We start from the raw sequence: 121,896 nt of genomic DNA, 5'->3' as shown, positions 1-121,896 counted from the left end.
AAAAAAAAATTGCCAGGCGGCGGCGGCGCACGCCTCTGATCTCAGCACTTGGGAGGCAGAGCCAGGCAGATCTCTCTGAGTTCGAGGCCAGCCTGATCTACAGAGCGAGATCCAGGACTGGCACCAAAACTACACGAAGAAACCCTGTCTCGAAAAACCAAAAAAAAAAAAAAAAAACCATAAATTCTCCCAAGACCTAAACACTTAAGAGTCCCATACAACCTGTGTAGTTAAACCATTGAGAACATGTGCTTTTGTGTGTAGTATCATTACTGTTGTTATTGATGAGTTGAAGTAGCTTTATAAGGTAGGAAGGTTGTCGAAACAGTGTCTATCAAATGCAGAAATCAAACACTGCAATACCATGATGAAAACCTTGTCATTTAATTAGATTTGCTACAAAAAGCATTAATCTTGGCTACCTACCCATTGCCCTCCTCCACACAGCCATCTGCCTTCACATGCACAGAGCACAGGAACCCAGACACGCACCTCCCAAGATTAATGGGAAGAAGTGACATTAAATGGACTCAGCCTCCTCCACACAAATGAAGCAGGGTGAATAAAAATATTTTTAAGAAGATTTTGTGGAGCTATTATCTTTGGCGGAGTAAGGGTGGAGCCGGAGCCGGGGCACGGTGAGGTGTAGGGATCTGTAGGGATCTCGTAGAGATCAGAATCTGCCTGAGGAGCACAAAGCCCATGGTTCCCCGAGAAGGGTGCTATGTCTAAGGGCACAGGACTAGGATTGGCTGGGCTCAGCGTTGTCTCAAATGTACACATGATGGTAAGGGAAGCTAAAAGTCCTTTCTCCTCATCCCCGTCTCCTCTAGTTCCAGACAGTGGGCATGGAGCTCCCGAGGGAACAGACTCAGTTCTCCCAGGATTCCATCTGATTCCCAGAGCTTCCGGGAGGCAGCGAGGGGCCGTGCTCAGGGCTTCTTCTCTCCACCTGTGAGCACCAGAGCCTGCAGGATGTCCGACAGAGACACAATGCCCTTGACCACATCGTTCTCATCCACCACCACCAGACGGTGAACCTGGCACAGAGCAACGCGAAGCAGTGTTAGTGCCAACTTCAGTTAGGGTGAGCGCCTCGGTCCCGGCCCTCTTTGAAAACACCATTCTCCAGGCCACTCCCCACGAGTTGCTTGAGGGGGGCTGGCCTCCTACCTCCGCTTCCACCAGCCTGTTAATGATGGTTTCCAGGGTCTCGTGTAGGTAGCACTTGAGAACACCCTCAAAGTAGTGGGACCGATGTTGGAGGGCTTTCGTCACGGACACATCTAGGTTGTTGTAGGTCTTTTCTGCTGCCAGATTCTGGAGGTGGGGGTGCACTTGAAATGGGGCCCGTTCCCGAACCCTGGACCAACCCAGTCTCGCTAGAGAGACTGAGGCACGCCTCAGCTCTGCCCACAAGCCAGAACCAGTCTGTTCAGCTACTGTCCAGACAGGATTCGGAGCACAGAAGCGGCTGACATAGAAGAAGACCCCCTGCTGCTCCCCGCCCCTCCCTCCCCGCCCCTCCCCTGTCACTCACAATCACATCGAACTTGGAGTAGATGTCCACCACACGCCCTAGGGAAACAGAGGCAGCTCAGAAAAAAAAAAAAGAAAAGAAAAATATCTGGTAGCCAAAGCTCTTTCCACCCACAGGCTCGCCTTCCAGCTGAGCTGAGAGGAAGCAGGTTTTCCCAGAGCCCGGAACCACACTCCGCCCCCCTTCTTTCCCAGTCGCTCACCTTTCTCATCCACCACAGGCAAGGCGGAGACTCGGTGTTGAACGAAGATGCCTAGCGCCACGTAGACGGGCGTGGTCGTGCGCACCATAGCGATGTTGGCATAGGTGCCGATCTGTAGCTCTTCCAGAGACTTAGACATGAACTCGGGCTTGGGGAACTCAGTGATCTGAGGGAAGAATCATCGGCTTTCAGGGGGCTCTGTGGTAGAGCATGAAGTGCTGGGTTCAATCCTCAGGACCCAAAACACTGACTCGGCTTGACTTTTAAGGCCCCCCCAATTTGCTGAGTGTGTGCCTCCAATCCGGCAGATAAGACATGCGAGCTGCATTAAGTGCACTTACAAACAACTTGAGGAACTTGAGGATGCGCTTGTGAGTAAGGATGTACAGGGTGTTGCCTGACTCTGGGTCAATAACCGGAAGTCTGTGGATCTTATTTCGAATTAATGAAGACACAGCGTCAAACAAGCTACGAAAAGGTAGAAGGTCAAGGTTAGGTTCCACAGCGTTAAACTGTACCGCTCCTTACAATGTGTTTACGGACAGGGAAACCTCGTGGTCCGAGGAAAGGGCAGTGCTCAACCAGACTTAAAGTGGAGTGATGTGGCTGGGTGTGGTGGTTTATGTCCCGCCAGCGTGAGGACAAGCAGAAGAATTGTAACTCGGGCCAGCCTGAGCTCTGCAGTAGGATTACGATCAAGGCCAGGCTTGGCTATGGGGAGATGAGGCACGGCTGTGCACACTGGAAGAAGTCCTCCCTCTCCCTGCTCCGGCCTCCAGGGGTTGAGGGATGGACACACAGCCGGAACTGACCTGGCATTTGGAGAAATGCAGACGAGTGGCTTGAAGGAGTCCTGGAGGTACACCTCTGGAGGGAAAGGGGTGGTTCATAAAACACTGCCCCGTAAAGTGGCTCCCAGGAACCCCTCCATCCCTCCATCCCTCACCACCTCCATTCCTTACGTACCTCTCCAAGTTTCTATCTTGTGTTCTTCCAGCTCATAGATCTGCACCTAGAAGCAGAAGCAGCAGATCAGAGACTTGCTCTCCCTTTTCCTTAACCCAGGGGCTTTGCTTGGAGGGAAAACCAGGCATGATGGGCACCAGGTGAGGACCAGAGGTAGGGTGTGGTTTGCTCTGGAGGCTCACTGCCTTACCAAGGCTGACTTATAGTATCGGTGCAGGATATTGATGAAGTCAGTGATGGTCAGCATTCCTAGAAGCCAAGACAAGAGCCCTCAGCACAGCTCAAGGCATCTTCTCGACCGGCAAAAGATGCCAACGGGCATGTTCCAGAAACTTCTGCTTACCCACAAAACTCTGCTTCTTACTATCCCACAGAGGGGCAGCTCGAACACCGTTAGTCACCAGGGCAAAGAAGGCTTTCTTCACCTAGAGCCAAAAGAGTAAGATCCTAAGGCGCTAAGAAAGCAGGGTTGGCGTGTGGAAGTATCAAGTGTGGTGACGGGGACGGAACCAGCGGCTCTGGGGAACGGAGAAAAGGGACCTGACCCACCTGCAGGGAAGTATCGAACACAACCAACTTGGAACTTGTAGGGATCAGGTCGTAGCAGCGGTGAGACTTCATGAAGGAAGTGTACACACCGTTGTTCGATTCCAGGGTCTCTGCACAGGGGAAAAGTCGGAAAGGTGGTGTCTTTTCTTTTATGCAAGAACTCACAATCACAAGAGATAGAAATAAAAAAAAAAAAGAGTTCTAGTTTCTCAACTCCGAAGGAAGGGAGTTTTGGTTTGTACTGTTTCTCATCTTTTCATTAGAGTTTTTCTTCCTATTTAACATTTTTCATTTCTCTTTTCTTAACGAAGATGAGATATCAAGCAAACTTCTTTACATTTGTTGACAACCTGCAGGTGGGGAACTCCTGGTTCGGCAAGGACATCTCTAACAATGCCAAGTGCTCACTCTCCTTGGCCGGAACGATCAGCACCACGGTGTGAGTCAGAAACCCTCAGGGAGGGCCTGGCTACATTCACCTCCATTCTTCTGGTTTACACATTTCTTTTCTTGCTTCTTAAATAACTGTAAGGTCTTTGGTTTTGATTTTTAAATAATTTTTTTCTTGTGTGTATGGGTGTTTTACTTGTATATCTGTGCACCATATGTGTGCCTGGTGAGTGATGAGGCCAAGAGGGAGTTGGAGCCCCTGAGAGGTACTGACGGTTGTAAGCTGTCATGTGGGTGCTGGGAATTGAACTTGAGTCCTCTGGAAGAAAAGCCAGTGTTCTTCTGCTGACCCAACTCTGCAGCCCCTTCATTTTCTTGAGATAGAGTCTTGCTATGTAGTCCTGTCTCGCCTCAAGCCTGTAGTAATCTTCCTGCCTTAGTTCTCCAAGTGCTGGGATTTCAGGCATGCAACGCCATGCCTGGCAGCCCGTGTTTTTTAACTGCTTGCTCTACACTGGAAAGGCAACCCTGTAAAACAATACTCTGGATGTTCTATGTACTATAATATGTACTTAAAAGTGCTGCATCATTTAACATCCCACCCCTTTCCCCCCTTTTTTCAAGACAGGGTTTCTCTGTGTAGCCCTGGCTGTCCTGGAACTCACTGTAGACCAGGCTGGCCTCCAACTCAGATCTTCCTGCCTCTGCCTCCTGAGTGCTGGGATTAAAGTCGTGTGCCGCCGCCACCACCACCACCACCACCACCACCACCAACAACAACAACAACCTGCATCTCTGAATGCTTATTGTTCTATTAAGTATTATCCTTGTGTTTTAGGTGAGAAAACACATGCAGACCAGTTAAATGAACTGTTCAGGTCATATCACTGAGTGAGTGGCAAGAAATACGCTGAGCCCTGCCTAATTCTGTACTAGACTCCCAGCACCCCAGCTGGTTTTTAAAAAATTATTTCTAGCCGGGCGGTGGTGGCGCACGCCTTTAATCCCAGCACTCGGGAGGCAGAGCCAGGCGGATCTCTGTGAGTTCGAGGCCAGCCTGGGCTACCAAGTGAGCTCCAGGAAAGGCGCAAAGCTACGCAGGGAAACCCTGTCTCGAAAAACCAAAAAAAAAAAAAAAAAAAAAAATTATTTCTAAGCAGGGCAGTGGTGGCGCACGCCTTTAATCCCATCACTAGTGAGGCAGAGGCAGGCGGATCTCTGTGAGTTCGAGGCTAGCCTGGTCTACAGAGTGAGTTCCAGGACAGGCACCAAAGTTACACAGAGCAACCCTGTCTCAAAAAAGCAAAAAACCATGTGGTGGTGGTCTTGCACACCTTTAATCCCAGCACCTAGGAGGCAGAGGCAGGGGGATGTCTGAATTGGAGACCAGCCTGGTCTACAGCCAGTGCTATAGCAATGCTGCCTCAAAAAAAAAAAAAAAAAATCTAGTAGTTTTTTTCTCCCAGTGCTAGGGGGCAAACCTAGGTAACGCAAGGCAAGCACCACACCAGTACACTGCATTCCCAGCCCTCAATATCTCGGGACAGGCTTTGGGACGGGCTAGTTCTGAAAGCAGAATGAAGCCCAGATCCCCATGTGTCTCTCCAGTGATGAGATTATAGACAAACACTACCACACGTGGCTCCTATCAGTTTCATTTTTATTTTTGAGGCAGGTTCTCAAGTAACACAGCAAGACTCAAACTCCCTATGTAGCAAAGAATGACCTTGAGCTGATCTTCCTGCCTCTAGCTCTTACAGGTATGAAATAATACACCTACTGAGGGAATATCTCTTGAGGGGCCTTGACAGTGCTTTTTTTTTTTTTAACTTTTCATTTTTATTTATGTGTACGGGTGTTTTGCCTGCATGCCTGGTATCCTTGGAGGCCAACAGATAGTTGTGAACCACCATATGGTTGCTGGGAATTGAACCCAGGTCCTCTGAAAGAGCAGCCAGTGCTCTTTGCCACTGAACAATCTCTCCAGCCAGTGCTTTTTTTTGAAGCCAGGGTCTTACTATATAGCTCAAGCTATGTAGTGACCTCTTAAAAGGAGAGGAGAGAAGGGTCATGTGGCTCCTGGGCATGATAGCACACTGAGACTAGGTGCATTCGTGTGGGTGCTGAGAATTGAACCTGGGTCCTCTGGAATGGAAGTCGGTGCTCTTACCAGCTCAGCCACCTTGCCTCTCTTTTGACAGGTCACTAGGAAGGCAGGAAGCACCACCTCCTTCCCGAGGTATAGCCCAAGGTCCTGGGTGGAGCAAACACACTACAAAGCCGTCTCACACCTTGCCTGGCCTGAGTACTGGGATCCCAAGTGTGCACCCCGCACCCAGACTGCTCTTGTTCCTGTGCATGCTCACACTGCCGCTCGCTCTCTGACTTCATTTCACTTTCCATCATTACCTTCCTAAAAAGACAAGAATTGTGAGCTCTCTTTCCAAACCAACATCAAGTACCTTCATTTTGCAGCCCCCATCCTTCCGGGAGTTAAATCCTAATGCTGGTTACATCAGTATTTAAACCATTTTGACCAAACAGTCATTGTCAGAGCTAAGTTAAATAAGAACCTTTTTCTTGGAGCTGGGGAGATGGCTCAGTGGCTAAGGCGACATTGCTTTTCTTCCCAGTGCCCACATCAGACGGCCCACACACACCTGTAACTCCAGCTCCAGGGACATCAGACACCTGTGGCCTCTGTGTGGTCACCTGCACTCAGATGTGTACACACACACAAGTACACATAACTGAAAACAATAATAAGTAAATAAAAGCCATTTTCTTTCTTTGGCACTTTCTTTTTTTTTTTTTTTTTGTTTTGTTTTGTTTTGTTTTGAGACAGGGTTTCTCTGTGTAGCTTTGCGCCTTTCCTGGGACTCACTTGGTAACCCAGGCTGGCCTCGAACTCACAGCGATCCGCCTGCCTCTGCTTCCCGAGTGCTGGGATTAAAGGCGTGTGCCACCACCGCCCGGCCAAAATATGGTTTTTTACTTGAACATATTACATTATTATCAAAGTTCTGCTCCCTGTACACTGGTTTTCCCTCCAGTTGGACCACCTTTTAAGTACTCTCTTTAGATGTCTGCTAATCTTGGTTTAAAACAGGATCAGGAGCTGGGCCATGGTCAGTGAAAAGGGGCTTACCCCAAGTGTCAGAACCTGTGTGAAAGCCTGGGAAGCACAGACAGAGGAAGCCAGGGTAAGCTGATGGCAGACAGTCACAACTGTCGAGTTGTGGTTTAGGGAGACCCCCCCCTCAGTAAAGAAGTGGGGAAGAGTGACCGACAGAAGAGACCTGATATCAAGCCCAAGCCTCCACATGCGCCCGTGGCACACCAGAAACAGGCTTCCAATTCTATTTCTGCACATTTTATCTAAATCGTATCTTAAGTGGGAACACTTGAATGCCAACTGGAGGCTCTAAATGCATAAACGAGGTTGTTGATTGTGAGCCATTTAGAGAACATCCAGTACTTGTGTTTGTAGGATTTCCTGTCAAGGAGAGTCTACAGATGATCCTTTAACCCTGAGCCTGGAAGACTGAAGTCTTTTCTGGTTAGTATTCTGGAGGCTGAATGGGGGAGGCTCAGCATCCAGTATAGTTTACTTCAGGTTCTGGTTTTCAGTACAGTGTGTGAGCTGCTCTCCACACCCGGAGTCTGGGTGGGAGGAACCTGGGTGGGAGGAACCTGGGTGGGAGGACCCGCAGCTCAGCAGTACGCCACGAGACAGTCGGTCTTGGGATGTCTGTTCCTTATACTTTCAAACTTTCTTTACTGTTAACTACAATGCACCATCCTCAGGTCAGCTAAGTCATTTAATTATCTCCCACACACTTTCCAGCTTCCACAACCCATTTCTTTTCTTTCTTTCTTTTTTTTTTCTTTTTCTTTTTTCTTTTCTTTTGGTTTTTCGAGACAGGGTTTCTCTGCGTAGCTTTGAGCCTTTCCTGGAACTCACTTGGTAGACCAGGCTGGCCTTGAACTCACAGAGATCCGCCTGGCTCTGCCTCCCAAGTGCTGGGATTAAAGGCTTGCGCCACCACCGCCCGGCGCCACAACCCATTTCTACAGTTCCCTCCCCTGTTCTTATTTTTGTAGGTTTGTACTAAAAAAGAAAAAGTCCTCTAGGGTAGTTGTGTGTGCATGCATACATGTGCACCTGCCAAGGCGTGTGAGGACCGCCTCGTGCAGCTGGCTCTCCCCTCCCACCTTTTGAGGGTCTGGGTATCAAGCTCAGGTTGCCAGGGCCCGGAACGGCAAGCAGCTTTACCTGCTGGGCCTCATCAGCCCAGGATTTTGATTTTGATTTTATGTTCATGCAGTCCCTGTAGCGGCCAGAAGAGGGCATCAGATCCCCGGGAACCGGAATTACAGACAAGACCTTGTGAGCTGCCATTGGAGGTAGGAAAGGAAACCAGGTCCTCTAGGAGAGTGCGTTCTTAATGGCTGAGCTATCTCTGAGCCCTTTGTTCTGTTTCTCAAAGGAGGACTGAAGGTGGATGTAGGCACTCAACCTACCATGGTAACTGGAAGACTTCCATTGTTTCTCAAACATGAAAACCCAACTCACAGATACCAAGACAGTCTTAGACACCAGCCGAAGATATACTACACCGAGTTAGATGCTATCATTATAAGTCAGAAGCCCACACGCGTATTGAATTTGGATTTCCCAGTTTTAAAAATAATTTAAATCACTTTCCAAATTTAAAAACTCTACAAATTTTCATAAAAATCCAAATTCTCAGTTTCTTTACAAAAATGAGATCTGGCAAAAATAAGTCTTAATTGAGCAGATATAGATAGTTGCTGTCTCCTTTTAAGTGGGACACAAGATTTATAAGTTGTTGCTTGTCATATTTAGTCCACCTCATCTGCTTCATCCACATAAACTGAGTTTCTGCTGTCTGCCTTGGAGCTACCACAGACGTACTCAGAAACACACAACAGGCATTGATATCATGTGCAGTATTCAATGATGAAAAGTCATCTAGATGATGTAGCCTACAATGACACTGATTTGTTTTTTGTTTTTCAAGATAGGGTGTGGTGGTTTGAATAAGAATGGCCCCCATAGAATCAAGTTGAATGCTTAGGGAGTGGCATTAGAAGATGTGGCCTTGTTGGAGCAGGGGTAGCCTTGTTGGAGGACATGTCTCTCTGCGGGTAGGCTTTGGGGTTTCAAAACTCCAAGCCAGACCCAGTGGCTCTCCTTCTTTCTGCTGCCTTTGGATCAGGATATGGAACTCTCAGCACCACGTCTGCCTGCAGGCCACCATGCTTCCTGCCATGATGACAGTGGACTAAACTTCTGAATTGTAAACCAGGCCCAATTAAATGTTTTCCTTTATAAGAGTTGCTGTGGTCGAAAATTGGGAATCCATCTACCTCAAGACCCAGCCATACCACTCTTGGGCATATACCCAAGGAATGCTCAATCACATCACAAGGACACACGCTCAACTATGTTCATAGCAGCATTATTCGTAATAGCCAGAACCTGGAAACAACCTAGATGCCCATGGATTAAGAAAATGTGGTACATATATACAATGGAGTACTACTCAGCAGTGAAAAACAATGACAGCATGAAATTTGCAGGCAAATGGATGGAACTAGAAAATATCATCGTGAGAGAGGTAACCCAAACCCAGAAGGACAAATATGGTATATACTCACTCATAAGTGGATACTAGATATAAAGCAAAGAACAATCAGATTGCAACCCACAGATCCAGGGAGGCTACATAGCAGGGGGGACCCTAGGATGACTGTGGCTTATAATAAGTTTTGGTTTTACTCAATCACTGGGCAAGCCTTGATGAAACATTTCACTATTAGGATAAGAATTTGTACTGTATCAAGCTGATAATAGAAAAATAAATTAATTAATTAATTAAAAAAAAAAAAAAAGAGTTGCTGTGGTCATGGTGTCTTTCCACAGCAATAGACACCCTAACTAAGACAAAGGGTTTCTCTGTGTAGCCCTGGCTCTCCTAGAACTCACTCTGTAGACCAGACCGGTCTCAAACTCAGAGATCCACCTGCCTCTGCCTCCTGAGTGCTAAGATTAAAGGCATGCAAGACCACTACCCAGCTGATTTTTTTTTAATCCAATAAAACAGAACAACTTAAAATTCTTGTCAAAAACTCACAGAAGTCTTATTAATATGTCCTTGGATTTTCTTGGATACTGGGCTTTTTTTTTTGCTGTTTGAGACAGGGTTTCTCTGTGTAGCCTTGTTTGTCCTGGAATTCATCTGTAGACCAGGCTGGCCTCCAACTCACAGAGATCTACCTGCCTCTGCCTCCCTTCAAGGCATGCACCACTACTGCCCAGCTGACGACCTCTTTTTAAAAATGTTGTGTTTCTGTACATCTGAGTGTGCTACTGGAACCCTGTTTTTCCCACGTATGCATGTGAATGTCTGTGCACATGCATGTGTGTGTGGAAACTCAAGCTTGATGTTAGGTGTGTTCCTTGATCAATCACTCTCCTTCTACTTCATTTACTGAGCAGTCTCCGTAGTCTTTATGAGTCTGGACAACAATTTGCTCTGGGGAGCCATCTTTGACTCCTGAGTGCTGGGATTACAGGCCATGCCTGCTCAGCGTTTACCTGAGTTCTGGAAATCCAAACTCCAGTCCTCACACTTCCAAAGCAAGAGCTTTCCCACTGAATTTTGTTTAAACCAAGGATTCACAAGCATCTAAAAAGGTGTAGGGGTGGAGAGATGGCTTCTTGTTCTCACAGAGGACCCGAGTTCAGTTCTCAGCCTCCACACATGGTGGCTCATAAGCATCTGTAACTCCAGTTCTAGAGGATCCAACACCCTCTCCTGACCTCCACAGGCACCAGCACACACACGATACACAGATATGCAGGCAGGCAAAAAACACTCATACACGTAAAATAATTTTTTTTAGTGTAAAATAGTGACCCACATTGTCCCCCACACTAAACATAGTACAAGGAAACAAACAAATGGACGACTGGAGGAAGGTACAGGGAACCTGTACACAGAACAAAACCTCGATAACAATATAATATACTCAGGTAAAAGAACATTTCATCAGCAAACAGGTAAAAGACATTTTTATAAAGGGAGGGCTTGGGGGGGGGGCTGCAGAGATGACTCAGAAGACACTGGCTGCTCTTAAGAGGACTCAGGGCCATTTCTCAGCACCTACATGGTAGCTCACAACTGCCTGTTAACTCTGTGTCAGGATCCAACACCCTCTTCTGGCCTCTACAGGGACTAGGCACACATGTGGTACACAGACATACATGCAGACAAAAAACCTCATAGACATAAACAAACAAAATGTCTTTTAAAATCTATAAAGGGATTCCAGGCTGGGGTGTACCTCAGTTGTCAGAACACCTGCCTAGTGTGCACAAAGCCCTGGGTTCAATTCCAGCCCTGCAAATTGGCATCGTTGTGCTTAGGGGGTGGAAGACAAGATGATCAGAGGTTCAAAGCCATCTTCAGCTACTGTCTTAGGGTTTCTGTCACTGTGGTGACACATTGTGACCGACAGCCCACTGGGGGAAACCAAGGCAAGAACTCAAACCAGGAGGGAACTTACAGCCAAGAGCTAATGCAGAGGCCATGGAGGGGAGCTGCTTACTGGCCTGCTCAACATGGCTTTCTTAGATCACTCAGGACCCCAGGGATGGCACCACCCACCATGGGCTGGGCCCTCCCACATGAATCACTAATTAAATGCCCTACAGGCTTGCCTGCAGCCCGATCTTACGGAGTCATTTTCTCAGTTGAGGTTCCCTCCTCTGAGATGACTCTAGCTTGAGTCAGGTTGACATAAAACTGTCCAGCACAGCTACAAATCAAATTTAAGCTCAGCCTGGGCTACACAAGACCCTGTTATCTAAAATAGATATGTGTGTGTGTGTGTGTGTGTGTGTGTGTGTGTGTGTGTGTGTGTATCCTAAGTATCTGAAAGGTTCTGTGTAGGAGGGCCAAGATCTAAATAGTAAGTAAAACTCACAGAAACCGAAAATTGTTGACATAGAGGGTATAATCAAGTGCTGTTCCTGTGTGGGGTCTAGAAGAAGGTATCGGGTGTCATTTTCTATCATCCTCCACCTATTCCTCAGAGGCAGGGTTTCTCCCTGAAGCTGGAGCTTGTTTTCACTGTCAAGGTACAACCAGCAAGTCCACATGATCCTTCTGTCTCGAACTCCCCTGGAGTTTGGGCTACAGGCTATGTGGAACACCTAAGGCTATGGGATCTGAACTCCAGTCCTCAGGATTGCATAGGACATACTCTTAAAACACCGAACCGAGTCATCTCTCCAGCCCCACTACATAATCTCTTGAAATTTATACTCAGTCTGTATTTTAATCTTTTGGGAAAATGTGTGTCTAACGCAATGAAGGTAAAATTCTTAGGAAAAATAAGAGTGCTTCCAGGCAAATCCTTTCCCAGAGAAGTGGCAAATTGATTCTTTCATTCATTTGTGTGGCTGGGGCTTGAACCTATGGCTGCCCACATGCTAGGCAAGTGCTCTGCCACTGAGCCACATCCCCAGACATCCTGCCTCTTTCCCTAGACAGTCAAAAGGATCGCCGAAGACAAGGTCAGGCTACGGCTCTCACATGTGGACTCCTTTCCTCAGCTGACTTTGTGATACACGTACCTTGAGAGTGTTCATTCTCCGGAGCTGGGGAGCTCTCTAAAGCGACCTGGAAGACAAGAAAAGCACAGTCACCTTAACTGAGACTCCACACTCTCTTGGCCTCACATTAGAAAAAGGCTACTCGGGGCCGGGTGGTGGTGGTGGTGGTGGTGGTGGTGGTGGTGGTGGTGGTGGCACACGCCTTTAATCCCAGCACTCGGGAGGCAGAGGCAGGCGGATCTCTGTGAGTTCGAGGCCAGCCTGGACTACCAAGTGAGTCCCAGGAAAGGCGCAAAGCTACACAGAGAAACCCTGTCTCGAAAAACCAAAAAAAAAAAAAAAAAAAGAAAAGAAAAAGGCTACTCGGAAGGCTAATGTGGGAACAGCATCATGAACTTGAAGCCAGGCCTGCCTGGGCTACTATATAAACAAAACTCTGTCTCAAAAAGACACACACACACAAAGCTGGTATGGCTAGGGATACAGATCAGTGGTAGAATATGTGTGAGGCCCTAAGTCCAATTCCCAGCATTGTTTAAAAAAAAAAAAAAAAGTACAGCAGGGCAAGGCTCTTCAAGAAATATTACTTCAGTTGAGTGTGGTGGCGCCTACCACGTTGGAGGTGAAGAAGGGAGAATCAGGAGCTCCAGAGGAGCCTTGGCTACACAACAGATTTGAGGTTAGCCTGGGCTACATGAGACTCTGTCTCAACGTCCCCTCAAAAGACAGAAAGAAATAATACCTCAGCTAGTCTTTCTAACAACCCTGAGGCAAACCCTTATTAAGAGTAGAAGAGAGAGTCACGAGTCCGTACGGAACCTCCTGCCCAAGCTCACAGGGCCGCGTAGGAACTCCAAAGCTCATGTGTCTTGTTTCTTTGGTTTTGGTTTTTCAAGACAGACTTTTTCTGTATATCCCTGGCTGTCCTGGACCTCACAGAGATCCACCTGCCTCTGCCTCCTGGGACTAAAGGAGGGCGTCACCACCACCCGGCAGAGCTTACTTTTTTTTTTTTTTTTTTTTTTTTAAGATTTATTTATTATGTATACAGTGTTCTGCCTGCATGTTTGCCTGCAGGCCAGAAGAGGGCGCCAGATCTCATTACAGATGGTTGTGAGCCACCATGTGGTTGCTGGGAACTGAACTCAGGTCCTCTGGAAGAACAACCAGTGCTCTTAACCTCTGAGCCATCTCTCCAGCCCCCAGAGCTTACATTCTTTTTTTTTTTTTTTTTTTGAATTTTTTTTAAAAGATTTATTTATTATATATATAGGAGAGGGTGCCAGATCTCATTACAGATGGTTGTAAGCCACCATGTGGGTGCTGGGAATAGAACTCAGGACCTCTGGAAGAGCAGTCACTGCTCTTAACCTCTGAGCCATCTTTCCAGCCCCCAGAGCTTACATTCTTATAGAACACACTTCTAACGAAATATTAGGTCTTTATTTGTTGGTTGGTTGGCTGGTTATTTAAGGTAACATTTCAACTGTAGACTAACAAAGCTGAGATTAAACTTGAAATCCTCCTGCCTTAGCCTTCCTAGTGTCAGGATTACAAGTATATATTACAATGCAAAACAAAACATTAAGTCTAAGCTGGGCGGTGGTGGCATACGCCTTTAATCCCAGCACTCGGGAGGCAGAGCCATGCGGATCTCTGTGAGTTCAAGGCCAGCCTGGTCTACAAAGTGAGTTCCAGGACAGGCTCCAAACTGGGAACCCTGTTTCAAAAAAACCAAGAAAAAACAAAACAGGGGCTGGAGAGATGACTCAGCGGTTAAGAACACTGGCTGCTCTTCCAGAGGACCTGAGTTCAATTCCCAGCAACCACATGGTGACTCACAACCATCTACAATGAGAGCTGGTGCCCTCTCCTGGCCTGTGGGCATACATGCAGACAGAACACTGCATACATAATAAATAAATAAACCTTAAAAAGAAAAAAAACATCAAGTCTAAAAACAGCTGTGGTAGAGCATGTTTGTAATATCAGCACTTAGGAGGCAGAGACAGTGGGATCATAGCGAGTGTGAGACCAGCCTGGTTTTCATAGTGAACTTCAGACTAGCCAGGGCTACACAGTAAGAATCTGTCCCCCAAATCCCAAAACAAGAGTTAACACTAAAAATCCTGGGCTGGGTGTGGTGGTACACGCCTTTAATTCCAGCACTGGAGGCAGAGGCAGGTGGATCTCGGAGTTCAAGGCCAGCCTGGTCTATAGAGCAAGTTCCAGGATTACCAGAGCTACACAGAGAAACCCTGTGAGTGAGTGAGTGAGTGAGTGAGAAAGAGAGAGAGAGAGAGAGAGAGAGAGAGAGAGAGAGAGAGAGAGAGAGATATCTTACACAGAAGATCATTCACAGAGCTCTCACTAGAACATTTGGAAATTGTATTGCTATCTAGGAACCCAGGAGGGATCATGAAAATGTGTATCTCCTGTCATCCATACTTTGGCTCCATCTGCTCTGGGTGATGTCCCCTACACACAGAATCATTTCCCTTTCATAGCTTATGCAGTGGTACAAAGTGAAAGGCCTTGGGTTGAACCTACAGAGATGGCTGGCAAACGGGGTGAAGTGGGCAGGACCCCAAATCTCCCTCCAGGACACTGAGACGAGCAAGTGCATTGAGGTGAACAACTAATCCTCTTCTTCTCTGAGCTTGATAAAACCAGCAGCGTGGTCTGGCTTTTCTGGCAAGACTCATTGCCAAACAACAGCCTCACTGCTTAAAACTGGAGCAGGCGCTTCCCCAGTAAAGATGCATGCATCCGTCTCATGATCTACACAAAGGCACAGGCAGAAGCAGCTACTTCTGAAAGTGACGGCACCCTCCTCTCAACCCACATCACACTGTGCGCACCGTCACGTAGGGCGTTATCTACAGAAACAGATTATAAATTCCCAGAAGCCTCCACTACCTTATACCTTGTGTTTGACTGCCCCAGCATGGGGCACTTGACAGAATTTATAGTTTAAAGAAATTCTATAAATAATGATGTAAACCTAAGACCAAGAGATGCACAAGATACACAGGTAGAGATATGGATATCAAGCCGGGCGGTGGTGGCGCACGCCTTTAATCCCAGCACTCGGGAGGCAGAGCCAGGCGGATCTCTGTGAGTTCGAGGCCAGCCTGGGCTACCAAGTGAGCTCCAGGAAAGGCGCAAAGCTACGCAGGGAAACCCTGTCTCGAAAAACCAAAAAAAAAAAAAAAAAGATATGGATATCAAAAAAGGCGTCAGAGATGTTCTAGTTTCTCTTCTGTTGTGTGGTAAAACAACCTGATAGCACTTTGCAATTTAGGGGAGAAGGGGCTTATTTTTGGCTGACAATTCCAGGCTACAGCCCATCTTTGTGGGGAGGCCACAGCAGCAGGAACTTCAGACAGCAGACTGCATCGCATCCAGTCAAGGGCAGAGAGGAAGGAGTGGATCACGCCCCTTAGCCCGCTGTGTTCCCATTTGTCCGCTCTTACACGGTTTAGGACCTTCCACCTAGAGAATGGCACTGCCCACGGTGGGCTAGGTCTTCCCACATCGATTAACTGAGACAATACTCCACAGACACGCCCACAGGCCAACCCAATGTGACAGGCAAACCCTCATTGAGACTCTCTTCCCAGGTAATTCCAGGTTGTATCAAGTTGACAAAGCTAGCCGTCACAGACACAGTTGAACATGCTTTTATCCTGTTTCTCCACAAGTGGGCAAATTATGTCCACTCACCTCTTCTTTCACTAAGACGGGGGACAGAGGGCCCCGTTACAACTCCATTCCCAGTGCTCAGGAGGTGGAGTTGGAAGGATCAGGAGTTTATGACCAGCCTCCGCTACAGAGTGAATTCAAGGCTAGCCTGTGCTACATTAGACTCCGGCTCAAAACAATAACAACAAAAACACCCAAAACAAAACGTTTTAGGGAACCAAGACTATATCACTTATATTTATACACAGGTATAACGTATTACTACAGAGAGGCTAGGTCTGATACTAAGACAGAATTGCTTTCCAAACTCCCCATCTACGTTTCCTGTTGTGTGCCCATCACATGGTCCAGAGACCGTTCATAATACTTACTTTAATACAGAATATTGTCCTTCACTCCTGTTGCTAGCCTGTGACAGTTTTTCCTTTTCAGTGCAACTCTGCTGTCTTCCTAGTGTCTGGGACTGTCGTCCTTCCGTTCCCCTTAGCACGTAAGGGCTCGCGATGTTAAACTGGTGTTGAAATGCCTCAAATCCCTCTCGGTTCATTTTTCACAGCCCTCACTTAGGCTTCCGCTTCTCACCCCTGCACTGCCTCCAAGCTTTCATAAACCTTCACTGGATGGTGCTGGAGCACTGAACCCACAGTTGTGGGCGGGCACTGAGCCACACCACGAGCTGCACAGCATTCTAGTCTCCTTGCCCCACATCTCCTCAGTTCTCTAACCAAAGTCGCTCTCAAGATACGATCTAAATATCTAAAGATATTTCCATCTCTAGCCACGTAAAAATACTTCCCAAGGCTTGCAAGACGGCTGGAGGAGTGAAAGAGCTAACCTGATAAGCCGGATGACCTGAGTTTGGTCCCCAACCCCACTGTCATGGCAGAAGGAGAAAACTAATTCCAGAAAGCTGTCCTCGGCCTCCTCATTTATTCCATGCCACCTGTGCACCCCGTCTTTCTTTCCTTTCTCTTACACACACACACACACACACACACACACACACACACTACAATTCAAAACTTAAAAACTTACTTTCTAAGTGACTCAGTCTATTCACAGAAAGCTGTTAAGAATATTCTCAAAAGTACACTCACTGCCTTGCTCATTAATCTTCCACAGGCTCTCTTATTTCAAAAGTCAGAGCTGGGAATGGTATTTATACTGAGGCAGAAGATTTGAGCTACCTACTGAGAGCCTGTCTCAAAAAAAAATTATGTGTGTGTTGTGGGGCGTTTACCCACCACCTCCACAGTTCCCCGGAGTTTTCTTGAGTGCAAGCAGCAGGGAATATTAGATAGAAGGATTTATAGCAGAGAATCTTTCAGAGATAAACAGATAGAAAATAAAGAATAGCCTCGAGAGGGCCTGGAACCTATTCCAATGGGCCCTGACTGTCTCTGGCCCAGAATTTTTATAGAGACGCCAAGGGGTGGAGCAAAAGACCTCCTCCCCCAGCACAGCCAAGTGCAAACCATCTCAGACACCTGCACTCAGGCCCTCTATTCGGACCTGCTGGGTAAAGCCACGAGGAACCCGAGAATGGGCTCCCACAGTGTGTAACTTAGCACAACATACAATACATCCAACTTGGTCTTGGCTGACTCCACCCCCCACCCCTGTTTTTTCAAGACAGGGTTTCTCTGTGTAGTTTTGGTGCCTGTCCTGGATCTTGCTCTGTAGCCCAGGCTGGCCTCAAACTCACAGAGATCCACCTGCTTCTACCTCCCCTAGTGCTGAGACTAAAGGGGTATGCCACCACTGCCGGCAGCTTTTTGTATCTTGATAGTACTTAGTATACAGTCTGTCTACCTTAACTAACATCTCTCTCCTTCTGCCTCTCTGTCTCACTCTCTCTGCAACCGGTGTATATAGAAAGCATAAGGGCTAAATTCAGAAATATACATAAAAACTATAATAATATAGTTTAAAAACATTATAGCATAATACATTTACAAGTAAAAAATAACAGCACTGTTTTAATTTTAATGTAATTAGACTACTTTTACTTAAAATGCTCTGTCTGTAGAAAACGGAATCCTTGCATGTATGACTTTCCTATTGCATACCACTTTCCTATTGTATCTGTTTTCTTCTTTGTAAGTTATTTATTACTACTCTGCAGGCAAAGGTGTGGCGCAAAAATTACTCTGGGCAAGTATTTGACTCAAGAGGAGAAAAAAATTGGGAAGAGCGAACCTGTAGGTGTTACTCGGCTACACAGTGGTTGTGTGTGTGTGTGAGAGAGAGAGAAGGGGGGGGGGGAGAAGAGAGAGAACCCAAAGCTGCCCGCAGAGGATACACATACCCAAACTGCCCACAGAGGATACACAGTTAAAACTCTGGAGCAGGAAGTCGATGGGAGGGTTTTCAGAGTGCTAAAGAAAGGCTCCTGAGAAGGAGGGAGGTCAAGCAAGTAGCAGATAACCTGCAGCATCTGTAAGAGGTGACAAGGACTTCCCACCATTGGTCAAGCTGCTCGCCAAGAACGAGCTGTGTCAACACGCATGCATAGCGTCACTGATCAGGACACGACCTGAACTTGTTCAAGGGACACAGTGGCCTCTTGGATTCCTTCCTTTCGGAAACCGCAATTCTAGAACTTATAAAGGAATGTAGCCTGGCTGGATGCAGTATAGTCTTTCAGACGTCCGTGCCAAGAAGTGCAGTAAACAGTTGCACAAACGGGGTCCCGGAGCTCCCTGCAAGCGGGGCTCACAACCCCGCTCTCATGCAAACTTCTGAAAGGGCTCGAGGCACTCACGGCCAGGGGGCCAAGATCACGGCGGCGTTCGTGGGCTCCAGACTCACAGCCCGGTTTCCCAGGGTACCGCGGACGCCAGGCAGGGACGGGTGCGGCCCCGTCGAGGCGCCCACCGAAACGGAGGAGGGAGTCCGGGACTCCATCACCAAGCCCGGCCCTCCCCGGCTCCTAGCGGGGGTCTCCGGCTCCACAGCGCCCCCCGCCGCCCTCCTGCGCCACTCACCGACTCCATTGCAATCGCCCGCCAGTTCCTGAGCTTAGAAAGCTCCCTTGCAGCAGACCCCGCCCCACTTCCGGTGCCCGCGTCACTTCCGCCTACGTCAGGCCATCTCAGCCCCAGGGCGGAAGGCAGGGAACCCACCCTTCCGGCAGTGGCTGAGCCTGGTGTGGACAACCTCCCTCCCTCCCCCCGCCCGGTCCTCTAGGACCTTAAGATCTGGCTAACGACGAGGGTCATGGGACGGAGGCGCTTGTATTTAAAATGTCCTTTTTTTATTTGTCGTTTAAAAACAAACTTTGAAGAAGCAAAATCCAAAACTTGCCCTTTGCCTCTCGCAACATAAATTATGTACAGTTCAGAATGATCGCTGATACAAAACATGCCAAGGACGGGGGCGCTGGGGTGGAGGAAGAGAGAGCGCTTTAAAAAAGGGAACCATTTCATCCGTTGTTACGAAGGACCAACCTTGCTGTACAGGATACACACAACACAAAATAAAGTTCTTCACGGGATTCACACTTGTCAGCGATTTATTTTTTAAAAAGGGGGAGGGTCCTGGAGGTGAGGGTAGACGGTCAAGGGGGGAAACTGAAAATTGAGTATGTGCAAGTGTAAACCAACCCAAAATACAAACACGGGGGTGGGATTTTGATGCGATTATACAGGCGGGGTACTTAAAAAAACAGAACAAAACAAAAACCAACAACCAAAATTCCAACCTTGTAGCGTGGGTCTGAGTTATAGTTTATATAAAAATTAAAAACTGTATAAGGTTTCTTCACTAAATTCTACAGGACTATCGGATACCTAGCATATGCTTACAAAGTCTGCCCCTTCTCCGTTCCCGGTTCTGGGGCCCAAGCCCCAACCAGCGCCTGACCCACAGGAGACAAATCTCCCCCACCTAGTGCCTAGACCTTTCAGCTCCGTGGCTTTGGGGCCAGCAGCCCAGTCTTCCCACTGCCTGATCTGATTACAATGGTTTCTGTGGGAGCGGGTGGGGGGCTGTCATTCTCTTAAACATTTGCAGCTTGAAACAGTTGAGGAAGCAGCTTCAAAAAAAAAAAAGAAAAGAAAAGAAAGGAAAAAAAAAAAGACCAGGAAAAAAAATCTCCCTACCCCCCATCAATCCACAATCCCCCAAATTTAAAACAAAACAAAAACCTAAAATCACAACAGCAATCGTGCTACCCCTCAGCAGGCCTGCTCATGTGCCACCATCAAGCCCATCTCTACAGTCCAGATATCTGATTCTTGGAAATATTAATTACAAAATGCCCTTTGCCCACAGCCCCCAGGAGAGAACTGCACATAAGCTTCATCTTCATCCCCACGGCTCCCTACCGAGAGCAGTCTGAGGCCTCACACACCCTCACCCTACACCCCCCAGGAAGAGGTTTAACTGCAGCACAAGCTTGGGCAGAAGAGGAAGGAAAGGAAGATCAGGGAACCCATCACCCTCTGGCTCCCCCTGGGGCCAGCTTACTTTTGTGCGTTATATCGTAGTCCAACTATACAACTGGGGTGAGGATCACCCAGCTTCTCTCTATACCCCCACCTTACAGCAGTCACAGCCAGGGGGTGGGAAAGGGGGGGGTGAGGAAAGGGCGGTAGGTTGGGTAGTGGAGGGGGCCCCCCCACAAGGGGAGCTCCATGTGTCCGCCCCACACCCCCCTACCATTTATAAACTGGTTTTGTAAAAAGAAAATAGATATATTTATATAGAATATATAAAGCACAAAAATTAGTAGTTTTACATTTGCTCTCCCCGGGGGTTGGGGGAGAGGGGAGGGTTCTCACCTCCAGCCGGCTCCCCCATGCCCCACAAGACTATATACAACCCCATGTATAAATAGATAAATACCCCCCACCCTCCCCGCGCTGACACTAAGCTCCCCACCCCCACATCACCACCCATTCCCACCAGACCAGCAGCAGTTTGGTGACTGAGGGAAAGTGAGAGCTCTGGGCCACACCCTGCCTCACTGGGTATGGGCATGCCACACAGGGATAGCCCTCACCCTACCCCCCACACCCCATCCAGGGGCTGGAGGGCAAATGGGCTAAGGATGAGGCTGGGAAAACAGGAGAGAGAGATCCTGGTCCTAGGTTTAGCACACCCCCTCCTGCCTCCATGTCCAGATGGAGAAGGAAGTTCTAGAGCAACTAGGGACCAGTCACCCCCAATCTTCATCACCATTTGCCACAGCCACCATCCCACGCCCATCATTAAAAACAAAGATGGATTTTTGTTGTTGTTATTGTTGTTGCTTCCTCCTCCTACCCCCCCTTCCACCCACTAGAAGAGGGCAGTGAGGTGGGGGAGAGGGCTGGGGCAGTAGGGGCTTGGAGAGGGTCTCACATTTCAAAACAGCAAAAAATCCAACACTTAAATGAGGTAGGTGTGGGTGCGGGGTCTCCTTGCCCGGCTTGCCCAGCTTGCCCTCCTGGGCATCTGGATGCCTCTTTCCCATCATGTTGCATTTGTCAGAGTGGAAAACAAGGAAACACAACCCATAGAGAGACAGAAACACAGAGGAAAGAGGGAGACAGAGACAGAGAGAGGAAGGGGACGGGGGTGAGGGCAGGGGCAGGACCCGGCAGGCAGGGCCAGGTGTGGGACCCGGCCTTTGGGATTGTCAAGCTTTTAGTCAAGTCTCTTTGCAGCCTTGAGTTGGGCCAGAGAGGCTGGTGGAGGCAGCAGGGCTGTGAGGCCCGGCCACACATCCTCCTCCTCCCTCCCTGCTGCCTCCCAGACACTTCTGGGTAGTTCCCGGCCCATATCCCCCTCAAACCTGAGATGCCCAGTGGCTGCTTCTGTCTGTCCCCTCCTGGAGCTGGGGGCAGAGATGTCAGCCTGAGGGCCGGTGGCAGGGTAGATGGTTGTCCCTGGTGCCCAGGGTGGGCTTGGCCTAGGGCCCTCCGCCCCAGCCTCCTGCTCCAGGGGCTCTGGTCGGCCGGCAGCCCCAGCCCTGGGTCCTAGCTCTGGCTGCTACCGCTCTTCCCCCTCATCCCTTTCAGGGAAGAGGCGGGGGGTGGGGTGTTCCCCTGCCTGGTAGCCTCAAAGCTTCTTAGTTCATCCATTTCCGACAGTTCCAGGCTCCACAGTGACAGGGGATCTTGTGCTGATCGTCCTCGAAATCAAACTGATAGTCATAGGTCAGCTGGAAAGAAAAGAGGACAGAATCAAGGTGAGAAAAAGGGGAGGGGCCAAGATGCTATCTGGGGGCAGGAGCCTTGGAATCCAACTCCTAGGCGATGGCAGAGGAGAGGATTGCTCTGTCACCGGTCCAGGAAGCTCCTCTCACCTCCTCTCCTTTGGGGATCCGCCGGCTGGAGATGATGATGATTTTGTCCTCCTTGTCAAATGTTACGACCTCTGCTACACAGTTAGGGGCACAGGAGTGGTTAATGTACCTGGATGGCAGGAGAGTCAGCGTCAGTGGTGCCTGGCCGCACCCAGCAGGTGGCCACTGGAGACACTCAGGCCTTCCTTGCTCACCTGGCAGGGCCTCCAGTCAACGTAGCGTCAATCACGTGTTCATTGTTTATCCGGAACATGTAGATGCCTCGGTTCTAGACAGGCAGAAGTCGTTGTAGGAACAAGAATCGGCGTATCTGACATGACCCAATTCCTCCTGCCTTCTCCCTCTCTCCAACTGTCTCCTGGACCCAAACCTGCCCCATGCCCCTTGGCAGAGGGTGGACTCGACCACACCACTCCCCAGCCACCCCAAAGTACCTGCTCCTCGTAGATTTTCTCCCGCCGATTGGCCACCTCGTTGCGGATGATGGTGCCAATGTACTCGATGACCATCGTGTGCTTTTCTAGGTCCTTGGCTGCATAGAGCCCTAGGCCCTGGATACGGGAGCGAGCCAGGTAAACATTGTTCTTCCACTCGGTGCGCAGGCGCCGATACTGAGATGACTTGGAGTGCACAAACTGCTTGCTGTACGGGGTGTTGGTCTCGCCTGTGAAGGTGCTCTGGTACGCCTTAGACATGCTGGTGCTGTTCAAGGTATGGGGCCTGGGAGGTGACAGAGTCCATGACAAGACAGACCAAGCATTCATCGCCTGCCTCCTCCCTGGGGCACGGACTACAAGGGCTTGCTGCCTTGAGAATGGAGCGCAAGCCCCATTAGCTTGGAAGAGGAAGTAACTAGCCACTGGGACCCTTCTGGACACCCTGGGTAGCAGAGACCTCCCAGGATAAGGAGTAGGTAGAGAGGGAAGAAGTACCAGCTCCCCTACACCGAGTCTGCTGTCCCTTCTCATACTGGCTAGCGCCCGCCCCCCCCCCCCGCCCCCAGCAACCATGCTCAAGGCCACACAAGATCTTGGTGGTCTTCCCCAGAATTTAAGCTGATGGTTTGTTCCGTCATCTGAGTCCTACCTCCTGCACAGGCTGTAGACCCTGACAAAGGGGGCCACCTGTACTACAGGGGCTGGATCTGAGTTTGGGTGGCTGTGAATTCATAGCCTGATGGTATCCTGGCCTTGCTTCAGACCGTCCTGCTCTGCAGCACAGCACTGGGCTGGGTAGACGGCTCACTGCAGGGCAAGGGCTGCTGCCTGTGCGGCGGCGGCCTTCACCACCCTGGGGCACCAGTGCAGCCGGCTCACTGCAGGGCAAGGGCTGCTGCCTGTGCGGCGGCGGCCTTCACCACCCTGGGGCACCAGTGCAGCCGGCTCACTGCAGGGCAAGGGCTGCTGCCTGTGCGGCGGCGGCCTTCACCACCCTGGGGCACCAGTGCAGCCGCTCACTGCAGGGCAAGGGCTGCTGCCTGTGTGGCGGCCTTCACCACCCTGGGGCACCAGCCAAAGTCTCGCTCAGAGCAGTGGTTTTCAAACGCTTTGAGGTGCTTTTCTGTTTTATGTAGTACAATTTCTTCTCTTCAGCAAAACGTTGATTGCAACTCCAATCCATAGGTAAAATTGGAATTCCTCTGGCTAAATCCAATCTGAGGAAGGTGAAGTCAGACAGAGCAGGGCAAGTCTGCTCACTGGTTTCTGTGGTCTGGGGCTTTGGGGACACATGGGCTTAGGAGTTTGAAAACCACTGTTGGAGAGCAGCAAGAACTAGGCTAACTAAAGGTAGAGTGTTCAACGTTCTGTGACAGCCTTCGAGCCACCAAAGGCCTTCGTGGAGAGCCCGGCTACCGATGGATTCTGCCTCCCTCTACCCAAGGACCAAGGTTAGGCTCCTGTGGTACACAGAAAGACCAGCAACCCACAATGAGAGGAGGGTCTAGTCCCAGCTGTGTGACCTTTATCTAGTCACGCAGTCTTTCTGGGCCTCAGTTTTCTCAGCTATAAAATGGGGTCATACCACCTGCCCTACCTACCTCATAAGGTTGTTGTGAGGATCAAATGAGATAATGGATGTGAAAACGCTTTGAAAAAAAAAGTATAAAGTGCTATACAAACGTAAGGTTGTATTATTTTTCTATAATACTAATTATTTCTAAATCAACTCAGCTTTGGAAAGGGATGGTGACCCTAGCATTCATGGGGTGTCTGAGGTTTGGGAGTATCACCGGCCCCTCTGGAAGCAAGACCAAAGAAGAAAGAAGTGACCAGCTCCCGTACATCTCTCTCCATTGTCTACCAAGAACCTCCCCAGCAGCCATTCCCAGGGTACCCAAGAGGGCTCTGTCCTGGATCCCTGGTCAACCCAGCACACCTGAGCTGACTAGGGAAGAGGAAAGGGATACCCCAGTGACGTTTGTGTGCCTCTAACCAGGTCTACGGGTGATTCCCCGGCTCCTTGGAGAAGACTCTGACCTGCACCTCAAACCCCCCCAGTGTGGCCCGACGGTCCTGCCCACAGCCACAGCCCATGGCCCGGCCGCACAAGCTCACCGTTTGTAGTGTGTGAGGATCTTAGGTTCTGATCTGGCACAGCCGGTGGGGTTGATCATGAGTGGCAGTTCCATCAGGGGGTGGCGCCCATAGCGGAATAAATAGTTCTGACAGCTCTCCACCCCAGGTAGCTGTGGGCACAGGGAGCTTGCCTTAGCTGCTCTGCAGCAGGACCAAGGCTCCCAGCGCCCACCTCGCCACCGCCACTGCCGCAGCTCCGCGCTGCCTTCTTACCGACTCGGCTATGCGAAGCACAGCGTGCACTGTCAGCCCAAAGAGCTCCTCGCCTTTTAGGTACTCGGGGAAGAGTCTCAGCATGTCTGCTTCTTTTCTCATGGCCGCCACAGGTTCGATGATGCGGTTCCATACAGCTAGAGGCGAGTGAGACAGACCGCACTCGAATAACACCGCTTACTGACCGCCAGCCCAGAACCCCACTCCTGAGCTCGACTTTCTGCCGTCTGACTGTCCCCTCCCTGTGACTCTTCAGGATCCACTCCCGTTTTCCTAGTCCCCAAAGCTTCAATTTTGGAGGGGATGACAAGCACAGGTCCCAGAGACCCAGCAGGAGCCACATTCCTACTGAATGAATATACATGCTTTGGAGTTGAGAAGATTACGTTCAAGTCCGAGTACTGGCTACAGGACTTAAGCCAAATACCCAAGTCTCCTCACAAGACTTGGTCACTGTATGTCTACACTGCATAATAATGACAGTGCTCACCTTCTAGGGCCACATGGACAAAGCCCCCTGAATGATCACTCTACTAACGGAATTGTGACTCGTAGGACATGCTCAACAAAATATACTTCCTGTGGCTTTATTTATCATCAACATAGAAACAAAGATAAAAAGGAATGGCCTCAGCAATTAAGATCAATGCCTGCTCTTCCAAAGGACCCAGGTTCAGTCCCCAGCACCCAGGTTCAGTCCCCGGCACCCAGGTTCAGTCCCCGGCACCCAGGTCAAGCCTACTCACAACCATTTTCAACTCTAGTCTCAGGGAAGCCAACACGCCCTCGTCTGGCCTCCACGGTCACTGCATGCATGAGATCCACAGACATACATGCAGGCAGAACACTCATACACACAAAAATTAAAATTTAAAGAACACTTTAAGGGGGTAGGGTAGGGCTGCAGCTCAATGATGTAAGTTTGCCTAGCACGTCCTGAGTCCTGGGTTTTATCCCCAGTACCACAAAAACAAAACTCTAAAAGGGATTTTACATATGGCAAAAAGAGGGAATTTGGAACTGTGTAACAGACAATAGGATTTCAAAACATCACTGTTTAACTGGGCGGTGGTGGCACATGACTTTAATCCCAGCACTTGGGAGGCAGAGACAGTCAACCCTCTGAGTTTGAGGCCAGCCTGGGCTACAGAACAAGTTTCAGGACAGCCAGGGCTACATACGCAGTCTCAAAAAACAAACAAACAAAAAACATAAACATGAAAACTCCATCATTTAATCTACCAAGGTTAGGGGGAAAAGCCAACCACAAAACTTTTCCTTTTGAGAAAAGGTCTCCTGCAGCCCAGGCTGGCTTCCAGTTTGCTACATAGCTAAGGATGTGACCTTGAACTCAGGATCTTCCTGCCTTAATCTTCCAAGTACTGGTATTACAGGGGTGAGGACCACGCTTGGCTAAGAAAATATTTTCAACTGCAAGGTATTTAAAGTGTCTGAGTATTTTCAGGTTTTCAAGACACCATGCCACTTGAGGTAGGGGCTACATAAAAGCTGTGCAGCTTCTTGACGCTGTCAACTGACTCCTGAGAAAAACCTGCCCAATCCCATTCTAGTGCTCACCTTGGGGAGAGGCATCAGTGAAGACCAGGTCTTCTAAACCCTGCTCAATGACCTTGACCACAAACTCCGGCCGGCCGTTATTCTCGCTGATGGAGCAGCGGTAGCAGCAGCGGCGATTGTTGGTCCGAAGACTCCAGTAGATCCGAGTAGCCTCGTAGCCCACAGGGTAGAGGGCCGTGGCGCTGTGGAAGTCAGCCATCTGGTGTGGGAGCAGCTGTCCGATGGCATGGAACACAAGACCTCCTACTCGGAACATGTGCAGCCGCTCACCCCGCTGGATGATGCTGGCGATCTGCTTCACCTCGTCCCGCTCGATGTAGACCCTCCGGAAGACAGCAAAGGAGCTCAGTTCCTGCTCACAAGGCCCCTTGATCTTGTGCATGGGACACAGCATGGTCTTGTCCTTGAAGAACATGCACTTAGCACGGATGGCGCAGGCAAAGTGGTAGACACTGGGGCAGCGCATGCGGTTGCAGCTGCTCGTGGCGCCAGTCCGCTGGCACAGGGAGCACTTAGTCAGCAGCCCTCGGTGCAGGGCCACCTCCACGTTCATCAGCGCCCCGCCCTGGGTTTCGTACACCTCCGTGGACCACAGGGCACAGTTGAGGTGTACCCAGAGGTCCAGGTCAAGGTTGAGGAGGCGGGCAGGCCCATCAGTGGCACCATCTCCCTCTTCATGACAGAAGCAGCACCGTCGCATGTCTCGAGGCACCTTGTTTGGTCTCAAGGCTGTACCGAGCTGCTCCATGAACTCTGCCACTTCCCGTTCGTCCTCTTGCCGCCCGCCGCCCTTCTGGATGGTAAGCAGCAGGCGCAGCCGCTTCCAGCGTACCCCTTTCCACTTTTTGAGGCGCGGGGGACGAGAATCTTCGCTGTCTTCAGGGGGCCGGGCTCGGGGTTTGGGCCGGGCAGATTCAGGGGAGGACGCCAGGGGTAGAGGCGAAGGGATTGGAGCCTCAGCAGGGGGTTCAGCCTGAAGTTCAACCAGGGGCTCGGCAGGGGGGCTGGCAGGAGAAGGCGCCAAAGGGGATGGAGGTGGGGACGGTTCCTCGGGAGGCGGGGCGGAGAGCTGCCTCACGTCCAGGTTGGAGACATTGTAGGTGTAGCTGTGCTGGGTGGATGGCTCTGGGGCACAACTCTCCTACGAGAGGGCACCCTGGTGTTAGTGCCAGTTCTTCAGCCCGCTCGCCCTCCCTCCTCCTGACCAGACTCCACTCCCTCGGAAGCCATCGTCGTCTTCGCTCTGGGAGCGCCTCCTTCCTAACACTGACCCTTCTCCCCCAGACCCACCTGTTTCAGGAGGCTCAAGATGTCTAACTGGCTCTTGAGGGTGTAGCCAGGCAACACGGCATCAAACTGCCTCAGCCAATCAGGTCCAGCGTCCGGGCCCCTGCCACTCAACCCTTTTTCTTTCCCACCTACAGAAAGGAAAGGGTCAGTCTCCCACCAGAACTCTTCTCGGATCTGGAAATGGTCTCGTGCTCTACTCACCAGGCCCCTCCGCTTCCACCTTCTTGGGCTCAAGGCCAGCTCGGGCAGGGCTGTCTGGGAAGAGCACCTCGTAGGAGTTGGGTATCTTCATGCTTAGTAACTCGGCCACGGCTACCATCACACCATTCAGATTCTGCCGGGGCAGAAGAAAGGGTGGAGGAACAGCAGCATCTTCGGTGAGCCCGTCCTACTGCACGGGGTGCTCAGTGCTCTCCATCCACTCCCGCTCCCCTCACACCACCGTGCCTGGACCGTGACAGGGACCCGGGAGTTCCACAGAGGGCACGGCACTGCAGATGTCTGCCGTTTGAACTGCTTCCCAACTTTCTTTGACCGGAGAACCCTGCAGCGGGGGTCCCCCAAGTGCAACTGGAGGAGAGAGGTCTGGCAGCGTTTGTCAGTGTGCTGGCTGGCTGTCTATCCACGGATGACGAGCCCTAGCACGGGCTTTCCTTGCTCAGCCCACAGTCCCTGGCCAGCCTTTCAAACAGAGCAGGTGCTCGGGACAAGTATTTGGACAGTTGAGTTTTTTTTCTTCTTAAACCCAGACAAGCTCTGAGGACTGTCCTCTGACCCAAGTTCCCCTTGGCCTCAAGGTACCCCCAGGACATACCTTGGCGGCGGCGGCAGAGACTGTCAGCATGACTGACACCTCACTTCCTTTGCCCTTTTCCCAAGCTGCAGCAGGCAGCTTTCCAGGGACCTCCAGGTCCAGGGCCCCAAAAGGTTTTGTATCTGGGAAGACTGGATGAGAGAGAGAAAGTGAATGTCACTCTCTGCCACAACCCTAGCCCCTCACTTCTGACGACCCAGGCCACGCGCAGCGCTTACCAGGGATGCTGGCACGGGGGATGATAGGGATGACGGGAGAGAGAGACCGACTGTCCCGCTCCCACCGGCCAGAGCCCAGCTGTGGAAAACGTGGGGCCTCTTCCCCAAGGATGCTCTCAGGGGACGAGGCGGGCACGATGCTGTCAGGAGAGTCACTGTCCTCGTCACTCTCCATCCTGAAGGCCAAACGCAAGCAGACGTTGGTACAGCCACACGGATCCTCCCTCTCAACAGCAGAGATGGGGCGGGCGGGCGGAGTAGCCGTAACTGAAACCTGCCCCCATCCGCCCCCGCCCTGTGCCCCCACCTGACGTCCTCCGTCTGATTGTGAGGGGGGGTGGGCAGAGCAGCCAGCAGGTCTAAACTCTTCACCTCTGCAGCATCTGAGGGCGGAGGGAGTAGAGGTCAAGGTGAGTGGAGAGTCAGTGATGCTGTCCCCAGCATTCCAGGTCCAGCTAGCGACTGCAATCAACTATCCACTCACTAACAGCCTGTGGCAGGAACACTCTATATAGACATTGAGCCTTCTTGTGTACCACACTGATTTAAAGACAGGGTCTCATTTACGTAGCACAGGCTAGCTGACTTCAAACTCTTAAGCCCTGTGGCTGTTCTTCTCCAGTTTTGGCTGGGGTCGTAAGTCATCGTAACACTAAGTCTTTTTAACAACTATTAAGGTGAACTTTACAGTATCCAGTTTATAGAGAGGAAATCAAGGTTCACACAAGTCAAGCTACTTGGTCTAAGTAACACAGCTAAATACACTCACATGCTGGAGTTCAAATGTGGGTTAGACTGTGGCTTCCCATCCACGAATGCTGGCCTGTTTCCTCTCACAGACCTTCAGTCAGATTCACCTCGCTGCCTCCCTCCCCTGCTGCCTTTGCAACACTCTCGAAGCCCTTCCTTTGTCCCGAACCATGGCACCACCACTGGGCCCTGCCCACCCAACGTCTACTGTGTAAGGGCACAGGGCAGTGCATGCCACCTGTTCATTGCTGATACCGAGTGGCTACCAGGAGACCACTCGTGCCCGCCACTCATCCACCGACTCCCTCACTCACCCCTCAATGTTCCTTCCGTGTCCTGGGCCGAGGCTGCATCCCTGGGGTGCTCCCCCAGCTCGTCAGAGGGAGTGACACCGTTCACCATCTTCTGCTGCACCGATGGGGGTGGGGTGGGGGGCAGCGACGAGGGTGGTGTCGGCGGGTTACTCAGGTTATTCTGGGGGGTGGGGTGGGTGTTGTGTGCAAGATGGCATAGGGAGACTGGTACAATCTCCTGGCCCCACATTACATCAGCATTTTCCTCCAGTCTTTCATCCCTACCTCCAACCCCAAGATTGTTATTACTCCCAAAAAGTATTGTCATTTTTCTGACCTTGGTGAGCAGCTGAGAACAGTAGTCGGGGCCGGTGTGCAGAGCCCCACTTCCAAAGGCCCCCCTGAGCTGGCTCTGCCCACTGACTAGGCAGCCGCTGCCAAAGGGAGCAAAGAGGCTAAAATTGGCGGTGATGGTAGGCTCTGTCAGGGGCAGCTGGGACAGTTCCTAGGAGGGACAAGAGGACGAAGCTGGGAAGCTGCGGCAGTCACAGCCATCCCTTCCGACCGCAGGCTCCCCACCCCCCAGGCGGCCAGGGACCACTGGCCCGGCTCCTCGGGGATCACCTGTTTCAGCTGTTTCAGTAAGGCCTCGTTGGCCCTGACCCCGTCTTCTTTCCGCAGCTTCTTTCGGGAGCTCACCAACCTGTCGCTTGCCTTCTGTGCCCGCTTGGGCTTCACTGGCAAAGGCTTTCTCGTGGCTGCGTCCTAAACCAGAGACGCCCTGTGAAGGGTGCTGCCCTGCCCGTCTGACCTCCACAGCTACACGGCTCACTACCACAGCACGCTACCACAGCACTCACCTCTCTGTTGCTGGGAGGACCCTGGAGTTTCTGCTCCAGCCCCGACAGCTTGCTGTCAATGTGTCCGTTGATCTCAGACCGAGGTCCCTCAGGCCCCCGCCCAGTACCAAGTTGCACATTCTTTGCCCGTAGAAGCTTCTGCAAGAGCAGATGCCCGGCCTCTGAGCGGGGGCCTGCTAGCAGAAGGTGGTTGCTGGTGCCCGGTGTCCCTACTGGCTCCCCATTGGCCTCCCTTTTCACTGCCTGGGCACCCAGGGCACATGGCTCTTCCCGAGGCTCCTGCTTGATGCTGAGTTGGGGTGGCTCATGTACCACCTGTCCGTTCACCTGCTCCAGATGCCCAGATACCAGGCTGCTCTGTTCTGGCTTCTGGGCTTCGGTTAGGTTGTCTGAGGGGTCCCAAGGTCCCAGCCCCTTGCCAAAGAATGTATCTGCAAGCTGGGCAGCAGCAGGGGAGACCCTCCCAGGAGGCAGCTCCAAGGTTGGCCCTGGGGGCTTTGGAGTCCCTGGATGGGTAGGGGTTGGCTGGGCACTGGGGGAAGGTAATTGTGAAGGTCTCTTTGGCTCTTGGGGACTGGATGGTGGAGGTGTGGGATGGACAGGGCCAAGCACTGGTCCTGTAGATAAGGCTCCTTGTGGGACAGGGAGCCGGGGTGGGCCCTGAGGTCTAGGCCCTGCCCCTAGCTCCTGGAGGGGTCCAGTCTGAGATCCAGAAAAACTCCCAGGTTGAGGTTGGCAGCCCAAGAGGCCCTGGAGAGGAGAGGGCTGGGTCCCAGGCTCCTGGATGGGTGGAGTCTGGCGTACTGTCTGGCTCTGCTGCTGCTGCTGCTGCTGCTGCTGCTGCAACTGCCGCTGCATGAGGAGGGCCTGCAGCTGCTGCTGCTGCTGCGGGCTCAAGTGCCGCAGCTGTGGGTTTTTGGCCAGGACTCCTTGGAGCTGTGCTCGAAGTTGACCCACCGTAGGCATGACTCCAACCCCAGGAAGGCCCTGTGCAGACTGAGGGACAGGGCCCGATTTGGGAGGCTGTGGCCCTGTAGTGTTCTGAATGGGCCGCTCTAGCCCAAGGGGCTGCTGGGAGCCCAGAAGGTTCTGGGCCATAGGCCCAGGCTGCTCCCCTAAGGAAACAGAGGGCTGGGTCAACAGGTGGGGCACTGACGGGGCCTCGGAAGAGGACCCACTCCCTAGCTGCTGCCCGTGGTTTCCTCCACCCGCTGTGTGGAGCAAGTTAACTTGCTGTTGGGGTTGTCCTGGGAGCCTTAGTGGTGGCTGCAGCTGCACTGAGGCGGCCTGAGACTGGGCCTGGGATTGGACAAGTAGGAGTTGTGAGTCTCCGGCAATGGCGGGCTTTCCCTCCCCTGGTTCAGCAGACACTGACTCAGGTGTAGTCCTCACTGCTAGGGGCCCTCCTGGATGTGTGGAGGGCCCCTCAGTGACCTCTGAAGGGAGTGACGTCTCGGCAACGTTTTGTTCCTTGCCTGTCAGGAGGAGGGTTGGGCCTAGGGCTCCAGGGCTAGAAAAGTGTTGAAGAGGTTTGGCTGGCATGCCAGGGCCAAGTGTCACCTGCTGCTGCTGCTGCTGTTGTTGCTGTTGCTGCTGCTGCTGCTGCTGCTGCTGTTGAGGAGATAGTAAAGTTCGATTCTGATTCAAGAGGCCCATCTGCTGCTGCTGCTGCTGCTGCTGAAGATGTTGCTGTTGTTGCTGCTGCTGCTGGAGCTGTTGCTGCTGCTGCAGATGTTGCTGCTGTTGCTGCTGCTGCTGGAGCTGTTGCTGCTGCTGAAGATGTTGCTGTTGTTGCTGGAGCTGTTGTTGCTGGTGCAGCTGCTGAAGGTGCAGCTGTTGCTGCTGCAGCTGCTGCTGCTGTTGTTGTTGCTGCTGCTGCAGCTGCTGCTGCTGCTGTTGCTGTTGCTGCAAGGAGCCCAACGTCTGAGCACTCATTTTGGGCTGTCCAGCATGGGACATCATTCCTTGCTGAAGATGGGAAAGGCCTGCCATAGAGCCCTGTTGTTGGTGCTGCTGCTGTTGCTGCTGGGCTGTGAGCAGTCGGTGTCCCATCAGGCTGTGACCCTGCTGCGACAGCTGAGAGGAACTCAGCACCCTGGACTGAGTCATAAGCACCTGTCTGTGAGGGCCCTGAGGACCCAAAGCTCCAGAGTGCTGCTGCTGCTGCTGCTGCTGCTGCAGCACTGCAACCTGGCCAGGACCCAGCATGCCCTGGGAGCCCTGTGATTGCTGGGGGGACAACTGTTGCACCAGGAGGCCCTGGTGGTTGCTGGGAGGCAGAAGGCCCTGAGGCTTGGGACCCAGAGTCTGGTTCTGTACTCCGGGGGGACCCTGCTGCTGTTGGACTGCCACCTGCCCTAAGAGGTGCTGCTGCTGCTGCTGCTGCTGTTGCTGCTGCTGTTGCTGCAATTTCTGGGCCAGCTGCATTCGTTGCTGCTGCAGCTGTAGTTGCCTTTCCTGAAAAAGCCTTGAGTCAGGCCCAAGGCTTCGGAGAGCAAGATTGCCAGGGAAGAAGCTCCCTGAGGGGCCAGTCAAGGATCCAGCCACACCAGGATGCTGCTGCTGCTGCTGCTGCTGCTGTTGCTGCTGCTGGGCCAAGGCAGTATTGAGGAATGGACCACCGGGCTGTCCAGGGAGTACCATACCTCCTGGAGGCAGGCGAAGACCTCCAGCTTGGCCACCTGGAGGTGCCTGTGGTGGCTGTAATCCATGGCCAGGGAGCAGCTGGCCAGGCAGCTTGGTGAGTACCCGAGAACTCTGAGAAGGGCTGAGAGCCAGTACAGCTGAGTGCTGCTGTTGCTGCTGCTGCTGCTGTTGCTGCTGCTGCTTGTTGCGATATTCTGCCATGAGATTCGTGTGCTCCTTCTGCTGTTTCCGGACCTAACATTGGAGGGTTGGAGAGGTCAGACGGAGGCCGCCCACCCCTGCCGCGCCTCATCCCTGGTTTCTGGGCACTTGGCTGAACTTTGCTCTCCCTACCTGATCCAGTTGTTTCTGGATCTTGCTTTGCTGCTCTGTGACCAGCTTGAGCTTCTCAGCGTCAGCTTCCGGGAACTCACGGCCTGCCTTTTTGGCAGTGCGCTGCTTGGCACACAGAGCCTTCCGAGACTTGCGGTGCACACCAATCTGCTCCTCCAGCACCTTCAGCTGCATCTGGAGGAGCTGCTGGGTGTGGAACAGCCACTCTTCATACTGTCGCTGGTCAGCGTCATCTGGGAATAGAACCTGCATGTTAGGATCTGCAAAACAGTGACCCCCTTCCAGACTCCTAACCACGTCTTTGCCCATACTCACTGATCACTCCCTGGGCAAAAGTGGGTGGATTGGGACGAGGCTGAGAAGGGTCACCAGCATTCCGCTCCTGTGGTAAGAGAGATTTCTAGATGGTCACTGTTCCATGCCAGGCCCTAAAAAACGTAGCCCAGTGAAATAGTACACAAGTTCCTACTTCCTCCTTACCTGGCCACTCCCAGGTGCCACATGGTTCTGCAGATCAGAGCCAGAGCCCCCAGAGAGCCTCTGCGCCAGCAGGGAGACTTGCTGCCTACAGTCCATAAAGCACAGGGGTTACGGCGTCAAGTGAGGGCACAGTTCAAACACAAAGCAATGAGACAAGTGGGGAGGGAAGCCCGGAGAGCGGTGCGATAGGAAGTCAGCTCACGGCAGCCCGGGTCTCACCTGTTCACCCCGGGGGCCACCCCAATGCTGCCCTGAGCCATCACTTTCTTGATGCCTTTCAAAGCTACCATCTTGGCCTTTGCAATAGGATCAATGATGTCCTCGGCAGCAAATTTGTCCAGATCTGAAGAGGGAAGAGATTAACAGGCTGGGTTTGGGGGGGGTCAAGGCTCTATGGCAAGATGGCTGGTTTTTCCCAACACTCTGACCTCTACCTGTAGAACGATGTGGCAAGTCCACTCAGCTAAGCAGGAGTGTTGTAGCACTCATGTTCACAGAACACACAGTCCTTCTGTTTGTCCCTCGTTTAAGGGAGTAGGAAAACACTGACTGAGTCAGGCAGTGGCACTTTACCTTTTTAGGTCTCAGTTTCCCTCATCTGAAGAGAAACCATGATTGCTACTCTGCCTACTTCGTGATGCTATAGAGGATCACATGACAAGAATAAAGGCATGCTATGTGAGCCAGATAGTCCTCTTCAAAGTGGCAGTCTACAACCAACCCAGCTCAAGAACCCAAGGTATAGGCTCTGTGGCAAAGCCCTAGACAACAGAGCTGTTTGTGATGGAAAAACATCACCTAAGCCGGGCGGTGGTGGCACACGCCTTTAATCCCAGCACTCAGGAGGCAGAGCCAGGTGGAGCTCTGTGAGTTCCAGGCCAGCCTGGTCTACAGAGCGAGATCCAGGACAGGCACCAAAACTACATGAGAAACTCTGTCTCGAAAAACAAACAAACAAAACAACAACAACAAAAATCACCTAATAACCCACTGCCCTGCCATCTAGTCGAGTAACAAAAAATAACCAGGCACAGTGGTATACAACTGTAATCTCAGCACTCGGGAGAGGCTGTGACGCAAAGATTTTGAATTTAAGGCCAGCCTGTGCTATGTACTAAGACCCTCCCTCAATAAACAAAACAATCCAGAATAAACCAGGTATGGTGGCATATGCTTGTAATTCCAGCACTTGATAAGGAGGAGACATGAGAATCCTAAATTTAAAGTCATCTTCATCCTCAGTTACATAGCGAGTTTGAGGATAGCCTGGGATACATGAGACCCTAACTCACCTCCCATTCTACTCTTTTATCCCCCTACTCAAAATTAAATAAATAAACCATAAAGAAATAAACACACACACACACACACACACACACACAAAAAAAAAAAAAAAAAAACTCAAACCTTCCTAAAATCCTCTATTTTGTTTTTGGGGGCTTTTATTTATTTGCTTTAATTAATTAATTAATTGGTTTATTTATTTGAGAGATGGCCTAAGTAGTCCTGGCCATCCTGGAACTTAGTTACATAGAACAGGCTAGCCTTCAACTCTCAGAGATCCTCCTGCCTCTGCCTCTCGAGTACTAGGGCTCAGAACACTGACTCTCAGCTTTATAAGGAGAATTCCAAGGCTGTTAACTCAGGGCCGGCTCTGCTAGCTGCACAATCTTAGACACATTATTTAGCTTCCATGCCTGCTTACTCTTTGGTCATCAAAGCCAACTACAGTAGCCATTTAACGACTCTGTTACGATGAAATCAACCAACCAATGTCCAATAAAGACTAACATTTCAATCAATGCAGTGTGATGTTCCTCAACGCGGCCCCCTTCCTCCCTCTCCAAAATAACAGCGGTCGGTGCCTGTTCCCCTGCGCCATAGCTGACACCGGTGCCCACTCCCCTGCACCATAGCTGACACCGGTGCCCACTCCCCTGCACCATATCTTTCCTTGCTCCCCACAGGCTGTCCTGCCCTATAGCTTCATTTGGTCTTTCCCTTACCTGGTTTGCTTATCCTTACAGTCTTTTCTCTGAGGACTAAATTTAACCTTCACCACAGACAGAGAGCCTTTGCTCATCAGGCTTCATTCACTCAGCTTTCCTCTCCCAAGTCCCACTGCGTCTGCCTACAGTACTTTGTGGTATCCTATCTCCCTTAACCACGCCGTGGTGAAGTTACCTGTGTCAGGGAAGAAGCTGTTAGCCAGCTGTTGCTGCTGCATTGCCAGCTGTTGGGGCTTCATGCACATGGGAGCTGGCATGGCGTTCATGGGTTTCTGTGCTAACACTGGCTGGGAGCTCTGCTGGGGCACCAAGCCTGTCTGCCCCGCCTGCTGCCCACTTAGCATATGCCCTTGGTTAGCCACCATAGGCACAGGCGGAGCCAGGCGCTGCTGGAGGGCGTGAGCCGGGGACTGGGTGGGCATCAGTGACTGGCCCAAACCTGGCTGCCGAGTACTTCCAAGGCCCAGGGCAAGCTGCTGTGGGGGCCCAGCCTCATGTGGCAAAGGCAGGGTCTGTGCAGGGCCTGGCGCAGGAAGGAGGGAATGCTGCGGCGGCTGCTGCTGCTGTGGCTGCTGCTGGGCAGGCTGCAGCTGGGCTGAAAGCTGCTGCTTCTTCTGCAGCTCCTTCTTCTCATGCTCTAACAGGTCCTCGATGAGCAGGGGCAACTCGCTGGCGACGAGGGAGCTCTCCATCTTGTCCAGCTCATCTCCAGGTGCCGCGTGTCCGCTGGGCAAGGCCAGAGCCCCACTCTCTAGCTCAAATTTCTCCAGAAGGGAGGATCCACCTGGGCCACTCAGTGAGCCGGGGTTCAGCAAGTGAGCTGGTGTTCCTCCTGTGGTCCCAAAGGGGCCCTTCTCAGCTGTGTGCCCACTGCTGGGGAATGGTCCTGTACCCACTCGCGTGTCCCGGCTGCCCAGCACAGTCTGACCTGGCTTGAGTCCCAGGCTGAGGGGGGCGGCCGAAGGTGCTGGCTCCACCTTGGGGGTGTTAATGGTGAACTGGCAAGGAGAAGGATGGCGCCCTCCCTCCTCCACTTTGGGCTTCACCTCAGGGTGCACAGATGTTAGCCGAGGCTCAGAGTTATCTGTGGCAGGCGGAGGGCGTTCCTCAGGGCCCAGAGACACTGGCTCCACCCCCCGCAGCAGGGCTTCTCGCTCAGCCTTCTCATTCGCTGACTCCACCAGCCTAAGGTGCTCATTGAAGATGTCCTTCTTGTCCCCGGTATCCAGCTCTGGGTCAGTGTACGCCAGCAGGTCAAATTCGTCTCCATTGAGGAGGTCATCTAGGTGGGGATCATTAGTCTCCAGGTTTTCCAGGGTGCTCAGTTCATCATCACCCTTGGCCACATCCACACCCAGACCCAAGTGAGCAAGCTCTTCATCATCCTCTAGGGCCTTGTGGGCATCAAAGTCATCATCTAGCTCAGGATCCTCACAAGGCAACTTCCCAGCTTCCAAGGCCAGAGGGGGGCGACCAAGTTCAGTGCTTGATGGTGGACGGGTGACCAGCTCCAAGCCAGTTGGTAGGGCAGGACCCTTGGTATGGGGTGTCTGGTGGAGGCTGTTGTTCAAATCAGGAGCTGGTGGAGCTGAGGGTTTTTGTGGGGGAAGGCCTGAAGCAGCCACGCTCCGAAGACCTTCAGGAACCAGTCGGTGGGGTTCCTCACTTACCGGATAAAAACGGGGCCTCTGAGGGGGACCCTGACCAGGAAACGGAGATCCCCCAGGTCCAAGTCCTTTCTGCACATTGTGTCGCAACTCAATAAACTGAGCAGGACCAGCTGGACCAGGCACGGGCTCGGCAGGGCCTGGAAGGCGGGTGGGGATCCCTGCCAAGGGGGAACCTAGTGCTTGACGGCCAAGTTCTGGTGCAGGAGTTGATGGAAATCGAGCAGACATAGCAAGTCGCATGGAGGATGCTGCTGTTGCCTGCTGCTGCTGCTGCTGCTGTTGCTGCCATAGTTGCTGCTGCTGCTGCTGCTGTAGAGGCAGGGACCCAGGATATGGTGTGCGCTGATAGAAGGCCTGGGAGCCTCCGACAAGTTGCCTGGAAAAATATTCAGTAGTCAGTGTGAAGCAATGAGCATGGACGGCCAGAACAGAGGCTTAGGACAGTGACAGAGGACAAAAGAAATGATGAGGGAAAGGAGGAAGAATGCGTAACAACAAAGGACAAAAAAAGATCAGAGGAGAATAAATACAGTGACGGTAACATCTGTCCCATTCTCTCTCTTATACTCTCTCTCTCTCTCTCCCCCACCCCCACTACCCTGAACCTCACCTGCTGTTCATATCCATGGCGGAAGGTGTGGCTGGTGGAAGTGGCCGGGAGAGTCGGTCATCACTGGAGAAGGCTCCTGGTCCCAGGATGGGACCGCCTAGCTTGCTTGAGGGTAACCCCACCATACTGCTCTTCTCCTGAATGACACAAGGAGATGAAGGCGCGGCCACCCTCGGTAAGCTGGCCCCACGGCCCCTTGCCAATCCACCTACCTGGGACCCGGTGAACGGGGTCTGGCCTCGACTCAGCTGCTCGAAGGCGGGGCTGCCGGGCTCAGCACCCCAGGTGCCTGGAGGCCCCGCCGCAGCCGCGGCCGCCGCAGCCGTTTCCTTCTCCTGCCGCAGGTTGTTCCGCTGGATCTGCTGCCGAATCAGCAGTTCCCGTAGTCTCTGGCGCTGTCCAAAACACAGAAGAGTCAGTCCACTCCGTTCTCATCACCGGGCTGGCGGAGGGGCTGGAAGCACGGTGGGACAGTCCTGGACCTCCACTCACCTGCCGCTGCTTCTCCAGCTCCGTCTGGCTGAGGCTGGACATGCCTGCATCCTGGGTACTTGAGAGTTCGGGGGCTGCCAAAGAGGCCCCGCTCACTGCAGCTCCTGGGTCTTCGCGCTTTTCCACTGGCGAGGTGAGGCCTGCCCTTTGTGAGGCTCCATGGGACAAGTAGGGGAGGGGTCCGTCGGGTGTGGGAGGCGGGAGAACCGACGCGGGGCGCAGTGGGGACAGCCCATAGCCCTCCGCCGTGGGCCCACCGGAGGGTCCCAGGGGGCTGCCTGATGGGTGGAAGTTCCCTGTGGCTCCCGCGTAGTTTGTGCTTTGAGGCTTCCCCAAGGTGGGGGGGCCAGGCCCAAAATGGCTGTTGATCCCATGGGGTGGAGGGAGACCAGGTTGAGGGACAGGGGGCTTTAGGGAAGGCTCCCCTACCCCCTGTGGGAAAGTGAACCGCATGGGAGACGGGGTGCCCACAAATGCGCCTGTCCCAGGAGAACGGGCAAAATTGGGAGGCTGTCCACTTGGGACCTTGGCATGGAGCTCACCTGCTGGGCCGGAGGGCAGGGCCGCTGGGAAGCCCCCAGCTCCCAGCGGAGTGTGGGCTAGGGGCCCAGCCTTAAAGGCAACTTCAGGGGGCTGGGGCCGGGGTGGCTTATGCAATGGGGCAAAGGGGTCACGGGACTGAGGGCGTGAGGGTGGACGAGAATAAGGGTCAGGGGACTGGAAGCGAGGGGTAACGGGGGATGGGCAGAAAGCCTCAGCAGACAGGGGGCGTGGAGTCAAGGGGGACTGGGAGCTGGACTGGGACTGAGGACTGGCGGGCACTCTAGAGAAAGGGTCAGAGGGCAGTGACCGAGGAGGCAGGGCACAGCAGCTCTCGGGGGGTGGTGGCTGGGGCCGAGGGGTCAATGGGGGCTGGGCATAGGGGTCAGTGTAGGGGCCAGAACGAAAGACGTCTGGGTGGCTGGGAGGAGAAGGGGCCAAAGCCTGGGCGGGGGGTGGCTCCTGGGCCCGTAAGCCCAGGCCCGGGCTCTGGGGCTCTACCTGAGATGCCCGAGGGGTGAGGGGGGCTTTGAAGACATCAGGTGCCTTTAACTCCAGGCCACCCAGCTGGGGGCCTGAGGAGGGTGAGTCAACACAGCCCAGGTTTGGGGGACCATAGCCAGGAGAGGATGCCCCAAGCTCTTCCTTCTTCACCTCTAGGGTCTTCCGGGACTCCCCAAAAGGTGGGGGTGAGAGAAGAGGCTCGGACGTCTTGCCTCCTGCTACCCCTGGGCTCTCAGGCACAGCCAGGTTGTCCAATGAGGGGCAACGGGGTTTGAGGAAGGGGTCAGGCGTGGAAGGCTGGTGTCTGGGGGTGCCCGGTGGGGTAGTGTGGAATTCCCCTGGCTGGCCAGTCCCAGGTCGAGTTGTGGTGCCCAGTATCGGGGGCTGGGCGGGGGCTCCAGAGGGGCTTGGGTAAGGAGGATAGGTGGGCGGTGCCGCAGAGAAGCGGGGCTCCGGGGCGTAGGCAGGGGCCAGTCCAAAGGGGTCCTGCGAAGGCACTTGGGCGGGCACCTGGGGCGGGAGCTTGAGGAAGAGCTCACCAGGGGAGTCAGGGCCGGGCACTGTGCCCGCTGGTGGCTTCAGGAACCCGTCCGCAGAGGTAGACAAGCCAGCAGGCGTGGTGGGACTGCCGATGAAAATGGTGGGGGCCGCGGCAGGGGGCGGGCTGCCCAGTGCCCCTGGCTGGGAGGGAATGCGGAGATGGAGGGCCGGTCGATCAGTCTTACGGGCTAGGTCGCCCACCTTGGCCTGCTTGTTGATCTGGCTCTCAGCCTGCTACAGAGGGAGACCAAGTCCAGCAGTCAGACTGCTTCCTGAGGAATGACCGCGGCCCCCGCCCGTCCGCCCGCCGACAGCCACCCACTCACCTTTTGCACCTTGTTGATGCGGTGAGCAGCCCGGTTATCTTTGGCCTTTTGCTGAGGGACAAGGACACAACAGAGCGCTTTGTGCTTAGCCTCAAGCCCAGCCCCCAACCTTGCCACATTGCCTCCTCAGAACTCAGTCCTTCCTAACCCAGCTGCTTTAGGGACGACAGGAGACAAGAGAAGAGGGACAGCAGGAGAGAAGGAACTGAGATGGAACCCTCCAGATGCTTCCACGTCAGGCCTCAGGCTGGCCCACGCTGTCTTACCAGGTAGGGGGCTTTGTCAGCAGCTGGAACCTTTCTCCAGAGCTTCATGATTTGTTTGCATCGGCTAGACCAGTCTGGAGAGCAGAACGCTAAGTCAGAGGAGGCTTGGCAGGTGACCCCTCCACCTGCCAGGCTGTTTCTCTGGCCCTCACCCAGAGGTACCTGGGTAATCTTGCTTGAGATTAGGAAAGTTAATGTTGGCATAGAGTACAGGTGAAATGGTGGAGAGCTGGCCCAGTTCCTCATCTTTTTCCCAACGCTGGAGACTCCGCTGGTTATAGGACAGTCCGTCGCCCTCACCCTCTGTGGTAGGGGTGGTGGGAGTGGAGGGGGTGGTGCCCCCTGAGCCTGTCCAAGGGCTGTCTGGCTCACCGGGTTCTGGGCTAAAGAAGCCCCCGCGCTCCCTGGGGCGCAGGGGCAGAGAGTCACAGAGGGTAAGGATTTCAAGACCCACCCCAGACAAACCGCCCAGAGCCCAAGTCACTGCTCTTGAGGAAGGCCACTAAGCAGGGAGTAGGAGGAGCAAGGGAGGTGTCTCTTTAGTGGCCCAGAGTCAAAAGGAGGCGAGGCAGGGACCATGCAGCGGGAAAGGCCAATAGGGACCACCCATGACAATTAGCGTAGATACCAACCTAGAATCCAAGAAGGGAGACTGGCAGAGGCCTGGGTAGGAGTCCATTGGGCTGCTGGAAGGGAGGCTGCCCAAAGGGAGGCCACCTGCAACAACACCAGGATCAGGGAGGGAAAGGAGCGAGCATCAGCCACTCAGGCACAAGGCTGGCTTGGCGACTTGGCACCAGCCCCCTGTCCTAAGCACCTTGGAGAAAGGGCCTCTGCAGTGGTGTGCGGCTGCCTTCTAGGCCAGGAGTTCCACAACCCAGATGCTGCTCTCTTTCTGAACCCAGCACATCCTTAAAGAGCTGCTGCAGGTCCTTGGACTCCATCTTGGGCAGTTCTGTGGGAAAAGGACACAGTGCTGAGTATGAGGTTCATATGACACCACAGAGCTACAGATGGTCATGGCCAAGGAGGGCAAGCAGGACTCTGCCACCAGAGCGGTCAGGGCAGTTCCACAGACAGGACCTTCTTTTCCCACGGAGGACTCTTGTACACAAGCCTTACCTTCTGTGGGAATCTTGTCTAAGTCGGAGCTAAGCATTCCTTCACCTGGGGTACCCGGCTTCTCAGGGTCACTGGGCACTGGCGATGCCTTTACACCCCCATCCTCAAGCCCTGCAACTTCCAGAGGAAGACCACCAGTCACGGAGGTATAGAGGTACCACACAGGCCAATACGAACCACAGAGGCATGGAACAGTGTCCAGGCTCTGGCTCTGGCAGTGTTCAGGAGCTCACCTGGTAGATCAGCCATGCCCTCAGGACCACGGGACTCTTCATCTGCAACATCAGGACCATCGTCTCCTATGAGCAACAGTTCCACTCCAATCAGAGGGGAGTGACACCTGACGCCCACAATGGGTCCTTGACCCACCCTTGGTTGACCAGCCCTCCCCCAGACACCTCTGCCAACTACAACGTGGCAGAAAGGTAGGCTAAACACCCCAGAACATGTCCTCTCCATCAACTGACCTTTGTGCAAGGCAGTGAGCTCCTTCCTCTCTGGACCTCCATCCCCCCGGGGCTTCTGAGTTCCCAATCCGAAGCTTGGCCGGCCCACCCCAACTGCGAAAAGGGTCTTCCGACTCAGGTCCAGCAGTTCCTTCCCAAAGAAGGCTTCCTGCAGGCGGGAGGAGTCGAGAGAAATGGTTTCTCGATGCCCTGTGGGCGCAGACCCTCCCCTCGCCTGGCGTGGGGAGTCTGAAACCTGCCTGCAAATAAGCAGGGAACATGTCCTCCAGCTTGCTCTTTCGGCGCCCTCTCCGCTGCTGCTTCTTCTTCTCGTCCCCCTCAGCAAGGCTTGGCTCGACAGAGCCCTCGGTAGGCAGCTCAGGGGGCATCACTGCGGACGAAAGAGAGGGGCTCAGACTTTCTGTGGATACCAGGCATGCCAGTCACCTCTGGAGGGAGACCCTCCCGCCCTACTCCTTCCCCAGCCAGTCAGACCCTCCACCCCCTCTTCCCTTGAAGAAAATCCACACCCTGCCTCGCTGGCACTGCCCCATGTGCTGTGAGCCCACCTTCTTCCCGGACCCATCGGTGCCCTCACCCGTCTCACCCTCGTCGGGCTGCCCATCCCCACTCAACACCTCCGCCTGTGCGGCAGGCCCCCTTTTCACACGTGCGTGAGTTTTCCGCTGTCGTACCATGAAACCGCCAATGCCTGGGAGAAATCACAATTAGGAAGGAGAAGCCAATGGAGACCTGGTGAGTGGTGTCTTACTACCCACAACCCCACTCCGGGGCCTTACCCGGCCGATAGGGTTTGCGCTTGCGTTTTTTGCTCTCCTCTGTCTCCTCTCTGCCAGGTTCTACGTCAGGGCTGGCAGGACCTTCCAGTTTAACCTCACACTCCATGTGCTCCACCCCACCTGCACCGAACACAAGAGGCAGGGGCAGGTCAGAGGAGAGGGCCCTTGAATCCTTGTCATCCTGTATGAGGGAACCCAACCTGTCACGGTGCCACCTGGGCCAGACCAACAGTGCTGGAGGCCGGCGGTGGCGGTGGAGCCCTCTACCCAGCATCCCAACTCCAATGGCCTGGGCGTCTCCCACTAGCTGCCTTCTCTGAGATTCCCCAGCCCAACCTTCACCCTTGAGCAGCTCGTCAGTGTCCAGGTCCCCATCCTTCTTGTCCTCAGGGCCAAGGGCATCTGAGGGCTCAGGGCCCTCCAGCCCTGCCTCGCCTGGGAGGCCTAGCCGTCCTCGCCGCTGACGCCGCTTGTGTAGTGGTGACATGGTCAGGTTACGCAGCACCGCCATGCCCGTTTCTGTCAGCCACACACCCTCGAAGCGAAAGAACTGGGGCTCTGGACAACAGGGAAGAACATATGACCCCTGGACGGAGGCCCAGGGAAACCAAAACGCCAAGTTTCAACCCCTGTCCCCAGCTGAGACATAAGCAGTGACAGAGAGGCCCTGTCAGACCCCAAGGGCTGGGGACAGCGACTGAGGGGTCCTGACATGAGTCCGTTAGTGCGGAAGCCTAGCTGTGTCCAGAATCTATTAACCACAGCTTCACCAAATGAAATCTCAAGCTGTCGGGGACAGGAAGGACTCTACTTGCTGAACTCCAGCACACAGCACCCTAGACTGCAAGGGTGGCGCCCACATTGTGGCAGAAGAGATGACCCTGTCCCCCTGTAAGAAGAAAGGTGTGCTCTCTTGAATGAAATTCTCTCAGTAGAGAAGCTGACTTGCCTGGCAAAATGACCACATCTGGAGATAGGGAAGCTTTGGTTCTAACCATAACTTGGCCGCTAACTTGGTAAGTGGCCTTAGGCGTGGGCCATTTACCCTGAGGATGGAGCAGAGGAGATGTCTTAGCTGGTTTGGGTATTCAGAATCTCTGGGACTTACCTGGCTCTTTTACCTTCACTGGTACCAACTCCGGTGGGGCAACTGGCGCTGTGAGAAGGACAAACCACAGGCAGCTTAGGGCACTGTCCCAAAGCAAGAGACATGCGTCCTCTTGGCTTCTTCCGCGCCTGCCGACACTCACCCACGGGCTTCACCACATAGGGCTGACAGGAAACACAGTCAAAGCCTTCATCGGCAGCTTGCTCCACTTCATCCTCTGTGAAGAGACTCTCACAGCCAGCATGCATCCACCTGGGGGGAGGGAGACGGGGATGAGCACAGGCAAAGGCCGCCGACACCAGCACACGGAGCAGACTGAGGAGGAAGGGATGCTCTCACCGTTCACAGTGGCGACACTGGATTAGCAGGTCTTCCTCCACATAGGGGGCATGGCAGATAGGACAAGTCACCAGGCTGGCACAGGGCCCGCAATGCGTGTAACTATTCTGCCACTCACAGTGGAAGCCAGGGGAGGCGGCCCCACACTGCATACAGGACACACACCTACGAGAGGCAGAAGGACCTTCAGCACCTAACCCGGGTTCCCGGAGGTCCTCCCATTGAGAGCCAAATCAGCAAGCTGGTTTCCTGAACACAGGTTATCACCCATTCAACACTGTATCTATTCTAACTGTATCTCAGGCCCATTCACCACCTCCTGTCAGACCCTTGAAAGACTCCCAGGCTCCTTACCACTTGCATTTCCAGCCACCCTTGGGCACAGTGAGCAGTGGAGGGTCCAGGCAGTACGTATGGTAGCTAATGTCACAGTCATCACAGAGCAGCAGGCGCGAAGGGTCAGAGGCCTGGCCGCAAACCTCGCACACAATACACTCCACACAACGCCAGCCTTTTAGCAGCATCACCTTGGTGATCTGGTACAGAGAGAGATGCCTCAGGTGTGTTGGGGGCGGGGGGAGGCACAGGGTTTATATGGCTGAAGGCCAGACCTCTAAGCAGAGAGATTTGTACAGAGCACTCTTTGCCCCCAAAGGTGAGTCTCCAGAGGCTCCCAGGATCTCTGCCGAACAGAGAACCACCTCACCTAGTCACAGCCCCACTTTGAGAATGAATTATACATCCTTTACTAAGCAGCCCCCCCAAACCGATGACAGATCAAGGTTCATTTCCCTCAGCTTTTCTTGACCTTTTAGAACCCATTACTAATACAAGCTAGTAAACGTTAGCAGTGGATTAATTAATAAAGTAATAGTTTTGGAAAAACTCCAAAGGATCAATTATGCCTCAGGTTAAAGAATTGCTATCTATCTGTGGATGTGCAGTTACGCTTTTGATTCTATGATCTACTTCCAGACTATACTATGGTTTTGTTGAAACAGGGTCTCAACTATATAGCTCTGGCTGTCCTGGAGCTCACTATATAGACCAAGCTGATCTGAAACTCACAAAAGATCAGCCTGCCTCTGGCTGGGACTAAAGGCATACGCCTCCGCTCCTCACCATATACCATGCTACCAGCAAAGTTGTCAGCGTTTACACAATGGGCTGAATTCCACCAGCAAGTTTTGTCTATGCAAAGAAATTACAAAGTTCACCCTGAATTCCCAGGCACTTTTCTCCAAGTGTGACGGCACTGACAAGTAATCAGGGACTTCCAAGACCCACAGCCACTTAAGACATGGTGTGTCAGGCCAATGAGGTGGTTCAGCAGATACAGGCCCTTGCCACCAAGTCTGATGACCTCAGTTTGATCTCTGGGATCAACGTGGTGGAAAGAAAGAGATGACGCCACAAGTTGTCCTCTGACCTCAACAATTACACCCTGACACATGCCCTCCCCGCCCACCCGCTCACCCGCCCCCAGATAAATGTCATAAAATAGTAAAAACAGTGTGGCAAAAATGGGGACCAGGTAACAGGACTGACCCTGACTGGAGCCCGTACATCTGGGGCCCTGAACTCACCTTGCTGTTGACACAGTAAGGGTGGTAGCACTGGGAACACTGGGAACAGGCCAGGAGGTGGCCCTCGGCACCCCGGCCAAAGCTGCCGCACACCACACACATGTCCTGTGGAAACACAGAAACCCCAACGTCCAAGCATGAGCATGCCTCTGCCCCTGCCTCCGTATCTGTCTCTCTCTGTATGGGCGTGAGGGTAATATGGATGAAGTCAAGGGTTTCTTCTATTACTTTACAGCCACAGCCTTTTTTTTTTTTTTTTTTTTTTTTTAAATGGTCTCTCAACAAACCTGAAGCTCACAATCCCACTAAGCTGGCTGGCCAACAAGCTCCTGGGACCCACCTGTCTCCTCCCCATTAACGCTTGAGGTTACAGGCACGTATGGCCATGTCCAGCTTTTAATAAACACTGGGGCTTGAACTCAGGTCCTCTGGAACGCAGAGCAAGCATTACTAAATCATCTATCTAGCCCTGCAAGTAAGTCTCTTTGCTATCCCAGGTCCCAGCCAAAGACTAGGAAAGTAATCAAAAGCCCATGTCACAGTATTAAGACACTTACTAGGTCACCAGGGGACCCTTGCATCTCCCACTCAACTCACAAAAGATGCACCTCCCTAGGATGCCCCTCCTGGCCTGGTCAAGTAGCCAGAAATACAGTCCAGCATCAGTAAATATAAGAAGTCACAGGAAGACAAGCCAGGGTAAAGATCTGTCTGGTAAGAGTTGCATGTGACAAAAGACACAGCAGTTTCCAGATGATTTATTTAAGAGACAACATAAACATGGCTCCCTGGACTACATCCCTGCCCTTTTCACTATTCGGGCATTCGCCATCCACGTCCTCATTAGCTCAGTATCCCAGGAAGCAAAGTGGGTCCCTGGTTTTTCCCATCCACCCTCTCAGCAAAGTAAGTCCACACACACACACACACACACACACAGAGCGAGCTCTGCGTGCCCACTCTCCCTGCCAAAGCTGGGTCATCCCAGTTCAGGGCGGTACCTGCATCAGAACAAACTTGTCCGTGTTGGAGAAGAGAACCACCGTATTCTGCATGGTGTCGTCATCTTCCTCCTCCTCCTCCTTGCTAGGAGAACTATCAATATCAGCCACCTTCATAAGGAGAAAGTCGCAGAAAGTGAAGAAGAGAGGCCTGCCCCAGCTCAGCCATCCTCTCCCCCAGACCCAGGAAAGAGGTGTGAACTCCTGGCTAACATGAAGGCCTTGTCAAGTAACCAGCGACACTCCAATTTCCCAGCTGGGGCCCAACAGCAAGTTCAAGAACCCTCAGGGCCAAGTCGTCAAGCCCTGGACTAGTAGGCAAAGGGCAGACAGGATTTTAAGCGTGCTTAACTCTGAAGCGATATGTGAACCATGGGGGGGGGGGGGTTGCAAAGCCTGTTCTTACTACCAGGGTCTCGACGGAAGAAGTGGTGGACTTCAGTCGAGCCCGTCCTCGCCCTCGTCCGCCATGTGCTCCTCCACGAGGCCGGCGTCTTCCTGGGAAACTACTGCTTCGACCCTAAGTGAGGGAAGAGGACGTTGCAGGGCCAAGCATGTTGGGCCCACAGGCTTGGAGGAAGAAAGACGACCAGGAGAGCGTAACAGCTTTAAGGAGGGGGAAAAAAAGAGCTAGAGGTCCCACTTAGAGGACAGGGAAAAAGCCAAGTGTCCAAACAGCAGCAAGTAGTGACCAGTCAATCCCCACTTCCAAGAATGGAGAACATGGGATAAGGACAAAAACATTAACCAAGACAACTTGAGAGGACCAAGCTTTGGGTCCCAATTCTATTTCTGAGAGACCGCGGACCCGGGTAAATCATTTCCTCCTCTATGCACAGGAGTCCGCTAGGCAAAGCTGGACTAAAAGATCTCCGTGTGAATCCAGACTGCAGAAAGTCAGGTGCAAAGGCAGCCAGGGCTGTGACTGGCGTCCAGCGGCTGCGGAGCCTCTTACCTGCTTGATCCGGGACCGGGCCGGGGAGCTGCGCCGCCGTCCTTTGTCGCCCTCCGCTTTGCCCCCACTGACAGTTGTCCCAGCGTCACACAGCAGTGAGTCATCAGTCTCTGGCAGTGAGTCGGTGCAGAGGCGCAGGGAGCCCTCGTCTCGGGCGGGACTAACATCTGTAGACACGCCCAGCTCCATGGACAAGGAGCCGCCCCCCTCGGGGTCAGGAGAGCCCAGCAGGGGCTCTGAACCGGGAAAACTGGCACTGGCATCGCCCTGGCTCAGATTAGAGATCTCATTAACAATGTCCGATTTGATGAGAGTGGGTGGCGTGGCGGCCACTGGTGCACCGGGCTCCTCCTGCTCTTCACAGGGTGAGCCCTGTCCTGCCTGCTTGCAGTCCGGGCCATAGACCTCCATAGGGGTCACAGCGGTCAGCTCCTCAGGGTCCAGGAGCACAGGAGAACCTTTAAGTTCACTAGCCAAACTGCCAGGGGTCTGTCCAGTCTGTGACTGTGAAGTGTTAGCGTCGGTCCCATCTAGAGGGGCTGTGTCTTCTTCCAAGCCAGAGAAGTCATCCAGGGCAGGGGCGGGGCTGGGGGCAGGGCAAGAAAGGTCCCCCATAGGGGATGGCAGAGGGCTGGTGGCTCTGGGTTCCAAGGCTGGGCACTCAGGTTCTGGACCTCTCTCAGTCTCCATCTCATGCAGCTCAGCGTCATCTGAGACATCCACTGCCTTCTGCACAGGACTCAGTGGGGAGGGGACGGACAGTGGCAGAGCGGGAGGTGAACATCGGGGAGGAGAGGCTGGAGGAGGCAAGGAAGGCTGGAGGAGTGGAGAACAAGGTGGAGGGAGGGGGTCCATGAGGAGAGGAGAAGCAGGTCCCATTGGGGAGCCTGGAGATGGCGGGAGGATCATTGGGGGTACGGGCTCAGGGTCAGTGCAGTTAGCTTCTGGTGGAGGGCTGATAGGCGTCTCTAGAATGGGGGCAGCCAATGGTGACTCAGGGCCACTGTCCCCTTTGGCACCAAAGGGGTACTCTAACTCCCCCAAAGGAGACAAGGCTGGAGGAGCCGCAGCTGGGAGAATGGGTGAGAGCGGAGGAGGAAGAGGATCTGAGGGACAAGAGAAAAAGAGAGGCTCTTAGATTAGATGTGCCACAAAGGGTTAAGACTGGCCCGAGAGGGGACATGAACAGCTCCTTACCTGGTGGCATCAGCTGAGGTGACAAGGCTGGCTCCCCCGAGAGGGACAAGGGCAGCTCCTCAGGAAGTGGGGACAGAGGTTGGTCCCCAGGCTCAGTCAGGGCTGGCTCCCCAAGCATGGGGGATAAAGGTGGCTCCCCAGCTGGGGGAAACAAGGGCAACTCCTCAGGAGCAGGGCACTGGCTTGGCTCCTCAGGAGGTTCTTCAGGCCGAGGAGACTGGTACAGTTCCTCAGGCTGGGGGGACAGGCATGGCTCCTCAGGCATGGGAGACAGGCGCGGTTCCTCAGGCTTGGGGGACAGGCATGGCTCCTCAGATTGGGGAGACAGGCGCGGTTCCTCAGGCTGGGGGGACAGGCATGGCTCCTCAGGCATGGGAGACAGGCGCGGTTCCTCAGGCTTGGGGGACAGGCATGGCTCCTCAGATTGGGGAGACAGGCGCGGTTCCTCAGGCTGAGGGGACAGGTGTGGTTCCTCAGGCTGGGGGGACAGGCGTGGTTCCTCAGGCTGGGGGGACAGGCGTGGTTCCTCAGGCTGAGGGGACAGATGTGGTTCCTCAGGTTGAGGGGACAGATGTGGTTCCCGAAGCACAGGGGACAGATGTGGTTCCTGAAGCACAGGGGACAGATGTGGTTCCTGAAGCACAGGGGACAGGCATGGCTCCTCAGACTGTGGAGACAGGGGCAGCTCCTCGGGCTGGGGACAGAGTTGGGGCTCCTCGGGCTGAGGAGACAAGTATGGTTCTTCGGGCTGAGGGCAGAGTCTCGGTTCCTCAGGCCGTGGCGACAACGGCGACTCTTCCAGCGGCAGGGACATGAGGGAGTCCTCTGGTGGTGGTGAGGCCGGTGAGTCCTCAGGGGGAGGGGACAGTCGTGAAGCCTCAGGTGGAGGTGAGGTGGGAGAGTCCTCAGGGGGAGGGGACAGGGGAGATTCCTCAGGTGGTGGGGACAGCCGTGACACCTCAGGCAGGGGGGATAAGTGTGACAGGACGGGCAGGGGGGAGAAGCGTGATACTTCAGGTGGAGGGGACATCGGTGAGTCTTCAGGTGGGGGAGACATGGGTGAGTCCTCAGGGGGTGGGGACAGGCGTGATGCCTCCGGAGGTGGGGACAGAGGCGACTCTTCAGGTGGAGGGGACAGAGGAGACTCTTCAAATGGCGGGAACAGACGAGATGCCTCGGGTGGAGGGGACATGGGTGACTCTTCGGGTGGAGGGGACATGGGTGACTCCTCAGGTGGCGGCGAGAGGCGAGAAGCTTCAGGTGGCGGGGAAGTGGGCAATTCCTCGGGTGGAGGGGACAGAGGAGATTCCTCAAATGGTGGAGACCGGGGTGAGGCTTCAGGCGGTGGGGACAGGGGCGTCTCTAGCGCAGGAGATGGGGGTGACTCCTCCAGTGGAGAAAAAGGTGAGGCCTCAGGTGGGGGAGACAAAGGAGACTCCTCAGGTGGGGGAGACAGGGGCGACTCCTCAGTCGGTGGGGACAGGCGTGATGTCTCAGGTAGCATAGATTCAGGTGACTCCTCAGGTGGCGGGGACAGGCGTGAGGCCTCGGGCGGTGGAGATGTAGGTGACTCCTCGGGTGGCGGGGACAGGGGCGACTCCTCAGGCGGGGGCAGCAGTGGCATCTCCTCCTTTAGGGGAGCCTCCAGCTGGGCTTCAAGTTGGGTCCCTGCTCTCCCTGTAGACACGACATACGCTATTCCTACCTAGCTCAGATCTGACTCCACAAAAAGTGCAGGGTCTGAGGCAAAGCAAAAACTGTCTCTTGCCACAGAACAAAAGATTAATTTCAGGGACCTTTAAACCCTCCTCACCTGGTGGTTTGGCTTCCCGCTGCAGGGGCCCCGGTTCCTTGGGTTGCATAGAGGTCACGTGCCCACCCTTTGGCTGCCCTTGGCATGCAACGTACAGAGCATCGGGCTCATCGGCGGGGGCATCGCCAGGCTCTGGGGGTGAAAATCTGCAGAGGGCACAGGGAGCAGGCACTGTGGCTCTCACCAGCTAACAACTCCTAGAGAGCGTCCTGGGGCGAGGCACAAGCCTGGGGACCGCACTGCTGACTGTCCCCTTTTCACACGGCCCCTTCTGACAGCCCACCCCACCCTCAGTCTAGGCCACTCACCTGCTACAGACAGGTGGGCGCTGCTCAGCCACAGGGACGACGGGCGGACTTCCCCGGGCTTTGTGACAGCGGTGACAGAGCGAATAGTTCTCAAACCACTCAGAGTTCGGACTCAGTTCTGCGGAGCCTGCCCCACAGCCCCGGCATACTCGGCATGTCTAGGGGAAGCAAGCGGGGGAGACGGGCACGAGTCACAGCACAGTGTGGGGCGGAGACCGTACACACGGCTGCCGAGTGCAGGCAACTCTGGAGCTCCCGAGGGAGGTGGCATCAGAGGACACTCACCGTACATTTCCAGGAGTGAGCAGGCAGTTCCTCTATGGGTGGCTTTAAGCAGAAAGTATGATGTCCCTTGTCACAGGTCTCACAGACCAACATCTTAGAATCATTCCCAGGTTTCCTGAGGGGTACAGGACACATTATGGGATCCTTTCTCACATCACCTTCTGCTCCCACTTTGCATGTGGCCACACTTCAGCCCTCACACCCTTACCTGCAGGCTTGGCACTCTTTGCATTCAGGGCACTGCCAGCCGGCACGCTTGCGGGCAGTCAGAGCAGTGTCCAGACAGGCTCCATGATAGTGATGCCCACAGCTGGTACAGAAGAAGAGGTCGCACAGCTCCCCCGGCCCCTCACACACTGCACAGCGAGCCTCCTCTGCAGCAGGGAGGAAGGGAGTGCAGGTCAGCTGTGGGATGCTCACACGACGGAACTCAGTCATGGAGAGCTACCAGGCACTTCATGGACACAGGAGAAAGAGGCTACCAGGCACTTCATGGACACAGGAGAAAGAGGCTACCAAGTGCCGATCAAATACACGCAGGGACTGTTCTAGGCACTGCAGACAGCAGAGTTAATAACTACAGGCAAAGCCCCTGTACACACCAAGTCTCCATCTATCTGACTGGGACAGGACTCTGCCATTTCAGACTTTGAAGAATGCCTGGTAGAGTAACCAGATCCACGGCACGCTGGCCCTTCGCCTGCTCTCTATCCAGACTAGGACTTCTCACCCAAGTGTGCAGCCCTCTCTCTGTGGTCCGGGCAGAGCAGCTGCAGTGTGGTCATGGATAAGAAGGAGCCACTGGCAGTCGCACAGGGAAAGTGGTAAAGCCGTGGACATCCCGGCGAGCGGCAAGGAACGGAGGCACCGAACCTGGTGCAGTGCGAGCAGCGCTGTGGGGGTGAAGAGAAGCCTCAGAGCCAGCCGCCTCTCTCTGGAGGAAGCTGAGCCACTAACTCGCTCGCCCGCCCGTCCGTCTGTCCGTCCGTCCTCAATGTGGCCCACTCTGCCCTGACTCTCACAAGTCCACCAGCCCTGCCTTCACCTACGCGATCGATCCTGACCTCAGCCCTACCTGTGAGATCCCTGAGAAGATGGCCTTGTCCACACCACGTAGTTCCGGGCCATCCTGCCCCCATACACCTGCTGACCACACAGCACACCAGTGATGTACCCAGCAGTGCCCTTCACAGGTAGGAAGAAGTCAACAGTGAGGAACAAATTAACACAGCAACCAGTAGCTCAAGGCTGCCCAGTCTCCACCCCGCTCCCTAACCCACCTCTCTCACTTACCTCCAGGTTCTCCTAGGTGGGCAGGTGTAAGGCCCTCGGGGAAACCAATCTGTGATAGGTCCTCACTGGGCGGCACTGCTTCACAGGGCCCCGGGTTCCCCCCAGAGGGTACCACTGGGGACCGGGGCCAGTCAAATGGCAATTCAAAGCGTTGTAGCTCCCTCTGCCCGTGCAGGCTGGGCTCTCCGCAGTTACAGAGAGCACAACGCCGTGCTGGACCCCCACTGTGGACACACAAACATCAGCACTGTGCCAGCCTCTGAGAACCCCAGGACTGGCACACTCATGCATCTTACTCGTTTCATTCCCCTACATCCTCTTCTGCAAAGCCCTGGACCCTCCAACCAAATCTTTATGTGTTCAGAAAGTCCTGTTTTCCACAAACAAGTTACCTGCAGTCATGAGGAGGCTTCTGAAGCCTGGGACTTCCAGAACTGGGGACAGAGACCTCCCCAACACACAGGTTAGGAAGGTCTGGCTCAGTGGCACCTGGCTCCTCAGAGGCTGCAGGTCCATCAGCTGAATAAACAGACAGAAGATTATGTGTCAGCCTGACTTAGATTACTAAGTTCACTCATCAGATACATGAAATTATCTAAAACCTCAGCATCTCACAGAGATGGCATTTAAACTTTTGTCTCAAAGAACAAAGTTCTTCAATTACCTGTCTATTACAGACTTAGCCAGGACTTGTGCCAGGACCAGAAATAAAGGGCTACCATGAGGAGCCAAACGCTGTCAGCAAACTCAGAATTTATCCTACTCACCTGCCGGTTCTGAATCTTTATCTTCACCAGGCGGCTTCTGGCTGTCCATCCCTCTCTCCGACTGGGCAGGGCCCTCTCGGGGAGACCTGTTGGTGCCAAAAGATACTTGTATATCCAGAAAACTTCTCCAATGAGCCTTTTTCCCATTATAAGAAGTCAGCTAATGGTAATGAAATCCTTTAGACATCAGAGACAAACCTTGTCTACAAACCTCTATAGCAATGACAAATAAAATCATTCTAAGTCTTATTCCAGTTCTTTCCATACCTCATGTTTACATACCTCCTTCTCTCAACCTGGATTCTCAAAGTATCTATTCCACTCCCCCACTTCCACCCTCCTCTGTAACAATCCCTAGAGCAATCAAATTAAACTCAAAATACATCCAGTTACATTTAGTACACTCCATTGTCTCATCTTAACTCCTGGGCCCTACTCCCTGGCCTTTATCCTTGGGTCTCTGGTCAGCTACCACCCTATAGTCCTGAAAGTAGCAACCCACTGGTTAATCATGACCCAGAAGTCTCAGTCATGCCAAAATCCCTCTCTCAAAAGGCAGAGTCCTAGGGTCTTGCAAGAGATTCAACACAGTACTAAACTAAAGGCTAGCTATGAATAGATCTCCACTGCTTTCAACAAGGACATCCCAAACACAACAGACGGAGCCCTCAATTGCCAGGCATGAAAACTCAGGACCACCACTGGCCCCAGGCCTAAATGAGCCCTGGGTCTCACCTAGCATGAAGGCCTCAGGTTGTTGCCCTTAGCAACGCCAACTGCCCTTCTTCCTTAGATGCTCCTAGTAGTTAACAGAAGTGGGCCTTAAGAGTTACTGAGCATGTGTAAGCAGGCCTGGGGCTAAGCATGCTGGGAGTTGTAGTCTCAGGAAGCACATTGCCACTTGGAGGAGGGCTAAACGGGGCAGGACATAACAGAGCAGAATAGTTTCCTTCCTCTTAAGTCAATCAGGGTTTCCAAATACTCACAGAGTTAACGGTCCCTCTCTCCCCTCTCGTAGAGTCCAGCATATATCAAAACCCAATGAAATACACAAGTCTACATGTGAAAAGGTTAAGACCCACAGAACATGGGTAAATTTTCCTTGCCCTCCAAGACAGTATAGTAAGTAGTATACAAAGACTGAAAGGAGTCAGGAGTAAGAATTACAGAGGTGCCAGGCCTGGTGGCATATACAACAATGCCATTTCTTGGGAGACAGAAGCAGAGGGATCACTGCAAGTTAGAGGCCAGCCTGGTCTACACAGAGAGCTCTAGGCTAGTCAGAGCTACACAGTTAAAATGTTTAAACAGACAAGAATCACCAAGATTATGACTCGGAAAGGAACCCTGCATAAGAAGGTTGAAAGGCTAAGTGCCTACAGCTGTTAGGGAGGAGGGTGGCCCTTTTCTTAATCCGAGTCTAGTGCATCTAAAGAAGATGCTGGTGAGGTGTGGAGAATCCCAGAAAAAGAACTGTAAAATAATGAAAGTCTGAGAAGTTCATCTCCCATCTTTTCCTCTCCTCCATCCAGCCAGTGATGACACCAACCTGGGTACAGATAATCCTGTCCTCTAAAACCGGACAGCAAACATCCCAGTCAAGCACTTGGGGCTGAATAACAAGGGAAACATTCAGTGCCCCAGATCAGAAATCAATTCCCCGGTAACGCGCTATCGATATTCCTAAGTCCACAATTTCATTTCCAAATGCCGTGTCAAAGTAAAGGGGGTTACTCTCCTTCCTCCTAACACTCAGCCCCTCCGGGGTAGGGGACTCAAGGGCTCACCTGACACCCATGACCTCCATTCCCAAATCACCTCTTTCCCAAACCTTACACACAACAGTCCGTTTAAAAGAAAGCAGGATGCTTATCTGGCCAGCTCACAGAAAAGTGCTCTGAACTTCAAGAGGCCCGTGCAAGCCACCTGTGGGAAGTGGGAACTGAAGGTCAAGACTCAAGCCAGGCCCCTTTCCCTACTCAACGGTCACACCAAAGGTCCAAGAGGACTTCAAAGTTCTCTAAATGTTCCCATCTCGCCATTTTTTTCCTTACGGATCCTCCACCAACTTTGTTCTCAGAGTTGAGGCCGAGGGAGCCACCAACAGCGACAAATGGGAAGCGACAGTGATAATAGAGTGGGTAGGAGGAGGCCCGCCCCACACAAGGCCAGAGGGACAAATTCCTCTGCCCTCCCCCAAGCACAGCCTTCTCAGGCTGGTAAAGCTAGCACTGCCCAAGAAGGTACAGAAACTACCTTCTTCATCTAGCCTTGAGGAACAGAGTAGCAATGCCCTCCAAAGTAAGAGTCCCACTCATGGAGCTATGGAAGACTGAACAGCCAAGAGCCAACTGTCCTTTCTCTGTACCATAAGAACCCAGGAGCATCTCCAAGAAGCCTGCAGCCCAGCATCTTTACTGAAACACCAAGTGCCACAGCAATCAATTCCCTCGAGGCATTTAAACAACTAAAGGCAAAAGGTTCCCCCGGCCCATCATTCACAGCCAGTAAACACAGACACACACATATATCCCAAGGGGGGTTTCCCTGGATCGAAACTAGGCTAGTACCTGGGCCAGGCTTCCTCAGTTCTAGGAGTTGACACCTCTTAGCCTTACAGCTAACAGGCCCAAAGCAGCAAGAAAGAAGGCAGAGATTTACTCCGCCACTCGCCTTCCTGTGTTCACCCTAGACCAATAGATTTCACTCCATTTTCTCTGCGAGGGAGGAAATGGAGGCTTGGAGGGGTGAAAGGCTGGAGCAGGCCCTTGAGTGAACAGCTCTTCAGTGGGACTCAGGACTTCCTGGTTCCCAGCTAGAGAATCAAACCACACCTCTCCCCACCCCCATTTTCGGGCAGCCCTCTAGGAAGGAGCCAAATGGTAACACATTGTCCCTGGGACAGGTCAGCCTAGGGGGTAGCCAGAGCTAACAAGGTACAGTGCCACCTGAGGAAGTCACTGGAGAGCAGACAACCGAATCAGAGACCACAGGTGACAGACAGCTCCCCTTACTCCACCACCCCTGTGCCACCTCTCAGAAATCCTGCAGGGACAGGACCCCTACTTTCCCCTTTCTGAGACAGGACACAAAGAGATCTAGCAAATGTATTTTGGAGGGGGTGAAACGAGGGAGCAAAATGCACTAGCCAGATCCCTGCTGGGCAACGTGACAGGTGTGAGAGGCTGTCCCAGCCCAGGGCCCAGAGGCTGAGGCTGGAGGTTCATGATGCACCCTTCCTGCTGCACATACACACCCCTTCTCTCCAGCACCTCCTACCAGGGGTGGAAACACTGGCTTGCAGCAGAAAAGCGCACAAATAAAGTCATTTCTCCACCAAAGAGGGACAAGCCACCCTATTCTGCAGGGCTGAGACAGCGTCAGAGAACTATTTACCACTCAGGGGCCAGAAAAGCATTGTAGAGGTCTGGCAGGGGCTTTCAGGATTGGCCGGGGACTCATGGGCAGCTAACTCTCTACACTAGGCCCAGAGAAAGCAGGAGACAAAAGCCATTTTTTTTTTTTTTTTTTTTTTTGCAGCCCACATTCGTAGAGAACAAATCTCAACGGCCTCCTCTATAATCCCCGGGAGATTATGTCCATCCCGAGAGGGAGGGGAGGCCAAGCAGGTTAAGACACCACTAGGCCTTGGCTGGGGTCACTTTGCCAGGCAGGGGTAGTTTAAAGTTGAAGAGCAAGGCCAGCGCTGCCCCAACCCCACCTCCTCCTTGCCCCAGCCACCCACTTCATCACACCAGTTTCCACCCACCCTTCCTTCCCCGAGTGAAGGACCCAGAGCTCCTTGAGTTTCCCAGACTGTTTTGGGTGCCCGGCTAGGTAGGAACAACATTAACGTCCAATCTGGCAGTAAGTCCGACCTGGCAGTGGCACCCCCGGCCCAGGTTGCTCTGTCCCAAGGAACCCTGGGGGGGGGGGGACAGCAGCCTGGGATTGGTGCTGGCATCGGGGCCTGGGTACTAGTTTGGTCGAACTCCCTCAACACAAAAATAAACAGGCAGAGAGGCTATCTGGACATGTTCCCAAACTCCTGTAGTTCCCCGAACCCCCAATCTTAAACGAGGCACACCCCAAGAAACCAGGCCTCAGTTCTGCCTTGGCGGCTGGCTCAGGTTCCCTTGACAGACCCTGCCAAAGGAACCCTCCCCAGCTCTGGCACCCCCTTCTCCAACCTAAAGGCCAGCACCGGCCAAGATAGTCCATCTGGCTGTGCCCCCAGTCCAACCCTTTCTGGGCCCAGGCCGGGCGGACTTCACTCACCTCTTCACAGGGCGATCCAGAAATCTTCATCCGAGAACATGGCCAGAGCCCGGGCCGCTCCCCGACCTCCAACCGCCAGAGCGATCACAGCCGCCCCCCACTCGGGGGGGCTTAGGGGGGCCAAGAACGGTAAATCCAGGTCGGAGTGGCCACCCTTTCCCCCGAAGAAGGAAAAAAAAAAAAAAAAAAAAAAAAAAAAAGCAAGAAGCCAAGAAGGGTTCTCTGCTGCCTCGGGTTCCAGCAGTTTAGGTTTCCATGGACAGCCCCAGGGCGGCGAATCCCGAGCGGACACAAAGAGAGCACCGGTGGCTTTGATCTTGGGCGAGCAGGCTCCGCATCCGCGTCGCCGGGCGGCCTTCCAGTCCTAGGGCCCGGCCAGCGCCCCGGCCGCCCGCGCCGGGCTCGGGCGGAACGTCGAGGCTCTCCAGATGGAACGTCGAGGCGCCTCCCCAGCAGCCCGGAAGGAATGCCGCGCCGCGCCGCGCCGCGCGCCGGGCCCGGATGGAACGTGAACCCCTCGCAGCCGCGCCGAACCCCTCTCCCCGCCCGGCCGGCGCCCCGGGGCCGCGCGAGCTACGGCGACGCGGAGCCGGCGGGGCCGAACCTGACACACACCCAGCGCCGGGCTCCGCGACCCCGAGCGTCCCCCCCCTCGGCGGCTTCGAGCCCCCCACCTTCTGCTCCCCCCCGGGGAAGGGAGGAGGGTTGGTGGGCGAGGAAGAGGAAGGGGCGGGCGGTGCGAGCCCTCTGCCCGCTCCCCTCCGGCCGCTCCAGGCCCAGCGCTCGCCTCCCTTCCCCTCTGGCCTCGGGAGCTGCCCCGCCCCCGGCCTGGCCGGCTGTGGTCCGCAGCACCCCCTAGACCCCCGGCAGGCTGTGATCGCGGGGGGTCTAGAGGTGCATGGTCCAACCCCGGCTCCCGGCGCCGGGGGGTCAGGAAACTGAGCGGAAAGTGGGGAACGAGGCAGCCATTTGCAACCGGAGAGGAAAGTAGTGCAGCGCGGCGCCGCTCCGCCTCCCCCCCTCCGCCTCCTGCTCGGCCGGTAGGGTGGTTCCTGCGAAGAGGCGCTTTCCTCGCCAGAGAGCTGGGCAGCGGCCGCAGAGACTCGAGGAGCGTCCGGCGCGGGATCCAGGGGGGGCCTTTTGCCTGGGGAACCCCACTCACGAAGGGGAGAAAGGAGAAGAGGAGGCCCTATTTTGTGTTGGAGCGGGGCGGCGGAGGGGCACAGCCTCTCGGAGGAAAGGCTGTGACTCTGCAGTTCTACGCACACGCTCCGGGATCCCTCCGCCGCAGGTTAACCCCTACTGCGCCAGGCTGGCCGCCAAGCAGACACGTGGGAATAAAGCCCCCCTTCTTCTTCGCCGCGGCCCAGGCACTGCTTCCTTTACCTTCTGGGTGGTGAAACTAGGATCCTGGCCACTTCTTAATTCTGTTCCCTAACGTCGTTGACCCTTGAAACTCCATGCTTTGGCTGGGGACAATCTTTGCCATGGGGGGGGGGGGGATGGGGGGAGGAATGGAAAAAGAGCCTGGAGATTGGCCGCTGCTCTGCATCCTGGGAACTGGAGTCCGCAAATGGAGAAAGTGAGGCACGGCGCCTGGCGCTGCAAAGGGTGGGTTTCTCGTCACGTTCGGGGGGCCGAAAGAGAGCTGGACGAGTCTCAGGTCTTCTCACTCCAAGACCCCCTTCGTGCGGAAGGACTGTCGGTGTCCTCGCGATCCCCAAACACCACTTCCCTACCAAAACATCTATCTAATCTATCTAGAGTATCCCACCCCGTATTTAATTTTTCCCGAAAATCTTCTGAACCTCCCCTCCCCCCCCCCCAAATAGTTGGCTGGAATATTGTTAATCTGGATAAGACTTCGTTAAGCGCTCTCACCCCAAGTCTGAATGAGGAAAAAAAAATTACCTTTTCTGCACAGACTATACATGGAGTAAGCAGGTTGAGACAAATTAACTGTGTACTTGATACTTTATATCGTCTTAGTTTTTCCTCACCAGCATTGGGGAATTATCTCCATATTACAGACGAAAAGACCGAGGCTAAACTAGAGGAAATGTCCAAGGAGTCACCCTGAGAAGTTAACCCATAATTCAAACCAAAGGCAACATTTTCCCCTTAGATTTAAATTAAAAAAAAAAAAAAAGATTTAAGGGCCATGAGATCCCAGGAGGGTAAAAGGCACTTGAAGAACTGGGTTCAATCCCTGTGGCTCACCTAGTGGAAAGAGAGACTGCTAACACGTTGTCCTTTGACCTCCACATACCCATTGTGCCCACACCCAAACACACATGATAAATAAGTAAATGTAATTTTTTTATTTTTTTACTTTAAGTGGAAAGAAGTTGGCAAAGTAGATCTGAGGCTACCTTTGTGGGAAAAGTACAGCAGGGTTCATTCTGATGGAAAAGTGCTGTATCCACAGGAATATAGCCATTAGATACATGTAGCTACTGAATACTTTGAAATGTTGGTAGGTGGTGCAACTCAGTAACTTAATTATAACTATGTTAAACTTAGTCATGTGTGACCTTCCATGTCCGACAGTGCCCCCGGACAGTGCCGATCAGGCCATGGTCGCAGGAGGGATCAGTAGTGCCGATCAGGCCATGGTCGCAGGAGGGATCAGTAGAGATAGACACATCCTGCTAGTCATACATTGGCATCATGTTTTCTAGTCTGGTCACTGGAACCTATTTCAGCAAAATTTTTAAAGAAGTTTAACTAGGAGTTGAAAAGCGGAAGGCACCTCCCTGCTGCCTGTACCCAAAAAGGAAACGCAGACCCTCACTAGAAGACACTAGTGCTGACTGATTCATCTATGATGGACTACCCTGAACATTGTGTCTATTACCTCAATTCTTGCTTTCTTTTTTATCACACAAGGTCTTATTATGTATTCCTGACCCACCTGGAATCTGCCATCTAGACAAGGCTACTCTCTAACTCAGATCTCTTATTTCTGACTCCTAGGAGCTGGAATTAAAGGCATGTGCCACACCTGGCCCCTCATTTCCCACTTTAGTCCTCTGAAACAGACTTAAGAATGTTATTTATATGTGTATTTGTATCTATCTTTGTGAGTTTATGTGCACTACATAGGCCACTCCAAAGGCCAGAGGAGGGCATCAGAGCCCCTAGAACTGGAGTTACAGGTGGTTGTGATCCACTAAGTGGGCTGGGAACCACACGCAGGTCCTCTGCAAAAGCATTAAGCACTCTTAGCCACTGAGCTCCAAGCCTTTTTTTTTTAATGTGTACGTCTGAATATGTGTATGTACATGTGTGTATGTCTGAATATGTGCATGTACATGTGTGTATGTCTATATATGTGAATGCAATATCAGGGTTAGGGCTATTCTGTGGAGCTGGAGTTACCAGCAGGTGTAAGCTGCCTGATCTTGGGAATTGAACTCAGGTCCTCTGTAAGAGCAGTACATAGTCTTAACCACTGAGCCATCTCTCCAGCCCCAAGGCTTGTTTTGTAATACAAGGTCTTAACCTGAGTTTGGCACTGCAATCCTGTAATGTGGTAATGTGAAGGCAGGAGGAAGATGAGGACTTCAAAGTCATCCTCTGAGCTGAGATGGCTCAGGAGGTAAAGTAGTTTGCTACCAAGCCTGTTTGTTGTAGAATATCATTTTAAGGTGTGTTGTATTTGTTTATGCTGTGGAACATTTGCCTTAATGATGCAACGATGTGTTGCATTCCTTTATGTTGCATTTGTTTAACTCTATGAAGCTGTGTTACTGTGCCTGCCTAAGACACCTGATTGGTCTAATACAGAGCTGAACAGCCAATAGCAAGGCAGGAGAAAGGATAGATGGGGCAGACAGAGAGAATAAATAGAAATGGGAAAAGAGAGAAAGGGAAAAGAAGGGAGATCAAGTAGTCAGAGAAGGAGGAGGACTCAAAGGGCCATCCACCCAGCCATTCATGGAGTAAGAATGAAAGTAAGATATATAGAAGCAAGAAAAAGAAAAAGCCCAGAGGCAAAAGGTAGACAGAATAATTTAGGTTAAGAAAAGCTAGAAAGAAACAAGCCAAGCTAAGGCCAGGCATTTATAATTAAGAATAAGCCTCTGTGTATGATTGATTTATTTGGGAGCTGGGTGGCAGGCCCCTCAACAAGAGGAAAAAACAACTAACAACACCTGTTGATCCCCAGGACAGTGGATGGAATCAATTCCTGAGAGTTGTCCTCTGACCTCCACACTTGCTCGCTCTCGCACTCTCTCTTATCAAAAGAACCAAAAAAATTTAGACCAGGCTTGGTGGCACCCATCGAATTCCAGCTACTGGGAGGATTAAGCAGCATTGGCGGAGCCAAGGCAAGCCAAGCCTAGGCAACTTAGCAAGACCCTATTTCAATCTTGTCAGAGGCTGGAGTGATTGTCCAGTGGTTAGGAGCACTCACTGGTTCATCTTCCAGCTGACCTGGGTTTGGTTCCCAGCACCTTCTTAGTGGCTCACAGCCATCCGTAACTCCATTTCCAAGAGATCTGATGCCTTCTTCTGGCCTCAGAGGACACAATACAGGAGTGGTGTACAGATGTACATGTAGGCAAAAACATACAGTAAAAATAAATCTTTTGTTATTGTTTGGATGATTGTTTTTATTTGTTTGGGTTTTTTTTGTTTTGTTTTGTTTTTTTGAGACAGGTTTTCTCTGTGAAGCCCTGGCTGTCCTGGAATTTACTCTGTAGACCAGGCTGGCCTCAAACTCAGAGATCTGCCGGATTTTGCCTCCCAAGTGCTGAGATTAAAGGTACCACCCAGCTAAAAATAAATCTTACAAAAAAGAAAAGCAAGCCGGGTGGTGGTGGCTCACGCCTTTAATCCCAGCACTTGGGAGGCAGAGCCAGGAGGATCTCTGTGAGTTTGAGGCCAGCCTGGTCTAGAGTGAGATCCAGGATAGGCACCAAATCTACACAGAGAAACTCTGTCTCAAAAAAAAAAAAAAAAAAAAGCAAATCAAAAACTCTTGAGGGTTGACTAGATGGCTCAATGAATAAGACTTCCTGCCATACCTGAAGATCTGAGTTGTTCAATCCCCAGAACTCACACTGTAAAAGAGAATCAACTCTAGAAAGTAGCCTTCTATCTTCCACTTAAAAGTTATGGTACGTCCACACACATAATACTTCTAAAATACAATTTAAAAAAAAAAAAGGAGTAGCTGGGCAGTGGTGGTGTACACCTTTAATCCCAGCACTTGGGAGACAGAGACAGGCAGATCTCTGAGTTCAAGGCCAGCCTGGTGTACGGAGTGAGTTCCAAAACACCTGGGGCTACACAGAGAAACCCTGTTTCAATCAGAAAAAAGGACTGGAACTATAGCTGGCTGGCGGAGTATTTGGCTTATATGTGAAATCTTAATATGTAGGCCAGGATGGTCCCCTTCCTCAGCCTTCAAAAATGCTAGGATTACAGAGGCGATATCTGCAGCGTACCACCACACCTGAAGCCAGCTTAACCACACTTCACAAATGGGAAACTCAGGCTGCCTGGGTACTTCAGCTTCCGGTACTTAGCAGAGAAGGTCTTTGTCCTGTTATGCTATAGTGCCTCTTAGGTGACCCTTACAACTTCCTTTGAGGACGATTTTGTGAGGGTGGGTGAGTAGTCAAGGAAGATAGAGGGAGGGCCTGGAGACACAGCTCAGTTTATGCAGAGGACCCATGCACAGTATCCAGTACCCATGTTCAGTGACTCACCACTCCACTACCCTGCTACACCACCCCGCCACCCCACTACAGCTCCAAGGAATCCGATGCCGCAGGTACCTGCACTCAGGTGTATACCCCCACACACTTGTAATTTTAAAAGTAGAATAAAAAGACCCACCCCTTACTAGCTGAAAATACCCACCCTACTGCAACAGTGAATCACATAGGGCAGAAACACCTAAAATACATAGCACAATTCCAAAGGTGTGCAAGGCACAAAAAGATAGTCAAATGGATAAAAGAAAAAACAACAAAACACTATATTAAAAGGGGCAAGGGACATGAGGGTTGGCAGAACTAATGTCTATCAAGCACATCACGTCTTGCTTTTCTCAATTTTCTTGGCTATCACACACTTCTAGTCTCTGCCTCTACTCTCCTTGACATCATTAGAATCGAGGGGCTTCCTTCCTCCGGGTCAAGGTCCCAGGACAACAGTTACTCAGCTTACGGCAGCTGGCCACTAGAGGGAGCTGTATCTGTAGTTAAGGGGGCTCTTCAGAACCCACAAACTCAGATGGGTGGGGCAGCCCAACAGAACTTGAAGTATAGAAAAAAAAAGAAAGACACAGCAAAACAGATGGAAAAGATAAGTAGTTAAATCTTAGGGCAATGGTCCTTAGTGAGGAGTAAGATAAGATTCCATACTAAATAATGAAACCATCACTCCTCAGCTCTCTCCAGACACAGAGAAGTCAACAACAAAAGATTTCTCAGTTTATTTGCAAATATACATTGTCACCCCAGGAGCCAGCTCTACTTCAGAACTGCCAAGCAACCAACACCCTCACCCAACCCACACCCAAAACCTACCCAGGAGGGTGGGTCCTGGATAATCAAAGCCCAAGACTCATATTCCAACTGTACAGATTGTAAAAGTTCATTTAGAAAAACAAGGAGTTAGAAGCCAGTGTCCATGAGACACCTTGCCCCTTTGTAAACATTAACACCAGGCTACCAGAACCTGGGATGAGTGTGCAAAAATGAGGGTACCACACTGTGTGTGCCCAGAGGGCCAGGGACATAGTTGGCATCCATGCCAGTTGAGTCCCGAGGGTCTGCCCCCCACTGCAGGCTGGAAAATGCCTGCAGCAGAAACCAGGCAGCTAGTCCATGTCAAGAGCTCACATGAGATAGCATCGGCGGTCTGGCCCGTAAGAATTCTCCACACGGGCAATTTCCTGGATGACTTTGATGAAGATCTCTTGAGTTAGCTACAAGAAATAAGCAGATTCAGATTCAGAGGTAAGTCGGGGCCAACACCACCCAGCCCTGAGGCAAACACACCACTCTCTAACCATCCCCACCACCACCAAGCAGTGCCGAAGGAAGAAGACACTGTTAACCTGTCACCAAGTGGGCTCCGCACCTGATTCTCTCGAGCAGATGACTCCATAAACGTCGCACCCCAAGACTCTGCTAGCTTCTTCCCTTCAATTGCCTGCACCTCTCTGGAAGCACATTTGGAACATAAAGATGGAAGGCAGATAATAACGTCTGCAAGCTCTCTGAAAGTGCTTTCAAGATTCAGATTTCCTCTGACGCTTCACACCCCTCCCCCAAGGTTTGATGAGGGCGGGGTGAGGAGAGAGAAAATACATGTAAACAAAAGCAGGATGGGCAAATGTAAGACTGAAGCGTGAAATATGAATTATGGGTTTATGATAAGGCTGTCCGTAAATAACCCCTAAGGTAATGATGGAAAAAGGGGCAATGGCTAGGCATGGTGACCCACCCCTATAAGCTCAGCTCGCACAATCAGAAAGGAGTTAAAGGATAGCCTGGGCTACATGGTGAAGATCCTGTCTCAAACAGAGTCAGGAAGGACTACAGCTTGACTGATCCTCAGTACAACTCACTTTCCTTTGCCGTGAGCAGCAGAGACTGTACACACCTGTCTGGAGAGAGATCTGCCTTGTTCCCCACAAGCACCACCGGCAGCCTGTGAGCAAACAGCGGTCACTACGGTATGACTGTAAGAGCCCCTTCCCCATTTTCGATGGACCCCAACTACTCCAACTACAGCAAGGCTAGATGATTCCCCAAACAAGCCAACAACCATCTACGTCCAGCCTCCTTGAAGAATTCACCATTTTGCTCTCTTCCACACCCTCATGCCCACACTCTACTTCCTAGGGCCACTTACCGAGTTTTACCGTGGCCTTCATGGAGCTTTTGGTACAGGCTCTTAACGATTTGGAAGCTTCAAACATAAGAAATAGAGCTATAATCTTAGTTCTAGGGTAATTGTTGAGTCCTTCCAAGCCCCACTTAAAATCTTAGTCACGTACCTATGCAGAGAGGTGACAGAATACACCAGGACATAACCGTGGACCCCAATGATAAAGGAATAGGGCAGAATGCTGTACTCATCCTGACAAGAAACAGAAACGAGAGTATTTAGAGCCAAGCCATTCACATCACAAAGACCGGGTGGGACCGCATACAAGTGACCCTCCCTGGGACATTCCTGGCTCCCATTAAACAAAGTATTTATGAAGTAGCTCCAATGAGCCTTTGCACACTGTTAACAGATCAAATGCTTTTCTTTTCATGCTGCGTCACACACGAACCACACAGACCACAAGACCTTACGTAGGGCTGAATTGCAACATTTGGACATCCTACCCCAACCGGTACCTGGCCCGCTGTGTCCACTAGATGTAGGTGAAACTCATCTTGGCCAAGAGTCACTGTCTTGCTGAAAGCTGGAAAAACAAAGAGGAAAACTTCTTGCCTGTGAGGCACTTTGAAGGGCCAGTGATGTGTGTCCCTGACCCTGGGAGTGACACAGACAAATTAGTTCCAGGGAACTCTCCAGGGAACTGGAGAGACATGCTAGGGTTCTTGCTATCCTTATCTACAGTAGAGTGTAGTGTAGATTCTATACTATCCTGGGCTAGAACCTTGCAAATTCCACGCTCTAGACCATTGATTCTCAACCTGTGAGTCAATTTTTTGGAGGGCCAAATATCATATATCCTGCATATCAGATATTTACATTACAATTCACAGCAGTAGTAAAATTACAGTTATGAAGTAGCCATAAAATAATTTTATGGTTGGGGTCACCACAACATGAGGAATTTTTTTTTTTTTTTTTTTGGACAGGGTTTCTCTGTGTAGCTTTAATGTCTGTCCTGGATCTCACTCTGTAGACCAGGCTGGCCTCGAACTCACAGAGATCCGCCTGGCTCTGCCTCCCAAGTGATAGGATTAAAGGTGTGCGCCACCATCTCCTGGGGAAGAACTGTATTAAAGGGTCACAAGCATTAGGAAGGTTGAGAATCACTGCTCTAGACACTCACAGGATTCCCAGAAATGATTAGATGAACACATAAATAAATCAGCCCCTTGGTAACAAAGAAATCCCAAATTAAGGAGTTGGAGAGGGCAGCCAGTCTATCTAGGTTCCATCCCCTTCACACTAAAGAACACTACTCACTGTTCTCCACTGTAGGATCGTAGCCTTCCAGGAACTCGCCTTCCACAAATTGATGTGCCAAAGATGTCTTCCCTTTAAGGACCAGAGATTGTTGTAATGCAATCATCCATCCATAGTCACTCCTTGTGTCCTTTCGGACTGTGGCCAGTACCAAAACGCACCCCAAATCAGCTTCCCAGTCAGTGAGAGACCCCAAGCAATGTTTCCCCTTGGCCTATTATTACCAACATTCTTACGCATTGATTCCGCAGCAGCATTTTGGCTACTGGGATGCATTCAGTAGCGTTGCAGGAAGCCTCTTCCTGCCCCACCCCACCTCACCCTTCGGAAGATCCAGGACTCCCCAGGATATAGTGCACCAGCCCAAGGACACTTGCAAGTGTCTGCCCCGCGTAGACCTCCACTGTGCCTTCAAATGCTGACCACTCCCCTGCTCCCAGAGTAACGCGGGGACCACTGATGCAACCACAGCCCGGTCCACTTTAACCCTTGAGCGCTCCTCTTCCAGCATCCCTCCACCCTTCCATCGCCTGGCAGTAAACCCGACTTCTTCCCAGGCCACATTGGCTCCGCGCATCACGTTCCCGCGACAGCGCGCCTCTTCTGGCCACAAAGCATCGGTGCGCTGGTGCTCTCGGGAGGGCGGAGACTCACCTACGGAGCGGTACCCGAGGATGGCCACCTTCCTGTAGCGCACCAGCGGCATGACAAGACGCCGCCCCGAGGGGCTCCTAAGAGCGCGGGCCGAGAGAGCCCGAAGACCAGCCGGGATGCAGGAGGCGGTGGAGCCCGGGAAGGGCAGCAGCTCACCGAAGCTACGCCGGGCTAGCGGAAGGAAAACCAAAACAAGCCGCGCGCCCCAGGCAGGCCACGTGATCACAACACAGCAGCTCTACGCAAGGGAGCCGGGCGCCGGGGCCGGGGGAGGGGCGGAATACCCGGCCGGGCGGCTCCCGGCTCCGCCCCCTAGGCTGCTCCCCATTGGTCCATTAGAATGAAGGAGGGCGGAGTCTCCCACAAGGAGGAACGGGTAGGCCTCACGTGGAGCGGGAGCTTTGGGAGCTGCACATGCGTAGACCCGAGCCTGTTCATTCATAAAGAAAGAGAAAGGAACCCGGGGTCCTAGAGGTACTTGCCCACTTGCAGCCTAGCCGAAGAGGCTGCGAATCGTAGATGGAAAAACACCCGTTGTGAAAATACGAAGTGAAAAGGAAAATACCTGCTGCGGTTGACTGGAGTGTTGGGTTTTGGGTTTTGTGTTTTTTGAGACAGGGTCTGATCTTGTAACCCTGGCTGGCCTTTTAACTCCCCATGTACACCATGCTGGCATGCCTCTCCTCCCCCAGTGCTAGATTAAAATGGGCTTCCACTACAAGTAGCTTTAGGATGGAGGTTTTGTTGAAAAGATTCTAGGCCTCTGAAGGCGGCAGTGGTGGGCGCACGCACGCCTTTAATCCCAGCACTCAGGAGGCAGGGACAGGTGGATCTCGGTGAATTCGAGGCCAGCCTGGGCTACAGAGTGAGTTCCAGAACAGCCAGAGCTACATGAAGAAGCCCTGTCTTTGGGGGGCGGGGGGGATTCTAGGCTTCTGTTTTCCATGGTCTCTGGGCTAGGAAAAGAGTTCCAGTCTATCACCTGCTTTCCCCAGCATTCAGCCTGGACCTTTTGTTGGTAGTTTTTAGTCTTCTAAGGATATAACCTTAGAACTGGAGTTCTTAGTCTGGGGAAAATTGCTTCAGTGTATGACTGTGCAGTCTGATGTTTCCTTATTTTAATCAAGGCATTCATTTAGTTAACTTTTGTTGTTGTTGTTGTTTATTTTTCGAAACAAGGTTTCACTGTGTAGCCCTGGCCGCCCTGGAACTCCTTCCGTGACCAGGCTAGCTTCGAACTCACAGAGATCCAACTGCCTCTGCCTCCTGAGTGCTGGGATTAATGTGTGCCACCACTGCCTGGCTCAACAAATATTTTTTGATCTCTGAACTCAAATTCAAGAATTGAGGCAGGAGGACACTGTGAGTTCAAGACCAGCCTGGGCTAAACAGTTATCAAGCCACCCAAGACTCATATGTAAGACCTTGTCAAAAAAAAAAAAAAACAGACTTGGTGGCCTAGGCCCATAGGATTTAAGAGGTGAAGGCAGGAAGGCCAGGAGTTCAAACTCATTATGGCCTTGAGCCACAGAGTGAGTTTGAGCCTAAGAGACCCTGTCTTAAAAAAGAGAGAGAGAGAGAGAGAGAGCTGGGCGGTGGTAGCATACGCCTTTAATCCCAGCACTTGAGTTCAAGGCCAGCTTGGTCTCCAAAGTGAGTTCCAGGACAGCCAGGACTGTTACACAGAGAAACCCTGTCTCTAAACAACAACAAAGTCTGTTGAGAATACTCTACGCGCTCTGGACCAGACACTGCCTGAGGTTTGATGAAAGAGATCGACATGACAGACCAAGTCTGGTTTTCCTGGCATTTAAATTTATTCACAGAGGTTGGAATTGTGACTCCATGGCATATATGAGGCCTGCCTTGTGTTCAACCCCCAGAACACACACACACACCCCACACACATACACATACACACCCCACACACATACACACACACACACACCCCACACACATACACACACACACCACACACACACACCACACACACACACACCACACACACACACCACACACACACACACACCACACACACACACACACACCACACACACACACACACCACACACACACACCACACACACACACACACACACACACACACACACACACACCCCACACACACACACACACACACACACGTGGGGGTGGGGGTGGGCCTGGAGAGATGGCTCAGCAGTTAAAGAGCACTGACTGCTCTTCCAGAGGACCCAGATTCAATTCCCAGGACCCACATAGCAGCTCACAACTGTAACTCCAGTTCCAGGGGATCCGTGCACATGAAATAATAATTTAAAAAAATAAATAAATAAACTAAAAGAGACAATTATGTCATGAGAGCGCCAAATTAATAAATGGATTCATCCCTTGGTGAGAGAGAACAGAGGAAGAAGGCCATTGGTGGAAGGTGGTCCTGAGGCTCTAGTTCACTCTGGTCCCTTCCTGTATGCCTCTTTTTGTGACTATGGACCAACCCTATGGAATTCTGAGCCAAAATAGACCTCTCCCTCTTTGAAGTAGTGTTTCTTGGGTATTTGGTCACAGAGACACAAAATTCTGACTAATGCTGTACTTCACAGGGCTTCTTTGTTTTATAAAACTCCAGATCACTGCCTAGCTGATGTATAATAAAAATCATTATCATCATAAACAACACTGGGCGGTGGTGACACAGGCCTTTAATGCCAGCACTCAGGCAGGCGGAGCTCTGAGTTTGAGGTCCGCCTGGCCTACAGAGTAAGATCCAGGATAGCCAGGGCTACACAGAGAAACCCTGTCTCAAAAAAACAATAATAATAATAAACATTAATACTTGGTAGCTGTGGCTTTTTTTTTTTTAACCACTATTTGAGGTTTGGGGAGATTTTTATTTGTTTTTGTATTTTATATATATTTTTTTTTGTTTGGATTGAGTTTGGTGTTTTTGAGACAGGGTCTCTCTACCTAGCTCTGACTTTCCTGGGACTCACTGTGTAGCCCATGCTGGCCTTGAACTCAGAGATCCACCTGCCTATGCCTCCCAGGTGCTGGGATAAAAATGTACACCATCACCCCCAGGCTCTTTTTTTTTTTTTTTAAGGCAACATCTCACATCTCATTATGTAGCCCTGGCTGGCCTAGAACTTTCTTTGTCAGAGACCCTAGTCTTGAACACCAAGAGATATATTTGCCTCTGCCTTCCAAGTGCTGGCCTAGAAAAACAAGGTATTCTTTCTCAGGGATCATCTGCAGGTTGAATTAGCCATTCTCTTGTTTCTTGTCCTGTATTTGTTAAGGGGGCTGAAGTCTCAATGGAAGTAGAAAGTCCAGAAGGATCTTAGTACCTGGGCCTGGGTGTTGACTCTTGGCTGAGTCAGATTCTCTCTCTGCCCCCACATCCCCCCCCCCCCCCCCCGTGTGTCTTTCATCAGTGAGTGATCCAGCCCGAACTGAACTTCTCTGCATGGAGGCAGAAGTACATAAGAAGGTAAGGGACTCTTGGGCTTTGCGACCTGGAGTCCATCCCATAGCATGACTTCTTCCACACGTTATTACTTTGAAAAAGGTACAGATCCTCCGCCCCATTCAAGTCGTGAGCTAGACTGTTTCTTGGTAAGAATGGAGGACTATTGTGGTAATCCTTTCTTCCTACTTGTTTTATGTGTGTGTGTGTTTTCCTGCATGGATGTGCGTGCACGCTCGTGTGATGCCCGTGGAGGTCAGATGAGGGGACTGCAGTCCCTGGAACCGGGTTTACAGACAGTTAGGAGCCTCTAGGTGGGTGCTGGGCCGTGAACCCAGTTCCCAGCAGGTGTCTTAATCCCTGAACCATCTCCTTACTCCCTGTGGCAGTTCTTCAGTTTACAGCAGATTATGTTGGTTACGACAAACTGAAGTTCTCCACCTAGCCAGGTGTGCCATTTCCCATGTCTGTAGCTGAGCCCTACAAGTCTACTGTCACCTTCCACCCACTCTTTTTTTTTTTTTTTTTTTTTTTTCAAGACAGGGTTTCTCTGTTTAGCTTTGTGCCTTTCCTGGAACTCGCTCTGTAGCCCAGGCTGGCCTCGAACTCACAGAGATCCGCCTAGCTCTGCCTCCCGAGTGCTGGGATTAAAGGCGTATGCCACTATCACCCGGCAACTTCCACCCACTCTTGACACCCTGCTTCACAGCAGACACCTAGGCCATCTATGTCACCTGTGGAAACAAACCTCCAAGTTGAGTATCTAACCTACAGCAACCTGAACTTGCTGGTATCTAGTTTATTGTAGCTACTTGAGTGGTAAGAACCTACTTGAGACTGAGGACATAGCTCAATGGGAAAGTACCTTCGAGCAAACACAAGCCTGGGTTTAGTCGCTAGTATAATTTAATTAAAAAAAATTACAGAAAAACAGTTCCAACACTAAAACAAACCTCACATAACAAAGCTGAGGGTAGTGGCATTGACATGGGCCGGCACAGTTCTTGACCTTTTTCTGATGTCGTCACCCCATGGCCACACAAATCAGGTCACCTTCAGGCATCACATCTAAATTCTAATATTTTATATTGATATCTAAAAGCAACATTTTCATATTCCAAAGTTTAAATGAGACTATAATTTTTTGTTTTGTTGTTTTCAAGACAGTCTCTCTGTGTAGCCCTGGCTGTCCTGGAACTTTCTTTGTAGACTGGGCTGGCCTTGAACTCACAGAGATCCACCTGCCTCCGACTCCTGAGTGCTGAGATTAAAGGTGTGCGCCGCCGCCTGGCTTTTTATTGTATTTTTATTGTATTTTTAGTTCGTTTGTGTGTTTGTTTTTTGAGACAGGTCTATTACTTATGCTGGCCTCAAACGTGCTGTAAAACTGAGAACTGGCTTTAAACTCTGGGTCCTGTTGCCTCCACCTCCCAAAAGTTAGGATTACAAGTGTGTACTTGGGTCTCATTTACTTACACATAAAACTATACATATATATTTATATACATATTAGTAGTGGTAGTCCTGGGAATTGTGCGTAGGGCCCATATATTCTAGGCAAGCTGAGGCTGAGCTACCTCCCTATCTAGTTTTTCAATTTATATTTTGAAAGGCCTGCTGACATGGCCCAGCAGTTAAATAAACTTGCTGATCTCCCTGAGGACTTTGGTTCAGTTCCAAGCACCCACATGGCAGCTCACAACCATCTGTAACTCCAGTTCCAGGGGATCTGATGCCCTCTTCGAGCCCCTGCTCACACCAGGCACCCACATGGTGCACAGACATGCAGGCAGGCAAAGCACTCATGCACATAAAATAAAAATAATAAATCTTGGGCTGGGCGGTGGTGGCGCACGCCTTTAATCCCAGCACTCGGGAGGCAGAGCCAGGCGGATCTCTGTGAGTTCCGAGGCCAGCCTGGGCTACCAAGTGAGTTCCAGGAAAGGCGCAAAACTACACAGAGAAACCCTGTCTCGAAAAAAACAAAACAAAAAATAAATAAATAAACAAATAAATCTTTAAATTTATATTTTGGGGCTGGCATTGAACTTACAGGCCCAAGTCGGCCTGACTCACAAGTCTCCTGCTTCAGCCTCCTGGACAGGGTCATTAACTACTACACCAGGTTTTGTGTGACCAGCAGAGACAGCAGACCTGCTATCATGCTGGGACACAAACAGTCCTTTTAAAGCTCAAATCTGATCCTACCATTTCCCCCAAGCTTAATTGCATTCATTTCTCTGCTCAAATAACTCCATCTTCAAAGTCTCCTGTGCTTAGGTAGATGCCTATAACCTCACCCTTTGGGTTAGTTGAGGCAGGAGTGTCTCATTGGTGCTCAAGTGGAGCCAGGCGCTCGAAGCTGGCGAGGCAAAGGCAGCAAGACTTTCGAGTTCAACATCAACCAGAAGGAGAGGTGGTGTAAGATGTCCTGCCAGGCGGTGGTGGCGCATGCCTTTAATCCCAGCACTCGGGAGGCAGAGCCAGGCGGGTCTCTGTGAGTTCCGGGCCAGCCTGGGCTACCAAGTGAGCTCCAGGAAAGGCGCAAAGCTACACAGAAAAAAAAAAAAAGATGTCCTTAGTACAGTCCAAGGCCTACCAGTATTTGCAGGGCCTGATAAATAGTCACGGCAGTGACAGTCGCCATATCTGACCTCTTCTTGCGTGTGAGTTCACCTTGTTTAAATCTTACAGCACCTCAGGTTTCCCAGCCTCCGGTCCAGCCCCTCGCCATGGCCCCTGGCACCCCAGACAAAGATATTTCCTTGAGAATACAAGTGATGAATAAGAACCTGAAAGGACATAGAAAGCTCCCTTGGTTTCTAGGTGTAGAATCACCGTCCTGTGAGAAGCAGTCAGTTTAAAAGTGAATACTGGGGCTAGAGAGATGGCTCAGAGGTTAAGAGCACTGACTGCTCTTCCAGAGGTCCTGAGTTCAATTCCCAGCACCCACATGGTGGTTCACAACCATCTGAAATGAGATCTGGCACCCTCTTCTGTGTTCATAATAAATAAATAAATAAATAAATAAATAAATAAATAAATAAATAAATCTTTAAAAAAAAAATAAAATAAGGCCAGGCGTTGGTGGCCCACGCCTTTAATCCCAGCACTCGGGAGGCAGAGCCAGGCGGATCTCTGTGAGTTCGAGGCCAGCCTGGGCTACCAAGTGAGCTCCAGGAAAGGCACAAAGCTACACAGAGAAACCCTGTCTCGAAAAACAAAAAAAATAAAATAAAATAAAATAAAATAAATAAATAAATAAAATAAAATAAAGGTGATTACTGAGGAGACGGCTCAGTGGTTAAGAGCACTGGCCGCTCTTCCAGATGACCTGGGTTCAATTCCCAGGACCCACATGGCAGCTCACAGCTGCCTGTAACTCCAGTTCCAGAGGATCTGGACACCCTCACACAGCAGACGTGCACATAAAACAAAAGAAAAGAAAAGTGGCTGCTTCTGGCATGATACTCATTCTCTCCAAGACGCTTGCAAGAATTTCTAGGACTTAGCATAGAGTCTTTGAAAGAAACAGAAATCTACCTACCTTTTCATCCTACTAGACATGTGCCGTCACCCCTAGACAACTTTGTCATTCAAAACCAAACTCCATTCTTCCTCCACATACTCAAAAACTCCATCCTCATCAGTTTATAAAAGGAGATCGAAAAGGGAGGCTGTGTGTGAGATTTAGGCTCACACTGTGCTTCCTAGAGCGGTCCAAGGGGTTTGGGGACACCAGTGCCAAGGAAAAGTAGGTAGGAGACTTGGCTCATTTAGTTTATAAGGAAAAAAGGGGGGGGGGGCTGGAGAGATGGCTCAGAGGTTAAGAGCACTGACTCCTCTTCCAGAGGTCCTGAGTTCAATTCCCAGCAACCACATGATGGCTCACAGCCATCTATAATGGGATCTGGTGCCCTCTTCTGGCTTGCAGGCAGGACACTATATACATAATAAATAAATCTTTTAAAAGAAAAAAAAAAGATTTATAATACCTACTCTCAAAGATTTTAGGCAATCTTAAGTTGGGCATGGTGATGCACCCTTTTAATTCCAGCAGAGGCAGGAGGATATCTTTGAGTTCAAGACCAGGCTGGTCTATATAGCAAGTTCTAGGACAGCCAGGGCCACATAGTGAGATCCTGTCTTTAAAAAGAAAACGTCTGTGAGATCACGTAGACTAGCCAAGGACTCCGGTAACGAAGGGACATGCGTGGTGGGAATGAGAGGACCGGCAGCTGCTGCAGCTGCTGGGGCTTAAGCAGTTGTTCCCTGGGCAGCTGCAGTGTCCAGCCCAGGCCTGGCTGTTAGGGGGGCGGCTCTGTCTCAGCCTGTGGACAGCAGCTCCAAGCTAAGCCAAGGCTCTCCTCATGGGACCGCTTGAAAGCAACAGAGAACAACGGAGAAAGAGTTCTGTTTGGACGCCATACTTGGGTTCTAGGGTCCGACGGAGATACGGAGATACGTGTAGAGACAGTCTGGACTTGGGTTTCCAAAGACGCAGATCCGAGACTAGAGGGTAACAGAGTCCTGCGGTGTCCTCCTCGCCCACCCAGCTCTCACGTCCCTGCACTGTCCCACCGTCCCTCCTCATGGCACACAGTGAGAGTGCCAGCATTTCCTGCTCTCGGCTGGAGCCGCAGCAAGGAAACTCAGACTCCGTCTAGAGACAAGACTAACCGAAAGCCCTTCCCAGTGCCAGTTTCTGTTTTATTTTATGTCTTGTATCTGGACGGGTGTTGGGCCCAACACCTGTATGTCTGCTGTGTGCTACTTGCATGCCTGATGGAAGTGGGGGCCAGAAGACGTCAGATCCCCCGGAACTGGACTTACTGGCAATGGTGAGGCACCCAGCTGGGTCCTCTACCAAAGCAATGAATTGTGTTAGGCCCTCGATTGATTTTCCTTTTAAAATACAAATTTAAGCAGGTGTGGTGGCACACATCTTTAATTCCAGCACTTAGGAGGCTGATGGCAGGTGGATCTTGTGAGTTCCAGGACAGTCTGGATGGACTACATAGAGAGACCCTGTCTCAAAAAAAAACAAAAACAAAAACAAAAAAACAAGCAAATAAACAAAACTAGCTGGCGTCAAAATAAAAGGAAAAAGAAAAATATATAAGTTTAATCACTCCCCTCAGCAGGATAATCCTTTGCTTCTATTTTTTTTTTTTTTTCTCGAAACAGGGTTTCTCTGTGTAGCTTTGGAGCCTTTCCTGGAACTCGCTTTGTAGACCAGGTTGGCCTTGAACTCACAGAGATCCGCTTGGCTCTGCCTCCCGAGTGCTGGGATTAAAGGCGTGTACCACTACCGGTTCTGGCTTGTTTTTGTTTCTGAAAGCCATAACTATAGCCAAGGCTGACCTCAAACTCTATGTGTATCCCAGACTGGTCTCAAATTGTGGCAGTACTTCTGCCTCAGTCTCCCAAGTGCTGGGAAAATTCAAAACCTTAAGGCCAGAAGGCTTTTTCTCTGCAGCTCTACTGAACCACTGAAGTGGCCCAGCTCCCTTGTCCTCCTCAACACGTGGGTCCTCTGCTGCCCCATAAGAACAGTCAATGTTCCTAACGACTCAACCATCCGTCCAGCACCTAACAATATTTTCAAATTAAATTTAAAAAGGAGGGTAGCAACGCCGGGCGGTGGTGGCGCACGCCTTTAATCCCAGCACTTGGGAGGCAGAGCCAGGCGGATTTCTGTGAGTTCGAGGCCAGTCTGGGCTACCAAGTGAGTCCCAGGAAAGGTGCAAAGCTACACAGAGAAACCCTGTCTCGAAAAACCAAAAAAAAAAAAGGAGGGTAGCAGGGTATGGTGGTGCACGACTTTAATCCCAGCACTAGGGAGGCAGAGGCAGGTAGATCTTTGAGTTCAAGGCCAGCCTGGTCTCCACAGCGAGTTCCAGGACAGCCAGGGCTACACAGAGAAACCCTGTCGTGGAAAAAGAAAAAAGAAAAAGGGAAGTAGGGTGGAGAGAAGGCTCAGTCATTAAGAGCACTGGCTGCTCTTTCAGAGGACCCAGGTTCAATTCCCAGCACCCACATGGCAGCTCACAACCACCAGTAACTCCAGTTCCAGGGACTCCGACTTCCTCTCCTGGCCTCCTTGATCCCAGGGCCATACATACGTTGTATACAGACATGCAAGCAGGCAACACACACATAAAATACATAATTTGTTTGTTTAACTGGCAGGATGGCTCACACTCGCTTAGCTGTATAGTGAGTTTGAGGCCAGCCTGAACAACGTGAGAGTTTGTCGCAAAAACAAAATGAAAAACAGAAAAAACAAAACTTAATAAAAAACAATCTCTCATCTTTATTAGAATGTATATGTCAAGTCATGTACAAAAACAAAATGGGGAGAAAGATTCAAAAATGCTAATTGGCCCCAAAATCATCTGTAAAAAATAAGCTATTCATGGCCCTTTCTTTTCTTTTCTTTTTGGTTTTTCCAGACAGGGTTTCTCTGTGCAACAGCCCTGGCTGTTCTGGTACTCACTCTGTAGACCAGGCTGACTTCAAACTCAGAGCTCTGCCTGCCTCTGCCTCCCTAGTGTCGGGATTAAAGGAATTTTCCACCATAGCTGGCTCATGGCCTTTTTTCAACAGACAGCTGCCTCAGTTTCCCCACCTGAGAGGGAAGTTTTACTAGAGAAGTAAAGCAGTCCACAAAATCATAGTTAGGGAGCCACACAAGCTTCTTAATCAGAAACGCTCGTTTTCTCTTTCCTCCCTTTGTCCTTTTTGGTTTATTGTTGTTGCTCTTTTGTTGTCTTATTTTTTAAGAGATGATAGTTTGGGGAGCTGGAGATTTGGCTCAGTGGTTGAGAGCACTGGCTTTTCTTTCAGAGGACCTAAGTTCAATTCCCAGCACCTACATGACAGCTCACAACTGTAACTCCAGTTCCAGGGGACCTGACACCGTCACACAGACACACATGCAGGCCAAACACCAGTGCACACAAAATACAAATAAGTTATGTATAAAAAAAGGATAGATGATGATTTTCAACAACTCTTTTTGTTTTGTTTAAAGGTTTTACTTTTAGCATTTAATTATGTGTGTGCATATGGGTGCAGCCCCTGCAGAGACCAGAAGAGGGCAGTGGACCCCCGGGAGCTAGAGTTACAAGTAGTTGTGAGTGGCCCTACATGATTCCTGGAAACTAAACTCCAGTCCTCTGGAAGAACAGTGAGTGCTCTTTATGGCTGAGCTGCTTCCCCAGATCCTTTTGTTTTTTTGAGACAGAGTCTCAGGCTGCTTTTAAAACTCTCCACTAGCCAAAGCTAGCCCAGAGCTCTGATCTTCCTGCTTCTGCTCCGGAGAGCAGGGTGATAATGTAAGCTGCTACAACCAGCAAAAGAGAAGATTCTTTTCATTAAGTAAAGTCTTTGCTTTGACACTGGTCTCTTCCTAAAGACCAGAAGCCTGCATTCTTTGGCTATCATGATAAAATGTCACAGATGTTAGCAGGACATGCTGGCTCACATCTGTATTCCTAACACTCGGGAGACTGAGGCACAATTGCCATGAGATTGAGGCCAGCCTGGTTTACAAAGTGAGCAACAGGCCAGCATGGGCTGCAGAATGAGACCCTCCCTTGTAATAACAATAAATCAATCATTAATTTGTCATAATTCTGGAGTTTGGAAGCCCAACACCAATGTTCTTCCAGATTCAGTTTCTAGTAAGGGTTCGAGACAAAGCCTTCCCCCAAGTTCTCACCTATGGTCCTTCCTCTAGAGGTGGGGAGGAGCTGGAGAGATGGGTCAGTGGCTAAGGGCATTTGCTGCTTTTACAGAGAGGACCTGGCTTTGGTTCTCAGCACCCACAATGGTAGCTCTCAACTGCTGTAACTTCAGTTTAAAGGGAATAATGCCCTCTTCTGGCCTGCAGCAGAACTACACTCAAATGCTACACAGGTGAAGTAGAAACACATACAATAAAAATAAATGAAAAAAATAATAATTTTAAAAAGATATATGGGGTAGCTGGGTGGCGGTGGCACATGCCTTTAATCCTAGCACTAGGGAGGCAGAGACAGGAGGATCTCTGTGAGTTCCAGGCCAGCCTGGGCTACAGAGCGAGTTCTAGGACAGACTCTAAAGCTACAGAGAGAAACCCTGTCTTGAAAAACCAAACCAAAACCCAAGGGTCTATGGGGTGTTTTGACATTTCTTCCCACAAGTGCACCAGCCCTACAGCATCAGGACACTGTCCACACTTATACCTTCATTTAACCCTTGGGTTTGATGCTTGTTTCTTCAGACAGGGAGCCATGTAGGCCAGATGGCCTCCAAGGAGGACCCTGGGTTCCTGCCTCTGCCTCCTAAGTGCTGAGATTACATCAATGAGCCACCACACTTTTTTTTTTTTTTTTTGGTTTTTCGAGACAGGGTTTCCCTGTGTAGCTTTGCGCCTTTCCTGGAGCTCACTTGGTAGCCCAGGCTGGCCTCGAACTCACAGAGATCCGCCTGGCTCTGTCTCCCAAGTGCTGGGATTAAAGGCGTGCGCCACCACCGCCCGGCCCACTTTTTTTTTTTTTTTTTTTTTTTTTTTTTAAACAGGGTGTCATGTCTTACTATGTTGCCCTGGTCAGCCTTGAACTCACTGTGTAGACCAGGCTGACCTTGAACTCACAGTGATCTGTCTGCTTCTGCCTCCCGGCCACCTTTTTTTGTTTGAAACAGGGTGGCCTGGAGCTCACTGTGTACTCAGACTGCTCTTGACAGTGGGCAATCTCCTCTCCTCAACTGCCTGAGCACTGATTGCCGACAGGGGCCTCGGCATCATCTCACTTAACCTTGATTATGTCCCTCGAAGTCCTACACGATCAGTGCATTGCAGGGCTACACTTCTCTCTTCTCTCTGGTCCCAAAAGAACGGCGTGGCTTCTGGGACTCAAACCCAGAGCTTGCACATGCTAGGCAGGTCTTCTACCACTGAAAGCCGCCGTCTTCTACCACTGAAAGCCGCCGTCTTCTACCACTGAAAGCCGTCCTCCTACCCTTGTCTTTACTGGTTTACTAGCTCGCCAGAAACTTGAACAATATATATTTTCTTAACTGGATGGCTATATAGTTTTAATTAATGAGGACAGCCATTTAATGTAGAAGAAGAAGTAAAAATGGGTAGGATGGTTCAGTGGGTAAAGGTGCTTGCTACCAAGTCTGACAGTCTGAGCTTGATTCCCAGAACCCACTGGTGAAAGGAGAGATCCAGCACTAAAAGACTGTCCTCTGACCTCTACATGTTCACCTTGGCATATGCATATGCACACACATACACACACACACACACATATTTACACCCACCCACCCACACACACACACATCCCCCTCACATCCACACATGTACACACGCACACACACACACACACACACATATACACACACACTCAAAAAATAAATTTAATTAAACAGGAAGATTTCAAAAAGGAAAATGAGAAATAATTGTCAAATACCTATCAGAGGGTGCTGGAGAGATGGCCCAGTAGTTATGAGTACTCGCTGCTCTTGCAGAGGACCCTCATTTGGTTCCCAGCACCCACACATGGTAACTCATAACTATAACTCCAGGTCCAGGGGACCTGATGCCCTCTTCTGGCCTCCATTAGCACTAGGCATGCATGTGGTGTACATACACGCAGACAGCAAACACTCAGACACAGAAAATAATAAGTCACTAAATCTTTTTGGGTTTTGTTGTTGTTGTTTTGGTTTTTGTTGTTGTTGTTTGTTTGTTTTTTGTTTTGTTTGGGGTTTTTGTTTTTGTTTTTGGAGACAGGATTTCTCCGTGCAGTTTTGGTGCCTGTCCTGGATCTCACTCTGTAGACCAGGCTGGCCTCAAATTCACAGAGATCCGCCCGGGCTCTGCCTCCCAAGTGCTCCACCACTGCCCAGCCTAAATCTTTTTTTTTTTTTTTTTTCAAGCTGTAATGGTCCCTTGAGTTTCCTCAGTCATGCGTCCTATGCTCTCATGCAGTGCATTCTACTTCTTTGCTTTAAATAAGATGACTCCGCTGCTTTGAAGTGGGGGAGGGGAGCTACGTGGACTTTGTAATGAGAGGGCCAAGCAAAATGAATAGCAACTTAAGACCACAAATCCCAGCCATCCATCAGAACACTCTCCTTTCCCATTCTATCATGCACTGGCTGGAGCACCCCAGGATAACGACTTACAGCTCTGCTGTGAACCGGATGTGGCGGCTGGCTCACACCTGGACTCCCAGCATGCTGGAGCCTAAGCAGGAGGGACTACCTGGGGTTTGAGGCCGGTCTGAGCAACACAGTGAGCTCTAAGCCTGGGCTACAGAATAACCCCGTGTCTTAGAAGGGGGTGGGGGTCAGGGGGAGGCAAACGTGTTTTCCTGAGTTTCTCACCTGTGGATTTACTGTACCGCTGTGAGGATTGAATGAGAATACACATACCGTGCTTGAGCTCGGCCCAATGAGTACTGAGTCCTCAGCAACAGAAGCTACACAGTCCCAGTGTCTCTACTGTCAAAGGCCACACATCCTCCCAGATGCCAAGTTCCTGCCTGAGACATCCTTTCCAGCCTTGCCCACCTACACACCCATCAACAACCCTGTTTCAACCCTCCTCTACCCACAAGGCCTTCTCTGCACCAACATGGCATACACTGCCAGTTGGATTCATCCTAGATATTAACATTGCTTTAGTAAGCCTATGCATTTACACATTAATGGTTATTTCTCTAGAATGTGGTTTCTTGATCTTTTGTGTGGTTTTCAAAGCCTAATACAGTGTTCAACTGTAAGTGTTCAGCAATTCTTGCTTGAAAAAAGAATGGACTTAAAGTCAGCTGAACCTTTGGGTAGCAGGTTCTAACTCAGATGACCCTGTATGTAGAGCTCTTACCAGGGTTATCACAGAATGGTCTGAAATTCTCAAAAGAGGGTTAGGTTTTTTTGTTTGTTTGTTTGTTTTTAACTTCTGAGCTATCTCTCTACCCAAAATTTTTATATCTTTGTTTTGGAAGGTTTGTTATTGTTTCTGAGACAGAGTCTCTCTGTTTAGCCCTGGCTAGTCTGGAGTTCTCTCAATAGATCAGGCTGGCCTCAGATTCATGGAGAGCCAGCTGCCTTTGCCTCCCAAGTGTGGGAATTAAAGGTGTGCACTAACAGGCTACAGTACAGCCACAATTACTTGTAATTATACTTCCTTTTTTCTTTTCTTTCTGTCCATCCCTTCCCCCCACTTCGCCCCCCATGGTTTTTTGAAACAGTGTTTCTCTGTGTAGCCCTAGCCATCCTGGTACTCACTCAGTAGATCAGGCTGGCCTCAGAATTCGGAGATCTGCTTGCCACTGCCTCCTGAGTGCTGGGACTAAAGGCGTGTGCTACCACCTGTATCATTATACTTTCATTCTAAAACACACCCAGTCCCAACATTCTGGGAGCTGAGGCAGGAATATTATGAGCTCAAGGGGAGACTAAGTCTCTGAGTAAATAAATAAATAAATCCAAATGTGTCATGTTGCATCTGATTTAAAAAAAAAAAAAAGTTTGTAGCAGGCTCCCATTAGGTAACCCAGGCTGCCCTTGAACTCAAGACAATCCTCCTGTCTTAGCCTTCAGTGCTGGGATTATGGGCACCAGCTACCGTGCCCAGCTTGAAAATCAAAACAAAATTCAACCCCTAAATCTTGCATTTAGGGGAGTATAGACAGCAGAACGCAGCACAGCCATGAGAAAAAAAAAATTGCAAAGAATGGACAATGTTTGCGCAGTGCCCGTGTTGGAGAGAGTTGCTGCACTTGGAAGGTGCTCTGTGGCAAGTTAGTGTGCCCGCCTGCTTCAGGCAGATGCTGCATTTACCTGCTTGCAGACAGAGGGTATTTTTTTAGATAATAAGGGGAGGGGCCTCAAGGGGTGATGTTAGAGGGGGGAAGGTGAACCTCAAGCCTGGGAAGTAACCTACACAACGTGATTTCATGATAACCGTGCTGTTCTCCTTATCCCCGAATATATACGTAGCCATTTGAGTGGTACTGGGGATTGACCTTGGGCTCTGTGCACACCCGGCTAATGCTCTGCTACTGAGCTACATTCCCAGGCGGCCATTACGGTTTTCTGGTTAAAGGCCTTAGTCTCAGCAGTTTAGATACATGTCATACTTAGGAAGGGTAGTAAACACAGGTTGCCCAGCGACACAGAAAGACTAATTAGCTTATCAGATTGCTCATCACAGGGTGATAAGACAAAAGGCACCAAGATCTTCAAGCAGACAAGAGTAGGGTAAGAGAGAAAATAGAAAAGGCAATTGTTTGGGATGTGTCTCTGAGACAAGGAGAAGGCAGGTGGTGATGGGTCCTCGGAGAATGCAGACTGAGGACCCTGGTGAATGGGAGGGCCTTCATCAGGCACTTTTTGGAACTCTTATTTACTTTTACCTCTGGACCACAAGGTTTGAGGGTCATCAGAGTGAGGGGCACGAGGAAGCCTACACCATTACCTATGCCTCTGGCTTCCCAGAGCCACAGAGCTGAACTGGGCACAGGGCTGTAAAAATGCCAAGGACTGAAAGAGAAGCAAGCCGGTCCTTCACCATCTCCGGACACAGAGGCACAGGGCTAAAAGCTTAACAAGTCCGTGTGTCAGTTCTGCCTTCTGGGACATGGTTCCTGTGAGCAAGTCCAGTGTGAGAGAGAAAGGGGGTGGGGTGGGGGGAGAGTGGTGGTGGTGGTAGTGGGGTGGGGGGACTGTTTGCCTATGTGCCTAGGCTTAGAATTCTCCCGAATGCCACCAGAGGGCAGCGTATACATAGGATGGACTCAGCTGCTCAGAACAGAGCTAATCTTTCTGGCCATAGAGATGCAGCAGGCTTGGACCCGGCCCCTGGAAACACCAACCACTCTTGACCATCCCTTGGATCCTACCTACTCCATCCACTTCCAGAGCAGGCCTACCTGTGCACTCCCAGCTCAGGGACACCAGTCTACCTGCATTTCAGGTGTCTGCCATGTTGGAATCCAAAGAGTCTCCAAAAATACCCACACCAAAGAAGCACAGTCCGCAACCAGAAAAGGGAAGGAAGGGGTCGGAAAACTGGCAGAGCCGTCACCAGGACTTAAGGAAGAAACTCACCTCACCCTCACCCTAACGCTAGAGCCTGTCTCCCTCAGATACACCCAAGCCAAAACCTGTTCTCTCCAGCCTCCTCTCTCTCTCTCTCTCTCTCTCTCTCTCTCTCTCCTACTATTAAGCCCAGTTAGCCTTGAACTCATGGTCCTCCTGGTTGTCCTTTCTCCATCTCCAGAGTGTTGGAATTATAGGCATGTGCCACCATTCTTGATCACTCTAGAGTTTTTGTTTGGGCCACTGTAAGGAACACGCATAGTTGGCCTAGCAAAATCCTAGGGGGAAAAAAAAAAAGAATCAGACCACTTCAGCAGCAGCAGGATGGCCGCTGGGTTGATTCAGTCTACAGGGATAGGCCAGAGCAGCTAATAGAAGACTCCAAATGCAGGGAGCGGGAGGAGGGATGAGAGGGGGATCAGAGGTTGGTATGTGAAATGAATTTTAAAATTTACATAAAAAAGAAGACTCCAAATGCTCTGAGCATCAGTCTTCAGGCTCCCACGGTAAGCCCCACCTCCACCCTCAAGTTGGTATGTATACTCATAAGCACAGTTCCGGTCCCAGCTGGGGGTAGGACCAGTACCAAAAAAAAGGGCAGGACATCTCTGGTCTGTTGCTGATGGGTTGGGATACCCTCTGAAACAAAAGAGTCTGAAAGGTCCCGCTGAGGAAGAAGGGAGGGCTGGACGTAAGGTGTTGATTCTGGTTAGTGCCCATGCTCCCGCTCTTGGGAGGTGAAGTGCCTCTGAGTGAAGGTGCTTTCCAATAAGCCTTCCCTTTATTAAGCCACCTGCAGGGAAATGTGAGCGTGTGAGACGTCAGATTGGCTGGCTGTGTCAGACAGAGTTAACGCCACACTCCAGGTCCTCACCTTGGTGGGCTGGGCAAGTAGATCATTATATTACAATTTATAAATAGAAAATAAAATTATGGGGTGGGACTGAGGCACTGCAGAAGATGGGGGGAAAAAGCCCTCATTAAAGAGTGCCGACCAGCAAACCCAGTTATCAAGGACCGGGGGACCGCTCCTCTCGGTTAAAAGTTGCCCTTAAACCAAGAAGTTCCAGTACAGCCCTCTTTCCTTCCTCTCGTTCCCCACCCACTCTCCCAATCAGCATCACCAGCTGCCCACATCCCCAGATCTTAGCATGTCTTCGGTTTTGTCCAGAGCTTGGAGGACTTCTGTGCTCTGCTCGGACACTCAGCCCATTAACTCCTCCGCCAAGCGGTAAAGTAGTCGAGAGTACCAATGCATGCCAGTCGGCTGGACTGCACCCCCGGGGAGCAGCGCCCCGAGCGCGTGCAGCAGGCGCAGAGGGGCAAAGGCGCGGTGGGCCCACTGATGACTCTCCAGAACCGCGTAGCAGGACGCAAGGACGTCGTTAACCAGCAGCGTCCCGTGCGCAGTGAGCGGCGCGAACACGCCCACGGCTTCCTCGCGCGCCACCCGGGCTACACGAGCCGGCCGGAGCGCGTCCCCGCCGGGAGCCAGCACCGAGTCCCCAGCGCGTAACCGGCGCGCGAACACCGGTGCAAAGTCACCTGGAGCCGGCGCTGGCCCGCGAGCCGCAAACACCAGATGCCAGGGTGTGAGCAACAGTTTGCGCGGAGGCCGCTCGGTCTCCACAGCCACGAAGGAGGCGCGGCGCTGCAAGTCCCGGTCCAGGAAGAGGAGCACCGGCGTGGGCACCACCCGGCCCGCTGCATCCGCGGCCAGTACCCAGTCACCACGATGGAGTTCCCTTAGGCCCTTCCGCTCGCCGCTCCGCAGGCGCACCGTGGCATTTCCCGGAAAGCAGCCGCCGGCTCGGACCGCCAGTGAGTTATCTGCAAGGGCACAACCATAAAGAGGATTAAGTCCAGATCAGCAAATACAAGTATAGATTCTCGAAGGTGTGAGTCAAGCCCAACGCAGACCTCACTGGTCACGGGACAGTTCAATTTCCCAGGGATCTAGTCCCACCTTGAATGGAAGTGGGAAGGCGGTTTAGAACACTAATGCCCGTTTGGTCCCCTTAGGGGTAGCAAGAAGGCTACAATTGACTCGGTTTCCCCGAGAGAGCGCCCTTTAGGTGACCACCATCTGGCCTCTACTGTACCAGCTTTGACGGACACGTGCACGTGGTTTCGGGACTCGTAGTAGACCCAGTCGAAGCCGGCTTCCACGGCTAGGCGCGCCAGCAAACCATACTTATTGCGGTCACGGTCAGACGTGGTGATGTCCAAGGCACGGCCTTCGTAGTGGAGTGAGTCCTGAGCGTGGTGACCGTCCTCGTCCCAGCCTTCAGTCACACGCAGGCGCACTCCTGGCCACATGTTCATCACCGCAATAGCCAGAGCGTTCACCCTCTCTTTGCAACGCTGGGGGACGAGAGACGGGGACGGGAGGAGGGGGGGGGATAAAGGCGTTAGTTTCTCCACTGCCATCACCAGGCAGGCGATGGGAAGGGTGAGGTAGGTGGAAGGGACCATTGAGGGATCCGTGCATCTTTATCCTCTGGACCAACTTCATTCCCTCCCGGCTTGTGAATGTCCCGGGGAAGCGAGGATTTGAATAAGTGTAGCCTCCAATTGTACTTCATTGCCAGGGTGTGTTGGAGAGGGGGTCCCCATACCTAGTTATTTCCCCCATTTTCAGTGCCTGCCTCCCTCCCCTATTTGTTCCAGGACCTCAGTCAGTCCAATCAAAGAGAGAACCGTAGTAGAGAGGGAGGATGGAAGTTTGGTTAGGGAGGGCCTGGCTCCCCGAATCAGGCCCTATTTAAGCCTGACCCCCGCCCCGGGCCCCAGCTGCCCTCCCTCCGTCTGATTCATCTTTTGTTTGGTTGCCTTCCCTGGCACTGGGCATCGCTTCCTTCCTTCCTTCCTTCCTCCTCCTCCTCCTTTCAGCCTCTAGCATTAACCCATTGGTGGTCTGGGTGCGCCCCTACAGAGGTGCCCGAGAGGAGCCGCGTGGGATCAAGGCTGCTGGAAAAAGGGTTGGGTGGCGGGGGTTGCATGAAGTACAATGGCCATTCTCTGAGATGACTTAACTAAGCGAGAATCTCGGGCCGAGGCCGGGAACGCGTCGGGAGAAGCGGACTCAGCAGCTCCAGCTACAAAGACGCTTTTCAGCCGCCCCGGCTCAGGGAGAGGAAAGGGCAGAACGCCGCGCCCCACATCCCTGCTCCCGCCCGCCAGGTCCCCTCCCCCAGCGTGCCCAGCCTGCCACTGTGTCAGCCCTGGGAGCCCCCATCTCTCCCATCTCTGTTCCAGAATCAGCCCTGAAAGGCGTGGGAGGAGCAGCACCTGAGAATGGCAGGAGCTGCCCCCAGCTCCGCGCGCAGGGTGGGAGTGGAGGAAAAGGAGCCACAGACGCAGGCCCGCACCCCCGGGGGAGGGAGGCCACGGTTATCTTGGCGGCTCCGGTCTGGGAGTTGGAGACCTTGGCGCGCATCAGAGCCGCGACACCACGGGAGCGGGAGCAGGAGCGCAGGAGGAGCGCAGAGAACAACTTCTTTCCCTTTGTCCCTCTACATGGCTCACCTCAAACTTGGATTCTACACGATTGCTAGAGGGGCGTCCCCCCTACTCTCTTTTCAGGTCAACTGCACCTCTCAAGGGGCGCAGGAGAAGTGGCAGTTCTTTCCCACTTGGTGTCATTTTGGCCCCTAAGAAGGCCCTGACCTGCGGGGGCAGTAGCCCAGTACAGAGCCAACTCAATAGAGTCCTTTTGCAGCCAGGGTGTGGGAGATAAGCAAGACTGTGTGTGTGTGTGTGTGTGTGTGTGTGTGTGTGTGTGTGTGTGTGTGTGTGTGTGTGTGTGTTGGGCGGGGGTGTTCCCGAGGCCTTTTGAGGCCTCCTGAGCTTATCCCTTGTTCTATCCCTCTGTTGCAGGTCTCAACTAGAGGGAAGGACCACAGTGGTCCATGACCACGGGGGAAATGGATGCCCCTTCTCAATTTCTGGAAAGAGAATGGCTTCGGCAGGCACTGGAACAGAAGGAAGTCTTGGCCCCGGCAAAACTTTAATCCCAGCAAGCGTGAGGTAGAGGCAGGACTTCTTGTGAGTTCTACATAGCAAGTTCCAGGCCTGCAGGGGCTACATGGTGTCTCAAAAAAAAAAAAAAAAAAAAAAAAAATCTTTCTTCCCTGTACAGGTTTTCCTAACAAAGTAACCTGGAGAGCTATGGCAGTTAGTTAGAGGAAATCCGTCCCCCTCCCTCTCCCCCACCTCCCTACTGCACACACAATTAGGTGGTGTAATGGAAAGTATATAGGACTCGGAACCTGGAGTCCTGAATTCTAGTCTCAGCAAGGCCGCTAATTAGCTGTGAGGCCCTGATTAAATTGCTTTTATCCTCCCGGGGCCCAGTTCTCAGCTATAAAGTGAGGGGTGGGGTGGGGGTGCCTTCTGAATTTCCTTTCTGTTCTGACACCCCAGAACACTGGCCAGAGGGGGTCCTTCTTTTCCAAGACATGACCCACCTTATTCTAGGTGGGTTCAGTGCCCATCTGTAGCAGGTGCTCCATGATGTGTGTTGAATCTAATTTATTCGAAGCAAAGCCCTCAAGCTGAGCTGTTTGGACGCCAGGAACCCTTTGGTTCTCAGGTGCACCCATTGTTCTGAGCACTGCTTTTTACCCAAAGTCTGTTGTTAAGACCCGTATTAATACAGGCCTGCCCTGGTTTAGGACACCTCTCTTATGTCAAGGACAATTCCTGACCACCCCGTTCTCAGGTAGATGGCCTGGTAACCTGACTTGCCTATCCTTTTCCCAGCCCCCTTCTTTTTGGCTCATAGAGCTTTTGGACATCAGGCCAAGAGCCAGGCTAAGTATAAAGCCTTCTGTAGGCTACCTACTGTAGCCAGCTCCTGGCCCCCAGCTCACCCCAGCCCTTCCTGCCTGGCTCGGTGGCTGACCCCCGGTCCACGCCTCAGCCATTTCCCGTCTCGCCTGCCGCCATCCTCCTTTCCCCGCCCTCCCTCCAGCCTCTCTCAGATTCACTCTCACTAGCCAGTTCCTCCTCCCCCTCCCCATCCCAGGATCTCCCGGTTCGGATACCTCCAAACCACTACCAGCCCGCAGGTCATTTGCTGTCTTGGAGGGTGTGGTGATGGAGGTCTTGCTTTATTTTAGTTTAAGGTCTCGGGAGATGAAGTGACAGTTCATCCTCCAGGGCTGTGGCAGGAAAACTGAGGAGTTGGTGGTGTGCAGGTGGGGAGAAGCGCTCCTTACCTCTGTCATCAGGCGGTCAGCCCCGCTGTTCTCCTCATCCTTGAAGATTATGTCGGGGTTGTAATTGGGTACGAGGTCGCGGAAGCGCTCCGACCCCCTTGCTACCCTCCCCTCCGCTGGCCCACTCGCGCCCAGGGTCCGCTCGGGCACACTAGGCACAAACTGCTTGTACAGCAGAGGCACAAGCTGCTTGCGCACGTAACGCCGCCGGCCGACCGGTCCGCGGCCCGGCCCGCAGCTCTGGACAGGCAGTGCCAGGAGTGCCAAGCAGCACAGGGGCAACAGACTGGCCGGCAGAGCCATGGGCGCAGTGGAACTGGGTCGAAAGGGAGCGTTCTGGTCCTCACTAGCTCTGCTGTCAGTTGAGCATCTCCACGGGAGCCAGCACCGCAGACAGAGAAGCCCCTAGAGTTCCTGGAGCGCGTGTGGCTCCCAACACCGGGCAGCCGCCAACTCTGCCTACATGCCCCGGGGAACCTGGAACCTGCTACTGATAGACTACCATTACAGGGCAGGTGGATCGAGGGTGAGTGCCGGCCCAGCCAGTCTCCGCTGCCCAGCTCCTGGGCTCCCAGAACCGCCCTGACTCCGCCTTAAGTGGTCCCTGGCCCCGCCCTCCCGCCCTTCTCCCAGGACTGTCCCGCCCCCTCCCACCCGGGCTGGGGATCTAGCGGTCACCACTGTTTCATTACTCCATTGAAGTGTGTCCCATCCTGGAAACCATGCAGGCACCTGCTTAGGAAATCCTTGAAGCTTTACAGTCCTGGCTGCCTGGATAAGCATCCTTCTACCTCCGAGTCTAAATTAGGAACCAAACTACCATCCCCTGCTAGTCTTTGCTCCCAAAGTCGACTCTGGTCAAAGCCCCTCTGCTGTCATCCAGGAAGTCTGAGTTCCAATTTCTGCTCAAGGCCATCCAAGCAAGCCCTTTGGGCATATAATCAAAGCCTCCCTCCTCTGTGGTCCTCAGGTCTCCCTCATTTCTCTCTCTCCACAATCATCCATAACCAAGAGTGGATCCCAGAGGATCATTTTCCTTGGTGAGTTTGTATCTTCTGGGAAACAGAGCTTGACAGTCACAATCCAGCTTAGGACGTGTGTGTGTGTGTGTGTGTGTGTGTGTGTGTGTGTGTGTGTGTGTGTAAGTCAGAGGACTTTTGGAAATCAGTTCTTTTACTGTAGTTCTAGGGCTTGAACTCCGGTTGATCAGGTGTGTGTGGCAAGTCCTTTGACCTGCTCATCCATCTTGCCAGCCTAGCACTTCTCCAGCTGTGTCCCCTCGATCTTGGCCAGGCACCGGAGGGTCGCCTTTCATCCCTCCCCTCCTTGACACAATCTAATGTAGCTCAGGCTCAGGCTCAAACTCACTTCATAGAACCTTGAATGCTTTCTCCTCCAGCTTCCCGATGCTGGGATTAGTCATGTACCAGGTTTATGTAGTGATGGGACCAAAGCCAGGGCCTCCAGGGCTGGAGAGATGGCTCAGCAGTTGGGAGCACTGGCTGCTTTTCCAGAGGACCTGAGTTAGATTCTTAGCACCCTCCAGTTGCGTGTGTGTGTGTGTGTGTGTGTGTGTGTGTGAGAGAGAGAGAGAGAGAGAGAGAGGGAGAATATTGTCTCCTGGCCCTCCTCAGACATGAGGCATGCAATTGGTACAGTACACATGCAAGCAAAACACCCATGCATATAAAATAATTAAAAACAAAAACCCAGGCCCTCAAATATGCTAGGCAAGCACACCACTTATCTCTATCTAGACTTATCCGTATTTCTCTTTTTCACTTGAGACAGTCACATGTAACCTAGCCGGCTTCAAATTTGCTGTGTTAAGATGGATGGCCCAAGGCCCGGCGGTGCTAGCTCACATCTTTAACCCTGGAGGCAGAGTTTGAGGCCAGCCTGGTCTACAGAGCAGGTTCCAGGACAGCCAGGGCTGTTATGCAGAGAAACCCTGTCTCAAAAAACCAACCAACAGCCGGGCGGTGGTGGCGCACGCCTTTAATCCCAGCACTCGGGAGGCAGAGGCAGGCGGATCTCTGTGAGTTCGAGGCCAGCCTGGGCTACCAAGTGAGTCCCAGGAAAGGCACAAAGCTACACAGAGAAACCCTGTCTCGGAAAAAAAAGAAAAAAAAAAAACAAAACAAAAAAAAAAAAACAACCAACCAACCAAGATGGCCCTGACATCCTGAGTGTTGGGATTACAAGCATGTACTTCATCCTGCACAATGCATTTTGAATAAGTAATTTGTCATTGGGAAGCTGCTGAAAGGCAGCAAGCCCCCAAAATCCTGTCTCTAAGAGGATGGGGACCAGTTCTCTTTACCTTCCATGCTCTCTATCCTCCCTGTGGACCAGGGATCTATTTCCTATCTCCCAGGCCTCATCTCAGAGACAGTTACCACCAACTCCTATCATTTAATCAGTTCCTCCATGAGCAGTGTAGTGGGGGACACGAGGTAGCACATGCAGGTGGATCAGGGTTCATTATCCTCAGCTACATCGCTGTACTAAGAGTTCCTGCTGCAGTGATAAACACAAAGACCAGAACCCACGTGGGGAGGAAAGGATTTCAGCTTACAAGTCCCAGTCCCAGTCCATCATGAAGAGAAGTCAGGACAAGAACTTAAGGGGCCTGGAGAGACGGCTCAGCAGTTAAGAGCACTGGCTGCTCTCCTAAAGGACCCAGGTTCTGCTCCCAGCTCCCAACCATCCATAACCCCCGTTTTAGGGGATCTGACACCTTCTGACCTCCCCGGGGGAACCAGGCACATGCACGGTAAACATACACACATGGAGGCAAAACACTCACATACATAAAATAAAAACAACAAAAATCCAAAGCAGAAGCCTCAAGGGGGGAACCTGGAGGAAGGACCCAAAGCAGAGGCGATGGAGGAGTGCAGGCTTGTTTTACTGTTTCCTCATGCAACCCAGGACTACCTGCCTGGGGTAGCACTGCCCAGTGGGCTGAGCCCTTCTGCATCAATTGTTAAAGAAAATGGTCCACAGAGTTGCCTACAGGCCAATCTTATGGAGGGGATTCTCAAGTGAGATTCTTTTCCCAGGTATGTCTAGATTTGTTTCAAGTTGACAAAACCAACCAGGACAATAACAAACTCTGTTTGCTTCTGGAAGGCAATTAAAGGTGGAGAGATGGGTCACCTGCTTCTCCAAAGGACCAAGGTTTTACTCCCAGCACCCACTTGGCAGCTGATCAGTGGTCCGTATCTCCAATACCAGGGGATTCAACACCTTCTTCTGGCCTCCTCGGGGCACTGAACTCATGTGGTGCACAGACATACATCCAGGCAAAACACTCATAGGCATAAAATCAAAACAAAACCTAAATAAAACATTTTAAAGTCAATTAAAAATTTAAACTCGAGCCAGGCAGTGGTGGCGCATGCCTTTAATCCCAGCACTCGGGAGGCAGAGCAGGTAGATCTCTGAGTTCAAGGCCAGCCTGGACTACAGAGCGAGTTCCAGGAAAGGCACAAAGCTACACAAAGAAACCCTGTCTCCAAAAACAAAAAACAAAAAAAAAAAAATTTAAACTCGGGTAATTGGAGAGATGGTCCAGCATGTAAGACTGCTTCCTGCTCTCACTGAAGATGCAAGTTATCTCCTAGCTCATAAGTGACTGTAACTCCAGCTCCAGGGCATCCAACACCCTCCTTCTCTGGCCTCCATGGACACGTGTACACACACACACACACACACGAATAAATAATAAAAGCTTTTGTGCTGGAAAGATGGCCGAGAGCCGTTAAGAGCACTTGCTGTTACTGCAGAAGGCCTGTGTTGGCTCTTAGCATCCCCTTGGTGACCCACAACTTCCTGTAATTCCAGTACCAGAGAATATGATGCCCTCTTTTGGACCCTCTTCTGGAGGCACCAGGCATGCACACAGTACAAACACATGCATGCACACAGACATTCATACATGAAAGCTAAAAACAAATAATTTTATTTATTTTGGTTTTTTGAGGCAGGGTTTCTCTGTGTAGCCTTGGCTGTTCTGGAACTCACTCTATAGTTCCAGGTTGGCCTTGAATTCACAGATTTGCCTGTCTCTGCCTCTCGAGTGCTGGGACCAAAGGCGTGTACCACTAATACCAGGCTAAAAGCAAATCTTAAAATTAAAAAAAAAAAAAAAAAAAAATTGAAGCCCTGTGGCAGTGGTGGCACACACCTTTAATCTGAGCACTTGAGAAGCAGAGACAGACAGATCTCCGTGAGTTCTAGGCTATCCTTGTCTACAGAGTGAGTTCTAGGACAGCCAAAGCTATTACACAGAGAAACCCTGTCTCGAAAAACAAAAATTCTAAGATAGAGTCTGTGTATCCCTGACTGTCCTGGAACTTGCTATGTAGACTAGGTTGGCCTTGAACTCAGAGATCTACCTACCTCTGCCTCCCACACGCTGAGATTAAAGGTGTGCGCCAGTATACCTGGCCAAAGTTTATTTCGTTTTATTTTTTTTTTAAGGGGCTCAGCATGGTGTTGCACAACTTTAATCCCAGCACTCAGGAGGCGGCAGCAGGTAGACCTCCGAGATTTGGAGGCCAGCCTGGGCTACATAATGAGACCTCAAAACCAAACAGGGCTGGGAAGATGGCTCAGTATGTAAAGCACTTGTCACCAGACCTGCTTCCAACCCAAACTCGCGTGGCAGGAGAACCAAAGCGAGCTGTCCTCTGATCTCTACACTTAACACCATGTGTGCCCATGTGCCCATGTGCACAATAAACATTACAAAGTTAAAAACAAAAAACCTTCCTTGATGTCCTGACACTGTGACCTACGTCCCCTTGTAGGGCCCTGATTCACTGCCACAGCACTACAAGTATTAGAATACTGGCACCCTTTAGACAAAGCAACTCTTCAGCCCAGGCTTGTTTATCGGGTATTCCAAGGCCGTCTAGCTTAAAGCACTGTACTTGGCAAGTATTTGTGGAATCTACACTTCCGTATTCCACGTTCACCCTCCCTCCACCCAGTTCCAAGGCTAGCACTCAGTGACTTTCTATGAACTAGGAGAAAAAGCTGAAAAAACCCTTCTGACCTCTGACTTCCATCTAAAGGGAGATGATCATGGTGATGGCCATGTAGCTCAAGGGTAGAGCCAAGTGCCTAGCAAGTGTGAGGGCCTGGGTTTGACACCTCCCCCAGGGCTGGAAAGGTCAGGACAGGAGGGCCAGCCCAGCAGACAGAGGCATTTGTTGATTTTGATCCCCCAGGATCCACAGACTGGGAGAACGGACTCAAGTTATCCTATGAAGTCCACACACACCATGATATTCCTGATCCCAACAATAGAATTTTTAAAATTCTAGGGCCAGATATGGTAGGGTAGTATACGCCTTTAATCCCAGCACTAAACAGGCAGGAACAGGTGGATCTTTATGAGTTCAAGGCCAGCCTGATCTACACAGTGAGTTCCAGGCAGCCAGGGGCTACATAGGGACTCTGTCGCAAACAAAACAAACAAAAAACAGTAATTACAAATAACTATGGGGAAATGGCTGCCTTTGAAGCTCTGCAATGCATAATCTGTAGATGTCTGCAGAAGGTTTGTCCTTGAGGACATCAAGGAATTGATAGTCTTTACAAAAATGAAGTCAGGTTCTTCTCTAAGGGAGGAATAAAAACCGCCAGCCAATCACTTTTACTCTACAATTGTTAAGTATGGGAGGTCAGGGCTGAAGGTGTAGGTGGACAGAGGATGGGATCCATATGCCACAGTACCCCAATTTCCAAGGTATAGAAACAAAGCCCCAAGTAGTAGAGTGCATCCAGGAGACTAGCCAAGATTGTTTGTTTGTTTAAAAAAACAAACAAAACAAACAAACAAAAAAAAAAAAACGAGGTCTCACCATGTAACCTTGGCTGGTCTGGAACTTGCAATTAAAAAATAGAGACCCCTTCACTCCTGAGCGCTGGGATTAGAGGTGTGGGTCGACACACCAGCTGAGACCAGTCAGCTTGAAGTGAACCAAGGAAGAACAGCGTCTCTCTGCACTGGAAGCAGAGAGGGAAGGGAAGGCTTGTCCTCGGCAGACTCAGGACCAGCGGGACAGGTGTTACAGACACAGAGACAGGCTCTTTACAAAAAACCAAGAGAACCCTGGGATCAACTTTATTGCTGATGGGTGCGGCTCTTCCTCCCTGCACCCTTGGTCTCTCCAGTGGTCCAAAGCCCCTCCACAGGATAGCACAGTGCTTAGGCTCTGCTGGGCCAGAGGCAGGGCAGACAGCCTGTCTCCAGACCCTACCCCGGCCTAGACCCCCCCCCCACTCCCACCCACCCTATTGCACATCATCATGTAAACATGGCTTCAGGCATGGCCTGGAACAGGATTGAGGCAGATTGATGTGTAAACGGATCTGGGACCAGGAACTAGAGCCAGTGCCCGGCTCCACCTTCTGCTGAGGCCACAGCTCCGTCTGAAAAGGCCGGAGGCCGGGTCCCCAACTCTGGCTCAGATTATGCAGCAGTACAGATGGTTCGGTTCCCTCCTCCACCCACCCTCTCAGATTCCAACCACCCTGGCTCGCCTCCAGGCCTAGGCAGTGTCCAGTTTTCTCCTTCTCAACCCCTAGCGAGGGGTCGGTCACTGGTGCTGTTTCTTCCCGGAAGCCCGGGGGAAACCAGAGACAGGCAATGGCAGTCTGTCCAGCCCTAGAAAAGAGAAAGCAGACAGACAGAGTGGACACAGGTCCAGCTCCTCAGAGGTGAAGCAGCCAGGGCATGCAAGGGCTGAGTGAGACAGGTAACATACAAACAGGGAAGACACCCTCTCCTCTGCTGGGGCCACCCTTGGTTCAGAATGAACATCCCTAGCCCACAATTCACACTCCCTTACCAAAGGCTCGAATCAGCTCTGCCCTCACAGCTGCGGTGAAGGTCTTCACCAGACAGAGTGTGGTGAGGCCAGCAAAGGCTGCATTGTAGAGGAACACGATGTAGAAATTGCCCAGCCAGTTGAAGCGTCCGAAGTCACCCAGCAGGTCAAAGCGAGTCAGCCCTGAAGTACAAAATCCGTGAGAAGGGGGAATCCCCTAAGCCCTCTCCTCAGAGGAGCCCAGCTTTCTGCTGCCCCCTCGTGGCCACATCCGAACATCACATTGGCTAGCATGGCGGTGCATGAATTGCTACTCTCAAGCCCATTCCAAGGCCAGTTCAGGACTACTGAATGCATCAGCAGCTAAAGTTGCTCCTGTTCCTCCTTCCAGAGACTCGCATCTTTTCCATCAGTAGGGCTGCCTCTAGCCTCAGGTATCTCTAGGAGTTCCCAGGATGACAAGTGGTTCCTAGCTAAGAGTCTACAAGTTGGCCATTAGGTTTTCAGTAGTGCACAGTTCAGTGACTAAGAAAGACTAGAGTGCAAACTCTGTCATCACGCCTTTTTTTTTTTTCAATCCCAATTCCACTTCTCCATAGCTGGGTGATGCATGGCAAGTTCCTTAAATGCTCTGGACCTCAGTTTCCTCAATTTTAAAACAGAGAAAACAATGGGTTATAATAATTAAGGCAATACACACATTTACCTGTTTGTACCAGGCATTCTTACAATCACCCCCTCCCCTTTTTTCTCTCTTCTGAGACAGTCTCCTGTGTTCCAGCCTGGCTGTGCTATGTAGCTGAGGATCACTAAGAACTTGAGGTTTGTTTGTTTGTTTTTTCCGAGACAGGGTTTCCCTGTGTAGCCCTGGCTGTCCTGGAACTCACTCTGTAGACCAGGCCGGCCTCGAACTTAAGAGATCCGCCTGCCTCTGTCTCCCAAGTTCTGGAATTAAAGGTGTGAGTGTGCCACCACCGACTGGCTCCTGCCCTCTTCTAGCCTCTTCTAGAACCAGACACACAAATGGTGCAGGGACACACATACACATACAACAAACAAAGCAGAAAACAAGCACCCAAAGCTTGGTGCAGGCCTTTATGGAGCTACCTTTTCTCCTTCTGCACAGCAGGGAGCAGCTCTTTGTGGGTGTTTTGTGGACACTAGGGAGCACATTAATTACAAAGCACTTTTTCTTTTGCGTGTATGTGTGTGTGTGTGTGTGTGTGTGTGTGTGTGTGTGTGTGTGTGAATGCACATGCACAGGTAAAAGACAACTGGAGACAGTGGGTTCTCTCCTCTCTTGTGGGTTCCAGGGATTGAACTCCAGTCAAGAGGCTTGATGGTAGCAACTGCCTTTACCCCGAGATATCCCCTTTTGACCCTGACCCTTGAAGACCTTTTTTGAGTACGTACTCAAAAAAAAAAAAAAGCCCGGGGCTAGAGCTGGTTCGTCAGTTAAGAGCACTGGCTGTTTTTCCAGAGGACCCAGGTTCAATTCCCAGCACCTGCATGGCAGCTCACAACTGCCTGTAACTCCAGTTCCAGAAATCAACACCCTTACACAGACACACATGCAGGCAAAACACCAACGCATATACAAAATATTACAAGAAAAAACAATTCTGGGACTGGAGAGATGGCCAGTAGTTAAGAGCACATGCTGCCCTGGCGGGAGTACCTGGGTCAGTGTTCTAGGGCATCTCACCCTCTTCTGGCGCCTCCCCAGGTACATGATGAAAGAGGTGCAAACAGGCAAAACACTCACACATAAACTAACAAATCTTAAAAAAAAAAAAATCCCAGCTGGGTATGGTGTTTAGTGCTGTATCACATAATTCCAGCATTCTGGAGGCCGAGGCAGAATGATTAGTGAGACCTTGGAAGTTCTGTTCTGTTACAGGGTCTCCCTGGGTAGCCCACACTTGCTTGAAACTCCCTATGAAGCCCAGACTGGCCTTTAAAACTCTTTTGTTTTTAAACTGTTTTTTTTTTTTTTTTAATTTTTTATTTTATGTGCATCGGTGTTTTTCCTGCATATCCATGTGAGGGTGGCAGATCCCCTGGAACTGCAGTTCCAGACAGCCAGACAGCTGTGAGCTGCCATGTGGGTGCTGGAAGTTGAACTTGGGTCCTATGGAAGAGCAGCCAGGGCTCTCAACCACCGAGCCACCTCTCCAGCCCCCAAACCTCATTTTTAAAGCTATGAAAACAAAGCAAATCAGTTCTCTTCCCGACTGCCAGTTCTTACCGAGGGTCCGAGAGAAGACCGGAAGCGCGGAGCTCAGGACCAGAAGGCAGACGCAGTTCCCGATTATCTGTGAGAGAAAACAAAGAGGCAGCAACACAGTAAGAGCAGCCAGCACGCAGAAGGCAGAGGCAGGCCGACTCTGTGAGTTCCAGGACGGCCAGGACTGCACAGAGAAACCTGTGGGGGGTGGGCTGCCAACACCCAGTGCTTACCCACCCAGGAGGCTTCCTCTTTCCCCAGCATACCTGTGTCATAGCTGTATCATGCCATCTAGGCCTCAGGCTTCGGAAAAGTGGAGAACTGTAGAAACCCACGACCGAAGACACCATCAGGTAACTGTTGCCGCTGGGTTAGGGAAAAACTGGCCAGCTTCTAAGTAACAACTGCCTGTCTCAGAGAAAGGACTCCTCAGACCTCTTTCCAAGGCGAAATTTTTCTTTGTGGGGTATGTGATGTCCATGTGTATGCAGAGGCCACAGGTCAAGGCTGGGCGTCTTCTCTTATCATTATTAATTTTATTTACTGTTATGTTGCGTTGCTGTGTGTGAGGGTGTGCTACAGAGAACAACTTTCAGGGGTCAGTCTCTCACACCACTGTGAGTTCCCAGGGGTAGAACCCAGGTTGTCAGGCTTGCAGGGTAGACACTTTTACCTACTGAGCCATCCTTTAAAAACACTTCCTTAATGTGTGTACGTGTGTGTGGGGTATGTCCATATGAGCGTGGACACCTACAAAGGCCAGAAGAGGGAGTCAGATCCTCTGGCGCTGGAGTTACAGATGGTTGCGAGCCACCTGAATTTGGGTGCTGGGAACTGAACTCGGTGCTCTTGCAAGAGCTGCTATCAATACCCCTCCCCGCTGACTCCTCTCCCAGCCCTCGCTCAACCATCTCGCCAGCTACTACCTTACTATTTTCTGAGACAGGCTAGTTCAAGCCTAGAATTTACCAGTTTGCCTAGACTGGCTCTGGAACAAACCACCAGATCTTCCTGTCTCTGCCTCCCAGCACTGGACTACAGGTAGACGCACTTAGCCGACTGAGTTATCTCCCCAGTCCTCAAGATCAAATATTTCCTTGTCTGAACCCAAGTTAGATGAAGATTCGCCCCCTTCCTCCTCCTCCTCTTCAGTGTTCCCAAGGAGTGTATTGGAGTCCTGGGAGGCAGGTTTGGTAAATGGAAGCCATGGGAATTTCCAGAAGGATACAAGATCAATATGACCTGGATGATGGCACCAAAGGATCCCAGTTTGGAGAAGGAGACCTGGCCCAGGGAGGCATCCTGTGGAGGTGGGGTGGCATGATTTAGGGACATTCCCACCATGAGTACCACCAGCTCTACCCAGCCTCCCGTCTGTCCTCGGCTTCTGTTTCTCTCTCTCTCCAGCATCCCCCCGCACCCCTCTTAAGACATTATGCTATAGCACAATGTAGCCCATTCTGTCCTGAAACTTGTGGCAATCCACCTGCTCCAGCCTCCAAGTGCTAGGATAATAGGCCTAAGACACCATATCCAGCTTCGCTAGCCTTTCTCAATAAAGTCCTCTCCAAAAGTGGTGGGAAAGAAGAGCCCTGTACCTGAATGCCCCGCGGCATGGCGGCCTCGTCGATGAGCAGCTCCAGGATGTGGATGGCCACAATAAGCACAGACAGGCCCTGTGTACAGCAAGGGCACCAACTCCCATCACCCCTGCTCCAGCCCACAGCCGTGCTCTGAGCTCCACGGTAAGAGCATTCTCTTTAGTTCTGCGTTTTGTTTGTGAGAGTACTGTCCAAGCAGCTTTAGGGACCTCCTCGAGCTGCTGCTAGCAACACAGCACTCTGAGGATATTACTGGATGGACGGACTGCAAAGCCTAACCAGAGAGCACACCTATGGGGCAGGGGGTGTAACTCTGCAGAGCTCTGAATACATGCCAAGGCCTGGTCCAACCCCAGCCACACACACACACACACACACACACACACACACACACACACACACGACAGACTGGAGAAAGGTACTGTTTCCTCTGAAACTATTCCTGAAGTCCTAATCCAGTACAGAGGAGACACTAGATTTCAACCTTTGTTCTCATTCCAAGGCAAATCTGTGTGTCTTCTCAATGACCGTGTGGGATGTGGGGCAAGTCAGCTGTGTTTCTTCATCTACAAAATGGGGATTAATGCTCTTGGCACAGGAAGGGACACAAAGCAGGCACTCTGACAGGCATCTACCACAATGGACGACAACCATGTGCACGCACACCTTCGTCCTCCCTGGGATGCTCAAGGACCCGTACTCCCCATGCCCACCGAGGCCGGTGAACCCACCGTGAGCAGCAGCAGGCACAGCATGGCCAGAGGGTAGGCCAGGTTCCGCTGCCAGGCTGAAGCTTTCCGCCGCTTTTCTGTGCAGGAATGGGAGGTCGTTAGCAAGAACCTGGGACGAGGATCTGCTCTCCCGGGGCAAAGCACCAGTCCACATACCCAGGAGGACCCTCTGTGTCTGCAGGGCCAGGACTTGTCTGTGCAGCAGCTCCATGTCCAAAGGCAGCCAGCAGGAGGTGGGATCTGAGGGCAGAGAACACACTTCCCTTCAGCGCTTGCCAAGGCCAGTCCACCACCCAAGCCAGGGAGTATTTGAACTCACTGCAGATTCTTCGAGTCAGAGCTGCCTCCTCAAACGCTGAACAGTTCAGCTGTTCTTCCAGATCTTCTAGTAGCTGAGGGCAGGGGGGAGGGGGCGCTGTCAGGGGCTCTCTGACCCCAACAGCCCTCTGCAGCCCCAGTCTTGGCTCTAACTCTCCTTCACACCCCATGCCCAGCAGCTCTGTCCTATCCCTTCCAATCCCTCACGTTCTGACCGGCTCAAGAGGATGGGGCAAAGGACACGGAAGCCAACCAAGGCGGTGGCCCTCTGCAAGCTGTGCACAACACAACTGTAGGTTCATTTCATGGTTCGGCTTCAGATGCACAAGATTCACCCTGTACAAAAGGCAAGGGGCACTACATACTCGAGGCTTGACCAGCAACTTCCCAGTGACGGAGAACATGCGGGCGAGACCCAGCGGAGTGCACACTGTGGGACAAGAGCTTGTCAGTCACCCCTTAGATCCTTCCCTGCCCTTCTCCTCCCCCCCCCCCCCCCACCCCCGACGGCTGGAGCCTCCCCGACTCTGCACTCACCCAGGAGGAGGAGGACTCCGAGGAAGGAGATACAGGAGTAGAGGTAGGGGAGGTAGTACTCCCAGAAGTCTAAAGACAAGGAAAGGCATGTCAGTGTGTCTTACTCCTCCTGAGTACCAGGTGACAGGCCTCAGGGTCTAGACAAGAACACAATTCAAACACCGCAGGCTACAGGCAAGGAACACACACGGGGAGAACCCGTCCAGGTGAGCGGTAGAGTGCTGGGCCAACTAGAGACCCCGAATTACACAAGACACAGCTGCTGTTGGGTCCAGGTGAGCAGGGCTAAGTACAGCCAGATCCTCTCCCTTGTCAAGCAAGGCAGAAACTGAGATGAAACTTCTCAGTTCTAAAGTGGGAGGCCAGGTATGGTGGTACACATGCCTGGTAACCCCAGCAAAATCAGGAGGTCGAGGCAGAAAGATTTCAAGGCCAGCCTGGGCTTCATCGTTAACAATTGGTTATCTATTATTTATTTGTTTATTTTTAAACAAGGTCTTTCTATGTAGTCCAGGCTGGCTTGGAACTCACAGGGGTGCACCTGCCCCAGCCTCCTAAATGCTGGGATTAAAACTGTGTGCTACCATGCCTGGCTGATTATCTATTTTTTAAAATCACTGAGCGGACCCAGGGGAATATTTCTATGTGTTGGATGTGTCCAAAGTCCATCAGTTTGGAACTTCAGCCTACAGGAACGCTGCCTGTCTTCTCCACTTAGGAGGACACCAGCTGACCAAATGCACATGGCCAATTCAAGGGCCAGGATTTTTTTCTTTTCTTTTCTCTTCTTTTCAAACAGAATCTTAGATGGGTGGCGGTGGTGGTGAACACCTTTAATCCCAACACTTGGTAGGCAGAAGCAAGCAGATCTCTGTGAGTTGGAAAATAGCCAAGGTTTCTTTGTGTACCAAAAGAGAGAGTGAGAGAGAAAGAGTATCTTCCTCTGTATCCCAAGATGCAAACTCACTGTATGAACTCATGGCAGTTACCCTTAGTCCCAAGTGCTCAGATTACAAGCTCTGAAGAGGAGGTGGAAGGACACAGCCCATAAACCAGAGCCGAATGACCACAGATCGAAACCTCTGAACCCATGAGCCAAAACTGTTCCTCCTTTAGATCCGTGACAGAAAATTGAACTCTCACCATAGAGTGATTCCCTGCTGGCCTTGTCATTATCTACAATGGCGGATGCCACCCACACCATGCCCAGGACAAGCAGAGTGAGAAGTATCAGCATCACCACTGTCTCGTAGACCCGGCCCAGGACACCCTACAGAAGGAAGAAATGGGGAAAGCAGAGGAGAGGGGGTCAACTTCACAGAAGGAAGGAGACATTAGAGCTGTGGTTGGGCGTGGGAGACCAAGGAGGTCTGGATTCAGCGGGCAGGAGGGGCTGTTTCTCTCTTCTAATTCTGAATCACTCTGCCCTCCTACTCCCCAGTCTGGGTTCATTCCATATCCTGGGGATCCACTTGTAAACCCATCCTCAAATCATTCAGTCTCCTCGTGTGTTCTGAGGAGATGATCCCTGACATCTGCATCACACAGGCTCTCTGCTCTGACTTCTGGTTCGGCCTGCCCAACGCAAGGATCAGCAGGGAAGTGGAAGGCAGTGGAACAAGTCTGGGGTTTCCTACGCTTTCTCTCACCTGTGGCATAATGGCTTCCAGCAGCAGCTACGACAGTAAGACAGTAACTTTTCTGCTAAATGAGCTCATATTCTCAATTTTACCTGCCAACAGTTCTAGAAATGCCCTGTAGGCTGGGGTGACAATGACTTCTCATGTTGCTACAGCCTCAGACTCCCTGTTCCATCCCTTAACTCTGACTGAAGTCTGCAAATTATCTCCTGTGTCAACTCCCTAGGCCAGAGTTCTGTTTCTGGCCTGAGTTGACTAATAGTCCCACATTACCTTTCTGGAGCCAGCGAAGCCCTCAGACTCTGTGAAGAAATATGCAAAGGGCATAAGGAAGATGAGGGACAGGTTGGAGAAGAGAAAAACGAGGTTCCAAAGACCTAGAGCCAAAAAGGAAAAGCAGAGTTGGTCATTAAGGGGACAGTGGAGGTGGGCGCCATGACTGATTAGCCCACGGCTGCCTGGGTCTGCCTGATCACCTGCCCTACTTCCTGCCCCAGCTCCAGTCCAGGGCCACGTACCGTGGATGAGGGAGCCGTTGAGCCACTGGATATAGTAGTTCCGTGGCAATGAGAGCAGCACCTCATTGCTGATGATGGAGAAGGGTAAGAGTAAGACGGCCCCCAGGGCGACTGCCAGGGTAAAGGTGCACAGCTCCAGCCTAAGAAGGGAAGAGGACGGGTCGGCCCAGCACTCACCGCCCTGCTGCCCTAGAAGGCCCATTTCCCCCAAGGCCATCCATGGCTTCTAGAACCAGCCAGAGCAATGGGAAGGAGCTATCCAGCTGGGCTCTGCCCACTGCTATCCCACCCTAGTCCTCACCTCCAGGGCAGCCTCGGCACCTGGGATGGATGCCAACTCAGGCATCCATGGGCACCTGATCACCGGCCATGTCACTTGTTTAGGCTATCCTGGGAATGTGATCTTCCCATACGAGCCCACAGGGCATGCCAGGAATGCTAACAGAGCCAGGGGCTGGCCCCTCCTCTGCTTAGGGATACAGATTTCTGAGCTTGCCTCTTTCCCTACGGCTAAGAGCTCAGTCACTCCATATGGCGATGCCCTTTAAGAAGGCATTAGTGCAGAGGATAAAGACAAGCTAAAACCCAACTTCACAAGCAAGGCCTGTGCCATGGGCTACACCAGCCGGAAACAAATTCAAAAGGAGAGTGCTGCCTTCTAGTCTGTCAAGGCAGAGGGGCGTCTCCACATTTCCTCTGTATGTGCTGCTAGTGAATAACAACTGTCCATAGGAGGCTGGAGACATGGCTCAGTGGTTAATTCCCAGCAACCACACGGCAGCTCACAGCTGTGACAGTTCCAGGGGACTCCACACCCATGGCAAAACACCAATGCATATAAAATAAATACAAATAAGATTTTAAAAAATGTCCATAATAAGGGTCTTCCTCTAAGAACCAAGCATTTTTTGCCCTCAGGGTGTGTGTGTGTGTGTGTGTGTGTGTGTGTGTGTGTGTGTGTGTGTGTGTGTTTTGGGAAAGTGGGCGTTTGAGACAGGGTTTCCCTGATCCCTCAGGGGTTTGTGATCTTCACCAAACCCTGTCCTGTTTCCTTAGCCTGTCTCCCCCTTCTATTCCCCACCCACATTGACTGCTGGGAAGTGAGGCAAAGCTGAAGCCATTTCTTGGTGACTCAGGCAGGTCCCAGCCAACATCCTGATCATGAAGCTCCTGGCCCAACCAGGGAGACAGGAACAGCAGCTTTTCTGAGCATCCCCAGCATAAGGCAATGCCGGAAGAAGTCAGAGACAGGGTGGCAGTAGGAACTCTTTCTCTCTTGGACGGATGACAGCTCCTTCTCCCGCTGCCCTAGAGGACTTTCTAGATCCCAGCGGTTAAGTCACTGGACTCGGGGGTTGAGGGAGTGACACTCACGCGATCTTGTTAACGGTGGCATCTTCATCATCCACTGCAAGAGACAGACAGGAAGGGGCTCAGCAGGACAGCAGCGGGCAGTTCTGGGAGTCAGATGCATCGTAACGTGTCCCCTGTCCCCACCATTGATGACAGTGCTGAAGAAGAGGCTCTGGGAGATCTTACATTATAAACCTCACCCTGTTCTCCAACCAAGGCGGCAGTTTAATCATCAGTGGTCCTAGGTACACAGAATATAAGCCCCAAAGTCCCCTCCTCTTCTCCCTCCTCCTCTCCCTCCTCCCCTCCCTCCTCCTCTCCCTCCTCCCCACCCTCACTGTCACCACAGGTTCCTCTTTAGAGAGGCTCAGACTGCAGTCTGTGAGGTTGTTCACATCAGGGGCTGGGTGAGGGGAAGAGGGGATTCACAGAGAAAAGTCCCCGAGGGGCAGCACCACTGGAGACAACATGCTGAGTGTGTTTCTCCAGCCCCACTGAGATCTATGGGACCCAAAGCCACACTCGGAGAAAACTCAGCCTCTCCACAAAGAGAAAGATGAACGTTGCCAACCCTCGGGAGGTGCCAGGTGCAGTGGGAAAGCACTAGGAAAGAAGATGGCACAAAACAAGTGCCCCTGACACTCAGCCGGCGGCTGCCCACTTCAGGGTCACAAACGGCTCTCATTTGGTCCTCCCAGTGACAAAGTACTAGGTGGACTTAATTATGCCCATTTTGTAGGGTGAAACTGAGGATTAGAAAAGCTACATGGATGCCGGCCAGTGGTGGCGCACGTCTTTAATCCTAGAACTTGGGAGGCAGAGGCAGGTGGATCTCTTGAGTTCAAGGCCAGCCTGGTCTACAAAGCGAGTTCCAGGAGGGCCAGAGCTACCTAGAGAATCCCTGCCTCGAAAGGAAAGACAGGAAGGAAGGAAGAGGGAAGGAAAGAAAAGAAGGGAGAGGGAGGGAAGGAGAGAGAGAAAGAGAGAAAGAAAAGCTACATGGATAGGGATGTGGTAGCACACACCAATACACCATGAAGCCCAGCATTTGGGAGGTAGAGACAGGAGTTCAAAGTCACCCTTAGCTACATAAAGAGTTTGAGGCCAGCCAGGACTACATGAGATATGTCTATAAAACAAAATACAACATTATTTTGTACTCTAACTTAAAATATATAGAAATAAAGTAATTAAGTAACAAGAAAGAAACGAAAGCTATTTCCATCTAGGCCACCTTAGCTCTGCCCATGGAAGGACGGGCCGAGGCAGCCAAGCTTCCAGCCCAGCCACCTCTCCTGTCCCCACAGGCACCGTCACCCCTCCTCTGAGGCTAGCTCCATGGCAACTGGCACTCTGGCTGAAGGTAGGGAAGTCAAAAGCACCTGTGGTGAATTCAGCGGGCTTCTTGAAGCGGGTCAGGAAGACATGGCAGAGGATGTAGAGTGTCGCAAACAGAAGTATCGAGATCTGTGGCAAAAGACAACCTGGAATGAGAACTTCTATAGTTTCCAGCACATTCCACAGCCCCAAGGGATACATACATACATCCGGGGATTCTACAATTCTCACAGATGCCTTCCTTCTAGATAAGAACCAAACAGAGGATGTCCCAAGTCCCTGGGGAAACAGTGCCAACCCAGCCCCAGTACTCTGCTGGAGCTACAAGCTTCAACCATATCTTTAGAGGCGAACAGAGACACTCCTAGAAATGCATATACTCATGCACACCCCATACCCTAAATCAGGCCATAGAACAAGAGAGACTGACTATACTTTGAGACTATCTGGGAAAGTAACAGGCTTGAGGAGAGGTGTGTGCATTGTCTTGGTATGGCCTCAAGGGAGAGGATACTCCGTGAACTACTATGTGAGAATCGCATCTCTAGAGCACATCAGAACTTCTGTTTCCTCAGGGCCTGAAACATCAGGTCTGCTCTGTGCTAAACCAGAGCCCATTTAATTATCATTTAGCCTGAGATGTCAGGCCCAACATTTCCAGAGCTGGTTATCTGCCACTTTAAAGTAGTCAGTCCTCAGACCCTACCACAAGTGACATCCAACTTCAGGGCCAGGTCTCTTAGGACCTACCCACGGCCCTGAGTGGTTAGACCTCCAATTGACAGGACAGATAATTAGTGCGTGGGTTACATCTCTACACTACCTCAAAGTTGGAGAATGCAAAAAAAAAAAAAAAAAAAAAAAAAAAGTCATTGCAGCTGAGGTAGGCAAAGACAAGATCAAGATCAGCCTCATGTGTCTTCTAGTCCCCAAGAGGAACTGACCCTATAGGAAATCTGTACAGTGACAAGGAGAAAAGAACCAAGGAAGTCCTGTACCTAGAACAGAGCTGGAGCTTTTGACTTAGGGAAGCCCACAAAGATTGTAACTGCATTTTTACAGCCAAGTGCTCTGCCTTATTCCTCCCTGAACTTGCGTAATAGCCAAGGAGGTAGAAGAGCTCAAAAGGTCAGGCGTGGGGTTCCACCCAATCCCAGTAGATAGAGGAAAGGCTGGTGCTGTCTCTCTCTCTCTCTCTCTCCTCTCTCTCTCCTTCCCTCCCGGGTTCCTCTGTGTAGCCCTGGCTGTCCTGGAACTCACTCTGTAAATCAGGCTGGCCTCGAACTCAGAGATCAGCCCTGCCTCTGCCTCCTGAGTGCTGGGATTAAAGGCGTGCACCACCACCACCTCCACCTGGCCTAGGTTCTCTAACTTCTAGATGGGAGCCATGTGGAGGAGGTAGCAGAAACCTTCAGCTGCCCTTGGCTGGTGCCGATGTCCTAAGCCAATGCTTTAGAAGGCAGCAACATACGAGCAGTTTCTGAGGGCTCATCCCTCCAGGTTGTCAGCCCCTATACAGCATCTCAAGGCCTAGATGTGCCTCCGTGATATGTCCCAATGAGTACCTCTCTACCAAGGAACACACCAGGGATGCTACTTGATTCTTACAACTCACAGGCCATACACTTGTACTTTCCAGCCCTCACTGATAAGGGAGACCTAGGTATATCCTGTTTCCCTCTACCTTCTCTTCAATCTAAGCATGCCTAGGGGTAGCCTAAAGCTCAGCCTGAGAAAAATGAAGGATGACTCCATCTGTGTCTCCCCTCAATTTAGTAAGACTTCTTTTCATTCCTCCAGCCCCTTCTCTTTTCATTTAATACGTGCAGAGCTCTGTGGGAGAAACAGCCGACAGAGAGATGATCCAAGGAAAATATGTTTCCTTAGGTTCCACTGGATGTTGCTATCCTGGAGCAGTATACCACTGTGCCTTGGAAGGTTCAGCTGCAATTACGGGCTACCCCGAAGGAGTAAGAATCCACTAGATGTGCTCAGGACTACTGCGGACCCCCTCACAGAAGAACCCCCTGAATGGCCAGAAAGCTGGACACCCAGTCTTCCAGAGTGCCAAACCAATGACCAGGAAGTGTTGCGGGGTGTGCGTCACTGTGTTGGCTTGTGTTTGGCACGCTGCACGCCAGAGGCCCAGGGTTCACTCACACAACACGAATGAAAACAAACCATCATCCCAGAAGGGGAGAGAAAACAGGCGCCGCCGAGACTTCGGGGTTTCCCCATCTCCCTATCTGACAAACCCACCTCGGACGGGATAACTTTCCTCCTCAGTGGGAGGAGGACCCGCGACATCCCTACTCTGCTTCCCCCGCGCCACCAGAGCAGGTCCCTCGTTAACTGCTCAATGTGACCGGGTCTCCGCTCCAACACCAGCTACGATCGATCGCCCTCCATCTACTTTCAAGGGGAACACGCACATCATCAACTTGTCCCGAAGCAAACCCATCCTTTTCCAGAAGATCGGACTCTTCCTCGCAGGAGGACCCACCGCCAGGAACGCCCACCGGGGTGGAGTAGAAGGGGGCGGGGGGGGAGGGGCGAGCAGCGGAGGAACGGAAACCCCGCGGCTTTGTTTACGGCTCAGGGACCCGGCAGACCCGACTCCGGAGTTCGCCATCCCGGCCCCAGGCCCTCTCGGGGACCCAGGGGCTGGGAGCCCAGGCAGCAGGACTTCCTGTCCCCGACGCGGCCCGCCCGCGCCCCTCCCACCTCGGCCCGGCCCCTTCCCGCCCCGGTCCCGCACTCACGATGCACTCGCGGACCCTGTCGTGGAACAGCTGCTCTCGCACGGATAGCACTTCGTAGTCAGCTGCTTCCATACTCTGCTCAGCATGACTGGGGCGGGGGTGTCTCCGGGCCCGGGGAGGACGAGCGGGGATGAGGCCGCCGCCGCCGCCGCCGCCCGCCAAGCACCCGGACCCAGCCGAGGAGCCGCTCCTCGCTGCCCGTGACGGAAACTCAAGGTAATCTGGGGCTCGTTTTCAGCCGTCGGACGCCCCGCCCTTAAAGGGGCAGGTCCCAGCCCGCCTGGTCTTAAAGGGCTCGGGTCCCCCCGCTGCCCCCTCCCCTTTAAGGCGGGGCCACTCACAGTCACGTTTCAACGCAAGTACCGGCCGCCCAGCTACGCGGAAGCGCCCGGCTCGGTGCGAGCCTTTTAAGAGGCCGGGTGACGACACAAGGCATGGGCGGGTTTCTTCCAAAGAGCGGAACTGATTGGCTCCTCGTCGGCCGTCGCTCATCGCGAGGGGTGCGCTGATAGGATATTCTGGGAAGGGAGGTGGGATATTTTTGGCCTGTCCAAGCTGTTCCAAAACTTAAGAATCCACTTGATCCGCTGGTGAGATGGGATGGTTCCGGGATACTAGTGAGTGTCAGCCGCGATTTTAGTTTAAATGAATGGTTTGCATCCGGACAGCCAGTCTAGATGTAAGAGCACCACGGAGCTGTGAGAAGGAGCCGCTGCCCTGGCACCCGTCAAGGGCCTATAGCTTTTTCTGGAGGTGTGTTTGCGTTGGAGTCCCCCCAGCCACTCCTGAAAGCTTTCACTCAGTCATTTGTATGGAAGGCCTAGGGTATCAGAGGACACATAGTAAAAGCAAAACAAAGACTGGATGGGGAAGCCTTTCATCCTAGGAGGCAGAGACAGGTGGATCCCTGAGTTCAAGCCACCCTGGTCTACAGAGTGAGTTCCAGGGCAGCCAGGGCTACACAGAAAAATCCTGTCTCGAAAACAAACCAAAATAAAAAAAACGGATAGGAGACTCCAGAAAAATGTCACAAAACTTTTGTTTTGTTGAGACAGGTTTTGCTATGCAAACCAGGCTATCCTTGAATTCTCAGCGATCTTCCTCAGCCTCCCAGTTGATTGCTAGATGATAGGCATGTTCTACCAGGCCCGGGCTATCCTGAAACCCTGTGAGGAAATGTCCACAGGGAATACTGGTGAGCGGATTGAGCCAATCATTAACTAACTACCAAACATTAACTACCTACCTGCTATGTGCCTTTCTCTTTATAGCCTTTATCTGATTTTAACATCATAGCAAGAGTTTGAGACTAGAAAAGAAAGGTTGTCATGGTCCTACTTAAGACTTAGATTCTTGCTGGGCATTGTGACAGATGCCTTTAATTCCAGCAATAGGAAGGCAGAAGCAACTGGATCTCTAAACTCAAGGCCAGCCTGGTCTACATATCCAATTCCAGGCCAACCAGAGTAACAGGATGAGAATCTATCTCAAAAAGCAAAAAATATATATGATATATGTGTGTGTCTGTGTGTGTAGCAACAGTTCATGTTGGATTATCTTTGGATTGCCAGATAACAACGTGGATACTTATTAATTATGAAAACTTGGCCTTAGCTTAGGCTTTTCCCCAACTCGCTCTTATAACTTAAATTAACCTGTCTTTATTAATCTACCTTCTTCCACATGGCTCGGTTGCCTCTCCTTTGTACCATATGTCTGACTTCAGTGTCTTGCTGTTGTCTCACACACTCCTAGATTCATCCCGAGTTCCTCTCCCTGCCCAGAGGTCCCACCTGTTCCCTCCTGCCTAGCTATTGGCCATTCAGCTCTTCCTTAAACCAATCACAGTGACATATTTTCACACAGTTTAAACAAATATTCTGCAACATGTATATGTACACATAGTTGGCCCTCCACATTGTTGAGTTCCACATCTGTGGGTTCAATTAATCTCAAATAAAAAAATCTAAAAAAAAAAAAAAAAAAACCAAACCTTTGGGAGGGGTAGCTGTCAAGATGTCTCAGTTGGTAACATGCTTCTCTGCAGGCAGGAGCTAAGATCCATCCCTAGCAGCCACAATTAGTAGTGTGTGCTGGTGAACCCAGCATCGGGGCTGGGGAGGTGGAGACAGGAGGATCCCCAGGGCAGGCTGGCTAGCCAGTCTACCCTATTCATATAGTCCCAGGTATAAGAACATTTGGAGTACAAAGAGGGGACCTGTCTCAAAAAACAACAGCAAGATACATTTGGGGTAAATGTAACTCAGTAAAGAACTTAGCATGTGCAAGGCCTTGCGTTTGGTCCCTAGTACCATGAAAAAAACAATTTGGGAACAAAATCCTGTCTGTACCGAACATATACAGACTTTTAATTTCTTGTCACTATTCCTGAAACAATAGAGTATGATAACTATTTACATAGCATTTACATTTTATTAAGGATTGTAGGTATTCTGGAGATGGTTTAAAGTATTATTCTTTTGTTTTGTCTTGGTTTGGTTTGGTTTTGGTTTTTTGAGACAGGGTTTCTCTGTGTTATTTTGGTGCCTGTCCTGGATCTCGCGCTGTAAACCAGGTTGGCCTTGAACTCACAGAAATCCACCTGGCTCTGCCTTCTGAGTGCTGGGATTAAAGGCACCACCACTGCCCAGGGGTTTAAAGTATTCTGGAGAATATAAATAGGTTATATGCAAATTCTAACACACACCACCCCCTTTTTTGAGACAAGATCCCTCTCTCTGTGCTTTCTTTCCTGAAATTTGATATTTAGACCAGGCTGACTTCAAATCCACAGAGACCTTCTGCCTCTGTCTCCTGAGTGCTGGAATTAAAGACAAGTGCCACCATGCTCTACTCTACACCATTTTTAAATTTAAGTTTTACACATATTATACTTGTGTGAATGTGTATGTGCACAAGTGTGCACAAGAGCAAGTTCATGCCAAAGTGCATGTGTGGAGGTCACAGGACAACTTGTGAGAGAGAGTTTTCTTCTTCCACAGTGTGGGTCCCAACAATTGAACTCAGGTTATCAGATTTGGCAAGCAAGTGCCTTTACAGGCCAAACCATCTGAGTCCTCAGATACTTATTTCAACTATGAAAAGCATTGTGCTTTAATGACTGTATTGAAATGCAAGTCAAGTTGAGGTCGCATGTGTTGTTACATGCCTGTGATCCCAGCATATGGAAGGCTGAGGCAGAAGGATGTGAGTTGGCCAGCCTGGGTTAATGAGTTCCAGTCCCACCTGGGCTACCTAACATAATCTTGTCTCAAAAATAAAGAAATTGACATTGTCTCAACAAAATAAAGCAAAAATAACTAAAAGACTTAGAGCAACAATCATACCACAAAGATACATGCTCAACTATGTTCATAGCAGCACTATTTGTAATAGCCAGAACCTGGAAACAACCTAGATGCCAGTCAACTGAAGAATAGATTAAGAAAATGTGGTACATATATACAATGGAGTACTACTCAGCAGAGAAAAACAATGACAGCATGAAATTTGCAGGCAAATGGGTGGAACTAGAAAATATCATCTTGAGTGAGGTAACCCAAACCCAGAAGGACAAATATGGTATGTACTCATAAGTGAATACTAGATATAAAGCAAAGAACAATCAGACTGCAACCCACAGAACCAGGGAGGCTATATAGCAGGGGGGACCCTAGGATGACTGTGGCTTATAATAAGTTTTGGTTTTACTCAATCACTGGACAATCCTCAGTGAAACATTTCACTATTAGGATAAAAATTTGGAGTATATCGAGCTTATAATAGAAAAATAAACAAACAAATAAATAAGTAAATAAAATGGAAAAAAAGACTTAACATTTCATTCATATTTACTTAATTAACATGCATAATATTAAGGTTCATAATGTGCCAAGGACTAGGCATGGATAGTAGACAGAAATGAAGGATGGAGCTCCTGCCCTCATAGAGCTTAGAATAATAATAAAGATCAGTGAGAAGAGCTTACAGCCACCTGTGACTCTAGTACCAGTGAGATCCAATATTCCTGGTCTAGGAGACACCTGCACTCATGTGCATTTACCCAACATACAGACCCACATGTTGTGGTGGTGTGAATGAGAATGGTCCCCATAGGCTCATTATATTTGAATGCTTGGTACCCGAGTGGTGGAACTATGTAGGGACTTTTCTCTGTCCTACCAGCCAGCGCTCCAATAACCACACAGAGACTTCTTATTAATTAGGAAAGCTTGGCCGCTAGCTTAGACTTCTTTCTAACTAGCTCTTATAACTGAAATTAACCCATTTTTATTAATTTATGTGTTGTCATATGGCTCATGGCTTGTTACCTCATCTCCTCCTCTGGCTGGCAAGTCCTTTCTTCTCAGAGTTCTCTCTGCCCCCCCAAATCCTGCCTAGTTATTGGCCATTCACCTTTTTATTAAACCAATCCAAGTGACACATCTTCACAGTGTACCAAAGATTATTCCACAACAGAACTCTTTGGGAAGGATTAGGTATGGCCTTGTTGGAGGAGGTGAGTCTCTAGGGGTGGACTTTGAGATTCCAAAAAGCCCAGGTCATTCCCTCTTTATCTGCTTCCTGCTTATGAATCAGATGTAAGTTCTCATCGTCTGCTCCACAGCCATGCCTGCCAGCCTGCGGCCATGCTCCTCACCACGATGGTCATGGACTCACCCTCTGAACCCCCCAATAAACGTTTTCTACAAGTTGCTTTGGTCATAATGCCTTCTCACTTCCATTTAAAAGTAACTGAGATGTAAATTGGTACCAGGAAGAGGGTTATTGCTGTGACAGACCTAACAGCGCTGTATTTGGAGGAATGTGGAAGACTTGGGGACTTTGGGCTAAGAAGTGGTTGAATGCTGTAATTGGGGCCTAACAGTCAATAGTACTGAGAGCAATTTGGACTATGGAGGCCCAGCTCAAAAGGTTTCAGAGAGAAACATTAGTAATTATTGGGCTAGACTCTCTTCTTGGGATATTTTGGTTAAGAATGTGGCTGGTTTTTTTTTTTTATTTTTATTTTTTGTAAGAATTCACCTGAAGATGGCCGGGCGTTGGTGGCGCACGCCTTTAATCCCAGCACTCGGGAGGCAGAGCCAGGCGGATCTCTGTGAGTTCGAGGCCAGCCTGGGCTACCAAGTGAGCTCCAGGAAAGGCGCAAAGCTACACAGAGAAACCCTGTCTCGAAAAACCAAAAAAAAAAAAAAAAAAAAAAAAAAAAAAAAAAAAGAATTCACCTGAAGCTAAATTAAAGAGTTTTGACCTAATTTCGTTGGCAGAGGCGATTTCAAGACAGCCCCAATACTGACTTTGTCGATTGGTTATTGGTGATCACTCTCAAGCAGGTCTACATTGGAAAGGAGCAAATGGGTCAAAAAAAGATTCAACATGTACAGTTTGAGAAAAAGAGCACCAGGAAATTTAATGTTGGAGCCAAAGCTTGTGCTGGAGGACAAAAGGAGAGACCTGATGCAAAACAGAAAGAAGGGCGTGTCCTCAGGCCAAGACCCCCAACTCAGCTCATTCTGCATCTGTAAAGAGGAAAACTTATCCAACAAAGGGAAGCAGCCAATCAAAGCTTATGCAAATATAATTGGGGAGGGGACAGGTTCCATCCCGAACAGGCAACCTAACAGGCAACATCAGCCACATGGTTCTTTTTTTCTTTCTCTCTTTCTTTCTTTCTTTCTTTCTTTCTTTCTTTCTTTCTTTCTTTCTTTCTTTCTTTCTTTCTTTTTTGGAGGTGGGGGCTGAAGACAGGTTTTGTGTAATCCTGGCTGTAGAACTTGTTCTCTATAGAGCAGACTGACCTTGAACTCAAGAGACCTGCCTGCCTCAGACTCTGGGGTGCTGGAATCAAAGGCGTGCGCCACCACCATCCCCTGGCTGGTTCTTTCTTGAAGGATATAGGAGTGTTGAAGAACAGAGAAGTAAAGAGACTATAAATCTGTAACTAGAGTTTTCCTGCCTGGTCCACAGCCAGGACAAATCTCTGTCACCCGCCAGTCCCACAGCCGCTCAGACCCAACCAAGTAAACACCAAGACTTATATTGCTTACAAACTGTATGGCTGTGGCAGGCTTCTTGCTAACTGTTCTTAAATTAATCCATTTCCACAAATCTATACCCTGCCACACGGCTCGTGGCTTACCGGCATCTTCACATGCTGCTTGTCATGGCGGCGGCTGGCAGTGACTCTCTCTGTCTTCTTGTTCCCTCCTTTCTCCTGTTAGTCCCGCCTAAACTTCCTGCCTGGCCACTGGCCAATCAGTGTTTTATTTATTGAACAATCAGAGCATTTGACATACAGACCATCCCACAGCATAAATCCTCTTCCACCGTCAAGGAAACCACCAAGGCCAGGTGTGTGACAGGGAGTCCCTGCCTGCAGGCCAGAATAGGCCATTTCATGAAGCTGTGGACGTGAAGCCTGGATTGCATCGGAGACCCCAAGATGTTGAGGCTGCTATAGCTGTGAGATATCTACCAAAGAGGACTTCAGACAGGGGAGTGGGACCGGCCTAAGAGAGAAAGATGTGTTGAGGCAGCAAAGCTGGAAAGAAGGAGCCATGGGAGCCCCGTGACACAGACACGGAGTTACAGGTTTTGGAGGTCGCACTGCTGAGCTTTCTGTTTGTTTTGGTCCAGTATTTCCTCACTACATACCATTATTCTTTTGGAATGGTAATGTATATTTTGTGCCATTGTATACACACACACACACACACACACACACACACTCACACACTCACACACACTCATGCTCTCATAGTTAAAAAGAAATATATTTTTAAAATAAATTAGGAAAAGGAACTTGTGACAAAGTATGCCAAGTTAATTAAGGGAGATCAATTCGTGGGGTGGGGGGAGATTCCTCTGTTGTAAAAAACAAGAAAAACAACTCATGGCTCTCAGAGGTTGTACAAGAGTGACAGAGGCTTCGGGTTGATTTGGGTCAGTCTTTTTTTTTAAATCAAATCTCAACCATAGGAAATGATCGATCTCTCTCTCTGTCTCTCTGTCTCTGTCTCTCTGTCTCTCTCTCTCTCTCTCTCTCTCTCTGTGTGTGTGTGTGTGTGTGTGTGTGTGTGTTTGTGAGATGCTGGGGACTAAACCAAGGATCTTGTGTGTGTGGTATTGCTAGCACTCTACTACTGACCCACACCCTAGCCCAGAATCTATCTTTCTTTCTTTCTCTCATTCTTTCTTTCTTTCTTTCTTTCTTTCTTTCTTTCTTTCTTTCTTTCTTTCTTTCTTTCTTTCTTTCTTTCTTTCTTTCTTTCTTTCTTCCTTCCTTTCTTTCTTTCTTTCTTTCTTTCTTTCTTTCTTTCTTTTTCTTCCTTCCTTCCTTCCTTCCCCTTCCCTTCTTCTTCTTCTTCTTCTTCTTCTTCTTCTTCTTCTTCTTCTTCTTCTTCTTCCTTTTTTATATTTCTATTTAATGTATATGAGTGACCTGTCTTCAGGGACACCAGAAGAGGGAATCAGATCCCAGTATAGATTATAATGTTATAGATGGTTGTGAGCCACTATGTGGTTGGTGGGAATTGAACTCAGGACCTCTGGAAGAGCAATCGGTGCTCTTAACTGCTGAGCCATCTCTCCAGCCCCAAAATGTTTCTTTCCTTCTTTCTTTCTTTCTTTCTTTCTTTTTTTTGTTTTGTTTTGTTTTGTTTTGTTTTTTGAGACCGGGTTTCTCTGTGTAGCTTTGCGCCTTTCCTGGAACTCTCTTTGGAGACCAGGTTGGCCTCGAACTCACAGAGATCCGCCTGGCTCTGCCTCCTGAGTGCTGGGATTAAAGGCGTGTGCCACCACCGCCCGGCTCCAAAATGTTTCTTTTTTTTTTTTTTAAAGATTTATTTATTTATTATGTATACATTGTTCTGTCTGTACGTATCCCCACAGGCCAGAAGAGGGCACCAGATCTCATTAAAGATGGTTGTGAGCCACCATGTGGTTGCTGGGAATTGAACTCAGGACCTTTGGAAGAGCAAGCAGTGCTCTTAACCTCTGAGCCATCTCTCCAGCCCCAAAATGTTTCTTAAAGAATGATCTGAGCCAGATGATAGTGTAGCACACCTTTAACTCGAACACTCCAGAGGCAGAGGCAGAGGCAGAGGCAGAGGCAGAGGCAGAGGCAGAGGCAGGTGGATTTCTGAGTTCAAGACCAGCCTGGTCTACAGAATGAGTTCCAGGACAGCCAGGACTACACAGAGAAACTCCATCTTGAAAAACCAAAAACAAAATGACAACGACAACAACAAAAAACCAGAAATCTGGCAGACCGGAGGAATCAGAGCCCTGGCTGTACAGATGGGACAGATGTGTGCACTGGCCCATACCCCCATTATGTCGTTCCATACCTTACCAGATTTTCTGTTTGTCAGCTCAGATATTGTATTTATGATCTAGACCTTTTCTCTTATAACCTATAGAAGGCTTTTTTGGATCACCAGCTCCTAAATCATGACATGGAAACTTCGTATAATTATGAAAGCTTGGCCTTATCTTAGGATTGTTCCTAACTAGTTCTAATAATTTAAATTAACCCATATTATTATTATTATTATTATTATTATTATTATTATTATTTTAGATTTATTTATTATGTATACAGGAGAGGGTGCCAGATCTCATTACAGATGGTTGTGAGCCACCATGTGGGTGCTGGGAATTGAACGCAGGACCTCTGGAAGAGCAGTCAGTGCTCTTAACCTCTGAGCCACCTCTCCAGCCCTAACCCATATTATTTTAATCTATGTTCTTTTATGTCACTTGATTACTGTACTGCCCATCCTGCTTCCTCTGAGTCTGGCTGGCAACTCTGCCTTTCTTCTTCCCACAGTTCTCTCTCTGTCCTGAAGTCCTGTCTACACCTCCTACCTACCTATTGGCTGTTCAGCTCTTTATTATACCAGCAATATATTTTTCACACAGTGTACAGGAATATTCCAAAACAGTAACCTGGCTTTATCCTCATTCTAGCCTTCTATCAGTCCCTAGTGAACCTTGCCAAGCCCTTTCCAATCTCCGGACTCTGGATTCATTGTTTCCTTTATCCAAGATAACTCTTTTTCCCTTCCCAGTTCTCTTCTGTCTGGCTCCAGTGGCCCAGGATGACCTTGAACTTCTGATCTTTTCCTCCCTTTATCTCCTGGCTTAAATGTTACAGCTCAGCGGAGTCTTCCCCCACTACCTTATCTAAAGCAACCTATTTTTTAATGTTTAAATTTTATTTATGTACAGTGTGTGTGTGTGTGTGTGTGTGTGTGTGTGTGTGTGTGTGTCTAGGTACATTCCTGGCATTATAAAGTATGGAGGTCAGAGGACAACTGGCAGGAATGGGTCTCGTGGGTCTTGGGGCCAAACTCAAGCCATCCCACTTGGTGGCAAGTGCCTTTTCTTGCTAAGCTGTTTTGCCAGCCCAGGCAACCTGTTTTTTCTCATGTTATCAGAAGCTGCCATAATTATAATTAGCTTGTTTACATTCATTTGTTGGCCTCCTCCCATATAGACTTCTCTGGAGAAAGAATCATGTTTGTCTTGAACAGAGTGATTTTCTTAGCTTGTAACCTGGTGTCCAATCCATGAGGACAAACATAGTAAGAAAAACACAGCCATCATTAATATAATCAAAAGATCTAGGTTCTGAGTCTATTAGTCTGTTGTCCAGAGCTACATTTCACTTTGCCTCATCTCGTAGTCCAATTGTTTTGTTTTTTTTCTAACTCTGTGTTGGGGATCAAATCCAGGGCCTAGTACATGCTAAGTAAATACTCCACTGTTGTTGAGCTAAAGACCAGACCTCCAGACCCTACTTTTTTTTTTTTTTTTTTTTTTTTTTTTTTTTTTTTTTTTTTTTGCTTCAAGTCAGGGTTCTGCTCTGTAGCCCAGGCTAGTCAGAACTGTGCTATGTAGTCTGGGCTATCTTCAAACTCCCAGAGGTCCTCCTGCTTCTGATTTTCACAGGCACTCCTTGTTATGGAATCTAAGTAGACTTTTCATTTACAGCCTAGGGATGTGGAGAACTGATGTTAGCCTTGTTTCTCTTTTGAGACAAGCTCTCACTGTGAACCCAGGCTGGCCTCTAGTGCTGAACTACAGAAGTACAGTACACCTGGCCTGAAGTGAACTTAAAAAGGCAAACGTCAAGAACTGGAGAGATGGCTCCGTAGTTAAGGGCACCTGTTGCTCTTGCAGAGGACTTGGCTTGAGTTCTGAGCACCTATATGGTGGCTTACAACTACCTGTAACTCAAGTCCTAGGGGAATCCAGTGCCCTCTTCCAGCCTGGCCTTCCTTGGGCACATGCACACTTTGCTTTGAGAAAGGGTCTTACTGTGTGACTCTAGCAGGCATGGAATATGTAGACAGGGCTGGCTTCAAACTTACATGTCCAACAAAAGTGAATCTTTTTTTCCTCCGGAGACAGGGTTTCTCTGTGTAACAATCTTGGCTGTCCTGCAACTCACTTTCTAGACCAGGCTGGTCTGGAACTCGGACCTGCCTGCCTCTGCCTCACCAGTACTGGGATTAAAGTTGTGAGCCACCACCACCTGGCTACAAGCCAATCTTTTTTGACATGGTCTACATAGTGAATTCCAAGCCAGCTAGGGCTATTAAAAAAGAAAGAAAGAAAGAAAGAAAGAAAGAAAGAAAGAAAGAAAGAAAGAAAGAAAGAAAGAAAGAAAGAAAGAAAGAAAGAAAGAAAAGAAAGAAAGAAAAGAAAAGACAGGCAAAGTGTATCAAAACAGCCGGGCGGTGGTGGCGCACGCCTTTAATCCCAGCACTCGGGAGGCAGAGCCAGACGGATCGCTGTGAGTTCGAGGCCAGCCTGGGCTACCAAGTGAGCTCCAGGAAAGGCGCAAAACTACGCAGAGAAACCCTGTCTCAAAAAAAACCAAAAAAAAAAAAAAAAAAGTGTATCAAAACAACGAGTGGTCAGAACTGTATAGTATAACTTCAAGCAAAAACAAAGAATTTAAAAGACCTCTTAGTAAAAGTGGTTGAGCCCAGCAGCAACCTGTGACCTGTTTCCTAATCCATAGAAAGCACAATAACTTTTTTTTTTCTTTTGTGACTAGATCTTCCTAGGTAGCCTAGGCTATCTCAGCACTCACATTGACTAAATCTTCTCTCTTTATTAATTAGGCTCTCTTTATTGGCTTACTGAGGACAATAAGAGGCTGAACCTGACTTGGGGCACAGGTTGTGACCTCCAAGTTTGATAACACTATCTCCAGACCCCTATTTACTTCTTATACCCAACTGAGATATCTTCCAACCCCTCAAAGGGATTTCTGCCTCCTCTGAGTTTCAAAAGCAGAACTGAGCAGCAAACATTCATGTTGTGTACTGTCATAATACTCCCTGTGCTGGTCTCAACTGTTCTTCCCACCTTATATCGAATGCTTAACCTTACAAGCATGTACCAACCAAGTTCTTTTCTTTAAATAATGATATCAAAAACCTCCTGTTTAGATTATCCTCATTGTCATTTTATATTTGTTTCAGCACAAGAGTGCCTGCTTGGTATGCATGAGGCCCTGAATTTCGTCCTCAGTACCAAAAAAAAGACAAAGAAGAGCTGGGCATGTAGCTCTCTTGTTAGAAGCGTTGCCTAAAAGCTAGTACAAGGCCCTGGGAAGTACAAAAAAACCAAACAAACACACACACACACACACACACACACACACAATTGTAAACATGACTCTGCCTTTCTGTTGTTTTTTGTTTTGTATGTTTGTGTATTTTGAGACAGGGTTTCTCTGTGTAACAACTCTGGCTGTCCTAGAACTCACCGTGTAAACCAGGCTGACCTCAAA

General features: G+C 51.0%; 5 protein-coding genes across 13 annotated transcripts; all 5 read right to left on the bottom strand.

Annotated features, from left to right (window-relative positions):
• Positions 1 to 360: 360 nt before the first annotated feature.
• Positions 361 to 19,085, bottom strand: Prkag1 (protein kinase AMP-activated non-catalytic subunit gamma 1). Its single transcript, XM_028891895.2, has 12 exons — positions 18,987 to 19,085; positions 12,316 to 12,361; positions 3,258 to 3,367; positions 3,052 to 3,133; positions 2,899 to 2,957; positions 2,709 to 2,754; positions 2,555 to 2,609; positions 2,084 to 2,210; positions 1,743 to 1,908; positions 1,541 to 1,578; positions 1,174 to 1,320; positions 361 to 1,040 (listed from the first exon to the last, which is right to left on the bottom strand). Exons 1-12 carry the CDS (start codon positions 18,993 to 18,995, stop codon positions 933 to 935), a joined length of 993 nt encoding a protein of 330 aa, XP_028747728.2. The 5' UTR covers positions 18,996 to 19,085; the 3' UTR covers positions 361 to 932.
• Positions 19,086 to 19,236: 151 nt separating this feature from the next.
• On the bottom strand, positions 19,237 to 58,738 carry Kmt2d (lysine methyltransferase 2D). Of its 6 annotated transcripts, none has more exons than XM_028891943.2 (55): positions 58,598 to 58,738; positions 54,320 to 54,405; positions 53,945 to 54,071; positions 53,553 to 53,776; positions 53,335 to 53,444; positions 52,990 to 53,152; positions 52,468 to 52,633; positions 52,260 to 52,374; positions 51,975 to 52,132; positions 51,667 to 51,812; positions 49,854 to 51,530; positions 48,657 to 49,762; positions 48,108 to 48,221; positions 47,702 to 47,812; positions 46,701 to 46,805; positions 45,469 to 45,650; positions 45,115 to 45,279; positions 44,918 to 45,027; positions 44,776 to 44,823; positions 44,004 to 44,225; positions 43,668 to 43,787; positions 43,466 to 43,579; positions 43,128 to 43,258; positions 42,889 to 43,036; positions 42,655 to 42,720; positions 42,422 to 42,532; positions 42,117 to 42,254; positions 41,932 to 42,016; positions 41,462 to 41,703; positions 41,300 to 41,373; positions 41,034 to 41,084; positions 39,124 to 40,941; positions 38,844 to 39,026; positions 38,632 to 38,768; positions 36,527 to 38,397; positions 34,562 to 34,685; positions 34,343 to 34,427; positions 34,178 to 34,244; positions 33,863 to 34,095; positions 30,884 to 33,763; positions 30,648 to 30,788; positions 30,361 to 30,528; positions 30,045 to 30,204; positions 29,288 to 29,363; positions 28,981 to 29,156; positions 28,763 to 28,893; positions 28,150 to 28,282; positions 27,949 to 28,076; positions 26,659 to 27,799; positions 25,081 to 25,217; positions 24,847 to 24,977; positions 22,726 to 23,011; positions 22,486 to 22,559; positions 22,292 to 22,400; positions 19,237 to 22,147 (listed from the first exon to the last, which is right to left on the bottom strand). In XM_028891943.2, the coding sequence occupies exons 2-55, from the start codon at positions 54,366 to 54,368 to the stop codon at positions 22,055 to 22,057; spliced, it is 16,860 nt and encodes a 5,619-aa protein (XP_028747776.1). In that variant the 5' UTR covers positions 54,369 to 54,405; positions 58,598 to 58,738; the 3' UTR covers positions 19,237 to 22,054. The 6 variants fall into 6 exon arrangements, with proteins under 6 accessions (XP_028747776.1, XP_028747779.1, XP_028747778.1 ...); XM_028891946.2 differs by having other exon boundaries at positions 43,475 to 43,579; XM_028891945.2 differs by having other exon boundaries at positions 44,010 to 44,225.
• A 6,266-nt stretch (positions 58,739 to 65,004) lies between these two features.
• On the bottom strand, positions 65,005 to 68,710 carry Rhebl1 (RHEB like 1). 3 transcript variants are annotated; one of them, XM_028891940.2, is made up of 8 exons: positions 68,429 to 68,705; positions 67,775 to 67,846; positions 66,970 to 67,037; positions 66,621 to 66,703; positions 66,476 to 66,532; positions 66,224 to 66,271; positions 65,699 to 65,780; positions 65,005 to 65,543 (listed from the first exon to the last, which is right to left on the bottom strand). In XM_028891940.2, the coding sequence occupies exons 1-8, from the start codon at positions 68,478 to 68,480 to the stop codon at positions 65,454 to 65,456; spliced, it is 552 nt and encodes a 183-aa protein (XP_028747773.1). In that variant the 5' UTR covers positions 68,481 to 68,705; the 3' UTR covers positions 65,005 to 65,453. The 3 variants fall into 3 exon arrangements, 2 of the variants coding, with proteins under 2 accessions (XP_028747773.1, XP_037053283.1); XR_005089594.1 differs by having other exon boundaries at positions 65,452 to 65,543; positions 66,189 to 66,271; positions 68,429 to 68,710; XM_037197388.1 differs by lacking the exon at positions 66,224 to 66,271 and having other exon boundaries at positions 65,025 to 65,543; positions 68,429 to 68,708.
• Positions 68,711 to 85,307: 16,597 nt separating this feature from the next.
• Positions 85,308 to 90,775, bottom strand: Dhh (desert hedgehog signaling molecule). Its single transcript, XM_028891912.2, has 3 exons — positions 90,197 to 90,775; positions 87,077 to 87,338; positions 85,308 to 86,804 (listed from the first exon to the last, which is right to left on the bottom strand). The coding sequence occupies exons 1-3, from the start codon at positions 90,497 to 90,499 to the stop codon at positions 86,179 to 86,181; spliced, it is 1,191 nt and encodes a 396-aa protein (XP_028747745.1). The 5' UTR covers positions 90,500 to 90,775; the 3' UTR covers positions 85,308 to 86,178.
• A 5,524-nt stretch (positions 90,776 to 96,299) lies between these two features.
• On the bottom strand, positions 96,300 to 110,442 carry Lmbr1l (limb development membrane protein 1 like). 2 transcript variants are annotated; one of them, XM_028891913.2, is made up of 17 exons: positions 110,067 to 110,442; positions 107,349 to 107,433; positions 105,988 to 106,021; positions 104,614 to 104,753; positions 104,369 to 104,472; positions 103,599 to 103,725; positions 102,456 to 102,524; positions 102,284 to 102,348; positions 101,920 to 101,992; positions 101,757 to 101,840; positions 101,601 to 101,677; positions 100,867 to 100,944; positions 100,497 to 100,570; positions 99,535 to 99,625; positions 99,290 to 99,356; positions 97,063 to 97,224; positions 96,300 to 96,878 (listed from the first exon to the last, which is right to left on the bottom strand). In XM_028891913.2, the coding sequence occupies exons 1-17, from the start codon at positions 110,136 to 110,138 to the stop codon at positions 96,811 to 96,813; spliced, it is 1,470 nt and encodes a 489-aa protein (XP_028747746.1). In that variant the 5' UTR covers positions 110,139 to 110,442; the 3' UTR covers positions 96,300 to 96,810. The 2 variants fall into 2 exon arrangements, with proteins under 2 accessions (XP_028747746.1, XP_037053281.1); XM_037197386.1 differs by lacking the exon at positions 110,067 to 110,442 and adding an exon at positions 109,737 to 109,838.
• Between the last annotated feature and the right edge of the window lie 11,454 nt (positions 110,443 to 121,896).

Source organism: Peromyscus leucopus, chromosome 20, assembly GCF_004664715.2.
Source record: "Peromyscus leucopus breed LL Stock chromosome 20, UCI_PerLeu_2.1, whole genome shotgun sequence".
NCBI classification, from domain to species: Eukaryota; Metazoa; Chordata; class Mammalia; order Rodentia; family Cricetidae; genus Peromyscus; species Peromyscus leucopus.
Note: the sequence above shows the minus strand (reverse complement) of the source record. Positions and strands in the feature narration are given on the sequence as shown.

Bases quoted from the DNA above. Each gene is read 5' to 3' on its own strand.
- Prkag1 (XM_028891895.2), bottom strand. The intron at 3,134-3,257 runs GTGGGTCAGGTC...TTTTGGCTCTAG, and splicing joins TGTTCGATACTTCCCTGCAG to GTGAAGAAAGCCTTCTTTGC. The intron at 1,909-2,083 runs GTAAGTGCACTT...TTCTTCCCTCAG, and splicing joins TCAAGTTCCTCAAGTTGTTT to ATCACTGAGTTCCCCAAGCC.
- Kmt2d (XM_028891943.2), bottom strand. From the start codon at position 54,368: ATGGACAGCCAGAAGCCGCCTGGTGAAGATAAAGATTCAGAACCGGCA. The intron at 54,072-54,319 runs GTGAGTAGGATA...CTGTTTATTCAG, and splicing joins TAAAGATTCAGAACCGGCAG to CTGATGGACCTGCAGCCTCT. The intron at 52,133-52,259 runs GTGAGTGTCCTC...TGCTTCCCCTAG, and splicing joins CTCACTCCTGGAAATGTACG to ACATGCCGAGTATGCCGGGG.
- Rhebl1 (XM_028891940.2), bottom strand. From the start codon at position 68,480: ATGCCGCTGGTGCGCTACAGGAAGGTGGCCATCCTCGGGTACCGCTCC. The intron at 66,704-66,969 runs GTACCGGTTGGG...GTTTCTTGTCAG, and splicing joins TAGTGGACACAGCGGGCCAG to GATGAGTACAGCATTCTGCC. The intron at 66,272-66,475 runs GTAAGTGGCCCT...GTTTGCTCACAG, and splicing joins GAAGGCCACGGTAAAACTCG to GCTGCCGGTGGTGCTTGTGG.
- Dhh (XM_028891912.2), bottom strand. From the start codon at position 90,499: ATGGCTCTGCCGGCCAGTCTGTTGCCCCTGTGCTGCTTGGCACTCCTG. The intron at 87,339-90,196 runs GTAAGGAGCGCT...CTCGTCCCCCAG, and splicing joins CTGACCGCCTGATGACAGAG to CGTTGCAAAGAGAGGGTGAA. The intron at 86,805-87,076 runs GTACAGTAGAGG...GTGCCCTTGCAG, and splicing joins GCACGTGTCCGTCAAAGCTG to ATAACTCACTGGCGGTCCGA.
- Lmbr1l (XM_028891913.2), bottom strand. From the start codon at position 110,138: ATGGAAGCAGCTGACTACGAAGTGCTATCCGTGCGAGAGCAGCTGTTC. The intron at 104,473-104,613 runs GTACGTGGCCCT...TTTTGGCTCTAG, and splicing joins CAACGGCTCCCTCATCCACG to GTCTTTGGAACCTCGTTTTT. The intron at 100,945-101,600 runs GTGGGTTCACCG...TGCTGTACACAG, and splicing joins TGTGCCTGCTGCTGCTCACG to GGCCTGTCTGTGCTTATTGT.